Source organism: Taudactylus pleione, unplaced genomic scaffold (assembly GCF_031769625.1).
Source record: "Taudactylus pleione unplaced genomic scaffold, aTauple2 ptg001107l, whole genome shotgun sequence".
In the NCBI taxonomy this organism is placed as follows: Eukaryota; Metazoa; Chordata; class Amphibia; order Anura; family Myobatrachidae; genus Taudactylus; species Taudactylus pleione.
Window position 1 is genome coordinate 83,394 of NW_028285508.1, and position 144,179 is coordinate 227,572.

General features: G+C 44.9%; 1 protein-coding gene across 1 annotated transcript; it reads right to left on the reverse strand.

The window, feature by feature from the left end:
• Positions 1–7,301: 7,301 nt before the first annotated feature.
• Positions 7,302–74,811, reverse strand: XPNPEP2 (X-prolyl aminopeptidase 2). Its single transcript, XM_088461830.1, has 21 exons — positions 74,730–74,811; positions 73,883–73,950; positions 67,622–67,732; positions 66,380–66,443; positions 57,237–57,341; positions 56,582–56,668; positions 52,770–52,916; positions 50,321–50,422; positions 39,422–39,503; positions 35,360–35,555; positions 34,509–34,598; positions 32,128–32,237; positions 28,211–28,288; positions 23,065–23,136; positions 21,553–21,613; positions 20,125–20,194; positions 15,624–15,728; positions 14,100–14,159; positions 12,058–12,134; positions 8,403–8,501; positions 7,302–7,868 (listed from the first exon to the last, which is right to left on the reverse strand). Exons 1-21 carry the CDS (start codon positions 74,776–74,778, stop codon positions 7,668–7,670), a joined length of 2,034 nt encoding a protein of 677 aa, XP_088317956.1. The 5' UTR covers positions 74,779–74,811; the 3' UTR covers positions 7,302–7,667.
• Between the last annotated feature and the right edge of the window lie 69,368 nt (positions 74,812–144,179).

Below are 144,179 nucleotides of genomic sequence, written 5' to 3' on the forward strand. Positions count from 1 at the left end.
TGTGTGACTACAGAGTGAAGTGTAGTCACCGCAGATAGCGCCAAGCCTATAGATTTACATAATCCCCCCTTCGCTTTCAGGCTACAAGTTCCTCCGTCACGTCTACAGAAGCTCCTACCAAATACTTTTATGTTGGGTACATTTTGATGATTCAGAAACAAGTATGTTAGGACTCCCCCTAAACCTATTATGTGTCATATACTGTTAGGTTGGGAATACACAGTACATGATCTATCATGATTGTAGAGGAAGGTGGGCCTAATGATCATATAGACCAGGGGTTGGCAATGTTTTCTTTTCGTTTCAGGTGCCAGATGTTCAAGATTACAAGCCAAAAAATAAATCTGTAGTGCCACCACCATATACTAACACTTACAAAAAGCATAAATGGGCACTAATATTGTCAGTGGTCTTCCTGTATTTCCTACATTGAAGCTAGTTTGTTTGTACAGGCCAGGTTGATAATTTGTAACCTGGTGATGTCGATATGCTTCAGTCATTTGTACCTTTATTTGACTGTGAGGCAGGGCTTACCCACCAGAGGCCCAGGTTTCGCCAAGTGCCCAGGCTACATAGAGAGGATCTAGCACACCACAAACGTCTCCTCTGTGGGAGAGGACATGAAGTATGAGGGAGAGCAGTGCGTCTAGTAAGAAAGGACTGACCCAGCAGGTAACACTGTAAAATCCTTGAGTGCCACATTTAGGCACTAGTGTAAAGGGTTGCCTATCCCTGATATAGACCATCACAAGAGGTGGCTGGTCTAATGATGATGACTATACATAACCGTGCTCCCTCCTTATAAACATATGTGATTGTATGTTGCCTGTAAGGAATTGCTTCCTATTCTACATCTACTGTATGTACTTACTTTATAATGCACTTGTTGAGCAATGGAGGGGAATACTTCAATGTTCTGTCTACTAAATCAGTATATACTTGTTACAGTTCACTTGGAATTACCCTGTGTGTATGGATTTACCAGAATGCTGTAGCACCTTTATAGTATAAGTGAACCAGTCACACACAGGATATAGTGCATGTACTGTAAGCCAGTATTAGCAGACTGATGACACAGGTTAACTAAATCAGGAATACAAATAATGATATTATCCAGGAGTGAACTGGTAAATGCAGATACGCAGGGATACAAATAATGACATAGAACATGAATACTGTAGAGGAAAGCTGTGATGCTATATGCAAAACCACAGGGTGTTGGATGCAGAGAAGCGATGCCAAGCAGGTGTTCAGGAAAGCACTGGATGAGCCATACACCGGTAACACGGAGAGGCCAGGAGTCCTAGGTGCAAATCCAGGAAGGCAGGTGGATGTATTGTAGTGTGACACCAAGATACTGACACAGTGATTCTGATACAATGATACAAGGGAAGCACTGTGGAGCAGGCTTAAATCAGGGAGTCACAGGTGCAACCCATAACTGCTGAATCAGGAATTCATCCCAATCTTGCAGGATCTTAGACAGACCATGGAACTAGACAAGCTGGAATATGTTGAGGTTGCACCACTGAGGAGAGCAGCACCACTGGCAGCAAAGTGGTACTGCAGCGAATAATGACAATACCAGTCCATTATGTGGATGCCCACTAGGAATCCCAATCTGAAACGCCTTACAGTATAATCTTCGCTATTACATCTTTAAGTCAGCTTCATTAATTGTGGAGCTGATTTAGCATTGTGTGTCCAATGTAAATCTTTATTACTAAATGGAATCGGAGATATCGTAGCAGAACTGTTTGGATTTATTCAAAGCTTTTGCAGTTTTTGAAAACCTTAAAAATTATTTTAAATTATATACAGATTCATTTAATACATGTTTTGCTGTCCATATCATTTACAGTCAGCTTTTTAATGTAAATGTGTTTTGTTTTACTGTTTTTTTGCAACAAAGATTTAGATTTATGACTGCATATCATTGCCAGGCTTCTTATTGTCTCACTTCCTATATATATGGGTCTTATAACACCAATGGGTCTTCCAAAAACCAGGACACTCCCAAGCTGAAAATCTTCCCCTCAGCGCCCGGTTAGACTTACTTCATGTAACAGTTTTGTTAATCTCCAACAAGGATTCTCAAGAGAGAGGATGTGTAGCTGGGGATGTGTAGTTGGGGATGTGTAGCTGGGGATGTGTAGTTGGGGATGTGTAGCTGAGGATGTGTAGCTGAGGATGTGTAGCTGAGGATGTGTAGCTGGGGATGTGTAGCTGAGGATGTGTAGCTGAGGATGTGTAGCTGGGGATGTGTAGCTGGGGGATGTGTAGCTGGGGATGTGTAGCTGGATGTGTAGCTGGGGATTTTCTCAGCCTCAGACAAACAAAATGCATCTAAGATCTAATTGAATACGATGGAAGATTCCCCTGACAGACACTTTTTCCATTCCCGGTTGCACTAATGCAATTAAAATTGACACAAAGAAGACACATCACACATCACAGTTAGGGGCCTAATCATTATGTTAATTATCAGGGGCCGGACATTCTAACTCCCCGTTAGCACCAGAGCAATTCAACATTGTTGCGGTGCTGAAGATGAGCTGTCCCTGCGAATACTTTCACAGCTACTTTAGTAGTGGTGAAACTTAGCACTGACTCTGCAGTCCTAGAGCGCCTGCATGAACAGGGGTGCACGTAGGCGCACAAAGCTCCATGTGAAGATGGCGACTGTTCCTGCAGTCAAGCTCCAAAAATGTTGTATTTTCGGAGCTAGATGAATTTAAGTCCCCGTACTAGTGTATGGGGAGAGAGCGGGCCAGATCTAGCCTGAATGGTAAGCAGGAGCAATCTGTGATACCCCCTACTGTACCTTCATAATGAATAGCCGCGATACTTAATTTGCACAAAAGTAGGTGAAAATGTACATTTTCACCTGCTTTATATAAATTAAGAGATGATGAAATGACCCGTTATACACAAGTATTAAATATTGCCTGTATATATTCTGGGGTGGAATTATGCCGGTGAGATGTACAAACGATCATGATATTTTGAATTGAACAGAGGACCTCGTTCAGAGCCGGACGCTATTTGCGGACGCTCGTTCTGAAAAAGGGTCCGGACATTTAAATTGAGCGCTCGCTCTTTGCGGTCTGTTGACACCTCTATGTCTGAGCGAGCGTCCGAAACATGCGCTTGCTATTTTGTAAAGACGCCCCTTTGGCCGCTCGCATCATACGTCATCTCCGCTATTTATTAGATTAATCGAGTACATCGAAAGGCGTCTGAACTGCTCGCAATTCTTGTGGTAGGATTTTCCTACCGCAATCACTGCGAGCAGTTCAGGCTAAAAGACAACCAAGTGACGTGGTCGATGACGCTGCTTTGTTAATTATGTACTCCCATTATGTACTCGCCCGTTTTGACCGTTTGGCACGCCTGTGTTCGGATCTCCACTCCCCGTTTTCAAGCACCTTCCCCTGTTACCACCCACAAACGGTACACTCTGTCACTCAAATTAGCAGCCCCTCGCTGTTTTACGAGTGCACGATTTCCGACCGCAATGACTGGTTGGCGCATGCGCATTACGACCCATACGTATGCGCAGATGTGCGAACATCGCTCGGAGTGAACGAGCGTCCGCTTACGAGCAGCTCTGAATCAGGCCCAGAATGCAAATGTCACATTTCCCTCTTCCATTTGCCAGCAATTGATCCCCAGTCCATCCACCATGTGCGATTGCTGTTTGAGCAGCTGCCCAAATCTGCCTGCTATGTTTTTCAGGGAATCAGAGATGACTGTCCTGCACAGAATGGTTATAAATGGCAGTGTGACACCCATCAGCATGAGCAAACTGGTACCCTGGCATGACCTCTTCCTGGCCCACCCGTTGTGTTGTGGGGGCAGCTTTGGCAAAAGCTTGTGAGGGCGTGGACATATGGACCGACAACAATCTATTGCACCACACATTTCCCCCTCCCACAAACCAAGCTGAGATGTGACTATAACTGGGTGGGTAGAACTAGAGACTTAAGGTTGCACTTACACAAAGCATATTAGTATAGTAAACCAACAAATAAATAAAGCTATTAATTCTGAAAGTAACGAAAATAATTGTAAAGTTTTATTCCTAGAAATACGGTGGTTTTGTTTATTCAGGACGATGAACGGAAGAGCAATTATTTCCCAATTTTTACTCAATATTTACAAAACCTCATGTATTAGAGATAACGTTTGATTGCTTGCGCCATAGGTGTCGACATTTGCCCCCTACCCACTGTGGGAGGTGCCAACTGATAGTTGAGCTTCAGTTTTTTTTTTACGGTCACTCTTTCTGGGTTCATGTGTCTGTTGTCTCTCCCAAAATGGTCAGTAAGCCAGGTAGGCGTTTGGGACGTTGAAGCTTTACAAAATCATTCATTTTTTTTTTCTTATTATTTTTAAATAATTTCCTTTTGTAACAATGCTTTATCCTTTGTAACCGATCTCATAGTTGGCACGCAAACATCATTGTCTTTTATTGATTGTTGCCCGCTATAACGGAATGCCCAGGAGACACCCCAATGAGGCGGAGACCTTATAGACTCCTGAGAAAGAGCAGACAATTCTCCTGGAATGGCGTGTCCTTGCCTCCAAGGAGAGCAGAGATGTGACGTGATGATACATATCGCATCATGAAGCCACATCCACCTCCACAGTACACCAAGGGGACACAAAAGTGATAATGTAATTAGAACAATCATTCAAACTTTCCCACACTTACCTATTCTCTCTATACTTATATGAATAATACAGTAGATCTCAGTCGGTGAATGGAAATCACCTCCATAGATTGTGCAGTGCGCAGAGGCCCTCCATCTATTGGACAGCTGGCCTCCCCCTCTTCCTGTTGACTACGCCATCACCGTACGGCCAGCTTAACTCTTCTCTTTGCTTCCCAATTTAACTATACATCATTATTTAGCAGAGAAATATTTGTTCCCGCTGAAAGGAAATAAGAATTCTTCATCTATAACTCGTAAAATCTGTAGAAAGTAAGAACTGTAGGCGGTTCACTAACGATCACGATGAAACCGAATGTAAGCCAGTGGAACGAATGCTCCCATGTCACATAATGAGCCGCCTTTTGCGCAAATTCATCAAATTTTTACTGGAGGCCATTGATCTGTGGGAGTGAAAGAGTTTTCACCTGCCAATGGGAAGAGCTGAATGGAAAAGGAGTAGAACACACAGGGCCTTATTCTGGCTTGATGTGAGGCGGATACTCACGGAAACTGTGTGTGCGTACAAAGTTGCGGTTGCGCGGACTCAGAAATGTACTGTACATGTAGTGGGTGTTCCCGGGCAGTGACTGGGAGGTGGCTATGTGTATGCATGGAGGTGTTCCATCTCATAGGAGTGTTATGGGAGTGTGGCTGGCATATTGATGAAGTGGGTTGGGCCTCAGGCGCACAATCACTCAGAGAGTCTGCCCCTGGCATGGGGCATGGCGTGCGACCAATGGTTGCATCTGAAGACGTATCCAATCGGTATTTCAGCATAAAGTCATGGATGCATGACTGGCAAAAGACTCAGACAGCGCCCCCCTCAGAATAAGGCCCTAAGTGCGGATTCTGACGGTAAATAAATAATACATAGAGGGCCTGATTGAGAGATGGATACAGCGGCCATGTCGGACTCAAGTGGACAATATTTTCAGTCTGTGCGTGCAACTGAGCCGCACTGCGCCTACGTCCTGATGGTTACCGTCGAAAGACGCAGAACGCATTTGGACGCATAGAGAGGCAATTTCAGCAGGCGTTTCTGGTGGTAATGGAGTGGCTAGCCAGGCACGGGCGTGTCGCACCCAGCGGCCGGGTCTTTTTCTGCAGTTGCACTGATTTCAGCGGCCATGTCCAGATGGATGAGCTACATCTCCACAGGGCTGGTGCAATGTTCGATGGTGGGACCGATGTGTGGCTGATGATTCATCTTAATACTTAGAGTGGCAAATTAGCGCCGCAGCCAGCGGGCGTATCTTTATGAGTCCCAACAGCTGCTCCATTAGCATGGTCGCACAGTCGCACTACGTAAAATTACACAATAGCAACCGCCTCTTAATCAGGCCTAGGGTCCGATACTTGTTAGATAGCGGTAACACAGCCAATAGAAGTAACGACCTTTCCTTGCGGTGACAGGGAGTCCTCTCTTTTGCATATATATTCTGTGACGTTCACTCACAGTCTTCTCTAAGGAGGTGCTGAAATACTGTTACACTTAGTACATTAGAAAAATATCAAACATAGCGAGTTCCAGAATATTTTCCAGAGAAATACCACTACGAACTTTGATTAAGTTATACAAAATAAATGTTAACATGTAAAAAAATATACATACAGTACTGTAGTAGAAAGGTCATTTGAAGGGCAACGTTCTCAAAATTGCTTTATTGCAGCAAAATATCTATTTTAACGTGGTTACTGTTAATATCACAAAAAATAAATATAATTTTAATGGGACTTTTCTATAAAACAAAAAATATTGTTCCGCACTGTCATGCAGTCGATATATGGCTATTAACACTTAGGGGTAAATTTACTAAGAATCAGAGGGCCTGATTCAGAGCCGCTCGTTCGCTCCGAGCGATGTTCGCACAACTGCGCATGCGTATGGGTCATAATGCGCATGCGCCAACCAGTCAGTGCAATCGGAAATCGAGCGCTCGCCAAATAGCGAGTGCCCGCTAATTTGAGTGACAGGATGAGGCGTTTGTGGGTGGTAACAGGGGAAGGTGCTTGAAAATGGGGAGTGGAGATCCGAACACAGGCGTGCCAAACGGTCAAAACGGGCGTTTTAAGGGTGTGCATAATTAACAAAGCAGCGTCATCAACCACGTCACTTGGTTGTCTCTTAGCCTGAACTGTTCGCATGATTGCAGTAGGATAAACCTACCACAAGCACTGCGAGCAGTTCATACGCCTTTCGATGTACTCGATTAATCAAATAAATAGCGGAGATGACGCAGGATGCGAGCGGCCAGGGGGCGTCTTTACAAAATAGCGAGCGCATGTTTCGTTCGCTCGCTCACACAAAGAGGCGTCAACAGACCGCAAAGAGCGAGCGCTCAATTTAAATAGCCGGCCCCTTTTTCTGACCGAGCGAGCGCAAATAGCGTCCGGCTCTGAATCAGGCCCAGAGATCTGTGTATGTTTCTGCCAAACTCTCAGATCACAGGCAGGTGTATTTTCTTCATGAGTTTTTACAGGAGAGTTTTCCCATCTCATGAGAGTTTAGAAACGCTCTGCTAGGCAAATTCCAGAATCCTATCTTCACCATTGAAAAGGTTCTCGAGTTTTGCCGATGGTGAATTGAAGAGAGTTTGCTAACTCTCCAGTATTTTCCCGTAGCAAAGGAGATCTCTCTCCCGAGTTTGACATTAGTAAATTTAAGAGTGGGAAAAAATGATCAAACTCTCTAAAGTTTGCAAACTCTCCCAAACTCTCAGCTTAGTAAATTTACCCCTAAAGGTTAAATATGGGGGCCAAATGTGCATATTATTTCAAAGATCAGTTTAGAACATTTTTGATCATTTATTAAACAATGACCACATGGGCAAAAATATTATTTTGCTGAAGTAAAGCTGCCAGTAGCTCCTCAGTATCTTGATTGCTGTCCTGTATTACGTGGAGAATGTTATTATAACGAGCAGGTTTTCATTATCTCGGAGATCTTTGTCACACCGATGCCTGCTGTAGAAGAACGTTGGCTATAACCGTTACTGCCAGGACCGCCAGAGATGCCGTAACGAATGTCCCATGTGATAGCGGCTCCGTGTTCTTCTCCAGCCATTTATATTCCTCATCAAGATTTTGTTTCTTTAATTCAGGCCCCATAATTTGTCTGATTTTCTCATAGTGTTTCTCGACATATTTAATCTAAGGATGTGCAGACAAGAAGATGAACATTTATTATATACTGGTCCCTGCTTTTATGCAGAGAAGTTGTAAACTATATTAATCTGCATTAGGGGTCTGGTTACTAAGCAGTGTTAGGAGACAAAGTGATAAGTTACCAGCCAATCAGCTCCCAACTGTCATTTTTCAAACACAGCCTGTGAGATGGCAGTTAGGAGACAAAGTGAAATGAGATAAGGTACCAGCCAATCAGCTCCTATCACTGCTTAGTAAATAGACCCCCTTAGTCCTTTAAAACATAGAATAAGCAGTATATATCATTTCACACTGGACCTAGTCTATGACACCCTTCGATGATCCACAACAAACACTTTAGATTGCACCGGTGATAATCTGCTACTTTAAATAAATAAATAGCAAACTCCTGAGATGATTTCCAGTCAGTGTGCAGGAATTAAAGAGAACTGTTTTTGTAGCCCGGATACAATTTACCTGCCCTTAATTTTGACATGAAACGTGTAAGGTTTCAGATAGGAAAAAACAGCATTTACTCACCTGTACATCAGTCATAATACTGGTGTCAATCAGACTTCTGTGATATGGAACTAAGGTCACTGTCTCAAATGTAAGATATTTCTCCCCTCCAAATGTGTGCTGGACGCAAACACAAAAAGACAGACAGAGAGACAAAAGGGGAGAGAGAGAGAGGGAAGGAAGGAGTAAGGGGGAGAGAGAGGGGGGGAGGTGAGAGAGGGGGGAGAGAGAGAGGGGGGGAGAGAGGGGGGAGAGAGAGGGAAGGGAGGTGAGAGAGAGGGGGGGAAAGAGAGGGGGGAGAGAGAGGGAAGGGAGGTTAGAGAGAGAGGGGGGGAAAGAGAGGGGGGAGAGAGAGGGAAGGGAGGGAAGGGAGGTGAGAGAGAGAGGGGGGGAGAGAGGGGGAGAGAGGGAAGGGAGGTGAGAGAGAGAGGGGTGAAAGAGAGGGGGGAGAGAGAGGGAAGGGAGGTGAGAGAGGGGGGAAAGAGAGGGGGGAGAGAGGGAAGGGAGGTGAGAGAGAGGGGGGAGAGAGAGGGAAGGGAGGTGAGAGAGAGAGGGGGGATAGAGGGGGAGAGAGGGAAGGGAGGTGAGAGAGAGGTGGGAAAGAGAGGGAAGGGAGGTGAGAGAGGGGGGGAAAGAGAGGAGGGAAAGAGAGGAGGGAAAGAGAGGGAAGGGAGGTGAGAGAGGGGAGGTGAGAGAGGGAAGGGAGGTGAGAGAGAGAGGGGGGGAAAGAGAGGGAAGGGAGGTGAGAGAGAGAGGGGGGAAAGAGGTGAGAGAGGGAAGGGAGGCGAGAGAGAGGGGGGAGGGGGAGAAAGAGAGAGAGAGAGAGAGAGAGAGAGAGGGAGAGAGAGAGTGTCATGGAGTGAAGGAGATACAAGGGTAGAAAAAAGAATAATTATATATATATATATATATATATATAAACAAAAGAGAGAGAGGTAGTCATGGAGTGAAGGACATAGAGGGGGAGCAAAAGAGAATTAAAAAGAAAGACAGGACGGAAAGAGAGGGTAGTGACAGAGAGAGACAGAGAGGGTGGGAACAAAGAGCAGAGAAGATAAAGTGAGGAAGAAAGAGCGGGAAAGGAGAGAGGGAGACAGCGCGAGAAAGGGAGAAAGAGCGGGAAAGGAGAGAGGGAGACAGCGCGAGAAAGGGAGAAAGAGCGGGAAAGGAGAGAGGGAGACAGCGCGAGAAAGGGAGAAAGAGCGGGAAAGGGGGGAAGAAAGCGAGAGAGAGGGAGGGAGAAAGAGAGCGGGAAAGTGAGAGAGAGAGAGAGGAGTTATTACATAATGGACACAATCACTTTGTCAAGTTTTATCAAGTATAAAATATTGCCCTGAATGTGGTAGATAAAAAAAAACATATTTAAAATGCTAAAGGTGGGATGTGCTACACAATATGAATGTGGTACATCCCGCCACTTACCGCCTACATACCGGCGTTAATAATGGTATATACCTAGAATTGCGATTACAGTCGCAAAGGCCAGCTGTTCCAAAAAGATCTGTTCTGTGCGCACAAGGAACTTACGGTTTTATAACTCAAAAGTCCCTCTGCGAATGCATCATATGACGCGTGCGCCAAGGGGGATGCTGGGAGGAATCTGATTGGATCCCTCTCAGTGAGGAATATGAAGAGAAGCCCATAGGCTTCTATTGGGTAATACCATTATAGACGATGTTGCCCAATGGGTCCAAGCTCTGAAAAGCAATGTATTCCCGGAGCTTGGTACATATGGGAATGCAGCCAAAACTTAGGAAACTGCAGTTTTCAGAGTTTTAGCCACATTTTCCCTTTAGTACATCCCGCCCCATAACTGAATGTGTGTCACCTGGCGTTTGTTATTCCAAATAACTCAAAAGATTAGTGACTTCAATAGGCATTTTGCCTTGTCTGATTTTGAACGCCAAGCAAGTAAACGTAACGGATGTTCTGCTGAAAGTACCTGCAGAGCTTATCCAAAAAGTTTTAACACATTAAGGGGTCTATTCATTATCACTTAATTTCTGCAAAAGCCAGTGAAAACTAACATCACCTGCTTTTGTATAAAGCAAGGGCCTAATTCAGCATTGCACGCTCTCACCTCACAATGTTCGGGAATCTGCGCAGGCACCAGACCTATTTTGCGCATTTGCAGAACGGGTCTGTGAGCTCGCACGTAAACTGGCAGCAGACTGTCATTGATTCACAGTCTGCTGCTGTTTGGGAGCAGGGAGGAGGCGGTGAAGAAGCCAGGATCTTCGTCGGGTGATGGAGATGTCCTGGCCTCTTCCTTTAAACTGTGGCGGCCGGCTGCGGGACACCACGGGTCACCGCAGCAGGCCAATGGTACGCAGATTATCCAATGCTGCGTTGGACAACGCAGTTCGGATAAGTAATGCACAGGAGGCGTGATGCTGCATTACCATATCTGCAAAGGTCGCAATTGCAAAGATGCCTGTGTGCATACATCGTATCTATAGCCTGCGTGCATATACAATATCTATAGCCTGCGTGTATACATCATATATCTATAGCCTGCGTGCATACATCATATATCTATAGCCTGCGTGCATACATCATATATCTATAGCCTGCATGTATACATCGTATCTATAGCCTGCGTGCATACATCATATATCTATAGCCTGCATGTATACATCATATATCTATAGCCTGCGTGCATACATCATATATCTATAGCCTGTGTGCATATACAATATCTATAGCCTGCGTGTATACATCATATATCTATAGCCTGCGTGCATACATCATATATCTATAGCTTGCGTGCATACATAATATATCTATAGCCTGCGTGCAGCTTTGCAATTACGATCCTTGCAGAATCAGGCCCTAAGTGTATGGGCCATTCATCAAAAAGATAACGTAGGGGATATCACAGATATCTCCTGCTTACCTTACACTTACGATGTGGCCCGCTGCCCTTTATACTAGTATTGGGACAGAATTCATCAAGCTCCGAAAATACAATATTTTCGGAGCTTGACTGCGAGAGCATTCGACATCTTCAGATGGTGTTTGATCCCGCACTCGGTGCTCACCCTGCACCTACCATATGGGAAAGAGTCCCGGGATGCGAAGAAGGATCCTTTCGGATCCCTCCGCCCCTGTCCGACCCCTGTCCGGCTTTAGTTCACGCAGGGGCACTAGCGCAGCCGAGTCGACTCGGTAGAGCTAAGTTTCACTGCTCCGAAAGGAGCAGTGAAGCCGCTTTGGGGAGACAGTTGATTTTCGGATCAGCTGTCTCCGGGCCGGAATAAGGATGAATTGCTTTGGCGCTCGCTGCGATAATTAATATAATGAATAGTCCCCTAAATCTGAATTTATGTAACCGTATAGCCTAATTCATAAAGTGACACATATTAAATATATATATCACCATCACAAATATCCAAATTAATTGTTTAAGACCACTACAATCAATAAGACATTAAACAGCCCACACCAAGGAATTTTTAGCTAAACATAATTCATTTATTTTTAAATTATATTGATCCTGCTCACATCAAATTCTGAGCTGTACCTGGTTGGTAACATTATCATTACCGCACAGCTCAGCAAAAAGTGGTGGTGTTGTAATATTACCCAAAACCTAAGTCACACAGAAAAAATATAAAACAAAATTCAAGGACGTTAGTTTAAAAAATAACATAAAAAAGTAAAGTAACAAAGAAACCTTAGTGTTTGCTTCCACTACCACTGCAATATCCTCAATCCGAATGCCAAAATATCCGTCATGATAGTAACCAGGTTCTGAAGAGGAATATAGAAGACACAAGTTGATATATATAATAATTAAATTGCCAGAAAAACTGAGACAGTCTCTTCCATTCCCCGCACATGCCATCACGCCCCCGCATTAAATCGTATCTATAGCCTGCAGGATCTTCGTTGGGTGATGGAGATGTCCTGGCCTCTTCCTTTAAACTCTGGCGGATGGCTGCGGGACACCAGGGGTCACCGCAGCCGGCCAATGGTACGCAGATTATCTGATGCTGCGTTGTCCAACGCAACTGAAGTACTAAAGGCAGTACTACCATATATAGGCAGATACCTCTGCAATTCGTTGTCGTCTCATTTGCAGTTGAGACAGCAGCGCATCACACGATTAAGCAACTTTGAATGAGGCTTGATATTGGGGCTTCCATTCCCTGCACATGCCATCACACCCCCGCATTAATTAGTATCTTCTGCAACTGAAGTACTATAGGCAGTACTACCATATATAGGCAGATATCCCTGCAATTCGTTGTCGTCTCATTTGCAGTTGAGACAGCAGCGTATCACACGATTAAGCAACTTTGAATGAGGCTTGATATTGGGGCTTCCATTCCCTGCACATGCCATCACACCCCCGCATTAATTAGTATCTTCTGCAACTGAAGTACTATAGGCAGTACTACCATATATAGGCAGATATCTCTGCAATTCGTTGTCGTCTCATTTGCAGTTGAGACAGCAGCGTATCACACGATTAAGCGACTTTGAATGAGGCTTGATATTGGGGCTTCCATTCCCTGCACATGCCATCACACCCCCGCATTAATTAGTATCTTCTGCAACTGAAGTACTATAGGCAGTACTACCATATATAGGCAGATATCTCTGCAATTCGTTGTCGTCTCATTTGCATTTGAGACAGCAGCGTATCACACGATTAAGCGACTTTGAATGAGGCTTGATATTGGGGGCCAGAGAGACGGGTCACTCCATCTCCGAAATCAGCACAAAAAAATTCAGATTTCAGTGAATACAACATCAGGGAAGACGTCCTCTGTATGACACCGCTGTGGCTGCTGGGGAACTATGGACTATCATGGACGCGCATTGTAACATCCAACTGGCTTGCGAGACACTGCAGCAGATAACAGCAAGACTTAGAGACCAATGTACTAAGCCTTGGAGAGAGATAAAGTACCAACCAATCAGCTCCTAACTGTCACTTTACAGGCTGTGTTTGAAAAATCTTTATCGCTCTCCAATCCTTGTGGATTATTTGCACCTGTTCATGTCATGTATTCACTCAGATGGGTACGGGCTCTTTCAGCGCGACAATGCGCCATCGCACAGGTCCAAAGCCGACAGTTTATGGCTGGAGGCGCATGAGTCTGAACGTGGGAACATGAGTTGGCCCCTCCTTTGCCAGATTTGAACCCAATAGAACACGTGGGATGCAGTGCAACGTGCCACCAGTTGCAGGGTTCCACCACCGGTGAATATTAGGGCATTGTGGACCATTATTCAGGACACATGGTGTACCCTATTCTACACGGTACTTCAGAAAGCCTTTGAAGTCCACGCCCTGTTGTGTTGCTGCTGTAGTCCGATCGGAAATAGGACCTATGCTTTACTGGACAGGCGTCTCAGTTTTTCTGGCACACAAGTGTAAGCCCCACCATTAATAACATACAGTATGTGCTTCTGAATCAGTTAAATAAGTCAAAACTCAGAAGTACAGAGCCCCCTGCTGTGTAGAATATTTCACACTTCCGGGAACCTTTTCTAATTGATCAGTAGTTATGTAGAAGCTTATTATTTCTTCTAAATGGGAGGGTAAATACCCCCGATTATAGGCTCCTGTCTACTGTATAAGGGTAATCAACTATTCACATTACTGTATGATATAATAATAGTAAACCTGGGTGTTTAATGCATAAAATAAATAAACACAACATATCGTCAAAGTATTTCTTTATAAATGGAAGACAAGGAACTTACCGATTGATGTAAACATTCCGGGTGTCATACCGATGTTACTCGACTGAAACCCTACTGGCCCTAAAATATCCATACATTACATACTGTATATCTGAAAATAATTGACATTACTTTGTAACGGTGTATATATATATATATATATATATATATATATGAAACAGAGGGCCTGATTCAGAGCCGCTCGTAAGCGGCCGCTCGTTCCGAGCGATGTTCGCACATCTGCGCATGTGTATGGGTCGTAATGCGCATGCGCCAACCAGTCAGTGCGATCGGAAATCGAGTGCTCGCAAAATAGCGAGTGCCTGCTAATTTGAGTGACAGGATGAGGCGTTTGTGGGTGGTAACAGGGGAAGGTGCCTGAAAACGGGGAGTGGAGATCCGAACGCAGGCGTGCCAAACGGTCAAAACGGGCGTTTTAAGGGTGTGCATAATTAACAAAGCAGCGTCATCGGCCACGTCACTTGGTTGTCTCTTAGCCTGAACTGTTCGCATGATTGTGGTAGGAAATCCAACCACAAGCACTGCGAGCAGTTCAGACACCTTTTCGATGTATTCGATTAATCAAATAAATAGCGGAGATGATGTAGGATGCGAGCGGCCAGGGGGCGTCTTTACAAAATAGCGAGCGCATGTTTCGTTCGCTCGCTCAGACAGAGGCGTCAACAGACCGCAAAGAGCAAGCACTCAATTTAAATAGCTGGCCCCTTTTTTTTGAACTAGCGAGCGCAAATAGCGTCCGGCTCTGAATGAGGCCCAGAAAGAGAGAGAGGTAAAAAAACATTTCTAGAAAGATTTCTCTATCATAAATCATTTGAACGTATACTAGATATCATAGGTGTAGAAACGGGGGGGGCAAGGGGGCGGCTCATCTCATTTGAGAGAGCTGCAGCTGCGGACAGACAGCGGCGACTTTGTACCGTCAGGCCTTGTGCATTTTAGCAATAGGCTGCACAGCCCCTGCAGTGTACAGAGGAGGATGAGGTGTAATCTGAGGTCTGTGCAGCATAAACTCACTAACGTGTATTATCGTGTTACCATATAACAACCTTCTTAAATACAATGTAACTTAACTTCTAAAAATAACGACACAGACAACAGTGTTGGCGTTTAAATTAAACTAAAAACTGGAACAAAGAGGCAGATTTCATACATCACTCCATTATATACTCTTAGGCCCTCATTCAGAGCCACTCGCTAGCGGCAGTACGCTCATTCCGAGCGATGTTCGCACATCTGCGCATGCGTACGGTTTTTAGTACGCATGCACGAACCAGTCAGTGCGGCCGAAAATCGTTGGTACGCAATATAGCGAGGGCCTGCTATTTTGAGTGACAGAATGAGGCGTATGTGGGTGGTAACAGGGGAAGGTGCTTGAAAACGGGGAGTGGAGATCCGAACGCAGGCATGCTTAAAGGTCAAAACGGGCGTTTTAAGGGAGTGCATAATTAATACAGCAGCGTCATTGACCACGTCACTTGGTTTTTTTTAATTGCAAGGAATTACTTTCCACACTGATTTACTTACATTCATGGACAGCGAAGAAGTTTCCTATGCCGTGTCCAGTGCCGTGGCCATAATTTAAGCCCACTGCCCACAGGGCTTGCCTGGCTATGGATTCTATGACCCTCCCTAGCAGAGAAAACATTCAGATTTAATACACAACTTCCTCGTAGTTCGGACTTTCAGATTAGAAACCTCGTCAGTTTATTATGTAAAGGGTAAGAAGCAAAGCCCGAGTGCGCACCTACACAATACTTGTGATCCGTTCATGTGATATCGCCAGAGTCTGTACGTACCTTCCGCCATGTTTAATTAGATGAAAGTAGGTCAAACTCAAGGGTCGCACTTATGTGCATTTCAGTTTTAATAAGATTTGATGGTACCATATCTGACAAAGGGCAGAATGTACTAAGGGACGAAATGCGGTAAATCCCCCCCTCCCCCCCAATATGCCTATGGGGCACCAAGTTAAGAGGGATCCAAACAGCTCCCCCCCAGCGCACACGCAGTAGGACTCCAGAGGGTCTTCTGGGTCAAAAACTCGGAAGTCCCTCTATCGCAAAGGATGGCTCTTACCGAGAGAGTTGTCCTGTGCGATTTTCTAGGTGCATACCGGCAATATTATCGCTGATAAGTACCCGATAATGGGCGGATTGTACGGAATCGCGGATGCAATGCTTAGTGCATCCTGCCCAAAAAGTGAAGTGTGTATGCACTTTTGCCCATTCTATACAACCGTTCATCCAATGCTCCAGCAGCAGCAGCACCGCCGCTGTGGGCCTCCTGCATAATTAAATCTTTTCTTCCTATATTTTGGTCAGATGGGGATTGAAAATCGCAAGTTAGATTGTACAAGTGTGTACGCACGTATCGGCACTGTGGTTGGGACTTCTGTTCCCAAGTAAAATCATATCCACTGTGCGATTGTACAGGGGTCTGCCCAGCTAAGAGCAGAATATTATGAATGTGGTAACATCATACAGCTCTGGGGCCTATTCATCATAACTAAAAATCTGATGGAGATAATTAGGTTTAGAACTGGCATGGAATTCTACCTAATTACCGGGGGAATTCATCATTCCTCCTCTCCTTAAGTATCTATTCCGAAAAGCTGTCATTTTTGCGATGACAGCTTTTCGGGAAATAGATACTTTTCCATGCTGCTCCTACCTTAGCGCAGTTGTAGTCAGTTCTGCGCCGCTTCTAATCACAGCATTGACTTCAGATGCGGTAATGGAATATGAAATATATTTATATTTCCAAATAACTTTTACCCATGCCCCCCGCCCCCCCAAGGCGCTCCGTCCTGCTGCAGACTGAAGCATCTGCCCTCTGCACGTGTCAGTGCTCCTTCGATTAACTGTTTACAGTACGTATACAGTTAATTATTAAGCTTACGTACAAGTCCCACTGGGGAGCAGAGGGGAGATATTTCAGTCTGCAGCAGGATGGAGCGCCGGGGGGAACACAAGTTGAGCTGGAGTCTGAGGGACCCGAATGAAGAGGTTGCGTGAGGTCCCGCAGTAGGAAGCGGCCGGGGTAAGATGTGTGTCCTGCTACGGGAGAAGAGGGCGGCTCCTGTCGGAAGAGGAGAGGGACGAGGAGCGTACAGGCTGAGGGAATATCGGCTATACAAGCTGCCGTGCCGTCTAAACGGCAGCTTGTTAGCACTTTTGGGGGGCTGTACACCGTCTGCAGACGGCGTAAATTAACAGCCTCAATTACAGCATCAATTATTTGATGACTACAGTAATCTCCACATCCCCCTATTAATGTATGGGGAGTGCGGACATTAACGTAGCCTGACTTAACCAGGAGTTAGAAACATAGAATTTGACGGCAGATAAGAACCACTTGGCCCTTTTCATGTATCCTTTAGGCAACTTCAACCCTATTTGCTCCTTACGTCTCCCGTAAGGATATTCTTATGACCATCCCAAGCGTGTTTAAATTGTTCCACCGTATTAGCTTCCACTACCTCTGCTGGGAGGCTATTCCACTTATCCACTACCCTTTCTGTGATGTCATTTTCCTCTAATGTCCTCTGAGCCTCTCCCCCCAGTGTCAGTGCATGTCCTCGTCATATCTCCCGAGTTGTCTTTTAATGAACACAACACATGCATAAGTATGCTAAAAAAATACATGAAAAATGAAACTTTAGGTTTAATGAATAGGCCCCAGAGTGAGGTTCGTTTATGAACGTAGACAACTAGACCACGGAGGCTGCTTTGTAACATTGAGGTCCCTATTTTATGGGGGAAGATTGGGTCACGTGCAGGAGTGTAATGAGTTGCACCATCATTTGGGAAAATGTGGGTGCATATGAGGCTTCCCCATCTGCTCACAGAGCACCCACAGGTTTTATTTTTGCAGAGCGAGGATTTGGGAACTAGATAAATTAGCAGCGATAAAGGATAAAAGGGGGTAGAAGGCATTTATAGGGGCAGTCCCTGCTTCAATAAAGGTAGCATGCCATTTTTACCTCCATTTGAGGGGAGATGTATCAAGCCTTGGAGAGAGATAAAGTGAAGTTGCCCAAAACAACTATTCAGCTTCTTATAACTGTCATTTATCCACCACAGTCTATGAAAGGACAGTTAGAAGCTGATTAGTTGCTATGGGCAACTGCTCCACATTACTGTCTCAAAGTTTTGATACATCTCCCCCTGGGTCTCTTCCTCTATTATTATTGGGACATATTTCGCATCTTCTGATTGTTCTTATGTGGAACGGCCACTTTTAGATACACTTTGAGCACTGTAATAAAAAAGAATGAAATACACAAAATGAACACTGTCCCGGTGTCCCCTCACTCTCATGATTAATAGAGGATATAACTCCTACAGCGTTTTCGGAAAAAAATGGGGACATTCCAAGGACTGGCAATTGGGCATTAGGCAGCACAGTGGCACAATGGTTAGCACCTGTTTCTCTAGGTCATGAGTTCAGTTCCCAACCAGAGAGTGGTGGAGAGTTTGTATGTTCTGCCCATGCTTGCATAGGTTTAATTTGGGTTCTCTGGTTTCCTCGTATACTAGTATGGTAACCCTAGTGTATGTGTGCTTGTATGTTAGAGAATTTAGACTGTCAGCTCCAATATGAATGACACGTTTTCTCAGTACAGTGCTGAATAAAACAGTGGCACTGTGAAAATGAACGATAATAACAACAGGTGCACAAAAAGGTGCACATTTGCACAAATAAAGGAAGTTGGCAATTGAGCCTAAGTTATCTATAAGAAAGGGTTATATTACTATTTTTGCATTAGCAGTGTTGCTTCCAGTTGTGAAGGACATCGTACGTCTATACATGGAACTCTACATTAGCTTTCATTTCCTTTTATGGGTTTGTATGCTGTCATCAGTAAATATAAATATATATATATTGATAGAATATCAGGGTAGTTTGACACAATTGTTATTGTTATGACTACAAGTTACTAGGTGCGTAGCGGGTGTGAACAAGGAGGTTAGTCTACACGTTGATTCCAAACCAGAGTAGGATTTATTGAAGGTAACAAAGAGGTTAGTCCACATGTTGATTCTAAAGCAGAGTAGGATTTATTGAAGGTAATAGGAAGGACACAGGTGATAGAAGATAAACAGCAGGCAGTACCATAAGATATTAATATCTCTTGGGATACAGCTGAACAGCACTGTGATGCTCCAATACACACAGTGACAGACTTGGGCACATGCAGACCCTTTTATAGTAAACAAGTCTTGCACCTGCAGTCTAATTACCCTGACCTTTAAGTCTGATGAATTTAATATTTACATGAAATGTGTATTCAGACAGATAAGTCATGCACCATAATACAAAATTATGAGACATGTGATGTTATTGATTCTGATGAGTCTTGCACAATAACACTCACATGAGGTTTTCACATGCAGAAATTGCAACCACCTTAGGTGGACGATGGTCGGTGCTTTTCCAAGTTGTTAAAAAGCCGCACAGTGCATGTGTCTCACGATATGTATGCACAGGCGCATTTGCGATAGAGACACACAGTATCCAAAATGGCTTGGATATGGGCTAGGCATTCATGGGCGGTGACTAGAAGGTGTCTACTCAGACACACGAAGTGGTCTGCCTTATGGGCATGTTATGGGAGTGTCGCGGGCATACCAATGAACTGCACCTAGCATAGGGTGAGTGCAAGTTTTGATGGTGCAACTGATGGTGGCATCCAAGGACACTCAAAGCAGATGTCCCAGCCCTTGCACGTGCAGATTCACAGATGTACACCAGAGAAGGGCCTGTAGCGGTATTAGCATAACATTCCACGCGCTACACCGGTAACAGATGCCCACACGGACGCGGCAGTCAGACCCTCTTTGTTTGCACTATCCGTAAAACTAATACTATCCATAAAGCATGAATAATAGAATCAATAAAATAATCATTCAGCACGATTCATTTAGCTTTAATGTAACTTACTATACTATAAAATTAAATAATCCTAAGGATGTTGGCAGCTCGAGAAATAAAAACAATATGAAATATAATAGGATGAGCCTACCAGATGTGCGCGGTGGGAACACCAGTCTGCTCAGCTCAATGTTTCCCATCAGGACTCGTGTATAAGCTTCCTGCGCGATAAGATAAAGACAATAAAACACAGCATGCAGATTATCGTTCTGCATTAATGGTCCTGCAGACAATGAGCAGGAAGGACAATATCAAGAGATATTTTCATTATCTTGGGGACGGCAAGTCCAGCTGCAATTTTTCTTTTTGGATTGAGGGGGGGTGGGGGCGTGTAAACCAGTTGGACTATTTCAAGACCACTGCAATTGGTATGTATTTAATAAAAGAGGACTGTAAAGAAACTATGGGCCTGATTCAGAGCCTAACGCTCTGGCCAGAGTGCTCGCTCTGAATCAGGGACCTCCTCCATGAAAATGGAGCGGCCTCCTGGCCGCTCGCATAGCTGTGGGTGACCACCCACAGCATATGCGAGCGTCCATGATGATGGTCGCGATGGTCTTGACCATCACGACCATCGGGCTTCCGATGGAGACCCTGCGGTAGGGTCTCGTTGCCGCAAGCCCGGGAGAGATTTTGGCTCTATCAGAGCCAAAATCACTCCCACTGACAACACTAGTGATGTCAGTGGGGCCGACTTCAGACGGTAGGCGTTCCCATGGGAACGCCTCCGACTGGCAGGCACGCCCCCAGCACGCCCACCAAAGGGGGCGTGCTGTCAATCAACATCAACAGCACGCCCCCTTTGGTGCGAGACCCGGAGCGATGGAGAGCCCGTCGCTCGCCGGGTCTCGCGCATGCACACGACGGAGCTCCCTCCATCGTGCGCATGCACAGTGGTGGAACATCGACCTGCTTGCGAGCGTCCTGCGCTCGTGAGCGGGTCTGAATGACCCCCTATGTCAGTGTCTTCCTTTCTCAAAATTTTTTTTTTTTCTAAAACTAGTGTCCATCTTTATTTACATTTTTAGTTGCTATTTACACTGAGGGGCTCAACCCTGGCACAATTACTTCCAGACCGTACTCCCCTAGGAAAACCATCCAAGGTGCCAAATGGTAGGAAACTGTTTGTAATCATGTTGGGTGTCCACCACACTGCGAGTCTCCCATCTATGGTTCCACCAGATCAACCTGATGGACCCCAAGATAGTTTTCCCCCTAATTTGGGGGTAACCAACACTAGGCTGAAAATACTATGCTGAATAAAAACTGTGGTGTGTCTGTTCAGGGATGGGGGGGAGCATTTTTATTCCAAGGACCGGATTTAGGGTCACATGAGTCTGGCTTTGGGATTTACTAAGCATCGCATATGCTCCGATATGGGACTTTTTATCCCCCACCATGCAGTTAGTCCTGTCTATTAGTTAACAAATTGATACTTTGTTTCCATCCTCCTTCCTTTCTATGGCAGAAAAGTAACAATTCCAATCACAGACAATATTTATACAAAAGTTACTTTAACCTTTTCTAAGTCACTTGGTTCCCCCCAGTGAACGGTCCGTGTAATGTCTGTGGTCCCATCACTGGAAAGAGTAAGAAACATTGTATAAATATCGTGTTACTGTTCTTATATAGTGACAAATGGTTTTAATGTGTCACAGCAACCAACATGACAATAAAACAAACAAAAGAAACAACAACCAAACAACAATATGGTTTTAGGTTTTATGGTTAATGGAAATTTTCCAGAATCAGACGTTCGGGTCCTTTCTACAAATCCGTTTGAAATTATTAGAAACTTTTACTGCAGTGTTAAAATGTAAATATAATTTATTGGGACATCTGGTAAATATTTTTAGGGCATTTACACTGCGGCCAGGAAAGTGTTTTTACTTTATGCAACTGCATTAGAGTTTGTGGTTGTTACACCCAAAGATGCTGTCACCAGAGGCGAATTGAGCCACCGGGAAAGTTCCCGTTGGGCCGGTTCCATCTCCCCCTCTACTGGGCCGGCTCACACTGCTTGCCCAGCAAGACTGCGCCACAGGCTCAGCTCCGAACGGGCAGGACCAGTCAGGAACTTCTGTGCATGAGCAGAAACTCATTCTAAAATGGCCGCGGGAGTGCTGCTGCGTCAGTGACACCTCATGGCTCCACTTCCAGGTCCAGCAACAACAAGAGATGGGCCGGTAAGGGCAGGGGCTGACGCGGCTGGCAGCGGGACTTAAGTGCGTCACTGGTGTCACATAGAGTCTGACACACATTTTACTTTATATGATATTATTCTATATATGTATCGCAGTGGAGAAGGTTCTTATCTACTGTATGTTTCATATATGTTGGTTAATTATATCATGCACATTGACTTTCATGTCGATAGGTTGCACATGTAGTAATTATTTAGATCATATGTATGTACATGTGCAAGTACAACCCACATAAAATGTCAGTGTGCAATGTTCTGTAAAACTACATAGGACACCTCACTGTATTATATATTGCTGGGGTCCTCCTATCCTATATGTAATTATTTAGGTGATGGGATGATAATTATTGCAGGTGTCCTATGTGTTTGTTACTTACATATCATGCACACTGACATTTATGTAGGTTGCACTTGCACAGGATGTAGTAGGAATTATTTAGGGGACAGGCACATTCCAGGGAAACAAATATTGGCCATTCAATTTTGAAAAAAACTCTTGCTTCTCAGCGAGTATTCCACCCCACCCCATGAACAGACCCCACCCCATTAACAGCCCCCAGCCCCATTAGGGCTGCCTCCAGATATTTCCGTGGCTGGTTTTCCATCCCAATCCTCCCCTGGCTGTAGCTGACTATAGCAACAGCAATATGGAAATTCAACAGGCAACAGCACTAAACATGCAGAGTTACATTGCACAATCCAGTTAAGGGGAAGGGGGTGAGGAAGAGGAATGAGTTATCTGTGGCTGCACATTATTGCACAACAAGGGCAGTGCAGAGAGCTCTAACAGCAATAGCCTGCATAGACAGATGATGAGGGAATACTCACAAATACTGTCCCCCAGAATCTATGAGGTACATTTCTGTCACACTCAGTTTCCGGTTGGTCTCGTTCGTTGCGCTGCAAAAGCAAGAGAAGGAGGAATGCGCTTTTGGGACCCAGAAATTGAGCAGTTTTGTTGGACTGCCGAAAGCTCTTAAACCATCATGGAGATTGCACCAGATATACCGTATACAAATGAGTCACAATTTTCAGAAGTTTAAAATGCTCCACACTCAAAAATTAAGCTGAAATTCAACATTTTTAAAAATATGACAATAATATATGGGGTAGGTAGTCATAATTAATGCTTAGATGCAGAACAAAAATGTACACTCTTCGGGCCTGATTCAGACCCACTCGCGAGCGGCTGTCCGCCCGCAAGTGGGTCGATGTTGTGCACTGCGCATGCGCACGACGGCGGGAGCTCCGTCGTGCGCATGCGCCAGACGCGACGAGCGAAGGACTTTTCTTCGCTCGTTGTGTCTGATCAAAGGGGGCGTGCTGTCGATGTTGATTGACAGCACGCCCCCTTTGGTGGGCGTGCCGGGGGCGTGCCTCCCTGACGGGGGCATTCCCAAGGGAACGCCTACCATCAGAAGCCGGCCCACTGACATCACTAGTGATGTCAGTGGGAGTGATTTTGGCTCTGATAGAGCCAAAATCACTCCGGGCCTTGCGGTTGAAAAACTCAACCACAGGCTCCGGCTCGCAGTGGCGATGGTCGCGATGGTCAAGACCATCGCGGCCATCAAACTGCACGCTCGTATAGGCTGTGGGTGGAGACCCACAGCTATACGAGCGTCCAGGAGGACGCTCCATAATTATGGAGGCCGGCCCTCATTCAGAGCGTGCGCTCTGCTCAGAGCGTACAGCTCTGAATGAGGGCCTTAATATTGTTTATATGCGTGACTCATGTTACAACAGAATGGACATACAGTAGAAACTGAGGGGATTTACTGTATATATTTATTTAAATCTGATCTCCTAACTATTTTTGCAATATGATCGTTATACTGTACACATATAAGACCCTACATTTAGGATTGACACACAAACAAAATGTTACCAAACTATACTTAGGGGTAAATTTACTAAGAATCGAGTCTGGGAGAGTTTTCTTTTTTTTCAACTCGATTAGCTTCACCAAAACTCGGGTGATTCGAAGCTCCTGAGACTCTGAAATTCACCAAGAAGTGAGTTTAGCTGAGAGTGAGATGGCCGATGGTGAAGCAGAACGAGATTTCTCCCCCGAGTAGCAGGTTTTGCAGGAGATTTCTCCCCCGAGATTGCAGTGTCTTCTCTCTGCAAACCTCTCTCGAGCAAGCAGCCTGCACATATCACAAAAGATTGACTGCGCTCTAATATTTAGGAACATCAGTGTGGCACAGAATTCATTAAGAATAATTTAATCAGTTGCAAACAATAATACACATACATAGACAATATATTGAAAATAAAAATAAACCGTACAGCAGTGTTGTACTGTCAACAACTGCAGCAGATAAATCAGCATAAATAAAGAAATAGAGAAATAAATATATGTATATATACCACAATTGACTGTATTAGAGGGAGCTGATCAGACTCACAATAAGACAGAATGTATAAAAATCAATCTCAAGGAGACCACAGTGTTGCTGTTACCAGTAAAACAGATCAATTGTATCCATATATGTAACTGGTATAGGAAGTTCTCTCATTTGAAACAAAGTAATAACGGGGATGTTTGTACCAAGGAGTCTGAAGTTAATCCTACTAATATTAGGAACTGATGGCAACGTCCATTTATAGGATATAAAGTAAATCTGAGTTGATTAAATGATGATTAAAAGATGCACTCAGTCAATAATTAATCGTAGAATCTTGTGCAAAGAGATAATGGAGACATGCATACCAGTCAATAGGGTTTCTCCAGCAGCAGCGTCCGGTAATAAACACTCAGTGCCGTATTCAACAATGGCCCAGAGCCGCTGTGATAGGAGCAGGTGTGGAGCTCCAAAGTCATCCGACAGCGAGAGTGGAGGGGATTTCTTATCTACAGACTCTCTCCACCCGACGGCTAATGCTTGATGCCGTGTCCAGGAGCAATCCAGGTAATGTGTAGAATACACCAGCTCCCGTCTCTGGTTATTAACGGCGGCTGGTGTTAAATGCTGTGACCAAGGAGCAGTGGCGCAACTAGGGTATTTGGAGCCCAGGGCAAATTTGAAAAGGGAGACCCCCCCACCCCAACATTCCGAGTTGTGCGCAACGCACGGAAAAAGATGGGCGTGGTCACTTAAAAATGGGGCGTGTCAACATGCCACATCCCTTTATTGTCACGCTTAACATTCCTATCCATATGCCCCTTAACCCCAGTAGTACCCCTTATACAGTACCCCCAGTATGCAGTTGTGGTCCCTCTTATGCAGGCCCATAGTAGTGCCCCTTTTACAGTATCCCCAGTAGTGGTCCCCCTTATACAGCCCCCAATTAGTTCCCCTTACTCAGTACCCCCAGTAGTGGCCCCCCCAAATGCAGTGCCCCACGTAGTGTTCCCCCTTATGCAGTGCCCCCAGTAGCAGTCCCCACAATGCAATGCGCCCAGTAGCGGTATCCCCTTATGCAGTGCCCTTTATATGGTGCCCCCAGTAGTAGTCCCCCCCTATGCAGTGCCCTTTATATAGTGCCCCCAGCAGTAGTCCCCCCCGTGCAGTTTCCCCAGTAGTAGTCCCCTTATGCAGGCACCCTGTAGTTATCCCTCCTATCCAGTGCCCCCTGTAGTGGCCCTTCCTATTATTGCCCCCAGTAGTGGTCCCCCGAGTGCAGTGCCTCTTGTAGTAGGCCCCTTTTATAATGCCCCCAGTGGTAGTTCCCCCTCAAGTAGTAGTCCTCAGTAGAGTAGGTCCTCCCAATGGTGCCCCCAGTAGTAGCCACCCCTCCCCCAGTAGAGGTCCCCCCAGTAGTAGCCACCCCTCCCCCAGTAGAGGTCCCCCCAGTAGAGGTCCCCCCAGTAGTAGCCACCCCCCTAATTACTTGAATCTCTGCTCCTGGTCCTGCTCGCGACGCCGCTCCCGCCCGGGCTGGCGCACTCAGCATTATGGGACAGACGTCATGACGTCAGTCCCATTACCCACTGCAGGAGCCGGACGGATTGCTCCTTGGTCACAGCACTTAACACCAGCCGCCGTTAATAACCAGAGACGGGAGCTGGTGTATTGTACACATTACCTGGATTGCTCCCGGGACACGGCGTCAAGCATTAGCCGTCGGGTGGAGAGAGTCTGTAGATAAGAAATCCCCTCCACTCTCGCTGTCGGATGACTTTGGAGCTCCACACCTGCTCCTATCACAGCGGCTCTGGGCCATTGTTGAATACGGCAATGAGTGTTTATTACCGGACGCTGCTGCTGGAGAAACCCTATTGACTGGTATGCATGTCTCCATTATCTCTTTGCACAAGATTCTACGATTAATTATTGACTGAGTGCATCTTTTAATCATCATTTAATCAACTCAGATTTACTTTATATCCTATAAATGGACGTTGCCATCAGTTCCTAATATTAGTAGGATTAACTTCAGACTCCTTGGTACAAACATCTCGTTATTACTTTGTTTCAAATGAGAGACTTCCTATACCAGTTACATATATGGATACAATTGATCTGTTACCGGTAACAACAACACTGTGGTCTCCTTGAGATTGATTTTTATACATTCTGTCTTATTGTGAGTCTGATCAGCTCCCTCTAATACCGTCAATTGTGGTATATATACATATATTCATTTCTCTATTTCTTTATTTATGCTGATTTATCTGCTGCAGTTGTTGACAGTACAACACTGCTGTACGGTTTATTTTTATTTTCAATATATTGTCTATGTATGTGTATTATTGTTTGCAACTGATTAAATGATTCTTATTGAATTCTGTGCCACACTGATGTTCCTATCTGAATATTAGAGCGCGGTCAATCTTTTGTGTTTTTTAGCAGGTTGACAATCACTTTCTTCACTGCTGCCCTTATATTTGATTCTCCCCCTTAATTAGCGCTGGGTATCTGTTCTGTTATAGCCTGCACATATCAGTAAGATATGTGAAGGCTGATTGTGTTCTAGCCTGTAATAAAAACGGGTTGAAAATTAAAAAAAAAAAAAAATGACATAGGACCCTTACCCTAAAGACTAACCAGCCCTGGACTTGCCAGCCTGTCCTGGTTCTTAAAATTATGGGGAACAAAATGTGTAGGGTTCCACCGTAATTTAAGAACCAGCACCTGGCTGCAGGGCCAGACTTGGTTTAAATATAGGGGGAAAAATATGTGTGAGGTCCCCCCTATATTTAAAACCAGCTCTGGATCCTTTCTAGTGGTGCCTCAAGTAAGTTTTTTTTTTTTTTACTTTTAACCTTTTTTTCACAATTTACAGGCAGACACATGCATGGATCACACTGATCTGTGTATGTTTCTGCCAAACTCGCAGATCACAGGCAGGTGAATTTATTTCACAAGTTTTTACAGAAGAGTTTTTCCATCTCATGAGAGTTTAGAAACTCTCTGCTTGGTAAATTCCATAATCCTATCTTCACCATTGAAAAAGTTTTCGAGTTTTCCCCATGGTGAATTGAAGAGAGTTTGGTAACTCTCCAGTATTTTCCTGTAGCAAAGGAGGTATCTCTCCCGAGTTTGACATTAGTAAATTTGAGAGTGGGAAAAAATGTCCAAACTCTCCAGAGTTTGCCAACTCTCACAAACTCTCCCTTTAGTAAATTAACCCCTTACACTCAATTTTGACATGTGACTTATGCTACATACAAGTGTGACTCACGTTACATTTCTGCAAAGGGCTCTGATACAAATTACTCAAACCTGTACAATCCACGTGAATTAATCAATATAGGCCTGTATATCTTCCTGATTAATGGTGCAGATATATATTTAATCTGGTGATGATGGCCATTTCCAGTTGCTGCCAGCTTGCTCCATTGTGCTCACTAAATATTCACCATCTCTGATGTCCTTGATCTCACCTGGGTAACTCTCTCCATCATATTCAACATAGAACCAGTCACCAACGGTAAATACATCATCTGAAGTCACTGTGACAGTCACACAATATACTATCATCTTTTAGCAGCATAAATAAACTAAAATGTTAGCGATCACTGTACCTGTAATGCGGTAGCGCAGCGTTTAGACCACTGCCAGAAATGGTATAAAAACTCGGCCCTTTGAAATGTTCCTGTTTCCTAGAATATGTAAACACAGAAAAGGCTTTTTTAAGTTATTTATGTACTATATTTGATGTGTTCTAACATCCTGGTTTTATGCAGAATATTCAATGAGCTTAATCAGTAGCTAAAACTATTATCAATACTCTACTGATGTTCTATTATAAATTAGATATTATTCAACTATTGTATATTATATAGATAATACTGTGTCCCTGTACCCCTTACTGTACATTCTATATAGAATACTGTACCCCTTACTATACATTCTATATAGAATACTGCACCCCCTACTATACATACTATATTTTTATATTGCACCCCCTACTATACATTCTATATAGAATACTGTACCCCCTACTATACATACTATATAGAATACTGTACCCCTACTATACATTCTATATAGAATACTGTACCCCCTACTATACATTCTATATAGAATACTGTACCCCCTACTATACATTCTATATAGAATACTGCACCCCCTACTATACATACTATATTTTTATATTGTACCCCCTATTATACATTCTATATAGAATACTGTACCCCTTACTATACATTCTATATAGAATACTGCACCCCCTACTATACATTCTATAAAGGATACTGCACCCCCTACTATACATTCTATATAGGATACTGCACCCCCTACTATACATTCTATATAGGATACTGCACCCCCTACTATACATTCTATATAGGATACTGTACCCCCTACTATACACTCTATATAGAATACTGTACCCCCTACTATACATTCTCTATAGAATACTGTACCTCCTACTATACATTCTATATAGAATACTGTACCCCCTACTATACATTCTATATAGAATACTGTACCCCCTACTATACATTCTCTATAGACTACTGTACCCCCTACTGTACATTCTATATAGAATACTGTAACCCCTACTATACATTCTATATAGAATATTGTACCCCCTACTATACATTCTATATAGAATACTGTACCCTGTAGTGTAAATTATGTATGAAATACTGTTCCTACTGCTGTAGTTTCTATATGAATACTGTACTTTCTACTGTATCTTATATATGTCCTACTCTGTCTCCTAATGTACAATATATATATAGAATACTGTACATTTAGATAAATACTGTACCCCCTAATGTACATTATATATATTGTATCCTTTACCCCCTACTGTACATTATATATAGGGTATACTGCACCCCTAATTTACTTTATGTATTGAATACTGTACCCCATAACGTGAATTATATATAGAAATATTGTGCCCACTACTGTACTGTAAATATAGGGAATACTGTACTCCCTACTGTATATATAAGGCATACAATACCCTGTATATATGGAATGCTGTACCCCTACTGTACATTTAGATAACAAATACTGTACCCCCTAATGTACATTACATATAGGGTATAATTTACCCCCTACTGTACATTATATATAGGGTACTGTACCCCTAATTTACTTTATGTATTGAATACTGTACGCCATACTTTGAATTATATATAGAAATATTGTGCCCACTACTGTACAGGAAATATATAGGGAATACTATACCCCTACTGTATATATAAGGTATACAATACCCTGTATATATGGAATGCTGTACCAACTACTGTAAATTGTATATGGAATACTGTACATTATACATGGAATACTGTACCAATTACTGTACATTATACATGGAATACTGTACTATGTACTGTACATTATACATGGAATACTGTACCGATTACTGTACATTATATAATATATCATATTGTACCAACTACTGTTCATTATACATGGAATACTGTACTAATTACTGTACATAATTCATGGAATACTGTACCAACTGCTGTACACTATACATGGTATTCTGTACCACTATCAAAAATGAAAAATATAACCATATAAATATAAACTCAAAGGGCTGCACTTGTCTTTAAGGTAACTTCTGATATCTGATATACTTGCTGAGAACATGGGGCAGTGTGGAGACTGATCGGGGTAATATCTACATGTAGTTTAATATAATTTGGTGTAACTGCTTCACATGACAGGAAACCTCTAAATTTACTAAAGTGAGAGTTTCTAGAAGAGAGTTTTAAAAGTGATGTTGCCCATAGCAACCAATCTAGAATCTAATTGGTTGCTATGGGCAACATCACTTTTAAAACGCTCTTCTAAAAACTCTCACTTTAGTAAATTTACCCCCAAGTCTCCAGCATTACGGGTGACACGTCCCATACCGGTTTTATATTTAAAAGAGGTTTTGTCTGGCAGAGAGCAGCGCCATTTGTAGGAATGTTTTGGCTCACAGAGGAAGGCAGGAGGCAAACTACACGGCATGGCCATGGCGAGTCTCTTTACTATGCCGGCATCCCGTAAGCCCCACCCTGACCTCTGCTCTGGATGCTTCTTCTGGGGCAGACACTGCACCAATTGATCAAAACGGGGCAAATAAAGATAGAGGAATGGAACTGCCTCACTCTTTGCTCCATTTCTGCCTTAGTGCCTGATTCAGAGCCGCTCGTTCGCTCCGAGCGATGTTTGCCCAACTGCGCATGCGTACGGATTGAAATACGCATGCGCGAACCAGTCAGTGCGGTCGAAAATCATGTGCTCGCAAAATAGCGAATGCCTGCTATTTTGAGTGACAGGAGGAGGCGTATGTGGGTGGTAACAGGGGAAGGTGCTTGAAAACGGGGAGTGGAGATCAGAACGCAGGCGTGCTTAAAGGGGCGTTTTATGGGTGTGCATAATTAATACAGCAGCGTCATTGACCACGTCACTGGGTTATTTAATAGCCAGAACTGCTCGCAAAATTGTGGTAGCAAAAACCAACCACAAGAATACCGAGCAGTTCATACGCTGGCCGATGTACTCGATTAATCTAATAAATAGCGGACATGACGTAGGATGCGAGCGGCCAGGGGGTGTATTTATCCAAAAAACGACCGCAAGTTTTGTTCACTCATTCAGACATAGAGGCATGAACAGACCGCAAAGAGCGAACGGTTCATTTGAATAGCCACCCCTATTTTCTGGACGTGCGAGCGCTAATTGCGTCCGGCTCTGAATCAGGCCCTTAGTTCTCGCACAGGAGAGAGCGCACACATTTGGCCGATGTTTCTGCACTGCACATGCATCGAAATGCACGTGCGCGAACTAGCCAGTGCCACCAGTTTATGGTACGCAGACTACACGCAGTGTGTACGCAGATCCTTCTGAAATTGATTGACAGGATATGGTGTCGTTGGTGGGTGGTGACGGGGGGTGTTCAGGCGAACGCAGGTGTGCCTGTGCGTTGAAACACCATTATAGGGGTCTGCATAATTAAGGCAGTGCGGCGGCATACGCAGCCATACCGTAAGCTGTACACAGGAAGCGGCCAAAATCCTGCGGCAGGATCAATCACTATAGTGCGTATGGGTCCGATGGCTCTCGATGTTTCCGATGTTTCCGCTGTCTTGCGTGCTGATCATGCTTTGAGTAAAAGGGAGATGGGCGGCTTAATATGGGGCAGGGCGTCTGTATCTTGTGCTACTGTCTCCGTGTGTATGCATTGATTAGCATATTCTCGCAGCGGACGGGGTGTGTGCGTTCTCTCCTGTGCGTTCCTTGCTGAATCAGGCCCATAGACTTTAACTTCTCAAATATTTAATTTAATTCTCAACGATCACCATCCTCAGCTAAACCTGCGCACTCTGCAGTCAGAAACAGTGTAGAAAGTCAGTGACAATGCGGAAAAAAAACAGTTTATTTTCTTGTATTTATTGCACATAATCCCGGCCAATCAAAATGTTCAGTTTTTGGTGGATTTACCACTTCATTTGCATTCGGCAATAATACTTAGCTCCTGAAATCTTACCCTCGGAGCGCATCGACAAATTGCGCTCCGCTGTATTCAGTCACAGTGTCTGTAGGTACCGTTTTCTCCAGCCAAACCAAGTACTCGATTACAGCCACAGCATCCCGAATCTAGGGTACAGCATCGTCAGTGTAGCAGGTACAACAATTCTTTAAATGCATAGCAAATACTTTATAGTGACACACAAGCTGTCTGATGCCACTAGCAGCCCCCCAGAGTCACTCCACCCGTACTGGGGCTTCTCTACATAACATTTGGGAGTTAAATATTAAATATCTGCATTTCATTTTAAACTTTTTAAAATTCATACTCTAAACTTTAAAAACACTGTATAATCGAGACATTTAGAGGCTGATTCTCAGTTCGGAGCAAATCAAAAAAAGTAAGTTGCTTTATATCGGGTATAAACCATGTTGCACTGCAAGGGGGGCAAATCCTGTACATGTATAACACTTGCATGCAGGGTAAATAATGGCTGCTCCTGCATGTAGCCCACAAATACTGGACAGCTTTAATGATACGATGCAATTCACAATTCACACCCCTCCCAAATCTAAAGCTCTCTGCACATCTCTCCCCCCCCCCCCTGCAGTGCAGCATGATTTTACCGAGTTGTTTGATTTTTTTGCTTTGCTCCCAACACAGAATCAGATCCTTAAGATTTAACAAACTCACTTAGCCTACGTAAAGTTCCAGAATGTATTGCAAGGGCACCTAATGCGTGACTGCCAACTCCCGGCTGCTTATTGCGAGTGCTTTAATCGCTATTGCAGCAATGTATATAAATCCTTGTCCTGCACTGTAATGTACTGTAAGTTACTTGTTTCTTGTTCACTTATTTGTTCTATGTACTGTGTAAGGCGCTGCGGAACACTTGTGGCTCCATATAAATAAAGGATAATAATAATAATAATTGTCTTACAGTGGCAGGCAAGAAAGCTTAACGGAGATTCTTACATCTAAGGACCAGAAAGGCCGCATAACCCTCGGTGCACAGACTGTGGACAATGTATGGTGAGATACCTCAGATGCCAAAGCTTGTGTGCCCGCGGGCTGCAGTGATACCAACCCTACTCCAATTGTTTATATAATAGAGAGAGAGAGAGAGAGAGAGAGACAGCAGGGGGGGGGGGGGGGATAAAGAGAGGGACACATTTCCTCTATCAGCTGCTTTGTTGCACTTTTTAAAAGTATATTCAGAATCCCATGTCCTGATTGGTCTCTCTACCATATGTAGTGACATTTTGGTTGTTGGATTAAAATAAAATTGACTCTGAATAGGGGGAGTTTGATTATGGCCACACACAGTGGCCGTTCTAGGCACTGGCTAGCAGGGAACTCACCATCACATGGCCGGCTCTGGCAGATAACCCCGCCCATCACCCACCCGCTGGCATTTTGGGGGAGGGAAGGGGCGTGGCAGTGCAGCACGGGATGGCGCAGGGAAGCCTAGCACCGTCTCTGACCACACACATGTATATTATATACATATATATATATATATATATTCACACACAGTATATATATATATATATGCATATATATAGATATTCTTACACTCAGGGCTATTCAGGAACTGTGGGTGGAACTATAGAAAAACAATTATGTATATGTTTTTTATATATATATATATATATATATATATATATATATACACACACACACATACATACATACACACACAGTAGTGTTAGAAACACAGGCTCTCAAAAAGGGCTTTACTGTAAAATAAAACTAATCTTATGGTAAATATATTTTGGCCCGGGACATTACATCATACTTAATGAGAGGTACAGGAACGGAGTTCCTGCTGAAACATAGCTCTGTATATACTTAATGTAACCTCTTGTGTAGGGGCTTAGTAGACACTTAGCTGTGATATTAGATGACGTGTGATATACTTAATGTAACCTCTTGTGTAGGGGCTTAGTAGACACCTAGCTGTGATATTAGATGGTGGGTGATATACTTAATGTAACCTCTTGTGTAGGGGCTTAGTAGACACTTAGCTGTGATATTAGATGACGTGTGATATACTTAATGTAACCTCTTGTGTAGGGGCTTAGTAGACACTTAGCTGTGATATTAGATGACGTGTGATATACTTAATGTAACCTCTTGTGTAGGGGCTTAGTAGACACCTAGCTGTGATATTAGATGACGTGTGATATACTTAATGTAACCTCTTGTGTAGGGGCTTAGTAGACACCTAGCTGTGATATTAGATGACGTGTGATATACTTAATGTAACCTCTTGTGTAGGGGCTTAGTAGACACCTAGCTGTGATATTAGATGACGTGTGATATACTTAATGTAACCTCTTGTGTAGGGGCTTAGTAGACACCTAGCTGTGATATTAGATGATGGGTGATATACTCACATGGCAGTTCTTCAGTAATTGCTGCTCTTTTTCAGTTTTCACGGCTTTTGTCCTCATGACCGGAGAATATTCCTCAGACAAAAGTTTGCCCTGTAAATAATTATCTTGATGGATGATAGCTAATACATTATCAGCAAAACCATGCATAATGTGTACTTATGGTACAATACTAAATAACACTGTTATACCCTTTTCAGACATAAACCAAAAACCCAGGTCTTTTGTTGTGCACGTGCATTGACCCGGGACCGGCTAATGTCTGAAAGGAATAACCCGGTTTGACAGTCCCGGGTCCCCGACCATGCAATCGACTAGAGTTTTTCCTGGGCCTTGCAACCAGGGTCAGTGCCCGGCTCAAGTCTAAAAGGTACTGTATGACCCGTGTCATGCCTACAATGACTTGATTGGAGGATACTTTGGGCGCTGGGAGATGACATCTTCTCTAAGCCCCGACTGATACCCCTATCACATCAGAATGGCGGGTCGCACCTGGGATTTTGTTCACAAGTCCATCCCGGGTGCGACCCGGCTGAGAGATGGAAGACCCGGGTCACTGGTATACCCAGGTCCGGTGTGAAGAGTGATGACCTGGGTCCTCACCCAGATGTAAACGGGGGTAAGTACACAAAAAACCCACCTTTAACCTGTGTTCTGTGAACTAGGTCAGAGCTGGGTTAAAGCCGGGGGGTTTAGGTCTGAAAGGAGTATTATAAAATGCTGTTACATAAATACCAGAGGTAGAAATCACAATGGTCATGTGAAGCTCTGGTGTCTCCCTTAATGTAAAATCCTGTATTTATTTTAGATAACTGGCAGGACAGCATTTCTCAGAGCACCGCTGCTGGTGTTACCTTTGGGATAATTTCATATACTCCAAAATTGGTGTATTTTGATCCAATCCAAATTTTCACGTTGCCCTTCACGTAGTCTTCCACAGTTTCCCGGACTTTATCGTACTCCAAAATCTGAACACACATAGATCCAGGACAATTGCTGGTCAGGGTAGCACGGACCTGACTGGTGATACGGCTCACATTTACAAACAAGCTGTGCGGAAGACAGAGGGATATCACAGGATTTATAATAGGCTCTCGGAGAGAGGATATAAGCTGAGGGATCTTTACAAGAGTTACAATAACTGGCAAGAAATGTCCACTGGGGTTCCACTGAACAGCAGATTCTCAGTGCAGGGTGGTATAGGTACAGTGACTCTCCCATAACACACGCCCAGGACACTCTCATAACACACACCCAGGACACTCCCATAACACGCCCAGGTCACTCCCATAACACACACCCAGGACACTCCCATAACATGCCCAGGACACTCCCATAACACGCCCAATACACTCCCATAACACGCCCAGGACACTCCCATAACACGCCCAGGACACTCCCATAACATGCCCAGGACACTCCCATAACACACGCCCAGGACACTCCCATAACACGCCAGGACACTCCCATAACACACCAGGACACTCCCATAACACGCCAGGACACTCCCATAACACGCCCAGGGCATTCCCATAACACACGCCCAGGACACTCCCATAACATGCCCAGGACACTCCCATAACACACACCCAGGACACTCCCATAACACACCGAGGACATTCCCATAACACACCCAGGACATTCCCATCACATGCCCAGGACACTCCCATAATACACACCCAGGATACTCTCATAACACGCCCAGGACACTCTCATAACACACGCCCAGGACACTCCCATAACATGCCCAGGACCAGGGCCGAAACTAGGATTTTTGTCACCAGGGGCAAGACAGTAATTTGGCGCCCCCCATGTAATTCCCCCTGCAGTAGTGCCCATATTGTAATGCCCCCATAGTAATGCCCATATGTTAATACCCCCAGAGTAATGCCCCTGTAGTGCCCATGCTCCCATATTAATGCCCCTGTAGTGCCCATGCTTTCATAGTAATGCCCCTGTAGTGCCCATGCTCTCATAGTAATGCCCCTGTATTGCCCATGCCCCCATAGTAATATCCCTGTAGTGCCCTTACAGTAATGCCCCTGTAGTGCTCATGCCCCCACAGTAATGCCCCTGTGGTAATGCCCCTGTAGTGCCCATGCCCCAATAGTAATGCCCCTGTAGTGCTCATGCCCCATTAGTAATGCCCCTTATTGCCTATGCCCCCATAGTAATGCCCCTGTGGTAATGCCCCTGCCCCCATAATAATGCCCCTGTAGTGCAGCTTATTAAAAAAAAAAAATACTTACCTTGAACCCCGCTCCTGCATCCAGCGTCGTGTCCGGTCCGCCGGCTGGTCCTTGGAACTATGGGGGAGATGTCATGACGTCTCCCCCATAGTGCCCGTGGGGAGAGCCGGAAGCTGAAGTTCGGGAGAGAACTCCAGCCTCCGGCTCCGGCTACACCGTGTCGCTGCAGAGAAGGAGCCGGGCGCCCGCTGGTAATAAATATTACCAGCGGACGTCCGGCTTGGAGCCTCTCTGCAGCGCCGGGCTGGAGGTCAGTGGCACCAGGTACAGCGGCTCACCCGGTGCACGTGCACCTCCAGCCCCCCCCCTAGTTGCCTGCCCAGGACACTCCCATAACATGCCCAGGACACTCCCATAACATGCGCCCAGGACACTCCCATAACACGCGCCCAGGACACTCCCATAACACGCGCCCAGGACACTCCCATAACACACGCCCAGGACATTCCCATAACACACGCCCAGGACACTCCCATAACACACGCCCAGGACACTCCCATAACACACGCCCAGGACACTCCCATAACACACGCCCAGGACACTCCCATAACACACGCCCAGGACACTCCTATCATACACGCTCAGGACACTCCCATAACACACGCCCAGGACACTCCTATCATACACGCTCAGGACACTCCCATCACACGCCCAGGTCACTCCCATAACACACGCCCAGGACATTCCCATAACACACGCCCAGGACATTCCCATAACACACGCCCAGGACACTCCCATAACACACCCAGGACACTCCCATCACACACGCTCAGGACACTCCCATCACACACGCTCAGGACATTCCCATAACACACGCCCAGGACACTCCAATAACACACGCTCAGGACACTCCCATAACACGCCAGGACACTCCCATAACACACCAGGACACTCCCATAACACGCCAGGACACTCCCATAACACGCCAGGACACTCCCATAACACGCCCAGGGCATTCCCATAACACACACCCAGGACACTCCCATAACACACACCCAGGACACTCCCATAACACACACCCAGGATACTCTCATAACACACGCCCAGGATACTCTCATAACACACGCCCAGGACACTCTCATAACACACGCCCAGGACACTCTCATAACACACGCCCAGGACACTCTCATAACACACGCCCAGGACACTCCCATAACACACGCCCAGGACACTCCCATAACACACGCCCAGGACACTTCCATAACACACGCTCAGGACATTCCCATCACACACGCCCAGGACACTCCCATAACACACGCTCAGGACATTCCCATAACACACGCCCAGGACATTCCCATAACACACGCCCAGGACACTCCCATAACACATGCCCAGGACACTCCCATAACACGCCCAGGACACTCCCATCACACACGCTCAGGACACTCCCATCACACACGCTCAGGACACTCCCATCACACACGCTCAGGACATTCCCATAACACACGCCCAGGACACTCCCATAACACACGCCCAGGACACTCCCATAACACACGCTCAGGACACTCCCATAACACACGCCCAGGACACTCCCATAACACATGCCCAGGACACTCCCATAACACACCCAGGACACTCCCATAACACACCCAGGACACTCCCATAACACACCCAGGACACTCCCATCACACACGCTCAGGACATTCCCATAACACATGCCCAGGACATTCCCATAACACACGCCCAGGACACTCCCATAACACATGCCCAGGACACTCCCATAACACACGCCCAGGACATTCCCATAATACACCCAGGACACTCCCATTACAGACGCCAAGGACACTCCTATCACACACGCTCAGGTCACTCCCATCAAACGCCCAGGACACTCCCATCAAACGCCCAGGACACTCCCATAACATGTTGAAACGTTCATGGATCGCAGGCGCAGTCTCAAGTCATAGCAGTGTCATACGCAAATCTGAAGATGCCGATATGCTGTTTGGTGCATCTTTAGACTCACCATCAAAACTTGCACCTGTCCTAAGGCAGGTGCAGCGTCTCCGTCTGACCATGGTTCAGCATCTTTGTACGCAACCGCTTCCAGCGACACATCTGCGACAAGACGCAACATCTCCGTGCATGTGTTTTAGCCACCACCCTGTTACCTCCCAGTCACTGCCCAGGAACGCCCCGCACGTGCATCTAAATCTGTACTGAGTCTCTGCATGCACAAAAATCGGGACGCAGGTGCGGTGCGCCTCGGACGCAAGAGCATATGAAAAACAATCGCCTCACTGCGTCCGGCATGGCCGCTGCATGCGGCTCAGAAGCAGGAGCTAAAAGACAACACTTGTCTGTCTCTCATCCCCAGTCACCCAGTTCAGAGGAAACATCGAATGGACAAGTTTTGCATTTCAACTTTTTGTTCTTGAAAATGATCCTGAGATGAATTGTAAGCATGAGCGCCAAACTAACTGCTTCCACTCACCGCATATCAAGGGCGTATTCAATGTTCAATGTTGCAACAACTGTTTTGATAACTAGATACGTTGCACCAGATACGTTGCACTCATATAGATACACATTACAGTAGACAGCAATCAGCTGTTTATTAATGCTATAAAGAAGTCATGTACATAGGAGGCTTTGGTAACACTAAATACTATACCTATACGTCTCTGTTATTGCCTAAATGTATCCAGGGCCTCAGGACCTCATTACCTGATGGAGTCTGTGGTCAGCAGGGAGTATGAGTAGAAGAACGGATTATACGGAATATCTTGTCCACGGAGATTGAACAGCCCTGTGACAAGCAGAGCACAATGTAATCATACTGTAGCTGTATAGTTAGTCATTTATTCAGTTCAACTATTCATAAATTCTTACTGTGCTGCTCCCGAGGAGACACCTAGGACACTCCCATAACACGCCCGTGACACTCCCATAACACAGCCATGACACCCCCAGGACACTCCCAGTGCGACCGTCTCCAAATTCACAGTCGTCTCATAGGGGGACCCAAAACATAGCAATCGGATGAATTCCCTAATCACCGCCATGATGTCCCAACCTTCTGTGAATTTGCCACTACCTCTTCATGGAATAAGGAATTCACAGCTACACTGCTCTTACTGTAAAGAACACTTCCTGTGTTGGGGTAAGGAATTCACAGCTACACTGCTCTTACAGTAAAGAACACTTGCTGTGTCATTGGGATAATGAATTCACAGCTACACTGCTCTTACAGTAAATATACTGAATTCACAGCTACATCACTCTTCCAGTAATGAAACCTTCCTGTGCTAGTGGGATAAGAAATTCACAGCTACACTGCTCTTACAGTAAAGAACACCTCCTGTGCTTATGGGATAAGAAATTCACAACTACACTGTTCTTACGGTAAAGAACACGTTATGTGCACGTGGGATAAGGAATTCACACAGACAATGCTCTTATAGTAAAGACCCCCTCTTGTGCTTGTGGTGAGCCTCCCTTTCTTCTGTTTGCAACTGTTGGCCTCTTGTTTTCTGCATGGTCATTGGTACCGTACAAAAGGTTCATTAGACAAACTCTAGTACTGATCTTGGACAAATTTACTAACTAAGGGCCTGATTCAGACCCACTCGCAAGCGGCTGTCCGCTCGCAAGTGGGTCGATGTTGTGCACTGCGCATGCGCACGACGGCGGGAGCTCCGTCATGCGCATGTGCCAGACGCGACGAGCGAAGGACTTTCCTGTTTCGATGTTGATTGACAGCACGCCCCCTTTGGTGGGCGTGCCGGGGGCGTGCCTCCCTGACGGGGGTGTTCCCAAGGGAACGCCTACCATCAGAAACCGGCCCACTGACATCACTAGTGATGTCAGTGGGAGTGATTTTGGCTCTGATAGAGCCAAAATCACTCCGGGCCTTGCGGTTGAAAAACTCAACCGGAGGCTCCGGCTCGCAGTGGCGATGGTCGCGATGGTCAAGACCATCGCGGCCATCAAACTGCACGCTCGTATAGGCTGTGGGTGGCGACCCACAGCTATACGAGCGTCCAGGAGGACGCTCCATAATTATGGAGGGCGGCCCTCATTCAGAGCGTGCGCTCTGCTCAGAGCGTACGGCTCTGAATGAGGGCCTAAGTCCCCTCTAAGGGGTGTATTTACTAAAGTGAGAGTTTTTAGAAGTGGAGATGTTGCCCATAGCAACCAATCATATTCTACTTAACATGTAACTAGCACCTTCTAGAAGATAATAGCTGGAATCTGATTGGTTGCTATGGGCAACATCTCCACTTCTAAATGCTCTCACTTCAGTAAATTTACCCTTGTGTCCTTTATCACAACAAGTCTGTTTTTGCTAACCTTTACTTCATCCATGTAATTATTAACGCAGGTATAATAATGTGTGACCCTTCTACGGTCTGTCTCTGGTAGACTTATGCTCCTAGAGGACATGTAATTGCAGGAGTTTCCATCTTAGAGATCTGTCACCCGGCCGCTGTGTATCCGGCATGGCTCCGGCTCTTCCGTGAACCGGTTCAATGTGGGATTGTGGGTGATTAGAAGACGCAAACACTGACAGGATACTTTCACTGGAGCTGGACGGTTACATGCTAAATATCAAACAGATATATGATGGATATGAGAGTTTTACAGAGATGGAGGACGGGCGGGGGGAGGAATAGGACATACTCTGCGTCCTCCCTTGAAGCTCTTCCATCTGAGTGTAGGGCAGCGTTGCCTCTCCATAGATATCGATGATCTACATATAGGGGCTGCGTCACAGGTGGATGCAATGTCTATATTGGATGCAGTGGAACGATTTTTTTGCTACTGTGCAAGCGCCAAAGCTGCACTGCATATGGCGATGGATTAGCGACAGTGGACGCAGTTTGGATTTATTTGCAAAGTGAGTGACAGGCGGTCAACATTTGGGGAAGGTAATGAGGGGTGGCTGGAACAATGCAGCTGTGTCGCCATTGCTTTCTCACAGTCTCTGCAAATTAATTCGTAGCTGCAGAGGACGCGGCGTCTTAAGTGAGACGGACAGTCTGAGACTGCATGGGCTTACTCAGAGATTCCATGTGCAACCGATGTGTGAAGTCGCAACAGGATTTGCGCAAACCTCTGAATCAGGCCTATACACTGTAATCTCTCCTCCATTTATCTGTTATACATAGCACAGGGAGCGATGACATTATTTTATCCCTACTTGTGCAGGTTTGAGGATGAACTTAAATATATCACATCTAATCGCCCACTTAAAAAAAAAAAATAACGCAGCTTCTAATAAAGAGACTCAAATAAGGACTAACAATTGGAATTCAGAATTTATCAGCTTTGGGCTTTCAAAGTCATTTGTGTAAAATCCATAGGATATCACTAATAATAGTAACTTGTATAACCGTAGGATATCACTAATAATAGTCACTTGTATAACTGTAGGATATCACTAATAATAGTCACTTGTATAACTGCATTATATTAATAATAATAGTCACTTGTATAACTGTACGATATCACTAATAATAGTCACTTGTATAACTGTAGGATATCACTAATAATAGTCACTTGTATAACTGTAGGATATCACTAATAATAGTCACTTGTATAACTGCATTATATTACTAATAATAGTCACTTGTATAACTGTAGGATATCACTAATAATAGCCAATTGTATAACTGTAGGATATCACTAATAATAGTCACTTATATAACTGTTATATTACTAATAAAAGTCAATTGTATAACTGTAGGATATCACTAGCAATAGTCACTTGTATAACTGTAGGATATCACTAGTAATAGTCACTTGTATAACTGTAAGATATCACTAATAATAGTCACTTGTATAACTGCATTATATTACTAATAATAGTCACTTGTATAACTGTAGGATATCACTAATAATAGCCACTTGTATAACTGTATTATATTACTAATAAAAGTCAATTGTATAACAGTAATAGTCACTTGTATAACTGTAGGATATCACTAATAATAGTCACTTGTATAACTGTAGGATAGCACTAATAATAGTCACTTGTATAACTGTAGAATATCACTAATAATAGTCACTTGTATAACTGTAGGATATCACTTATAATAGTCACTTGTATAACTGTATTATATTACTAATAATAGTCACTTGTATAACTGTAGGATATCGCTAATAGTAGTCACTTGTATAACTGTAGGATATCACTAATAATAGTCACTTGTATAACTGTATTATATTACTAATAAAAGTCAATTGTATAACAGTAATAGTCACTTGTATAACTGTAGGATATCATTAATAATAGTCACTTGTATAACTGTAGGATATCACTAATAATAGTCACTTGTATAACTGTATTATATTACTAATAATAGTCACTTGTATAACTGTAGGATATCACTAATAATAGTCACTTGTATAAATGCATTATATTACTAATAATAGTCACTTGTATAACTGTACGATATCACTAATAATAGTCACTTGTATAACTGTAGGATATCACTAATTATAGTCACTTGTATAACTGCATTATATTACTAATAATAGTCACTTGCATAACTGTAGGATATCACTAATAATAGTCACTTGTATAACTGTAGGATATCACTAATAATAGTCACTTGTATAACTGTAGGATATCACTAATAATAGTCACTTGTATAACTGTAGGATATCACTAATAATAGCCACTTGTATAACTGCAGGATATCACTAATAATAGTCACTTGTATAACTGCATTATATTACTAATAATAGTCACTTGCATAACTGTAGGATATCACTAATAATAGTCACTTGTATGAATGCATTATATTACTAATAATAGTTACTTGTATAACTGTAGGATATCACTAATAATAGCCACTTGTATAACTGTAGGATATCACTAATAATAGTCACTTGTATAACTGTAGGATATCACTAATAATAGTCACTTGTATAACTGTATGAAATCACTAGTAATAGTCACTTGTATAACTGCATTATATTACTAATTATAGTCACTTGTATAACTGTAGGATATCACTACTAATAATCACTTGTATAACTGTAGGATATCACTAATAGTCACTTGTATAACTGTAGGATATCACTAATAATAGTCACTTGTATAACTGTAGGATATCACTAATAATAGTCACTTGTATAACTGTAGGATATCACTAGTAATAGTCACTTGTATAACTGTAGGATATCTCTAATAATAGTCACTTGTATAACTGTAGGATATCACTAATAATAATAGTCACTTGTATAACTAAAGGATATCACTAATAATAGTCACTTGTATAACTGTAGGATATCACTAGTAATAGTCACTTGTATAACTGTAGGATATCTCTAATAATAGTCACTTGTATAACTGTAGGATATCACTACTAAAATCACTTGTATAACTGTAGGATATCACTAATAGTCACTTGTATAACTGTAGGATATCACTAATAATAGTCACTTGTATAACTGCATTATATTAATAATAATAGTCACTTGTATAACTGTATGATATCACTAATAATAGTCACTTGTATAACTGTAGGATATCACTAATAATAGTCACTTGTATAACTGTAGGATATCACTAATAATAGTCACTTGTATAACTGCATTATATTACTAATAATAGTCACTTGTATAACTGTAGGATATCACTAATAATAGCCACTTGTATAACTGTAGGATATCACTAATAATAGTCACTTATATAACTGTTATATTACTAATAAAAGTCAATTGTATAACTGTAGGATATCACTAGCAATAGTCACTTGTATAACTGTAGGATATCACTAGTAATAGTCACTTGTATAACTGTAGGATATCACTAGTAATAGTCACTTGTATAACTGTAAGATATCACTAATAATAGTCACTTGTATAACTGCATTATATTACTAATAATAGTCACTTGTATAACTGTAGGATATCACTAATAATAGCCACTTGTATAACTGTAGGATATCACTAATAATAGTCACTTGTATAACTGTAGAATATCACTAATAATAGTCACTTGTATAACTGTAGGATATCACTTATAATAGCCACTTGTATAACTGTATTATATTACTAATAATAGTCACTTGTATAACTGTAGGATATCACTAATAATAGCCACTTGTATAACTTTAGAATATCACTAATAATAGTCACTTGTATAACTGTAGGATATCACTTATAATAGTCACTTGTATAACTGTATTATATTACTAATAATAGTCACTTGTATAACTGTAGGATATCGCTAATAGTAGTCACTTGTATAACTGTAGGATATCACTAATAATAATCACTTGTATAACTGTATTATATTACTAATAAAAGTCAATTGTATAACAGTAATAGTCACTTGTATAACTGTAGGATATCATTAATAATAGTCACTTGTATAACTGTAGGATATCACTAATAATAGTCACTTGTATAACTGTATTATATTACTAATAATAGTCACTTGTATAACTGTAGGATATCACTAATAATAGTCACTTGTATAAATGCATTATATTACTAATAATAGTCACTTGTATAACTGTACGATATCACTAATAATAGTCACTTGTATAACTGTAGGATATCACTAATTATAGTCACTTGTATAACTGCATTATATTACTAATAATAGTCACTTGCATAACTGTAGGATATCACTAATAATAGTCACTTGTATAACTGTAGGATATCACTAATAATAGTCACTTGTATAACTGTAGGATATCACTAATAATAGTCACTTGTATAACTGTAGGATATCACTAATAATAGCCACTTGTATAACTGTAGGATATCACTAATAATAGTCACTTGTATAACTGCATTATATTACTAATAATAGTCACTTGCATAACTGTAGGATATCACTAATAATAGTCACTTGTATAAATGCATTATATTACTAATAATAGTTACTTGTATAACTGTAGGATATCACTAATAATAGCCACTTGTATAACTGTAGGATATCACTAATAATAGTCACTTGTATAACTGTAGGATATCACTAGTAATAGTCACTTGTATAACTGTAGGATATAACTAATAATAGTCACTTGTATAACTGTATGAAATCACTAGTAATAGTCACTTGTATAACTGCATTATATTACTAATTATAGTCACTTGTATAACTGTAGGATATCACTACTAATAATCACTTGTATAACTGTAGGATATCACTAATAGTCACTTGTATAACTGTAGGATATCACTAATAATAGTCACTTGTATAACTGTAGGATATCACTAATAATAGTCACTTGTATAACTGTAGGATATCACTAGTAATAGTCACTTGTATAACTGTAGGATATCTCTAATAATAGTCACTTGTATAACTGTAGGATATCACTAATAATAATAGTCACTTGTATAACTAAAGGATATCACTAATAATAGTCACTTGTATAACTGTAGGATATCACTAGTAATAGTCACTTGTATAACTGTAGGATATCTCTAATAATAGTCACTTGTATAACTGTAGGATATCACTACTAATAATCACTTGTATAACTGTAGGATATCACTAATAGTCACTTGTATAACTGTAGGATATCACTAATAATAGTCACTTGTATAACTGCATTATATTAATAATAATAGTCACTTGTATAACTGTATGATATCACTAATAATAGTCACTTGTATAACTGTAGGATATCACTAATAATAGTCACTTGTATAACTGTAGGATATCACTAATAATAGTCACTTGTATAACTGCATTATATTACTAATAATAGTCACTTGTATAACTGTAGGATATCACTAATAATAGCCACTTGTATAACTGTAGGATATCACTAATAATAGTCACTTATATAACTGTTATATTACTAATAAAAGTCAATTGTATAACTGTAGGATATCACTAGCAATAGTCACTTGTATAACTGTAGGATATCACTAGTAATAGTCACTTGTATAACTGTAGGATATCACTAGTAATAGTCACTTGTATAACTGTAAGATATCACTAATAATAGTCACTTGTATAACTGCATTATATTACTAATAATAGTCACTTGTATAACTGTAGGATATCACTAATAATAGCCACTTGTATAACTGCATTATATTACTAATAATAGTCACTTGTATAACTGTAGAATATCACTAATAATAGTCACTTGTATAACTGTAGAATATCACTACTAATAATCACTTGTATAACTGTAGGATATCACTAATAATAGTCACTTGTATAACTGTAGGATAGCACTAATAATAGTCACTTGTATAACTGTAGAATATCACTAATAATAGTCACTTGTATAACTGTAGGATATCACTTATAATAGTCACTTGTATAACTGTATTATATTACTAATAATAGTCACTTGTATAACTGTAGGATATCGCTAATAGTAGTCACTTGTATAACTGTAGGATATCACTAATAATAGTCACTTGTATAACTGTATTATATTACTAATAAAAGTCAATTGTATAACAGTAATAGTCACTTGTATAACTGTAGGATATCACTAATAATAGTCACTTGTATAACTAGGATATCATTAATAATAGTCACTTGTATAACTGTAGGATATCACTAATAATAGTCACTTGTATAACTGTATTATATTTCTAATAATAGTCACTTGTATAACTGTAGGATATCACTAATAATAGTCACTTGTATAAATGCATTATATTACTAATAATAGTCACTTGTATAACTGTTCGATATCACTAATAATAGTCACTTGTATAACTGTAGGATATCACTAAATATAGTCACTTGTATAACTGCATTATATTACTAATAATAGTCACTTGCATAACTGTATGATATCACTAATAATAGTCACTTGTATAACTGTAGGATATCACTAATAATAGTCACTTGTATAACTGTAGGATATCACTAATAATAGTCACTTGCATAACTGTAGGATATCACTAATAATAGCCACTTGTATAACTGTAGGATATCACTAATAATAGTCACTTGTATAACTGCATTATATTACTAATAATAGTCACTTGCATAACTGTAGGATATCACTAATAATAGTCACTTGTATAACTGTAGGATATCACTAATAATAGTCACTTGTATAACTGTAGGATATCACTAATAATAGTCACTTGCATAACTGTAGGATATCACTAATAATAGCCACTTGTATAACTGTAGGATATCACTAATAATAGTCACTTGTATAACTGCATTATATTACTAATAATAGTCACTTGCATAACTGTAGGATATCACTAATAATAGTCACTTGTATAAATGCATTATATTACTAATAATAGTTACTTGTATAACTGTAGGATATCACTAATAATAGCCACTTGTATAACTGTAGGATATCACTAATAATAGTCACTTGTATATCTGTAGGATATCACTAGTAATAGTCACTTGTATAACTGTAGGATATCACTAATAATAGTCACTTGTATAACTGTATGAAATCACTAGTAATAGTCACTTGTATAACTGCATTATATTACTAATTATAGTCACTTGTATAACTGTAGGATATCACTACTAATAATCACTTGTATAACTGTAGGATATCACTAATAGTCACTTGTATAACTGTAGGATATCACTAATAATAGTCACTTGTATAACTGTAGGATATCACTAATAATAGTCACTTGTATAACTGTAGGATATCACTAGTAATAGTCACTTGTATAACTGTAGGATATCTCTAATAATAGTCACTTGTATAACTGTAGGATATCACTAATAATAATAGTCACTTGTATAACTAAATGATATCACTAATAATAGTCACTTGTATAACTGTAGGATATCACTAGTAATAGTCACTTGTATAACTGTAGGATATCTCTAATAATAGTCACTTGTATAACTGTAGGATATCACTACTAATAATCACTTGTATAACTGTAGGATATCACTAATAGTCACTTGTATAACTGTAGGATATCACTAATAATAGTCACTTGTATAACTGTAGGATATCACTAATAATAGTCACTTGTATAACTGTAGGATATTACTAATTATATTCACTTGTATAACTGTAGGATATCTCTAATAATAGTCACTGGTATAACTGTAGGATATCACTAATAATAATAGTCACTTGTATAACTAAAGGATATCACTAATAATAGTCACTTGTGTAACTGTAGAATATCTCTAATAATAGTCACTTGTATAACTGTAGGATATCACTACTAATAATCACTTGTATAACTGTAGGATATCACTAATAGTCACTTGTATAACTGTAGGATATCACTAATAGTAGTCACTTGTATAACTGTAGGATATATCTAATTATAGTCACTTGTATAACTGTAGAATATCACTAATAATAGTCACTTGTATAACTGTAGAATATCACTAGTAATATTCACTTGTATAACTGTAGAATATCACTAATAATAGTCACTTGTATAACTGTAGGATATCACTAATAGTAGTCACTTGTATAACTGTAGGATATATCTAATTATAGTCACTTGTATAACTGTAGAATATCACTAATAATAGTCACTTGTATAACTGTAGAATATCACTACTAATAATCACTTGTATAACTGTAGGATATCACTAATAGTCACTTGTATAACTGTAGGATATCACTAATAGTAGTCACTTGTATAACTGTAGGATATATCTAATTATAGTCACTTGTATAACTGTAGAATATCACTAATAATAGTCACTTGTATAACTGTAGAATATCACTAGTAATATTCACTTGTATAACTGTAGAATATCACTAATAATAGTCACTTGTATAACTGTAGGATATCACTAATAGTAGTCACTTGTATAACTGTAGGATATCACTAATAATAGTTACTTGTATAACTGTAGAATATCACTAATAATAGTCACTTGTATAACTGTAGGATATCACTAATAATAGTCACTTGTATAACTGTAGGATATCACTAATAATAGTCACTTGTGTAACTGTAGGATATCACTAATAATAGTCACTTGTATAACTGTAGGATATCACTAATAATAGTCACTTGTATAACTGTAGGATATTACTAATTATATTCACTTGTATAACTGTAGGATATCTCTAATAATAGTCACTTGTATAACTGTAGGATATCACTAATAATAATAGTCACTTGTATAACTAAAGGATATCACTAATAATAGTCACTTGTGTAACTGTAGGATATCGCTAATAATAGTCACTTGTATAACTGTAGGATATCACTAATAATAGTCTCTTGTGTAACTGTAGGATATCGCTAATAATAGTCACTTGTATAACTGTAGGGTATTACGAATAATAGTCACTTGTATAACTGTAGGATATCATTAATAATAGTCACATGTACAATGATAACATCCTACTAACACCACTAAACCTAAAAGACAAGTTACCGTATAAAAACAGCCGACTCTCACAGCTCAGTTATGAGTTGGAGCGATGGCAGTTTAACCCCTTCACGTTCTCCTTAGACAATGCAACTGCCATGTCCCACGCATTGGGGGAGCAGCCATTGGCTACATCCACCATGCAGTGTGATTACTCATGGCCTGAGCTCAGCACCATGTCTGTAACGGACCGCCCGTCCTCAGTGATGGAGGTTTGTGTGTGTATAACTCACTGGCAGCTTAGGTACAGGTATAGCTCTGTATCCTCTGACGGAGTTTTCGCTTACATGCAGTTTCTTCCAGAGCGGAAAGCAGCACCGCAGACGGCTTCTGGGAGTGCTGGCCCATTTGGTTTCGGATGTTAGTCACTTTTTCCTGCCAGGTGCTGCCTGTAACAATAGGGGACAGTGAGGTGGCACAGACCATGCTTTAGAAATTTTGCCATTAACCTGTTGAAACAAAGTGCAAAGATTTCTCCCACAGAAAGCGCTAAATAGCAATAAATAACCTCAGCACCCGACATAGGGCCATATTCAATTAAAGGCGAAAAGTCCGAGGTCATACTTTTCGCCATCATCGCCGTTTTTTCTGGGATAAAATATCTGGCGCGTGCCCGCTTTATCCCCGTATTCAATTAGGATCCGGCGAAAACGGGACCCGGCGGAAAGGTAAGTATGGAAAAGTCCTGTAGATTTTTGGGAAATCATCCTGGCACCCCCTAAAGATGGTCTGACATGGGGATCACTCTGGGTACCCCCGATTTGGCCTGCTGAAGGTAAGTCGGGTTTTTAAATAGCCGCGGCAGGTGCATGAATGCGCCTGTGAGGATGTAGTGCAGAATAGCATTTATCTTTTTTTGGGGGGGGGGAAATAACAATGCCCATCAAATTTGGGGTACACGAAAATGGGTGCAAGCATATTTTTAAGTCCCTAAAGTAATTTTTTAAAATTCTTCAAATATCCACCTGCCGCTACCAGCCGCATTCTAGAAAACACCTGCCACATACTTGGGAACCCTCCCCTGAATCAATTTTGGTAGTTTAAAACTGTGTTCCCCAATATTTTTTTTTCGCCCCCAAAATTAAAGTACATTTTTTGGGGTGTCCTGAGGGTTTTTTTTTTTTTTTTACAGAGATTATTTTTATAGGACACTCTCAGGGCTGCACCCCTAAACCCCAATTCTGCACTTTTTTTCACCATGTATTACATGGCAAAAATTTGTCCCCGTTTTAAAACAAAGACTTTTCGCACCGGCGAAAAGTCTTTGAAATTGAATACAGGGATAATTGAAACAGATGAAAATGACGTCTCGCCCCATATTGATTATGGCCCACAGAGTAAAACATTGTCGCTGCGGGATATACAAATAATTGTATCAGTGATATATTTTTTTGTAACACAAAATAGGTGGGCAAATACATTTTTATAACCACGTCTACAGATGTGTCCTGCTACATCTTTGCCGCCGCGGCACGCATGCAGCAAGTTGTGTGAATGGGCGCACACGACTTGTTAGCTTCTGGGATCCATAGGAGTGCATGGGGCGAACGCTGCCGCGGCCAGGCGTGCTGTATCGTATGCATGCACGGCGTGCGCATGTTTGCTACATCGGCAGATAAGCTGTAGCAGGCCTCATCTGTAACAGCATGTCTATAAATCCAAAACATTGGGTCTCATTCAGAGCCGCTCGTAAGCGCCCGTTCGCTCATTCCGAGCGATGTTCGCTCATCTGCGCATGCGTACAGATTGTTATACGCATGCGCGAATCAGTCAGTGCGGCCGAAAATCGTTTGTTCGCTAAATAGCGAATGCCTACTATTTTGAGTGACAGAATGAGGCGTATGTGGGTGGTAACACAGGAAGGTGCTTGAAAATGGGGAGTGGAGATCAGAACGCAGGCGTGCTTAAAGGTCAAAACGGCCGTTTTAAGGGTGTGCATAATTAAAACAGCAGCGTCATTGACCACGTCACTTGGTTGTTTTATAGTCAGAACTGCTCGCAAGATAGCGGTAGGAAAAACCAACCACAAGAATAGCGAGCAGTTCATACGCTGTTCGATGTACTCGATTAATCTAATAAATAGCGGACATGACGTATGGTGCGAGCGGCCAGGGGGCGTATTTTTCTAAATTACGACCGCAAGTTTTGTTCGCTCATTCAGACATAGAGGCATGAACAGACCGCAAAGAGCGAACGGTTCATTTGAATAGCCACCCCTTTTTTGTGAACGAACGACCGCAAATAGCGTCCGGCTCTGAATCAGACCCATTGTCTGCTTCAGTCTGCAGCCAACAAGTCCCCAGTGGAACGTTTGTCTAAGCAAGATTATGAGGGAGATGTATCAATGCATTTAAAGAGCGTACAGGTGGTAGCATTTATCAAGTGCATTCTATAAAATGATGGGTAGAAGTTGTGTGGTTGCTATGGGCAACTTCTCCACTGTCCATGTCTCCACACTTTGCACGGCTTGAAACATCAATTTCCTGCAAATTTGCTGTACTGTGCATATGTACAACTTTGGACTGTGTTTTGAATCTAGCGAACCTTATTGGCAAAATTATGACTGTATCGCACCCAAAACTACTGATTAAGCTAGACCCAGCTCCGACACACCGTACTATGGTTATGTGCATTGTATCCCTTAGCGATATAATTGCATCATAGATTAGTGAATTGCATCCGTCATACAATTATCATGCAACGCTGGAATGTTATCTTATTTTTTCAATTTATTACCTACAAACTCGTTCAGAATGAAATAGATCTCATTATCGGGCAGAGGGGGCCGCTGGCTTCCCCAAACCACATCCACCAGATTGTTGGGTATAGAAAGCAAAATTCTCCCAGAATCCTGTAGTAAATCGTTAAAAGACACCCACTCGTCTATAGAGAAAGAAAAAAGACCCCAAAAATGCATGTAAAACGATGATAATAAACATTTCATACATTAACACATTCAGGCATCAAACAGCGCCCCCCAAAAAACAAAAAAATAAATAAGTTGCGCTGCTGCTATTGTGTAATTAAGTGTGCCTGATTGATCTAAATAATAATAAGCTTCTCTGAATCATAAAAAACAACATTTATTGCATACACAATAACGATATAATAACATCATAAAATGTATCTCTCAAAAGAGAATGTATTCGGAACAATGTTACAGTTGTTGCAACAACTCGTATAGCTAATAAAATTGTATCTATATAATGATGCGTTTAAGTCCCCATATGAAAAAGAAAAAGTCTTGGCTTGGGTCAAGATGTAAACAATAAAGTTCGAAGGCTCACCGCTGACTAACACATTTAACGTCTGGCTGGTGCTTGTAGTGCACCGGAGCTCCCTTATTGAATTGGTATGACCAAAGTGCTGGGTGAATTAGGATATATCCACCGAAACAGCGTTCCACACGGCAATGGGATGTACAGCAGAGTCCCCACGAGGTAGGTGAGACGGAGTAGCGTCTGTGACTCGGGACAAGTGTCTGACCAACGCCACAGTCTAATTGCGGTCTCCCGTCTCCGTTAGCAGTATTGGTTCCACCGCACTGCTCCACGTCTCAGCTTTTTTCTTTTTCATATGGGGACTTAAACGCATCATTATATAGATACAATTTTATTAGCTATATGAGTTGTTGCAACAACTGTAACATTGTGCAGAATACATTCTCTTTTGAGAGATACATTTTATGATGTTAGTATATCGTTATTGTGTGTGCAATAAATGTTGTTATTCATGATTCAGAGAAGCTTATTATTATTTAGATCAGTCAGGCACACTTAATTACATAATAGCAGCAGCGCAACCTATTTATTTTTCTGTGTTTCTTAGTTTTGTATGTCAGATTGGCAACTGTCATTAAGTTTTGCAGCGCTGTGAACTGTGTAAGAGGAAAATTATATATTCTTTCTTTACAATATATGTTTTTGTATATTACTTCAAGTGTGTTTCATGGAGCGCCAGGTGTAATCTGAGGACCTCAGTTTTACTGATAATCCTCAGTTTATATAGAGTTTGTTGTGGTTATCAAACAGCACCCAGCTTATTGGAAACCAAAAGTATCCTGAATGATGTTTTATAATCAGTTAATAATAATTATCTAAGAGAAGTGATGCTGCCTCCTACTGTACGCCAATGACATTGCATATTTTCTGGTGGATAAAGAAGTTCGCAGAGTGTGGCAAGGACGGGACCATAAAATGCGGTTACCCGACAAATAAGCGTAATAAGGAGGCAGTGCTGGTCCGCTATTGTTGCAGAGGAGTGCGTTTCCCAGCTGACACTAAACTATACAGTATTTTATTATATTTAATACTGCGCTTTGCAAAGTTTGTTCTTTAAACTCAAAGAAATAAATGATTCTATTCTGACAGATATTCTGTGCAGCCATCAGCAATTAATGGTACCCTTATTCTCCTCTGCTTATTAGTGACCCCCGGAATAAGGTGCCTGAAACTACAAGCACCAACCAATCAGCTTCTAACTGTCATGTTACAGGTGTTTGAAAAGTGACAGTTAGGAGCTGATTGGTTGGTTCTTTATCTATATCTACTTTATCTCTCTCCAAGGCTTATTACATAGACATCATAGTCTTTTGTCAGTGGACCCTGTACAGTCCATTCATTCCAAACTGAGGGGGTATAGTTTGAAATTAGGAGGCTTCTAGGCAAGAAAAGTTTGACAGGAGAAAACTTGTGGTGGAGGGGACAGAAATATATATATATATATATATATATATATATAGTGCACAGTGCACAGGTGTATTAATTACTCATTGATACATTTAAAAAAAATCTACAAGTGGAGCTAATTATTTCACTTGTGATTCAGTGAGGAGGCCTGGAAAACATGTACTGTGTGGGGTCCTGAGGACCGAGTTTGAGAAACTGTGGCATAGTGGAAAAGGGGAGGGAGAGTCATGGGGAACAATGTGTGTCATAGTGGAAGGGGCCGTGGAATAGGTAAACGAGGTGCAGCATAACATTTTGTGTTATTAATGAACTCAAAACTTTCCAGTTCAGAGGTTCCCAAACGCGGTCCTCAAGGTTCCCCAACAGTTCAGGCTTTAGCAATATCCATGTTGGAGCACAGGTGGTTGAATCTAATTGACTGAGGTACTAATTAAGGCCCTCATTCAGAGCCGTACGCTCTGAGCAGAGCGCACGCTCTGAATGAGGGCCGGGCTCCATTTTCATGGAGCGTCCTCCTGGACGCTCGTATAGCTGTGGGTCACCACCCACAGGCTATACGAGCGTGCATTTTGATGGCCGCGATGGTCTTGACCATCGCGGCCATCGAAATTGCGAGCCGGAGCCTGCGGTTGAGGTTTTCAACCGCAAACTCCGGAGTGATTTTGGCTCTATCAGAGCCAAAATCACTCCCACTGACATCACTAGTGATGTCAGTGGGCCGGCTTCTGACGGGAGGCGTTCCCGTGGGAACGCCCCCGTCAGGGAGGCACGCCCCCGGCACGCCCACCAAAGGGGGCATGCTGTCAATCAACATTGACAGCACGCCCCCTTTGATCGGACACAACGAGCGAAGGAAAGTCCTTCGCTCGTCGTGTCTGGCGCATGCGCACGACGGAGCTCCCTCCGTCGTGCGCATGCTCAGTGCAGACCATCGACCCACTTGCGAGCGGACAGCCGCTCGCGAGTGGGTCTGAATCAGGCCCTAAGTCACTTATGCTCAACCAAGGATATCTCTAAAACCTGAACTGTTGGGGAGCCTTGAGGGCTGCGTCTGGGAACCTCTGTTGTAGATAAATCTCTGCTCGTTTGTACAGAGACATGACGCGTTTCAGATCTGGTGTGAATGTTGAAAGTCAATTTCAAGGATCAGGGCCAGATTAAGGGGGGGGGGTGTTGACAGGGGTCCCTACATACAGAGGGGCCCCCACACAGGGTTGCTGTGACCCTGCCGTGAACAGGTGCCACTGTGGCACCTGTTCCCGGCTGGGGGCTCAGCTGCCATGGCTGTGCTCAACTCCTACAGTCAGTGCTGCGCTGTGAGCAGTAGAACTTCGTGCATGTTAGTGACGCTGATGAGGGGAATATAGAGCAGCTCTGCTGGAATTGGGAGGTGACAGCAGGTGAGTAATCAGGGGTGCAGAAGGGCTCCGTTTGGCTTGGGTGGTGAAGTGAGGGGGGGTTAGGCTCCGTGCGGCTTAAAGGGGGCACCCACCTCTTAGTTGCCCTGAGGGCCCCCACAAGCTTTAATCCGGCCAGGTCAAGGATACAAATTTTGGTAAGACTGATCCTCTAAGGAAGGCTAGTAGCCACCTAACATCATTTTAGCAGATACAAAATAACATATGATTAATACTGTGATACATCTTACAGAACATTTTATTTGGGCTGAAGGGGGCATAAGAAATTCTGGTCATGTTAATAATGTACATTTGTGGACCTGCCCCGCCGTCTGTCTATTTCCATGACCTAGTTACAGGACACTTTCTTATCAATGATTCAACAAATATGTGCAGCAGTTTGTACAATAATTCTATCCTGTAGGGGCAATAACAATCAGATCTAACCATAGCCACAACGTACCGATGGACCAGAGGAAAGGGTCAAAGCCAATTCTATCTCCATCAATAAGTTCTTCCAGGATCCAGGACACAATGTCAGACGTGGACACTACACATAATGACAGAATCACAGATAATAATAATAATGCATGGAATGGACATGGTAAAATGTATCCATCCAATGATAAATGAGGCCCTTATTCGGTAACGCAGAGCACAGAGTGATGATGTGCTATTACCCGGCCAAGGTACAAACAATAATGAATCTAGAACAAATAAATGTTATCCCACAAGTAAATATAAATTGATCTTTTTTTACTGTCACAAGTCTATTCCAGACATTACGTTGCTGTATTTTTTAGCAGTTTGAGGGGTCTATTTACTAAGCAGTGTTAGGAGACAGAGTGAAAAGTGATAAGGTGCCAGCCAATCAGCTCCCAACTGTCATTTTTCAAACACAGCCTGTGAGATGACAGTTGGGAGCTGATTGGCTGGCACCTTATCACTTTTCACTCTGTCTCCTAACACTGCTTAGTAACTAGACCCCTTAATATGATAAATGCTGCCCTGGAAGATCATGTAACAATATCTACTGTATGTGTAACAAGTGCACAGTTACAGGCGCACGAGTTGTTGTCTTATGTATCATTTCCATTGGTAAAATTGAATTTACTGACGTGTCTTCTTCAGCTCCCAGTTGCAGTCCATCTGGCGCTCTGCCTGGGTCCAATACCGGCTATCCGTAAAGACAGCGGCTCTGGTGAGGGTCACTACGGCGGGGCCTAAAATGACATATAATACCTTTATTTAAGCTATTTCTTTTTTCATTTCAACAAGTTTTATTGGCAGCGCTGTGCAATTACACCATGACTGATAGTGGGTGAGTGTCAGGGAGAGCAAGGCCCCTCAAGGGGATGAAGCACGGATCCCTGCACCCCAATACTTACGGCCTTACTCAGTTTGTAAAGGAAAACGGGGGAGGTGTATCAAACCTTCTAAAGAGGGCAGGAGGAGTAGTTGCAACCAATCAGGTTATAGCTATCATTTTATAGAAGGTAGTAGATAAATGATAGCTGGAAGATGATTGCTTTATATGGGTAACACCTTCATTTGTCATCTTTAGAAGGGTTAATACATCATCTCTCTGAAATCACTAACACGTGGTACATTCCTTAGTAAATCCAGGACACGTTTCTCCTTTTATTAATATCGGGGGAGATGTATCAAAGCTTGGGGGTCTAGTTACTAAGCAGTGTTAGGAGACAGAATGAAAAGTGATAAGGTACCAGCCAATCAGCTCCCAAAAGTAATTTTTCAAACACAGCCTGTGAGATGGCAGTTGGGAGCTGATTGGCTGGGACCTTATCACTTTTCACTCTGGGCCTGATTCAGAGCCGGACACTATTTGCGGACGGTCATTCCAAAAAAGGGGCTGGCTATTTAAATTGAGCGCTCGCTCTTTGTGGTTTGTTGACGCCTTTATGTCTGAGCGAGCAAACGAAAAATGCGCTCGCTATTTTGTAAAGACGCCCCTTTGCTGTTCGCATCACACATCATCTCCGGTATTTATTAGATTAATCGGGAACATCGAAAGGCATCTGAACTGCTCGCAGTGCTTGTGGTAGGTTTATCCTACCGCAATCACTGCGAGCAGTTCAGGCTAAAAGACAACCAAGTGACGTGGTCGATGACGCTCCTTTACTAATTATGCACTCCCATTAAACCCCCTTTTGACCATTAGGCATGCCTGCGTTCGGATCTCCACTCACCGTTTTCAAGCACCTTCCCCTGTTACCACCCACTAACGGTACATTCTGTCAATCAAATTAGCAGCCCCTCGCTGTTTTGCGAGCACACGATTTCCGATCACAATGACTGTTTTGCGCATGCGCATTACGACCCATACGCATGCACAGTTGTGCGAACTTCGCTCAGAGCGAATGAGCGGCCGCTTACGAGCGGCTCTGAATCAGGCCCTCAGTCTCCTAACACTGCTTAGTAAATAGACCCCTTGAAGAGAGATAAAGTACCAACCAATCAGCTTCCAACTGTCATTTTACAGGCTGTGCTAGAATAATGAGAGGAGCTGTTTGGCTGGTACTTTCTGTCTCCATTTTATCTTTCTCCAAGCTTTGATACATCTCCCCCATAGATTGTCATAGTGAATAAGAAATAGACCAGGGATCAAAGAAGAAACAAAAATCTGAATAATGAAAAGATGCGTCCAGCTCTAAAGGAAGATTCGATGTGACAACAGACAGTCTAACAGTAATCAAATGTGAGTGACTGCTGCAGCCAATGGTCATCTCCCTCCTTGTTTATGATGAACGATATCATGTCACAGGTCAGGTGAAATGTACTAACATTATAATCTCCGGCAATGACTAGATGCACTGTAATAAAATGTAATAAAACAGATAATTTGAAATCAGATCTGGATTAGTATTAGAGCACATTTCCGTTTTATGATTATGAACTTCAAATAATTTCTTTACTTGACTAACCTTCCTTTTATTGCCCTGTTAATGATTTACCAACCACCGTTAGTGCCCCAGGTGAGCAGCATAAACATACCAGTTATCTATTACTAAAGGTGTGTACACACAGGACGATTTTCTCCCCGAACGAATGTCTCCCATGTGTCCCCAGCAGGGGTGTGCTGAGTGTTGAGCACAACACCGAACGAAATCAATAACGATTTTGTTCAGTGGTGGGCTCCCTCCCTCATCCCCGAACATTTTCAACCTGACATTATCGTCAGGTTGGACAGGAGGTTCAGGCGATGAACGAACACTACAAACTGCAAACGGGAGCGCGCATTTGTAATTTTCATTCATCGTTATACCTCAGATACTGAACGATTTTTTTGAACGATTTAACGATAACGACGTTGTTACCGACAAATCGTTAAAAAAATCACCCCGTGTGTACGCACCTTGGACCTCATTCAAAGTCGCTCGCTAGATGCGATTGCTCGCATCCTGCGTATGCAAATTTGTCAAAGTGACGACATGGGAAGCGATCGCTCGCCGAGGCATAAGCACGCCCACTTTGGCTGTGCGAGTGATCGCTCTGTGTATGCAGACACCCATTAGCATATGTTGAGATGCCCACTAGCGCACGTCATCTCCAGGAAGTGTATTAAAACATTGGTACATCGAGCACCATCGGTTGCGATCGCAGCGCTTGTGGTTGCCTTACCCTGCCGCAAGCACTGCGAGGACTTCAGTGTAAAAACCAGGCATGTGACGTGTACTATGCCGCTGCCTGTTAATTATGCACGCCTTAAAAATGGCGTTGGAACACTCAGGCACGCCTGCGTTCACACCTCCACTCCCCCGTTATTAGTGTCCTACCCCTGTTACCACCCACAAACGGTCTCTCCTGTCACTCATTTCACTGGGCTGTCTTTGCCGGGCGAGTGAGCGGCCTGCGATCGCACAGAGTAGTTTGCGCATGTGCAGAACGAAGTGTGCGCATGCGCATTCACAAACCATTGGGCCACTTGCGAGCGCACAGCGCTAGCGAGCGAGTCTGAATGAGGTCCCTTATGTAATACAGCTGATTTTCAGACACATTAACTATTTTAATGACAAATAAAACAGTCCCTCATGAGTTGGTAAAGTCATATTAGTTTTTCTTTCTGGTAACGCTGGGACATGTAGTTCCTCAGCAGATGGAGAGTCACCGGTTGCTCGCCTCTGCTGTAAATCATACAGTATTGATCAAGATAAAAGTTTGGTGATTGGATATAGTTCTCCAAAGACACAATCTTACTGGCCCGTTTTATCTCTAAAGCAGCCCATGAAATGTTCGCCTTAGGTAGGATCGTGACCCATAACGTCTCAAATGTTTAAATGCTCGTTCACAGATTTAGGTAGTGATTATGCTTAAAATCTCATTATGCACTTTAGGTGGGTTTTACTGATGCATTTTGAATGCACTTTGATGGTTTGTGCTTTTAACAATACAGTATATTGTAATGCAGATCTTGCTGTAGTCTAAAAACTAATTTAAAGCTTGCATTGACGTTTAAGAATGCAATGGACCATAAGAAACCTTTTATCCTATTTGCAATGGTATTTTACATGGGCTTAGCGGCCAAAAAGTGCCTTAACATCAGATAGATATGAACGAGGCCTAAGAGGGAACAAGGGAAATTCACACATTTTATCATTCAAATCCAGCACTTTCCGCTCATTTGCTGGTGCGCTGTTACACACTGTACGGATGTCTATCTCCTCGCGGCAATCTAGGCTGACGTGTAGTAAGTGAGCATGAAAGCTGGTTTGGTGCATGACCCAGTCAGGACGTCAGCACCTGTCAAACTGAAGGCCCCCATGCATCAGAGATTGATTGCAGCAATCGTGCAATTTGCAATCGATTGAAAAAGGGAAAGATTTTTATACACAATCGATTGCAAATTGCACGATTGCCACAATCGATTGAAAAAGGGAAAGATTTTTATACACAATCGATTGCAAATTGCACGATTGCTGCAATCAATCTCTGATGTATGGGGGCCTTTACATGTCGCTGTTCACCAGATGGATCAGCGCAATTTGTGATGAGAAGTTCAACTCTTGTCAAATGATGATGTTCTACAATAGAGTCTGGAGACCACCTCTCCCCTTCATTTGCTATTCACTAAAACAGACATTAGAAAACAGCCAACACCTCTGTATTTTATTTAGCTGCATATAAACAGGTGTGTTCATTAGGACTTTTAATACTGTGTTGGACTCATCTCTAATTGGGACATAGGAGCAGCATGGAGGAACTCCAATCTGGATGAGGTGATTCTAGTTGCTATATGTGCTTTCCAACACAGATTCATGGTTTATTATTTTATCTTTATACCGGGACTGTTCTATTTGTAATAAATGCTTGAAATGGAAAGAAGATTTTGAATAAAGGACTCTTAATTACCCACCGTGTAAAGCTTCTACATGGAGTACTGAGGGACATAAAGAAACCTTTTGGGGAACATTGATACCTGGTCACAGGTGAGTTAGGGCCTGATTCAGACCCACTCGCGAGCGGCTGTCCGCTCGCAAGTGGGTCGATGGTCTGCACTGAGCATGCGCACGACGGAGGGAGCTCCGTCGTGCGCATGCGCCAGACACGACGAGCGAAGGACTTTCCTTCGCTCGTTGTGTCCGATCAAAGGGGGCGTGCTGTCAATGTTGATTGACAGCACGCCCCCTTTGGTGGGCGTGCCGGGGGCGTGCCTCCCTGACGGGGGCGTTCCCACGGGAACGCCTCCCGTCAGAAGCCGGCCCACTGACATCACTAGTGATGTCAGTGGGAGTGATTTTGGCTCTGATAGAGCCAAAATCACTCCGGAGCTTGCGGTTGAAAACCTCAACCGCAGGCTCCGGCTCGCAATTTCGATGGTCGCGATGGTCACGACCATCGCGGCCATCAAAATGCACGCTCGTATAGCCTGTGGGTGGTGACCCACAGCTATACGAGCGTCCAGGAGGACGCTCCATGAAAATGGAGCCCGGCCCTCATTCAGAGCGTGCGCTCTGCTCAGAGCGTACGGCTCTGAATGAGGGCCTTAATTCCCTATGGGGAGGAGTTGTATCTTATGCAGTGAAGAAATCATAATTGTTTTTGGTGAAAAGAACTAAAGAAACCTTTGTAGGAATATAGGGCACCCTGAGTAGGTGAGTCCCTAATACCCCTTTTACACTGGAACTAAAACCCGGGTTATTGCAGGAGAAACCCGGGCAGCTCCTTGGTGTAAAAGGGGTGAGGGTTGGATCGCTATGTCGAGTGACCCGGCAATCCAACCCAGGTAAATAGCAGGGTTTAACACTGGCGTAGCCCGTGAAACTCTGCTGTGTGTACGGCGCACTCCGGGTCTTGATGACCTGCAGTGCACCGCAAGCCGGCCGATTGGTCCAGCTTCAGTGGCGATTCGAGATGACGTCATCTCCAAGCGTCCACTTTCACGCCAGAAAAGTCGGGTCTATGCAGACCCGACTGCGGTGTGAGCGGTACCGACTCGGGAATATCCCGAGTCGGCGCCGGCTAAACTCCGGGTCTGATCCGGATAGGAACCCTGTTCCAACTCTGGGTCAGACCCGGAATTTTGGTGGAAAAGGGGAATAAGTGATCATTTTAACATATTACAAACCCTTCTGCTGGATTGTAATTTAATTATTTTTTTATTTCCATCATTTGAAATCTATCGCATCCAGAATACAGGAGAGGATTTCAAAATTGTGACAGCGCCTATGGAACGCTTATTTTTATCTACATAGATGTACTAAACGGAAAATGCGGTAAAAACCCCGTTTACGGGGTTTTACTGCATTTGTCGTATGTATCATCAGCTGGCCACCGGGTCTCCGGTGCGGAGGGTAGCCTATGGGCTCCTACTGCATCGCGCTGCTATGAGGGATCCGATCGGATCCCTCCCAGCATGCCCCGCGGCAGCCGCGTCACTCTGTGCATGCGCAGATGGACTTCCGGGGCATAAAACAAACAATAATCTGGCGCTGCACCCTCCAAAGATTGGCTGGAAATTGAAATTGGTGATAATACATTTATAATAATTAATATTCAATTAATGTTCTGACTGCTGCTTAATAGACAAAAAGTAGGGAATATATATACCCACCAAAAAGTAGAGAGAAAAAAAGGTAGTACATAAACGTTGTCAGAACAATAACAATTTAATACCAATAGAATAGATATGAAAATAATATAGTTTAAATATATATAAAAGATCAGTTAAAATCAATTATCACATAACAATTTGACACAGACATTCAGTTTAAATTAATAACCAAAAAATACAAGGACAGGAAACCAGTGGATATTCTGTTAGTTCAAAAGGTAATGTCTTGATAGGATCAATGCAATTGTCATATTTTGTATCCACTTGATAGTAACACAGTTATGATATTGGATCTTTTTAACATAAACAAATAGTATCCACCGCTTTCCTTTCTGTGTGTAAATAATACCTCTTTTCCACCAAAAACCCAGGTCCGACCTTGGTTTTTGGACATGGTTCCAACCCTGGTCAGACCCAGGTCAGACCCATTTACACTGCACCTTTGATCTGGGTTACTCCCAGGTTAGCCCTGTTCACACTTAACTCAGGTCTGCCTTGCTAAACCTGTGAGGTCATAAAAAGAGGGAGGTGAATGCTCGACAACCACCAATCCGCTCATTTTAGGCATGATACAGGTCAGATAACCTGGGTTGCACCGTTTACACTGCACCATTACCTGGGTCCATCCTGGGTCCAACCCTGGTAGCTACCTGGGTTGGATTGCTGAGTCACTTGACCTGGGTTATTTTTCAGGGACCCTTTTACACTGAGCTGCGACCTGGGTAGACCCAGCAAAAACCCAGGTTTTTGATCTGGTGTAAAAGGGGTATAATATGTATCAATTCAGCAAGTGAAAGCATCAGGGATCTCCAATGGCAGTATTAAGCCTGTTAATTAGTTCCTATTTATATCTGGAGATAGGAAAACACACATGTGTAGCAAGTTCTGGGTAGTCGTATTTCCAATGGATCGTTGTTAAAACATGGCTTTATAAGTTGAAAAGTAGCCAGAACTTAATTTGCACATATGCCAGTTTAAATACGAATCCCACAATTATTTGTATCACACACAGGGCGCTACCACTTATTATGAGTGGTAAGTATGATGGACCTCCGCAGGGTATTTACATACAGTGGTGGCTATTTTAAAAGTATATAATTATAACTGTTGGTAGTCTCACAGGGAATCCAAGTCTTATTCGGCACGGGGTAGCGATGTCTTCTCCCGCCGCCGTGCTCAGCCTGTGGAACCGAGTGATTGCTGCCCGCTGTTTGTCTCTCAGGAGGTCCGAGGATCCGATCGGATCCCTCCCAGCATGCCCCGCGGCCGCTGCGTCACTCATAACCCCGGAAGTCCACGGCACAGAGCACATCGCAAAGGACAGCTCTTATTGGAAGAGCTGTCCTTTGCGCTACTGATCGCATATATTAGTACATATGCGATCAGTAGGAATGCGAGGCATAGCGGGATGTACTTCCCAAGGCTAGTACATCCCACCCATAAAGTATATAACATGGTGATGGGGAACTGATAATTGAAAATGCTTTTGATCCCTAAGGTTTCTGAGACACAGACGCCAATAAGCCATTGATAAAGCACTCGCAGTGCCTATGGAGGGGAGGCGTGTCAAGCCTTGGAGAGAGATAAAGTGGAAAAGTCACCCAAACCAACCAATCAGCTTCTATCTGTCATTTCACTGCAGGTGCTAGATAAATAATCAGGGGCGTATTTATAATGGGTGCCGGCCATTTTCACGTTGTTTGCGCATGCGCAGCACAAGAAAAATGGCCACCGTGGCCATTTTCCCGGTGACCTGCACATGCGCTATAGACTCTGGGTGCACTCTAGTGCCCAGAGTCTATAAGTGCGGTGCTGGCCGCGCACCGCTTAGGGCGCTGCCGGCCGCCGGACGGAGAGGAGGGGGCCCATGACGGAGACTGCACACGGGCCCCCTCCTCTCTAGAAATGCTCCTGTAAATAACAGAGGCTGATTGGATGCTTTGGGCAACTTCAACACTTCATCTCTCTCCAAGGCTTGGTACATCTCCCCCTTAAGAGTCTGACAAATCCTATTTGTGTTTCAGCGGGGTACTACTGTTTAATTGATTTCCAGGAATTGAACCATTACAATATATGGTGCCATTTACATGGACGTGCTGGAGATTTGGACATAATCACCAATAGTCCTGATGATTTTCGTGGGACTGTACAGATTTGCCGATGCCATAAGACATTGGTTCCCAAACCTTCTCGGACTGCTGAGCATTAGAGGTTTGGCAATTATTTTTTTTGAGAAATCCTATGCCAATGGATTCAGCACCTGCCATTTATATGCCAACCTGACTCACTCCAACATGCGCTGAATTCCTCATGTGCCCTCAGACCTTACATACCAGTTATATGACCGTTAGACCCCCTCACATGTCCCTATAGTGCACATCCAGCAGTTTCTACTGCAACTGCGACACAGAACCAGACACAGTGACATGAAGATGACGGCGTTGTGCATGCTAGTAAGTGTAAAGGCAGTACATGGTTGGAGCGTTCTTTAGTGGTACTTTATGACATCATATGAGCAAGCAAAGGACCATGGGCCTGAGTCACGGATGCAGACAAATCAGCCGCACAGAGGCATCTCTGTGGGTCTGCCGGCTAATCAGGTTGCATTCATCTCAGCCGGGTCTCCAATGGGCACAATGGAGCATTTGCACGTAGTATAAGTGTGCCGCGGGCAACACCGGTGTGGTTACCATCGATGGCAAAATAACAATGGGGCCATCAATGGTGACCAACTATGCAATGGATGACCATCGATGGTTTCACCAACTGATGGTCATCCCTGTTCTTTTTTTGACTGACTGGCCCGTGGGCCAATCAGAACTGGTGGGCGGGGCTTTGCGGGTGTCGGGAGGGTGGGCACCTTGTGCCCCGGCACCTTGTAAAAATAAATAAACATTTGGTTATGCTGTTCCATCGATGGAGGGAAACCATCTGTTTTTTCCCCCCATCGATGGTAAAAACCATTCGACATCAGCCATAAACCATCGATGATTATGAATCGTCGATGGCCATCCCGCATGTAGATGGAATTGCAGCCTGTCCAGTGTGGAGCGGATGCAGACACCCGTCCTTTTCAGACAGTGCTTTTGCACGGGGGCAGGGCTGGTGCAAATGTGCATGGATAATGAAGACATCTACTTTCATCAGCGAATGCAAAGCGGCGGCGCAGCCGCAATGATTTTTGTTTACCTGAGGATCCGGTGAAGCCCGTCAACCAGGGTCTGCGCTTTTCTCTCTCTGCAGTGTAGTCCCCCTGTTTACACAATGCAAAATCAGACTTTAATATAGATCTGGTACCTGCTGTAAGATGATATGGATTTACAAACACTATTGGGATCTAATAAAGCCTTATACAGCTGTGCTGAGCCAACACCTCAGGATCAATACAAATGCTTTGCTATGGGTCCCCGCAATTCACAGTTCTGCCTCTACTCAGTATCTATTTTGGGGTCCCCTGACCGTGACATTTGCAATGGATTTTATTGAGATCCGCCACTATTGGGTCCCTTAACAAAGGGCATCCCGAGACGTCTGTGCACAGATAAATAAAAAGTTGTGCTACGCGGCTCAATACTGCAGACACACTCATACTGTAATTCTTAATTCAGATTCATTTATTAAGAGTTTCCATCCAACTCTGCATTGCAATGTAACTAAGGCTTTGCACCTCACCACCTCCACTGGTTCAATGATAATACACTGAAATGCATGTTTACAGCTTATGTAAAATTATATATTATAATGTAGAGGTGCTGTCTTACAGGATCATAGATAATCATATAATGATAATTATATTTTTCTAAAGCCTCACTTTGGCCCTGCAGGGTGGGGTGGTAGAGGGCAGGGGTTTTGGGGTGTCAGAAATTGGCAGAATTAAGTACACGGCTGTAAGTGGCCAGGCTGGCATGAGGGTGATGATTTTGCAAATACTGTGCTATAAATCAGCATAAACAGACATGAAAAAGAGGAACAGGGCAGAAGCATGATGGCACTTGGCAGACACATAGGTACAGCACCTGTACACCCCCAGCTGCATTGTCTTCCTTTTCCATTATGTCTAAAGTCAAAAGAAGAACTGAAAAAAGCAGAAGGAGGATATTCCTCATGCAATGAGTTACTTAATTTGTAGATGCAGAGAACGCTAACCCTGAGAGAAGGGGATGGATATACCAGGGACAAGCCTATCAGACTTCCTGGTTTTTTCATTTTACCACAGTTATGAGGAGATTTATCAAAGCTTAGAGAGAGATAAAGTGGAGAGAGATAAAGTACCAACCAATCAGCTGCTGAATAGCTATATCACAACAAGATAACCAGGTGTATATTGAACCGTGCATTAGCACCACAGTGTTGGAAGTAAATGCCCCCTACATGACCGAATATGACCATGTCTGACGCGTCACTAATGTGCAGACCATGTATCGCTCTCACCAGGTGGGGGTCAGTAGGAGAGATAATATAAGCGCTAATGTTGCTGTTTCTCATCTCCTGACGAAGTTTTTTCAGGTCCTCAGTGGAATCTTTTGCTGTAGGTGGGATGTACTGGGAAATAAAACACAGCACAAACATTATTCACTACGCATTATCTTATACATATAAGAGGGGTTTATAAAGTAAAAAGTTGATAATAAAAATTAAAAGCATAAAAAAAAGGTGAATATCCAGTGGTCATTTGCAGATCACTCTCCCAATGGTGGTATGACTGTAAGTACAATATGATTTCAAGGATTAGTGGTATGATGTAAAATGTGCTAATGCTGCGTACACATGGTACGATGGCAACGATCAGATAACGTTCAGACGTTGTCTGATCGTCCTGCATGTGGTAACCGACTATAACGACCCGCGAATGTAGTCCGTGGGTCCCTATAGTAAGCAGACTAACCTGGTCGATATCGACCAGGTCTGACTGCTTGCACAGACCACAGTAGTTGGTCTATTATCACCATACGTGGCCGCGCATCGACCATCGTATGGTCCTTTGCAGGGGCCAGAAACGGTCAGATTTTAACGATAGGATTGTTATCGTTAAAATCTGACAGTTTATCGTACCGTGTGTACGCAGTATAAGGCAGAGCTGCAAAATATGCGCAGCGAGACAGCCATCCAGTTACTGTAGCTATTGCTCCCCCCCATCCCTTCGCCCTGCCCCTTAAAGTAAAGTGCGACAAACTTTGGCCATTAGCACGCATATGTGGACACGTGTGCTTGGGAGCACGTCATTTTAGCAATATCCCCCGCATGGGGATTGCGGATACCTACCACATGGGGGGGGTCCGATTTTATTCATCTGGTTTGTGGGGGAGGACGCACTCTTTGATGACCATGTTGCGCAGGGTTTAGTATTATAACCTCACGGCTTAAATTGGTTTTGGCAAATGAATCACATCAAGGCCCTCTGACTGATTGTTGGCGCTTTATTCTGCCACCAGCGTTTTTGTTGTCTCGGTTCTCAATATTCAATGGAGCATAATTCCACATTTAAGACACGGTTTTAATGAACAGTATTCAGGATTTATCAAACTGTTTGAATAAAACAAGTTCTAAATCGTTATACATACTCTATGTCTCCTTGTCTTAGCATGTCGACTTTTCTATGTCGACACTGCTGAAATGTCAATATGGTAGAATGTCGGATAACCATCCCTGGTGGCCCAACAGTAACTTACCTGCTCCCAGTATCAGCGTCATCTCCAGCAGTGGCATGTGGGACCCAGCAGTCGTGTGAAGAGCAGTTTAGGTGGAGTCATCTGATGCCGCTAAGACAGTTCCCCAATTCCCTACCCTAATCCCTCCCCCTATTGCCTAACCCCCCCATAGCCTAACCCTAACTTCCCCCCATAGCCTAATCCTAACCTCCCCTAGTGCCTAACCCTAACCTCCCCTAGTGCCTAACCCTAACCTCCCCCCATAGCCTAACCCTAACCTCCCCCTATTGCCTAATCCCCCATAGCCTAACCCTAACCACCCCCAATAGCCTAACCCTAACCTCCCCCATTAGCCTAACCCTAACCTCCCCCTATTGCCTAACCCCCATAGCCTAACCCTAACCTCCCCTAGTGCCTAACCCTAACCTCCCCCCATAGCCTAACCCTAACGTCCCCCTATATCCTTACCCTAACCTCCCCTAGTGCCTAACCCTAACCTCCCCCATAGCCTAACCCTAATCTCCCCCCATAGCCTAACCATAACCTCCCCCCATAGCCTAACTCTAACCTCCCCTAGTGCCTAACCCTAACCTCCCCTAGTGCCTAACCCTAACCTCCCCCCATAGCATAAACCTAACCTCCCCCTAATGCCTAACCCTAACCTCCAGATAGTGCCTAACCTAACCTACCCCATAGCCTAACCCTAACCTCACCCCATAGCCTAACCTTAATTTCCTCCCATAGCCTAACCCTAACCTCCCCCGATAGCCTAACCCTAACCTCCTCCCATAGCCTAACCTCCCCCATAGCCTAACCCTAACCTTCCCTAGTGCCTAACCCTAACCTCCCCCAGAGCCTAACCCTAACCTCCCCCCCTAACCTCCCCCCATAGCCTAACCCTAATCTCCCCCCCTAACCCTAACCTCTCCCCCTAGCCTAACCCTAATCTCCCCCCCTAACCTAACGCTAATCTCCCCCCCTAAACGTAACCTGCCCTGGCGCCTAACCCTAACTCTCCTATCCTGCAGCCTATGAATGTCGATATTGTGTACATGCTGACATTCTGAGGATGTAGACATGTTGCCTGTCGACATTTCAGCAACGTGATACCAACATATTTATCGATATTTTAAATGTCGATCTTATGATGGCATCCCCTGTAATCTACCCACACCAACCCATTGTACGATTCGCATTGCGTTATCTGACCATGCTGAAAATGGCATTGTCGCAAAAACATAACACTGACATTGACACCTTGTTTTACAGAAAAGGTGCCAGTTCTCAAAGAGCAGATTTTAGTCTAATAATGTGACAATTACAATAAGCCTATTCCAATACGTTTATTGTATTAAATGCAGCAATAGGTTAAAGTGAAAACTGGCACTTTGATCATTTTTAGGAAGCACCCACAAACTATCCAGGGCCCCATGGGGGGCTTCAGCTTATCATGGCTGACTGCTCCTTTGCACAGGGCGCTCCTTCCGAGTTCCTGTGTCTCTGCACACATAGGTGCATTTACAGTTTGCAGAACTGTCTCCTGATAGCGGGGAGTAGATGCACACCATGGCGTGCGCAGGGCGGACCATAAAAGGTGCACAGATGTAATAATAAATTGATAAATAATTACTGCGCATTTGGCAGCTCCGCAGTAAGGAGTTAACATTTGCTCTTTAATCTCATGACGCAGTCTCAAGGGTTATAAACTGAAACCAATGGACATCGCCATCGTGTTGCACTAAAGAAAAAAAATTAATTACCATCCGTCGGGTTTCAACGGAAAAACCATCCAAACAGAAGCACTGCACAGATCAGAATGATCTGTGCAGGCTTTGTTACTATAAAATGTAAATGTAGGGTATACAGTAACTTTAAAAACAAATGTGTTACGACCCTTCCCAGCCTGGGAAAATAGAAGGGTGGAAAAGGGTGTGAAGTCCCCCTATTTTCCTATAACCAGCACTGGGCTAAATCAGCCGGGTGGATAATGTTTACTTTAATATTTTCTTTTACAGGCGGATTACACGTACCAGAGGGCTCTTAAAGTCCGGGCATGCTGGCACTTGTTGTTCCACAAGTGCCAGCATGATGGGGCAGGTTTGTTACCACCTGTAAAGAACAATATTATGATCTATTCTTTACACATTAGCCCCATACCAACTAACACTAGGGATGCGGAGAATAGTCCCAGGGTTTTGGCTCATCGCTGGTTGTTCCTCAGGAAGGAAACCCCATTTTTTGGGGAGCCCCACTTTCCTAGGAATTCCATTACTGGTCTGACCAGTTTGGGGCTGACTTATGGTATGGCAGGAGGACCCCACCCTGTGTGTCTCTCCACTATAGCTATATCCCCCAGGCTGGTTTAGCCCAGTGCTGGTTTGGAAAATAGGGGGAACCACATGCCATTTCCCCCCACTATTTTCCCTTACTAGCCCAGACTGAGAGGTCTGGGGCTGATAATTGATTTGGGGGGTACATCACCCTTTTTGTTTTTTAAATGTGACCCTTTATGTACATTTTACAGTAACAAATCCTGCACAGTACAGTGCTTCTACCAAACTCGCCACAGGCAGGTATATAGGTTGGGCAGGTTTCTCATCAATCAGCGGTCATTTTTATAACTGAACAGTAAATCTGTGGATTCTAGTGTAAAAAAAATCGATTGTTGGTCCAATATTCAAAGGTGCTCTGAAGTCGACTTTTGTCGGTGTGTAAAAAAAAATATGAAAAATTTGTTAAAAAAAGCTAAAACCGTCCTTTAGTAAATTTGACCTTCTCATTGGAAGGAGCTGCATGTGTCACGGTTGGTCTTATTGTCTGATAGCCTGTTTATCTAACCCTGTATTGTAGGGTTAGACAGGGGTGGTGCTTAGCTCCTATAGCCAGCCTGAAGGTGGTGAGATTGCAGTTGCTATTGACAATTGGCCAGATATCTCAGGACCTCATTCAGAGGCCTCTCTGAATGAGAGCGGCCGCATCTACAATATGTTCCGGCTTCCTGGCCGCTCGCTAGGCTGTGGTTTACCACCCACAGCTTTAACGAGCGGCCAGGATGATGGTCGTGATGGTCAAGACCATCGCGACCATCGGGGCTTGCGACGAGACCCTTGTGGTAGGGTCTCGTCTGCCGCAAGCCCCAGAGAGCTTGCAAGCCCCAGAGAGCTTGGTGATGTCAGTGGGCCCGCCCACAAACGGCAGGCGTTTGCTTGGGAACACCTCAGTTTGTGAAGCCACCCCCCCGCCACGCCTAAAAAACGGGGCGAGCAGTCGATCGACAGCCGTCCCTTTTGTAGTGAGCCCCAGAGTGAGAGAATTTCTCTCTCGCTCCGGGGCTTGCGCACGCGCAGTGCGGCTGCTGCACGTGCGCACAGCCAAACATCGACCCACTTGCGAGCGCTCAAGCGCTTGCGAGCGGGTCTGAATGAGACCCTCAGTGTGAAATCAGTCGCAATGCCATATTTTGATCTTTTTTTAAGTTAAGTTGATGTGACTGTAATCAGCCTGTGTGTGTTGCCTTAGCACAGGCCTGGCAACCTGTGGCTCTCCAGCTATTGTGAAACTACAAGTCCCAGCATGCCCTGCCTCAATTTTGCTATTAGCAAATGCTAAAACTCTGTCAGGGCATGCTGGGATATGTAGTTTCACAACATCTGGAGAGCCGTAGGTTGGTCAGGCCTGTTTTAGCACAACACCAACATGTCTCCATGGACCTGGAAGCCAGACAGCAACACCAGCTGGGGCTGACTTCGATTTAGCTGCCCAAGCACTTGTAGGGGCAAACTGAACAGTGGGGGTCATTCAGACCCGCTCGTGAGTGGCCAGGACGCTCGCAAGTGGGTCGATGTTCCCCCACTGCGCATGCGCACGACGGAGGGAGCTCCGTCGTGCGCATGCGCGAGACCCGGCGAGCGACGGGCTCTCCATCGCTCCGGGTCTCGCACCAAAGGGGGCGTGCTGTCGATGTTGATTGACAGCACGCCCCCTTTGGTGGGCGTGCTGGGGCGTGCCTGCCAGACGGAGGCGTTCCCATGGGAATGCCTACCGTCTGAAGCCGGCCCCACTGACATCACTAGTGATGTCAGTGGGAGTGATTTTGGCTCTGATAGAGCCAAAATCACTCCAGGGCTTGCGGCAGCGAGACCCTACCGCAGGGTCTCCGTCGCAAGCCCGATGGTCGCGATGGTCAAGACCATCGTGACCATTATCATGGACGCTCGCATATGCTCTGGGTGGTCACCCACAGCTATGCGAGCGTCCAGGAGGATGGTCCATTTTCATGGAGGAGGGCCCTGATTCAGAGCGAGCGCTCTGGTCAGAGCGTTCAGCTCTGAATCAGGCCCAGTGATCCTGCTAATTGGTTCTCAGATCGAGTATTGTGTGTTGCCGCCTAAAAGTGGTTATTCGTGGGTTACAAAGTACGGTACCCAGGGCTTGCTGTGTACTCTGTCCTGCCAGGGAGGCTCAGCCATGCCCCTAAGTTATTTTGGCTGCGCCTATTTCCAGCTGGTTCTACATTCTCACGGTAGTAGAGATGGCCACTGAGTGAGTGTCTCAAGTGAACACAATGACTTGAATCATTCAGATGTTCGAATGATTAGAGTCACTCAACAGCCATCAGTCTCAAACCTCTCTGTCAGTGGGAGGAGGAGCCACTACCGCCGGGGGTCGGGGTGTGTGTGACACTGTCTCGAGACACTCCACTGAGTTGAGACATGTGGCTGAACTCAGTACTGTGATTGGCTCTGCCCAGCACCACACGGTAGGGCATAACACGCCTGTACATTGTGGCCACGGCCCCTAAGCAGCGTGGCATGATACTGTCTTGGCTCCCCCCGAGGGGGACACCTGGTATCATGTAACATAGATGTTCACAGGTTGTCGTGATTGCAGGAGAGGAAGGACAGTGTCAGACTAGATACTGTAGCTCTAACATAACCCTTTCACGTAAAATCTCTTAGCTCATCCCCAGGGCACCATTTTTCTGCCTATTACTCTCACTGAAACCTTATTTTATTAAAAAAGAAAAGACAAATAATGTTCTCACCGGAGGGCTGATAGAACAATCCCTTATGGTGGTGTCACGCGGCTCTTTGGGAAAACCCGCACTCAGTCCTGCAAATAAAGAGAAATGGTCCAATAGATTTGAATGAACATGAATCTCGTTGTAATGAATGATTAGAAGTTAGGCAGGAAGACACATCGCCAAGTTTGGTCATAGCGTGCAGGGAGCATTGGCCCAGGGACAAATAGAGGGATCTGCTCAGCTATTCGGCTTCTGCGCGATCCTGGGCCAGACCTAGCTCTGTTTGGGTTAATAATGAAAACATCCTCAAATGCAGAATATCATCTTCCCACGAGCGGGACGCTGATAGCGCAGGAAATACCCCTTCAAATAATAATAATATAAAATACACTTCTATACCCATCATTGTAGTAAATTAAAAAATACACTGTAATTTCTATTCTCAAACCAGCACTTGTTATAACGTGATCCTACCCATATAGTGGAACTACAAATCCCAGCTGTCACTGCCAATCTTTAGCTGTACTGCTCTGGCAGGGAGTGATGGAACAGCCGGCTTTGCAGCAACTGTATGAAAGGACTTTTAGACAAAAAAATCAATTACTGTAGGAAAACAGATCTTATCCAACAATAACAACCTCACTAAAAGATATAATTTATAGCCTAAGCCGGTGCTATCACATAAAGTCACACTCGCATCTGTGGCTCAAACTTTCTTCTTAGTATTGTGCAGAATAAGAAAACAAATATAATTATCTCCACATAACTTGCATAGGGAAGCCGGTCAAAATCCCACAGTGGGTTATTCTCATTAATATGCAACAAACCCCCCATATCCAAACAAGTGTATCATCCTGGGCAAACGTACCATAGTGGATGAAGATGTAGAGCGCAACGGTCCAGAGACCCCCCGTCATGTTTTCCTCCAGAGACCTGCAGCAGAGAGAGAATCCCTCTCCTATCTCCTAGAGATACACAGCAACCTCTGTGCTCATCTGATCGCACTTCTCCCTGTCCTATTAGGCTTTCCTGCCCCGCCCAAGTTCACAACAGCAAACAACCTGCCTACAGTCAGATAGATCCTGGGCCTCCGCTGACACTCACTTCCCTTATGGGCTTACTTCCAACATACATGGAAGTGACTGGGGTCACAGCGAAGAATACAGTACATAAAAAGTTGCCACCGACCATGACAAATATTATATGGCACAGGGGGGAGATGTATCAAGGCTTGGAGAGAGATAAAATGGAAACCTTGTCAAAAAGAAACCAATCAGCTTCTAACAGTCATTTATCTGACACAGCCTATGAGATAACAGTTAGAAGCTGATTGGATGCTTTGGGCCGCTTTTCCACGTTCTCTCTCTCCACGGCTTGGTACATCTCCCCCCATAGTTAGTGTTTAGACTTTATTTCACGTCATTTGAAAGTTACGTCCTGTAACGATTTGTTCTGAGAGTAACGTTGTTGTATTTGACAAATATATAAATTGCTGCTTCCAGTTCCGGAGTGCTCAGTCCATATATTGTATTGGGCAGAGACGCCTGGGGCCAGCTGTGCGGTTATAAAAGAAAACTTTTTACTTGACACAAAGTTCAAAGATTCACCTTTCAGGTAAAAGTACAAAATAGTTTCCACGAGTGACTGATTAACTTGTAATTAGCCCTGTGGTGTTAATAGCACATGGATAGATAGTGACGATCAGATGCCGAATGTCCAGAACTAAAACAAAAGTGCATTATAAAGCATAGATATTATACCTATATAACCACTCATGTGTATCAGCCGCAGAGAGTTCAGCTGATACCAGTTTATTAATATACCTTCAACGTAGGATCCAGCCAGGGGCGCTTTAAGATAGGGGGGGCCCATGTGCAGGCTCTGATCGGGCCCCCTCCTCTCCGGTGGTGCAGTAGATGCTGACATTGTCCTAGAGTCTACTGCACATGCTCAGGTCTCCGTGAATATGGCACCCGCGCCGCGTTCCCGGGAATCTCAATTGCACATGCGCAGGTCTCTGGGAATATGACACCCGCACCGCGTTCCCGGAATTCTCTACTGCACATGCTCAGGTCTCCAGGAATATGGCACCTGTGCCACGTTCCCAGGAATCTCTACTGCACATGTGCTGGTCTCAGGAATATGGCACCCGCACCGCGTTCCCGGGAATCTCTACTGCACATGCGCAGGTCTCCGTGAATATGGCACCCGCCCCACATTCCCGGGAATCTCTACTGCACATGCGCAGGTCTCCAGGAATATGGCACCTGCACCCGTTCCCGGGAATCTCTACTGCACATGCGCAGGTCTCGGGAATATGGCACCCGCACCGCGTTTCCGGGAATCTCTACTGCACATGCGCAGGTCTCCGGGAATATGGCACCCGCCCCGCGTTCCCGGGAATCTCTACTGCACATGCGCAGGTCTCCAGGAATATGGCACCTGCACTCGTTCCCGGGAATCTCTACTGCACATGCGCAGGTCTCCAGGAATATGGCACCTGCACCCGTTCCCGGGAATCTCTACTGCACATGCGCAGGTCTCCAGGAATATGGCACCCGCGTCGCGTTCCTGGGAATCTCTACTGCATATGCGCAGGTCTCGAGAATGTGGCACCTGCGCTGTGTTTCCGGGAATCTCTACTGCACATGCGCAGGTCTCGGGAATATGGCACCTGCACCGCGTTTCCGGGAATCTCTACTGCACATGCGCAGGTCTCCGGGAATATGGCACCCGCCCCGCGTTCCCGGGAATCTCTACTGCACATGCGCAGGTCTCCAGGAATATGGCACCTGCACCCGTTCCCGGGAATCTCTACTGCACATGCGCAGGTCTCCAGGAATATGGCACCTGCACCCGTTCCCGGGAATATGCCTTTAGTAAATAATATACCCTATAGAGTTAATGTAAGAGTTAAGTTTCTTCATACAGACTTACCCACCATGACAGCTGAGAAGCATCACACTACTACCGTGACAGGACATTATATGGACGCAGCCCGAGACCTCCGTCACCGCTGTACAGGAAGTATTGTTTATGCTGGCAGAGCCGACTGTTCCCACCGGGCATAATACTGAGCCGGCCAGAGAGATACTCAGCAACCCGAGCACAAGAGCCTACTGTTGGTTCAGCCCTGGCTCAGCACGGCTCACTGTGTGATTTATAGTCCCGGCCTGAGTTGAGCTCAGGCCACCTAGGGAAGAGACTCGCTGAGACTGTCCTTTGTGCCATTAATGGGTGTCTGCATCAGCCAACTATCTCTTATTTATGGTGAAACTAATACAAAAAAAAAAAGCTTTGGGGGAGATGTATCAAAGCTTGGAGAGAGATAAAGTTGCGATAGTTAAAGTACCAACCAATCAGCTCCTAACTGTCACTTCACAGGCTGTGTTTGAAAAACTACAGGAGCTTATTGGCTTCAAAATCGTGTTCTCCTCTATGGGCCTGATTCAGGTTGGATCGCAACTGCGATTACGCACGCAATCGGCCGATTGTTGAATTCTACGCATGCACCGCAGTGACTATGCAGACCTATCACAGGGTGGTTGACAGAAAGTACCATATGTGGGTGGTGACAGGGGAGTGGTCGGTGAAAACGCAGGCGTGCCAGGGCATTTGACCGCTGATACAGGAGCGTGCATAAATTAGCCACTACGATGGTGTACGCGGCTTGAGCTCTCACTGCGTGTGATGAGGTTAGTAATTTCTGAGTAAGGTCAGAGCTTGTGCGAGTGTGCGTGAGGCTGCGATGGTACTCGCTGTTACCGATGTTTTCACAGTCTTGCTAAGTATTACAGATGTGTGTAAGGTAAGGTGGGCGTCCTTATGTTAGGCTGCGACGGTATAGCGATCGCAATGGATTAGCATATCATCGCAGTCAGACTGCGTGCATAATCTCAGCCACGATCGCAGTTGCGATCCAACCTGAATCAGTCCCTATATAAGGACATGAGGGTGCATCAATGCACAGTATATGCTAATCAGTTTATAATACAGACAACACCGGATGTATTGTAAACGGACAGACTGCGAACGCGGAGCATGTATCCCCATGGTTACCAGCAGTGGATGCAGGATGGATTTAGTTGCAGAGGGGGCAATTTCAGTGGACGTTTCTGGGAGGTAACGGGGGGGGGGGGGGCCTTTACAGATGTGGGCATGTCACGGCCAGCGACTGCGACTTTTTCCACAGTTGCACTGATTTTAGCGATCATGTTCCGAAAGACATTTTGCGCCTCCATAGGGCTGGTGCAATTTCGACCTACGTACATCCGGTGGTGCGACTTTTTACGCAAAGTGGCGGATTAGTGCCACATACAGTGGGCGTCTCTGTATGAATTCAATCAGCTGCGGCAGAATCATTAAGAAGCGGTCACGTAAAAAAGTTGCAGTGGCACCGGCCTTAGGGTCTACCTCTAAATCAGACCCAATGTCTACTCCTGGTATGTGGACAAAGGAAGACATCAAAGTACAGAGACGTGTAAGCAAAGAAATTAAGTAAACGCTAAAAAAGAAAATAAGGGGTCTATGTACTAAGGGGTCAATCCGATTAGGTGCGAATTGCGAGCAGCGAGTTCGTTTCATGAAACTCAATGACTTCGCATGATTGCGCGCTCCCGAGAATTCTCCACTCCAATTAAAAATGCTTATTCGCACTACTCGCAGCGGAGGTTTGCGAATTGACTGCCAAATGCCGTGTGAGAGAAGGGCATGAAAAAGTGGACCCCCCCAAAGGATAATTTATTTAGCAAGACCGTATAGAGGGCCTGATTCAGACCCGGTCGCAAGCGCTGAGCGCTCGCAACCGGGTCGATGGTGGCCCAGAGCACATGTGCACGACGGAGCTGGCTCCGTCATTCGCATGCACGAGACCCGGATAGCGACGGACAATCCGTCACTCCGGGTCTCGCACAAAAGGGGGCGTGCTGTCGATGTTGAGTGACAGCATGCCCCCTTTGGTGGGCCGGGGGGGTGGCTGCCCAAACGGAGGCGTTCCTATGAGAACGCCTACCGTTTGGGGCCGGCCCCACTGACATCACAAGTGATGTCAGTGGAGAGATTCCGGCTCTGTTAGAGCCAAAATCTGTCTGGGGCTTGTGGCAATGAGACCCTACCACAAGGGTCTCGTCGCAAGCCCGATGGTCGCGATGGTCTTGACCATCGTGACCATCATCATGGCCACTCGATATAGCTGTGGGTGGTCACCCACAGCTATGCGAGCGGCCAGGAGGCCGTTCTAAAAAAAAAAAAAAGACTGGCCCTGATTTAGAGCGAGCGCTCTGTCAGAGCGACCGGTTCTAAATCAGGTCCAGAGGGCCTAATTCAGACCCGCTCGCGAGCGCAGGACGCTCGCAAATGGGTCGATGGAGCCCTAATGCGCATGCACACGACGGAGGGATCTCCGTCGTGCGCATGCGCGAGACCCGCATAGCGACAGCCAAGCTGTCGCTATGGGTCTTGCACCAAAGGGGGCGTGCTGTCGATGGTGACTGACAGCACGCCCACTTTGGTGGGCGTGCTGGTGGCAGGGCTGCCAGACGGAGGTATTCCCATGGGAACACCTACCGTCTGAGTCCGGCCCCACTGACATCACTAGTGATGTCAGTGGGAGTGATTTTGGCTCTGATAGAGCCAAAAGCACTCCTGGGCTTGCGGCAACGAGACCCTACCGCAGGATCTCGTCGCAAGCCCGATGGTCGCGATGGTCTTGACCATCGCGACCATCATCATGGACGCTCGCATAAGCTGTGGGTGGTAACCTACAGCTGTGCGAGCGTCCAAGAGGCCGCTCCATTTTTAGGTAGGAGGGCCCTGATTCAGAGCGAGCGCTCTGGTAAGAGCGTCCGGCTCTGAATCAGGCCCAGAGTGCTGTTTGTGGGCATAAGGAAAGTACTGAAGGTTTTTAAATGGTGTCAAATGGTTGATTTGTGCTTTTTTTTAAAATAAAAATGCAAAAAATTGTATAATCGCAAACGAATTAAAAGAAAAAAAAAATAAAGAAAAAAAAGGTGATTTTGGGGTACTTTGAGGGCACAAAATTGTAAAAAAAAAAAAAAACAATTCTTTTTACATTAAAACAATATTGTAATTACATTTGGGGTGCCTAAACTAACGAAAAAGTTGATTTTGGGGTAATTTGAGGCCATTTGTTTACCCCAAAAGATGACATGTAATTATTAAACTAATTAAGCTAATTGGAAACTTCTAAATGTCTAAATAGTGGGGGCGGGGTCCAAGGAGTGCAGCATGGTGTCCCAACATTTTAACATTGAAATAAAGATTTTCCTGTCCGTCGCTCACCCTCAGGGAGGTGCGAATGGAAATAGCGAATTCACTCTGACTGGTTCAGTGCGAGTTGCTAATTGGAGTGAAAAATAAATTCACTATGCGAATTCGAAGAGAAAATTGCAACTCGCACCTGATTGGATTGACACGTCTTGGAGAGAGATAATGTGGACGGAAATAAAGTACCAACCATTCAGCTCCTAACTGTCATTTTTCAAACACAGCCTCTAACTTGACAGGAACTGATTGGTTGGTACTTTTTCTCCGTTTATTTTATCTCTCTCCAAGGCTTAATACATAAACCCCTAAATCAGTAAAATAAGAAGTGCTATAACTACAAGCCGATGTATTTAGCTAAGCCCAGAATTATTTGTGGTTTTTGGGGAGGTTGCATAGTATATCCCTGTACTTTAAAGGGGTTTCATAAATTAACCTCAGTGGACGTGGCGGAAATTGGGCCTCATTCTGTACTTTTAGTGAGTGTGCTTTGCACCAACGTATCAAATGTCAGTATTCTTTTATAACAGGAATCAGTTTATTAGGTTACAAACGTAAAAGTTGAAGTTAATGAAGGGGGTGGTTAGAAAGTTTTAGCAGTTGCCTGTTTGCGCTATTTATATATTCAAGTCAGTGTCCCACCTACAAGTTTAGATGTGCTAGGAAATAAACTTTTTCAGGGTCCTCTTAAAAGAAGATTCTGAGACGACGTATCCCAAGAAAGAAACCTGCGGTTCTAAGGAGACAAACTCTCAGGGTGGGTACAAATTAGATGATCCTGGATCGTGGCCAACGGGAATGACCGATGTAACGATACATTGGTCACCCATACACACAGAACGATATATCGTTCAGTAGGTGAATCCAGGAGCAAGCTGTCGGTCGCCAGATCGTCAAATCTGCTGTGCAGAACAGCAGATGTGACGACGTTGCTGACGATCCGCAGGAGCGCGCAATTGCGGGTACACATTAAACGATGTGCCCGATATATTGTTCCAATTCACGTCAAAAATAAATATTGGAGGATATATCATCTAATGTGTGGTATACCCACTCTTAGGTTTAGTGCACAGTTCATTTCCTTTGAAGCATTGGAAGACTAATTTGAACTGAGAGCAGCGTGATAGTGGGCTGGATGTGCTAATGCGGTAAAACCCCCAAAAATGCAGTTTTCGGGGGTTTTATCACATTCCCCAAATGTACTCAGCAGCTTTGTCTCGATGTATAACGCCACCTTCAAGTGGCGTTACCCAATAGAAGGCTATGGGCTTCTAATCAGGACGCTCCACCTTGGAAGGGATCCAATTGGATCCCTCCCATCACCCCCCCGCGGCTTGCGACTTTCTGCGCATGCGCAGAAGAACGCCAGGGGGACTTTTGCAAAGGACAGCTCTTATCGGGAGAGTTGTCCTTTGCGATATTCTTGGTACATACCGCGGAAATCAACCGCAGTATGTACCCGAAGACAGGCGAGATATACCACATTGTGGAAGCGATGCCCAGCGGGTCTGGAGAATAGGTTAAATAAAATATATCATCCAAGTTTGCGGTAAAGACTTGGTAGAGATACTATGGTGCCATAATCTCATCATCACATATAGAGGCAACAGCTACGCATTATGCTACATGAAAAGTATGATTGCCGAGGTATCCCTAGTGGTCATTACATGAAAGTTTTTGTTGTACCCATTTTCCTAAATGCAGACAAGATTCATTATATTGTGATCTGAAACTTCCCGGAGGAGCAGAAGAGGGGAGCGACTGTTTGTAGTCCCTTCCTTTAGCCCTGTGTAGTGGATAAGGGCCCTTAACGGGCATAATTTCAACAAACCAAGAAAAGTAGATTTGTTTGGCGAATCCTTGGCATACACAAATAGGGTCTCACTTCCTAGAATGGGGCAAGGAGACCTCTAGGGCAGACTGGGGCATTTTAAGAGAGGAGGGGGGCCGGTGTGCAAGCATAGTGCGGGCCCCCTCCTCTCTCTGGCGGTGCAGTAGATTCTGGCTTAGTGCCAGAATCTACAGCGCATGTGCTGGTCTCCGGGAAAATGGTGGCCGCCATTTTCCAAGTGATTTTTGCTGCTTTGCAGCGCAACACTCTGGAGACTACAGACAGATAAGTATAAGACTATATGGGTGCAGGGTGATCGATACGCCCCTGAGGGCAGGCCTGGCCACTTTGTGGCTCTCTAGCTGTTGTGCAACTACAAGTCCCAGCATGCTTTACCAGCTCTCTAGGGGGAGTGGTACCTAAGATTACATCAATGGTTCATGCAGGTGAATAATGTGGTGAATTTTTAGCAGTTTTGTAAATGTAACTCTAGATACAGCACTTTATATTGGCTCACACAAAATGGCGTTCTCCTCTGTATACGGACATGAGGACGCATCAATGCACAATATATGCTAATCCACTCACAATACAGACAACATTAAAACCCTAATTCTTAGGCAAAGTAATGATAGTACAGGTGTAACAATGACACACATAAAGACATTGTTTACATTTTTAGTTAGTTAATTATAAATTAGATAAATGGAGTCATAGGTGGGTTTGGACTGTGACCACAAAGTACTGAATGTTACATAAAGAAATGCTGATCCACGAGGTTTATCTGTATCTGACCTACAATAGGAATCTGCCGCCCAGCACAGTTATCTATTCATTACCAGCTGTACCGTAACCTGCAGGAAGAGGGTCACTGATTACATTGATGGAAGTCATATAAAGGATGCACAGACCTCACTGCTGGTATCCACTTCATACTGGGAACTCATACTGGGATACTCCGCAGCTCTCTTTCTGTTTCCTAAGACATCAGATGCAGCAAATAGTGAGAATGCAGAAGCGATACAGATTTCTGGCTGGCGGTAACTACAAAAATACGGCAGGCGCCAAGTATCCGCTATTAAAACGAAGTGCGTTCTGACCTATTATGTTCCATTCATTGTTAGAAAGTACTATCTGCAGAATCTAGTCTAGTTTAGGCATAATTACAGAGTTACAGACCTCCCAGCTTGGACATTGCAAGGAGTTCCCACACTAGGCCAGTGTGCAGCCTCTGGCCCTGATTCAGAGCTGGACGCTCTGACAGAGCACTCGCTCTGAATTAGGCCCGTCCTTCTTGTTTTTCAGAGTGGCCAGGAAGATGGTCGCGATGGTCAAGACCATCGGGCTTGCGACGAGACCCTTGTGCAGTGGCGTCCCTCCCAGCGGTGACACCCGGTATCAATGGGGTGGTGCCGGTGGGGGGTGCAGGAGGTGCGGGCATGGGCAGTGCCGGCTCCCTCACTGACAGGAGCCGAGTGCTGCACTTAATGCTATAGTGCAGCACCCGGCTTCTGTCACTGAGGGGGAGCCTGCACCTTGGTGTCACCCCACGGCGGGTGACACCCGGGTGCGGGCCGCACCCCCCGCACCCACCTTGTGATGCCACTGCCCTTGTGGTAGGGTCTCGTTGCCGCAAGCCCCAGAGAGCTTTTGGCTCTAACAGAGCCGAAAGCACTCCCACTGACAACACTTGTGGTTGCCGGCCCCAGATGGTAGGCGTTCCCATGTGGAACGCCTCTGTCTGGGCAGCCACGCCCCCGGCCCGCCCACCAAAGGGGGCATGCTGTCACTCAACATTGACAGCACACCCCCTTTGGTACGAGACCCGGAGCAACGGATTGCCCGTCGCTATCCGGGTCTTACGCATGCGCACGACGGAGCCGGCTCCATCGTGCACATGCGCACTGGGCCACCATTGACCCGAGCGAGTCTGAATCAGGCCCTCTGTGCGTCCCCCCTTCCTCTCTCACAGGCAGATATTTGCAGTAGATTCTACCACTTGCCAGAGTCTGCTGCACCTGCGCTGGTCTCCGGGAAAATGGCAGCCGAGCCATTTTGCCAGTCATTTCATTTTGCACGTTTCCAGTGATATCTGAGGCACCGACAGAGGGGTAAGTATTGGGAATGGGTGCAGGATGGACCCAGTAGCCCATGTGCACCGCACAGCCTGCACCCATTATAGTGATCCTCCAATATTCCAGTGAGAATTTCTCCTCTATCCCTAACCCTAACCCCCCCCCCAACTGCAATGAGGGTGAGCGTAGGCAAAAACAGAACAACTGGACGCGCTCTTTCCCACCACAATAAATAGCCAATAATACAACCTAATGTGATCATAAAAGAGGGGGGGGATTCTTCCTCAAAGAGGCTTAAACATGTAACAAAATACCTTAGATAAACTATGCTCAAGCCCCGTACAAATATACTAACTGATTAACAATAGCCAAGTGATTCTCCCACCTTCCAGCCCACAGCCTTGTGGTTGAGCCTACGCCACGCTTACCCAGCCTTCTGTTCTCCTGCTAGGCTTTCCTGCCGCTGCAAGCAGTCACATCTCACATATTTGTTATGGACCCAGGGTTGGACTGGCCCACAGGGGTACAGGGGAAATCCCTGGTGGGCCCCACTGCCTGTGGGCCCACCCACCCCCCTCTTCTAAGTGTCAGGTGCCAGACCTCAAATTATAGATTGTTACTCTATTAGACGGTCAGTTACTTAGAGGAGCACTGATCAACATGGGGCTTGGTTCCATTTTATAGAAACTACACCAAGATTTGTCTAATGGTTAGTCAAGCATCTGTGGTGGCTGGCCAGACCTCCTCTGGTGGATGAACACATCCCTTAAGCAAGGGCCCCTATCACTGCATTCCCCACGGTGGACCCTTCAAGCCCCAGTCTGACACTGTATGGACCTACACAAACTTATATTTACAGTGTTATTCTGTTGATCAGTTACGTATCTCATAAGGCAGGCCTGGCCAACCTGTGGCTCCCCAGCTGCTGTAAAACTACAAGACCCAGCATGCTCTGCCAAGGTTTTACTATTAGGGAATACTAAAACTGTGGCAGGGCATGCTGGGTTGTGTAGTTTCACAAGAGCTGGAGAGCCACAGGTTGGCCAGGCCTGTCCTACGGTATGCTAAGCTCTGATCGCCACAAGGCCTTGAATACTGAGTAGTTTTAGCAAAACTTCAGCCTGTCCAAGAGAATAAACCACCCATCGCTTGTTTGCCATTTGGCACAACATGATATATTTGGGAAGTATTAACACCGTATATTAATATAATGACTGTCCTGCTTAGGGTTTGATCATGTCATCATTGCTTAGAATTGGCGAATTTAGAGATCATCGCTTCAGTGTTCAGGTATCTGCTGCAATTTCCCCTAGATACAGGGGATATGTAATATTTGGGGATACCCCGGCCCTAAAATAAGTGTTTTTTCGGGGGATATCCCGCAGTGTAATAACAATAACAACAATATGCTAATTTCTCACATTGATTGGAGGAACCTATGGGGTCAATCCATTTGGGAGCGAGTTTGTCTCATGAAACTCACAGCAAAAATGCTTGTACCCAAGAATCACGCGATCCAATAAAGTAGGCGACTTGGGAGAAGTGCATGAAAAATATGGGAAGACCACCTTGGACCCTCAAAAAGTGATAGTTGTGTTAGCAGAACCGTATAGAAGGCTGTTGTGGGCATAAGGAAAGTATCGGAGGTTTTTGAATGGTGTCAAATGGCTGATTTGTGCATTTTTTTTGTAAAAAAAAAACTTAGAAAAATTATAAAAAGCAAACTATTTTGTTTAATCTCAAACAAATTAAAAATGCAAAAACAAGTCGTAAAAAAGGTGATTTTCAGCTAATTTGAGGCCACTTTAAAAAATGTTTAAAAAAAATTTAAAAGAATGATTAAAAAAAAAAAACAATTATTTTTAAATTCAAAAATACTGTAAAAAAAGTTAATCTGGGATAATTTAAGCCCAATTTTTTTTTTAAACAACCAAAAATGACATGTACTGTAATCATTGGGCCAATTAAGCTAATTGAAAACTTCTAAATGCCTAATTAGTGCAGGGGTCATGGAACTTTTTTACCTTTTACCCCAAAATTTATTTAGATACGCCGACATTACCCCCTTGATTTGAAGGGAAGAAAATCATATAGTAGTGCCCCCATATAATGCCCCTGTAGTAGTGCCCCTGTAGTTATGCCCCTGTAGAAGTGCCCCCATAGCTATGCCCCTGTAGTAATGCCCCCATATAGGGCCCCTGTTGTAGTCCCCCATATAGGACCCTTGTAGTAGTGCCCTCATACAGGGCCCCTGTAGCAGTGCCCCCATATAATGCCCCTTTAGTAGTGCCCCCATATAATGCCCCTGTATTGCCGCTTGTACAAAGGAAAAAAAAAAAAAAACACTTACCTTAATCCCCGCTCCTGCATCCGCCGCCATCCTGTCCGCTCGGCTGCTCCTCGGAACTATGGGAGAGACGTCATGACGTCTCTCCCATAGTGCGCATGGAGAGAACCGGATGCTGGAGTTCAGAAGAGAACTCCAGCCTCCGGCTAACGCGGCGCTGCATGGAAGGCTCCGGGCGCCCGCTGGTAATAAAATCTCAGTGGGTGTCCGGCTTAGAGCCTCCCTGCAGCGCCGGGCTGGAGGTCACTGGTGCCGCACCCGGCTCCAGTGACCTCCATTCCTGGGGGTAATGGACGCACAGCCGGGCATGTAATGATTAATATGCATGCCCGGCTGTCCTTCCATTACCCCCAGGAATTTAATTTTTACCCCATTTGGGGTAATTTACCCCTGTTCCCCGACCAGTGCATTAGGGGGTCTGTCTAAGGGGTTCTGCACTGTGTCCCGACATTTTTACCTACCATCTCACATGCTCGGCTTCACTTGGCATCTCATACAAACGGGTTCAGTATATTGTGACAAAATGCATCACACGTGTGTCAGGTGGGTACCCGGAAATCTCACAGAAGAGCTGATGCGACGACGAGTTGAATCATGCAAGAACACGGTTCGATATGTCGGAGATGATACCCGATTTCCTGACATCGATTGTGACGTGTGACGAAAGTTTGCGCAAAGTTACTTTCTGTCATTTTGCAACATCTCCGCAGCTTTGGCAATGGTGACATCTGTAACCGCGGTGGATGGTCTCCCAGAACGCACTTCGCCAGTCACTCGCGTATTACCCTCTTTGAAGTGCTTCCACCACCAAAATACTGCAGCACGGCTAATGGTTTCTCCACCGTATGCTTGCCATAACATTTCACGAGTTTAATTTCCACTTTTTCCAAGTTTAACACAAAATTCAATCACACATTTCTGACGTAATCTCACAGACACGTCTTCCTCATCCGCCATGACGAAACGTACGAAGATCTTCCACGTGCTGTGACCAAACAAAGAAGACTACGGCAGTCCAACCGCAGGTACAGACACATGGATGTATGAGCTTCACGATAACCAGCATAGCGTTGTCATGTCTACCTATGGGACAGATAAACAGAGGCAATCTCATTACTTTTCAATCATCCCTCGTAGTTTACAATAATGGTAAATGCAAGAAGCAATATTGTTTTTATCACTGCAATAAAACCATCGGCCACAATAGCCCTTATGAGGATACATAAAGCGCTTAGATTAAATGTGACGATTCCTCATTGAGACATCTACATGCAGGATCCCCGGTACACTAATTGCACGTAATTCCTGAATGTTACATCCTGCCATCGTAACAAAATCCTGTGTGACCCATCAGCAATAGCAGGAGAGCCTTCATACATGTAATTACACAGTTATTGTGCACGTATGTCATTTTTATGGAAACTACTATAAGGCCTGAATAGAGAGAGTGAAGGAACCACATTGATACTGTAGGAGCTCATTCAGACCCGCTCGCTAGATGCGTATGCAAATTCGGCTAAGGGACGGCAAAGCAGGCGATCGCACGGCAAGGCATAAGCACGCCCACTATGTCTTGGTGTGCGATCGCCCTGTGTATGCAGACGCCCATCAACCTGTCTTAAGACGCCCACTTGCGCACGTCACCTCCAGGAAGTGTATGCAACCATCGGTACATCGAGGACCATCGGAAGTGAACGCAGCGCTTGTGGTTACCCTACCGCAAGCACTTCAGTGTAAGATTCAGCCAGGTGACGTGTACTATGACGCTGCGTCTTAATTATGCACGCCTCTGAAACGGCGTTAAGAAGCTCAGGCACGCCAACGTTCGCATCTCCACTCCCCTGTTTCTAGTGGTCAGCCCCTGTCATCACCCGTAGACGGCTACTCAATGGTGGCTTCCCGCTCGCTAGATGCGTATGCAAATTCGGCTAAGGGACGGCAAAGCAGGCGATCGCACGGCAAGGCACAAGCACGCCCACTATGTCTTGGTGTGCGATCGCTCTGTGTATGCAGACGCCCATCAACCTGTCTTAAGACGACCACTTCAGTGGTAAGATTCAGCCAGGTGACGTGTACTATGACGCTGCGTCTTAATTATGCACGTCTCTGAAACGGCGTTAAGAAGCTCAGGCACGCCTACGTTCGCATCTCCACTCCCCTGTTTCTAGTGGCCCGCCCCTGTCATCACCCGTAAACGGCTACTCAATGGTGGCTTCCCAATCTCTCGTACTGGTTTGCGCACATGCACTGCGATGCGTATACTTGCGCACCGTGCGAACCATCGGCAGCTATGAGTGAACGCTTCCTAGCGAGAGGGTCTGAATCAGGTCCATAATTCAACAAGTGCTGTTGTTAGTCCCAGACTGTAGTATGGGATAGATTGGGATAAATGTTAATGTTAATTAGCTGTTTTTTATGTCAGGGCCGGATTAATGTGTGTGGGGGTCCTAAAATCACAGCAGTTTCCGCATGATTTAAGTAACTAACCTATTTGTGAAGAGTCGGGCGCAGTAGTCATCAGCTTACTGCAAACATCACTTGGACAGACCCCTATCAGAGACCTGGTCCATCAACAGCTTTTTATTGCTAAATAGCTCCAAAGAAATCATCCTACAGTATATCAGCGCGATATGCCACCATAATGGACTCCGACTTTTGTGACACATATGAAAGCACTTGGGACCTCGTTCAGAGTCGGTCGTTGCGGCCGCATGGTCGTACAACCAACGACCGCAAAATCAGATCGTACGGCGGGGCGATCATAAACAAAGTGACGCCCATTCGTTAGCACTGCACCTCCTCTAGCTACCGACTGATCTGAACGAACGAACGAGTTAATCGTAGTCAGGCGCTGTCAGTCGCTATATGCTAATTATGTTCTGATGGTTGCGGCCATATGTGCTGTATTGATGGTCACATGTCATGTTTACATGGACTATCGATCAGCTGGTTATTAGCTTCTTGTCAATTATCTAATTAAGTGTAACTCTTGCTGTTCTTTAAAACCAAGTTTTTTTATCATGTGTCAATAAACTTTATTGTTCATTTCGTGGTTGGTTTTCTCCGTTGTTTTATTTTCACACAATTTTCAAAACAAAGTAAGGTTTAATAACTGTGAATGTACGTTTGCTAATTGTGTTAACTTTATAAATGCATGTGCATTTTGCGTTAGGATCATTTGCACTCTTATGTTTGCAATTGCACACTGCGTGTTGTAGCCAATCAAATGTGACCTTATTTTTCGGGACACATGATTAAAGGATTGGCCAATAGTGTTTTTTTTTGAGGAAAGTGTAAATATTTTAGCCAATCATATTTTTTGTACCCCATGTATATTTCATGTTTTCTGTAAAATCAGCCATTGCCATCATGAGAGCCGCAGCCTTTACCAGGAGAGAGTTGCTTATCCTGGTAAACATACTGGACAGGCGGATTACGTCCGCAGAGCCGCCCATATCTAACCGCATAAAGCGGGCGGCCTATGCGGAGGTGAGGCGAGCCCTCCGATCAGCGGGGTATAGGCGCAATATTGCCCAGTTAGAGAGGCGCTGGTCGGACCTGCACCGCAGGTCACCTGCACTCCTCATGAATCTGCGGGCGCAAATACGCAGATGTAAGTATGCATTTGTTTAAAAGTAATAATTAGTGGACAGTTAAAAATGTATGTTCCTTTGCCAATTATTTTAGTCAATGTTAAAAATCCCTCCTGTATGTTGTCCCTATTGTCCAGAATGTGTAAAGTGTACTTGTATTGTGTAGCCGAAATTCTAAAATAATTTTATTTTGGGATTTTCTGTTTACATTTTAGAAGCACAGCGGAGACAGAGAAGGGCACGCAGAAGGCAAAGACATGCTGGTGGAAACCAGCAGCCCTCACCTGCATCTCCTCAACCCAGCCCTCCCTCCCCACCGCCATACTCCCCCAGTAACCCTCCCTCTTCCAATCCTCCCCAAGTCTTCCTCCCTCCCCTGCCCACTCATCCCAAATGTCTCAAATCTCCCCTCCCTGTGATCTTTCCTGCTCCATTTCCCCTTCAACCTTTCCCCCCACTCTAAAATATTCTCCCTCACCCGAAGGATCTCCGGCACCATCTGTTGGTGTGTCGGAACACTCTGAGGGTATGTTTTTTTTTTTTAGTAATTTTTTTTTTTGTGTGTTGTTGTTATCCATGTATTTGTACAAATTTCTGACCTTTTTTTGTTGGTTAAAAAATTTGCTGTATGGGGTTCAACATCATTGCGCAGTAATGCTGTTTTTCAGAATTATGACCTTATGTTTAGTGGCTGGCCCTTTTTTTTTATTGGGGACCACAAAAATATAGGTTTAGTGGTTTTTATAAAATGTTTTGGAGTTTTAGGAAATAATGATTACATTTGGATTAGTATTTTACAATGTAAAAAAACATGTCACTAAACTTGGCAAGGTGCTAGGAACCAGACTACCCTCGTTGATGTTGTGTACACTGTGTTTAAAATGTACTAATGTACTTAGGCAAAGTGATGTTTTCCATAGCAAACAAACACGTTCTATTTTTGGTTTAACAACAACATTCTAGAAGTGAATATGTGCATTGTGTTTTAAGGATGTGGCCATCATGACTTAAGAATTCACCTCCCATTATTTGTAACATCATCATAGTGGATTTTGGCTTATGCCACATACAGGGGTATTCAATATGGGTGCGATAACATCGTTTTTGCGTTAATATCGGAGCTATGACGTCATTATCGCAGGTTTTAGTTTTACACTGTATTCAATATCAAAGACTTATCGCAGTCTTTGATAAAAAAAAGGTGATAACTTTTCATCATTAAATAGGTGTCGAAAAAAAGTGCAGAATTGGGGTTTAGGGGTGCAGGCTTAAAAAAAATAGCCTGCACCCCTGAGAATGACATTTAAAAAAGAACTGTCAAAAAAAAGTAAAAAAAAAAATAGGGACACCCCAAAAAATTAATTTTAAAATTGGGGTGCAAAAAAAAAATGGGAAAAATTTGTTAAAAATAGGGAAATAGGTTCAGGGCTATTCTGCAAGTATGCGGCAGGTGTTTTGAAGAATAGAATTATAGCGGCAGGTGCACAGATGCAGAATTTTTAAAAACTTACTTTAGGGACATCAAAATATGCTAGTACCCATTTTCGTGTACCCCAAATTTGATGGGACCACTTAAAAAAACGAAAAAAATAACCTAAGTGCTTTTCTGCAACACTTCTTCAATGTCGAGAAAAAAACACCTGCTGCAACTATTTAAATCCCCGACTTTCAATTAAAGGCTAAAATGGGGGTACCCATAGTGTTTCCCCATGTTTTTACAATTTAGGGGGGTCTTACAATTATTTTAAGGAAAATTCGTAACTTTACGCAAATCCAACTTCAGAGTTTCCCGTTTTCGTTAATTTTATATTGAATACGGGGATAAGCGGGAGCGCGCACCATACTTTAACACAGGAAAAACTCCAATATGAAACTTTAACTTCGACAGTGAAGTTAACGTTTCATATTGAATACCCCTCATAGTTAGGGTTTCAAATTAGTTTATCAACATAAAAGTAGAAACCTATTACTAATGTTGTGTGTCTGATACTTTCAAACACACCGTAACATCAGTGTGTTTAAACACTTTTTGGTACATTGAATAATGTGTAATGTTCAAATGTTTCTAATTTTAATGAAGTATTTAATCCACAAAATTTTTTAATTTTCCACAGATCTAACCCACATCCTGAGGGAAATTCGGGAGGACCTGAGAGATACCTCGGGCTATTTAATGCAGGCCTACTGCTGCCTACAAAGATTAGTGGGGCATGTGGAGGATGTGTAGTTTGTTTATTTTATTTTTTTAAAGTATGTAAAAAAAAGAAAACAAAGTTTTTGTATTTCAAACATTTGTCCTCTTTTTTGCCACACATTAAAGGGTGTAATTCTGCATGTAATAAAATTTTGGACCAAAGGTGTATGCCTTTCCATTAGTGTAAGAACTTAAAAAAATTATTAGTAAACCTTAATAATATTTGCAGTAATGTTGTATATTTTTTAATTATGGGTTGGCATACATTATCCACCTCAAAATTGCTTTAAATTTTTTCAAACAAAAAACAACATTTGTCTTTCATTTAAAACATTTATTAAATAACAAACATGTTGCCAACAGGCTTTTACTGGTAAAAAAATTCAGATTCACACATAACAAATGTCCTCATGGTTTGGCCAAATAAAACATCTGGCTTAGTCAAACAAACAACTATAGTAAAAAAAAAAAAAAGATTTTTGATTGGGAAACATAGAAATTACTAAAACAAAAGGCAAATTAACTAAACATGTTGGGGAATATCCATGCAAAATGTGTTAGTTGTCCAAAAACATACAGAGTATTGCCAATGGGTTCCATTTTTTTTGCAGGTTTTGGAAAGTGTTGTGATTTGGTTGGTAGGAAAAGAAAACAAAAGAAAAAGGTACACATTAAAATATATTTTGTAAAATTTTTTAAAAATGTTAAAAAAATGTCAATATGCCTACCTAAAAAAACATGAAACAACATCATCGTGTCTGCCCCCCCCGACAGCATCACAACACCTTCCTCCGGGGGGCCATCCTCTGGCAAGGCCTCCTCTGGCTGCATGGGTACTCGACTCCTTATTGCAATGTTGTGTAAAATCCCACACAGGACCACAATGTGAGAAACCATATCCGGCGAGTACATGAGTGCACCACCAGAGTGATGGAGGCACCTGAACCGGCCCTTTAAAAGGCCGATACAGCACCCCACCACCTGCCTGGTGGCAGTAAACGTGGCATTATAGTGAGTTTGGGGCCCTGGTGTGGGAGTCAAATAAGGAGTCAGCAGCCAGGGCGTGCAAGGATATCCACTGTCACCTAATGGAAATGGGACACCAAAAGATACATACATTTACCATGAGAACCTGTTTACACTATTTCTAGAAATACATACTGGATTTTTACTTACCAAGAATCCACGCATCACCAGCTTGCAGTGTGCTTAATTTTGGCCAAATCCCTGAATGCTGGATCACATACGCATCATGGCTGCAGCCTGGGAATTTTGCATTCAGGGAGAGGATCTGGAGGGAGGCATCACATAGCACCATTACATTTAGGGAATGGTAATGTTTTCGGTTCCTATATATTTGTTCCCTGCATGCAGGGGGCTGAAGTGCTATGTAAGTGCCATCCACTACCCCTATTACGTGTGGAAAGCCTGCAATTTCAAAAAACTTCTGCTTTACCACAACAAGGGCTTCCGTATCCAAAGGCATACTAATAAAATGTGCTAGATGATTGAAAAGTGCATCTAGCACACACCTCAGGATCCGTGAAAATGAGGGCTGGGAGAGGCCACCCACCAGCCCCACAGTGGTTTGGAAGGACCCCGAGGCGCAGAAATGTAACACCGCCAACTGTGTAAGTGGTGAGATTGCTGTAGGAATGTTAATCTGACTTTCTAGATCATTCTTTATTAATGAAAGAGTGTCTAGGATAATATTTGGAGGCAGGCGATAAGTGGTTACAACCACATCATCAGGCATTCCAAAAAGGGTGACACGTGTTCTATAAATCTTGGCCCTTGCACGCCTCCTATGCCTATGCCCAGGAGGAGGCTGAGGAAGGTTGGTGGGGGTCAACATGGCCACTATTAGCTGTCCAACATTGCTCTGTAAAGTTACATTTATAATTTTAATTGGTTCTACAGAGTGTTTTTTGATTATTTGTGCAAAAATACTTAGCTTTATAATAATGGTGCATATTCTTACAGGGTCGGGCAGTGCCATCTTCGGAAATCACTACATGTGTATTTGTGGTACGTTTTTAAAATTAGAGGGAATTAAAAAAAAATTTGATTTTTTGAGGTCAAACCAATACTACTACTTTTAGTGTTAAAACCATGCTTATTTTTTTAAATTGCCAATATGAATTGTTGGAAAATGTACAAATTTACATTTAAAAAATAGCTCAATAAACAATATTCCAAGTAAAATGTTATAAAAAATTAAAAAAAAAAACAAAAAAAGTTTAGGTTTTAATAAATAGACACTTACCTGATTCAAGTCCAAAATGGAGTGTTAAACACCTTTAATAAATATTTAAAAAAAATATAAAAATTAGTATCAAAAAATGAAATTTTTTTATGATTGTTGATCCCAAAAAATCCAAAAACAAAATGGAGTAGGCTGGCACACTTACTTGATTCTTCGAATAACGTTGGATTTTTGAAGAAGACAAACGCCCGGCCAACCAAACCAAACAAGTAACCGGCTCAAGCACACCAATTAACGGGGTTTGTTAAAAGTCCGAACCAATCAAATTTGTCAATCAAAAACCACCACCAAAAACAAAACACAAAAAATTTAAATAAAAAAGGAACACAAAACCACCACCACAAAAAATTTAAAACACAAAAATAAAAACACCAAAACACAAACAGGAAAAAGAAAGGAACACAAAAAAACAACCCCCCCAAAAAAACTAAATAAACCCCCTCCCCCCCCCGAAAAAAAAAACACTACCAAAAAAAACCCAAAAAAACCTCTCAATCAACTTCAAACAAGCACCTCTCAATCAACTTCAAACAAGCACCTCTCAATCAACAAACATAAGCACCTCTCAAACAACACACACAAGCACCTCTCAATCAACTGCAAACTATTTAAGTACTATCAAACACCTCCTGCACCATCAAACACTCCAACTACAACCCACAAGTAAGGGAACATTTGGCTTTGCCTTAAATAAAGAAACCAAACCCCAATTATTGAAACATGCAGGAAAGGTGTGCATTTGTAGTTAGGGAAATAAGGATGCACGGGTAACCAATCCAGGGATGCGCTCACATCTATAAAAAAAGTCTGCACAAGCAGTATTCTTCATGCTCTCTCACAGGTTAGCAGAATGTCAAGCAAGGAGCATGGTGAGCAGAGGCCAACTGAGCCAGGTAAGTGCAAATCACTTTTTTTACACAACACAAGAACTGGTCATATTTCCCTAAAAAAAAAAAAAAAAAACTTTTTTACTATTTTAAAAATTGTTGTAGGTGCTGGGAATCAAAGTCTTGAGACATTGGTGACCATGACAATGGAGAACCTAGTCAATGCACCCAGAAATATGGGGGCTGGAGCCAAAGACAGGATTTGGGAGGAGATATCCAGGGCTGTTTATGCTGTGGGGGACAACCTACAGAACACAGAAAGTTGTAAAAAAACGGTAAGAAAATGATATTGTGAGTGTACCGAAGTCCAAAGCTTGATCTTATTTAAAAAACTAACAATTTAAATTTCAAAAATAACATTGACAGCTGGATGGATTTCAAGTACCAACTGAAGAGGAAGCTATGGAGTAGGGTGGACCATGCTGCGGGGACAGGTGGTGGTCCCATCCCTGAGGAGCTGGCCTTGACAAGGTTGGAGACGTTGGCTCAGGGATGTGTGACGGAAGAGAAGATAGTCGGTGTGTCCACTATGGACACTGACATGGCCGACTTCAACGCTCCACATGTGCAAGAAGGTAATTTAATTTTGTTAGACAAAAAGTATAAAGCTGAAACGTCTGTTTTTTTTGGGGGGGAAAAACAAATAGCATTTTTTTTTTTATATTCCAGGCTCAGAGGAGGTAGTGCCTGCTCCTGAGGTCAGGTCTTGGTCCAGCACAGATGGAGACTCTGCAGGGGAGGATCCAAGGACTCCATCTGGGGACCCTGTGGAGTCTACTCCAGGGCAACCAGCAGACAGAGCAGTGCCTCTCCTCACCAGGTTGGTCTCCCAAACTCAGGAGAACAGATGTGTTCTTCTGAGGATGGAGACCACTCTGGTGAGGATGGCGGTGGCCCTGGAGACCATTGCTGGGGCCTTAGATCGTTTGTCCAATACCTAGGAGCAGGCCAACCCACCTGCCATGATGGAGCGAGACTCCCTTCCTCCCAGGACCACCACCTCTGGCAGCCCAACAGCCACCCCCGCAAGTATGGAGAGCCCTATGCCTAGGCCATAGGAAATCCCATCTACCTCTGGCCAGGCCAGTCGGCGTGTTACACGCCAGTCGGCCGTCCGTAGCCAGCCCAAACAACGCAAGTAGCCCTGGATATCTCCTCCCTCACCTGTTGTCCAGTCCCCATATTTCTTGTCACCAATGTCTCAAGCTCCTTTTTTTTTTTTTTTTTTTTAAACAAAAATGTATGTTTTTTTTTTTTTAACATTATTTTAATTATATACAAATGCTGCCTAAACAATTATTATTTACATTGTGATGAAAGGCAAATTTCAACAAAATAAAAAAATTTCATACCAAAAATGTCTCATCTTTAACTATATCAATGTTTACAAGGTTTAAAAAGTGTGGTATCTGAAAAGGCTGCTACGCAAAACACAATGCTAGATGGTTTAAAAACTGTTTTATCCCAAAACTGTTTAAAAAGGCACAAAGAAACATTTGTGTTACGAATTCCCTAATGCACACGCAAGTGAAATGAGTTACAAGGTAATTACCAGTGTTAATAGTTACAAAGCAGCAATCTTAGCTGCTTTGTTTGTGTGGTTCCAAATAGAAACATCGCAGGTAACATCAGATTAACGATTGTACTGTTGTGGCTTACGGACGCTTCTTGCCTACCTTAGCCTGGACGATCAGCCTGTTCGTAGAGTGACGTTTTCATGCATCCGCAATTCTTGGTCGTACGAAGCAGGTAATTTATGCACTCCCCTAAAACGCCTGGAAACGCTGAAGAACGCCTCCGTTTCCAGACCACCACCCCCGTATACTCCCACAAACGGTCTTTCCGGTCAATCAACTTTAGCAATCCACTTCCGTGTCGGAAGCCCTACGACCGACAGTATTTTTGATCGGTAGAGCTCGTACGCACATGCGCACTGCTAGCAGTGCGCAGGCGCAGAAAGAAAAACATATGTGTACGACCGTGCGGCCGCAACGACCGACTCTGAATGAGGTCCTTGGTCTCTTTATAAATCCATAGAACTTCTTTCAGACTTCTAATATCCATGTAATCCCAGGTGGACAGACACTATTACAGGTAAGTCATTGATTATCCGATCCAGTAGTAGTTTTCTGAAAAGTAATAAAGTGGAGTTAATTGGTAAATTTAGATTATGCTGACTGGGGGCCTGATTCAGCAAGGATCGCTCATGAGATTGTGGCTGCAGTTCTGCTGTGAAAGTACGCTAATAATTGCAATCGCAAAGCACTCGCACGGACCACATGCAGACGCCCACTTCCCCTATCGCACATCCTTAATACCCCGCAACACAGCCAAAACATCGGTAACATGGAAGTACATCGGAGCCTTTCGCACATTTAAGGCAGGTCTGACCCTACCACTAAATTGCTAACGTTCCTGCACACAGTGAGAGCTCAGGCTGCGTACGCCATCACAGGGGCTATGTCTGCGCAGTGTGTACGCGGCTGACAGGGGGTCACACTGAGGACAGTTTTACCCGATCAGCCTGTCGTAAGAGTGTGTACCCAGCTTTAGTCTGTATTAGATAAATTTTATTACAGAGTGAAGCGGAAATAATTCTAATAAGTATCAAAGAGTAGTAATATTGGAAAGAGGATAGACTATTGCTTGAACCTTTTTACCACATTGACAACATAATGTCAGGGGCCCTTTAAGAAGTTTGTGGGCCTGTGTTTAAGGCCCAATAGCGCCCCCAGTGTGTAGTAACATGAATCTAACCCTAACTATCCCCTCCTAGAAGCCTAACCCTCCCCCTATTGCCTAACTCTATCCCTCCCTTCCCATCGTCTACCCCTAGCCCTCCCATAGTGCATAACCCTAATCTTTCCCCTAGTGCATAACCCTAATCTTTCCCCTAGTGCCTAGCTCTAACCCTCCCTTCCCATAACCTAACCCTAACCATCCCTAGTGCCTATACCTCCCCCTAGTGCATAACTCTAATCTTCCCTCTCAGCCTACCTGTTCCCTTGTTTAACCCTAACCCCCCTTTCCTGCAACCTAATCCTCCCCCAGTGCCTAACCCTAAACCTCCCCCTAATACCTAAACCTCCCTCCGTGCCTAACCCTCCCCCTGGTACCCAACCCTCCCCCTAGTGCCTAACTGTAACCCTCACTTCCCAGAACCCACCCCTAACTCTCCCCTTTAGTGCCTAAACCTACCCTTCCCCCGAGTGCCTCCCCCAGTGCTTAACCCAAAATAGGAAATAAATGGCTTTAGAGCTGCATGATTATATTTCTGGCACCATGATTGCCCCTTACTGTCTGTGTGCAGGGGGTAGGGGGCAGGGGGCAGGGGGCAGGAGCACTGCAGGAAACACACTATTTACACCATTTTGCATCATCCTTATTCGAGCATTTCTACTTATATATAGTCAGTTCACTATGGGGTTATTATCTCTATATACGCCTCAGTTTTAGCTTTAGACATACAGGTGCTTTAGACATACAGGTATATGGTATAACATTGTTTTCTCATCCATATTATATTAACCTGTAACCTACAGTTTATTATACACAGAAGTTCAGTGAGGTCAGTGGGCCTGATTCAGAGCCGCTCGTAAGCGGCCGTTCGCTCGTTCGGAGTGATGTTTTCACATCTGCGCACGGATTTTAATACGCATGCGCGAACCAGTCAGTGCGGCCAGAAATCATTTGTTCGCTATATAGCGAGTTCCTGCTATTTTGAGTGACAGGAGGAGGCGAATGTGGGTGGTAACAGGGGAAGGTGCTTGAAAACGGGGAGTGGAGATCAGAACGCAGGCGTGCTTAAAGGTCAAAACGGGCATTTTATGGGTGTGCATAATTAATACAGCAGCGTCATTGACCACGTCACTGGGTTATTTTATAATCAGAACTGCTCGCAAGATTGGGGTAGGAAAAACCAGCCACAAGAATAGCGAGCAGTTCATACGCTGGTCGAAGTACTCGATTAATCTAATAAATAGTGGACAAGACGTATGATGCGAGCGGCCAGGGGGCGTTTTTATCAAAATAGCGGCCGAAGGTTTTGTTCGCTCATTCAGACATGGAGGCATCAACAGACCGCAAAGAACAAACAGTTCATTTGAATAGCCACCCCCTTTTCCTGAACAAACGACCGCAAATTGTGAACGGCTCTGAATCAGGCCCAGTGCCCGTAGAACCGCTTTGTCCTCTAGAACAGGGAATCATTTATGGTCTCATAAAGTGCTATCTGTATAACCACTGACAGTCTTACCTGCATGTCCCTGTGCTGAGGGTCAAATCAGGTGTCAGACGGGCATCATTCCGAGAAATCAGCAGCGTTCTAAGGGGCGTATTTACTAAAATGCAGGTTTTTTAGAAGTGGAGATGTTGCCCATAGCAACCAATCAGATTCTAGCTATTATCATCTAGAAGGTGTTAGATAAATGTTAAGTAGAATCTAATTTGTTGCTATGGGCAACATCTCCCCTTCTACAAACTCGCCTTGTCCCTGCCTGCACAAAAGCCACTCCTTTTACGTACTTGAGGTGCCAGCGGTTCCTTTTGCGGCACGGCGTGACGTCATGCCGTCACCACTGCTGCATGCGTAGATTGAGGAGCCTCTAAGAGAAGCAGGGGCCAGGGCAGACGCTTAGATGTTGAAGGTAAGCTGCTGCGCCTGCTGCCGCTAGAGGGACACGGGGGGGCGGGGGGGGTTAAAGTTGTTGGTGGGGGAGGAGACACAGGGGCAGGGACCTGCTCCTAGAGGGACACGGGGTGGTAATAAGCTGCTGGTGGGAGTGGAGACACAGGGGCAGGGAGCTGCTGGTGGAGGACACAGGGGCAGGGAGCTGCTGGTGGGGAACACGGGGACAGGGAGCTGCTGGTGGGGAACACGGGGACAGGGAGCTGCTGGTGGAGGACACAGGGGCAGGTAGCTGCTGGTGGAGGACACAGGGGCAGGTAGCTGCTGGTGGAGGACACAGGGGCAGGGAGCTGCTGGTGGAGGACACAGGGGCAGGGAGCTGCTGGTGGAGGACGCAGGGGCAGGGAGCTGCTGGTGGGAGATGCAGGAGCAGGGAGCTGCTGGAAGCATACAAGGTGGTAATCTGGAGAGATACAGGTGGATGGTGTGGGAGTGAAGACACGGGAATGGCGCTGGTGAGATGCAGGGGGGCTGATGCTTGTGAAACACAGGCAGATGGTGCTGAAGAGACAGAGGGGGGTGGCGTTGGTGAGACGGAAGGGGGGTGAAGCTGGTGAGATGCAGCGGGGATTGCGCTGATGAGTAGCAGGCAGGGGGATTGCGCTGTAGAGATGCAGGGAGATGGCGCTGGAGAGACGTAGGAGGATGTTGTCTCTCCAGGATGTTTGATCAGGGAAGCTACCACAATATGTATGTTACCACTATGTATTATCTGGTTGAATCTCTTGTGTGAAGATGAAATATTATTCCTACCCAAACAGGTGGCTACCGTGCCACGTGATCTCCTATCTGCATACTGAAAGCTGGCTGAAGACCCTGTCTGCCGAGGGAGGCTCAATTTCTTCAAAGATCCCTCATTTCAGAGAAATCACCATATAAGTAAGAAAAGACTCAAGCACAGGCGATATATAGGGGTTTCAAAAAAAAACATGGGGCACCGAAGTGATATAGACTTGGTTATCGGAACCCAGTAAAAAAACTCAGAGGCGCGGCAGAAAAATAATTAAGAGCTGCACTGATGATATATTACTTAAAAAGAAAAAAAAATTCTATAACATTGTAGTCTCAGCTGATGGCAGGTGTGCTAAAAAAAAGCATCTAAAATATATTTCACACTGTCATAGCCCCCAAAGCTTCTGTAGGCCTAGGTGGCCCCCAGACCCCCAGCCATTCACTTTAAACTTACCTATACACAAGTGTGTGTGTGTGTGTAACAGTTTTCAGTTGTTCTGCTCTCTCAGCATAGCTCCGCCTAGCATAGGAGGGGGGGGGGGGGGGTTGAGGGGAGATTGGGAGTAGGCGGCGGGGATATGAGTTCCACCACCTCTCCAGGGCCACTTCAAGCCCTGCTTATATCCATCACCAACTCTCTTATTTTCATTTACAAGGAAAGGAATTCACAAGAAGACATCCTGTGTCTCTCCAGGTATTGGTGGACTACTAGTCCCAGAATTCCCTGAGATATGGCTAATTTTAGATCTACCATGGTGGGCTCATTCCAAATAAGTGGATATTGGAACTAGTAGATCTGCAACAGCTGGCAAGTAACGTAACAGATGGTTTATGCTGCCACCTTGTGGATTATTATAATAATTACAGCATAGGGCATTCACAATATGCACTCTAATAAAACACGTTCGTTTTAAGGATATCATAAGTGTGAGGTCTCCTGTCTCATAGTGAAAATAATAGATTTGAGGGGGGGAATCTGTTCTCATTCACCTTACTCAAAGTATGGGGCTGATAAGGAGGTGTACAGAAAACCTCAGCATTAAGCCTACCCTAACCCCAAACCCTACCCTTCACCGTAACCCTCCGTCCCTGCACCCTAAACTAACCCTCCCTCCTTAATGTATAACCCTGACCTTCCCCCTAGTGTCTAACCCTAACCCCTAATACTTACCATCTGGATTCTAAGCGGCGGCATCCCGCTTGTCGGTAGAATAACTACATCCCATATATTTTTACGCAGAATCAATAAGTTACCACGTGTTAACCTCTGGTTTACCACATGGTGAAAATGCTATTTAATTGAATAGCATTTATCTGGGCTGCACGATCAATTTGCTGCGGGCATATCCCTTGGATCTTTTGTACATGCAGGATGATCTGTTATTCTCGTTAACGATTCCCCGCAGGTCGTGCAGTGTGTACCTACTACCGAACGACCATATGATAGGGTTACATTATAGAGTTAACGATTGGGCCTTATTCAGAAGTGCATGCTAGTACACTGCTAAATGCAGATTCACGATAGTCGGACCCGTACTGCGTATGTTCAGTATGGGTCCTGCGTGTTCACACACAGAGCGGCAGCAGAGGGTCAGTGATCGACAATCTGCTGCCATTTGTGGGCGGGGAGAAGACGGCGACTGCATCATTTTCCCAAAACGAACGCATGTCGCCGCAGCTGGGGTGGAGGGAAGAGGCCAAGAACTCCATCGGCTGACGAAGCTTTCCTGGCCTCTTTGTTGTATCTGCGGCGCCGGCCGGCTTGCATGACCCCATGGGTCACTCAGCAGGTCGATACGATAGCAGATTATCTGATGCTGTGTCCTTGGACGCAGCTCGAATAAATCATGCATTCAGGAGGCATGACACCTCCTGCTGCATTAACATAACTGCAACTGCTTGCGTGCAGCTTTGCAATTCTGTCCACTGCTGAACCAGACCCTTTGGCAGAAACGCGATGCAGAGCCCTCATCTCTGGCAGATACGTAATACAGAGACCACATTTCTGCCAGTGATGTTGGCTCTGCATTGTGTTTCTGCCAGAGATGTGACCCCTGCATCGCGTTTCTGCTAGGGGTGTGCACCGGTCACTTTTCGTGTTTTGGTTTTGGATCTGGATATTTCTTCGTGTTTTGGATCAGGATTGGTTTTGCCAAAACCACCTGTCCGTGTTTTGGGTTTTGTGTTTTGGATCTGTATTTTTTATTTTTTTTAAAAAGCATAAAAACAGCTAAAATCACAGAATTTGTAGGTTTTTCTGCTCCTATGCTATTATTAACCTCAATAACCTTAATTTCCACTCATTTCCAGACTATTCTGAACACCTCACACCTCACAATAGTGTTTTTATGTCCAAAAGGTTGCACCAGGGTAGCTGGATGACTATGCTAAGCGACACGAGTGGGCGGCACAAACACGTGACCCATCTAGGAGTGATACTGCAGTGGCAGATAGGATGGCAGTTTGAAAAACTAGGCCCCAAACAGTACATAATGCAAAGAAAAAAAAAGAGGTGCAAGATGGAATTGTCCTTGGGCCCTCCCACCCACCCTTATCTTGTATAAACAGGACATGCACACTTTAACAAACAAATCATTTCAGCGCCAGGGTCTGCCACACGACTGTGCCTGAAATGATTGGTTCGTTTGGGCCCCCACAAAACAAGCTGGCAATTAATGTGTCCCTGCACAAACTGGCTCTACGGAGGCAAGATGTTGTCCTCATCCTCCTCATCCACGGATTCCTCACCCTCTTCAGTGTTGTGTACTTCCTCATCCTCACAGAGTATTAATTCGTCCCCGCTGGAATCCACCACCACAGGTCCTTGTGTACGTTCTGGAGGCTGGTCTCCCTGGAAGAGTTGATAATTCATTTTTATGAACATCATCTTCTCCACATTTTGTGGAAGCAACCTCCTACGCCTTTCGCTGACAAGGTTCCCGGCTGCACTAAACACTCTTTCGGAGTACACACTGGAGGGCGGGCAACTCAGGTAAAATAGAGCCAGTTTGTACAGGGGCCTCCAAATTGGCTCTTTTTCCTGCCAGTACAGGTACGGACTGTCTGACATGCCTACTTCGATGCGGTCACCGATGTAGTCCTCCACCATTCTGTCAATGGTGACAGTATCATATGCAGAGACAGTAGACATGTCAGAAATTGTTGCCAGGTCCTTCAGTCCGGACCAGATGTCCAATCCTGCCTGCCCTGCATCACCACCAGCGGGTGGCTTAGGATACCTAAGTTTTTTCCTGGCAGCCCCAGTTGCAGGAGAAAATGAAGAAGGAGCTGTTGACCTGTCACGTTCCGCTGACAGTGTTTTCACCAGCAGGTCTTTGCACCTCTGCAGGCTTATGTCGGCCGGAAAGAGAGACACCACATAGGCTTTAAACCTAGGATCGAGCACGGTGGCCAAAATGAAATCAGACCACTACAACAGATTGACCACCCTGGAATCCTGGCAAAGCGAATGAAGGGCTTCATCCACAAGTCCCACATGCCGAGCGGAATCGCTCCGTCTTAGCTCCTCCTTCACTTTCCCCAGCTGCTTCTGCAAAAGCCTCATGAGGGGAATGACCTGACTCAAGCTGGCAGTGTCTGAACTGACTTCACGTGTGGCAAGTTCGAAGGGCTGGAGAACCTTGCACTACACGGAAATCATTCTCCACTGCGCTTGAGTCAGGTGCATACCCCCTCCTTTGCCTATGTCATAGGTGGATGTATAGGCTTCAATGGCCTTTTGCTGCTCCTCCATCCTCTGAAGCATATAGAGGGTTGAGTTCCACCGCGTCACAACCTCTTGCTTCAGGTGATGGCGGGGCAGGTTCAAGAGCTTTTGCTGGTGCTCCAGTCTTTGGCACGCAGTCGCTGACGAAAGTGGCCAGAAATTTTTCGGGCCACCCAAAGCGTCTCCTGCACGCCCCTGTCGCTTTTCAGAAAATTCTGCACCACCAAGTTTATTGTGTGAGCAAAACATGGGACGTGCTGGAATTTACCCAGATGTAATGCCCGCACAATATTGGTGGCGTTGTCAGATATCACAAATCCCCAGTAGAGTCTAAGTGGGGTAAGCCACTGGGCGATGATTTCCCTCAGTTTCTCTAAGAGGTTGTCGGCGGTGTGCCTCTTACTGAAACCAGTGATACACAGCGTAGCCTGCCTTGGAATGAGCTGGCGTTTCTGAGATGCTGCTACTGGTGACGCTGCTGTTGTTGCTGCGTAAGGTGATACATCTACCCAGTGGGCTGTCACAGTCATATAGTCCTTAGTCTGCCCTGTTCCACTTGTCCACATATCCGTGGTTAAGTGGACATAGGGTACAACCGCATTTTTCAGGACACTGAGGACACTTTTCCTGACGTTTCTGTACAATCTCGGTATCGCCTGCCTAGTGAAGTGGAATCTAGACGGATTTGGAACCAGGGACACACTACCTCCATCAATTGTCTAAATCCCACTGCACTAATGGCGGATACCGGACGCACGTCTAACACCAACATAGCAGTCAAGGCCTCAGTTATACGTTTTGCTTTAAGATGACGGCTATCGTACTTCATCCTCCTCGCTAAGGACTGTTGGAGGGTCAATTGTTTAGTAAAAGTAGTGGTGTTCCTACTTCCTCTCTGGGATGATGAACGACTCCGAGCAGCAGCAACAGCAGCAGGAGGCATAGCAATGCAGGTTCCTCCCGAGGAATCCCAGATAGGAGAGCCAGTCATGCCAGTGACATGGCCTGCAGGACTACTTCCGATCCTGACTAAGAAGGAAACTGACGAGGAGGGAGTTGACGGTGTGGTTTGCAGGCGCTTGGATACAACAGGACAACGGGATTTAGGTGTCCCTGGACTGCTTACGGTCTTACATATGGCAAGACAGTTGTTGTCCGGATTTGGATAGAAATATTGCCAGACCAAAGAGGTGGAATGTTTGGTCTTCTGCCCAGGCATGACAGTGATAGGCTCCGGGGGAGACAGTTGTTGTCCGTGGGATGAAAAAGCCCGATTTAAACAAACCACATCACCATCGGAATCCTCCTCGCCAACTTCCTCCTCAGCGCCAGCTACACCAGTATCCTCATCCTGTTGTACTTCAAAAGTGACATCTTCAATTTGCATATCAGCAAGTGGACTGTGGGTGCTCCTATCAGCACTTGCAGAGGGCGTGCAAATGATGGAAAGAGCCACCTCTTCCCGTCCAGTGCTGGGAAGGTCAGGCATCGCAACCACCACCACACTTGGACTCTCCTTGGGGATTTGTGATATCTTCTTAGAACGCACAGTTCTTCGCTGTGCTTTTGCCAGCTTAACTAGTTTGATTTTTTTAGCGGGAGGAGGGCTTCCATCGTCATGTGAAGCTGAACCACTAGTAATTAACTTAGGGAAAGACCTTAGCCATTCCTTGCCACTCCGTGTCGTAAATGGCATATTGGTAAGTTTACGTTTCTCTTCAGATGATTTAAATATTTTTTTCAAGGTCATTTTTCTGAACTTTGCCATTTGGGATTGTATGTGCCCTCTACTATGACATTGGGCATCGGCCTTGGCAGACGACGTTGATGGCATGTTATCGTCTATGTCATGACTAGTGGCAGCCGCTTCAGCACTAGGAGGAAGTGGTTCTTGATCTTTCCCTATTTTATTTTTATCTGAGAAAGTTTGGTCCTCCATTTATGTTATATTGACATATACGTGCGGCTAAGATGCACACAAACACAGAAAATAATTTTTTTTTTTTGTTGGAGACTAGTGCACTTTGTGGGTTACACCACCCTTTAAGAAATGAGCCAGCCGGCCCTTTACTTATGGGACACAGGCGCATGCTTGGCGCTGCTCCTTTGTTGATGCACGTGCAGCCACAGTGCACAAAATTCACAAACACAGAAAAGATTTTTTTTATTTTGTTTGGAGTGCACTTTGGGGGTTACAGTACCCTTTAACGGTCAAGCCAGCCGGCCCTTTACCTATGACACAGGCGCACGCTTGGCACTACTTTGTTGATGCACGTGCGGCTACTGCGCACACAATTCACAAAATATTTATTTTTTTGCACTTGGGGGGAGCACCCCTGATGGACAGAGCACCCCCTGGACAACACTACAGCACCCCTTTAGGACTGGGACACTGCACAGGACTTTGGAGTGGCCACAGCCCCTATGGACAACAGCAGCACTACACTACACTACACTACACAGCCCAGCCAGCCCTAACTCCCACCCTCCCTCTTCACTGTCCACAGCCGAGTGAGAAAATGGAGCAGACGCGGGTCCCTTATATAGAATCCATAACCCGCGAGACCCGGAAGGCGGGATGATGACGTTTTGCCTCGATTTCAGATCCGAGTCAGGCGGGAAGAGTCGAGCCTGACTCGGATCGGCCTCGGCTTGGGGGGGTTCGGATTTCAGAAATCCGAACCCGCTCACCCCTAATTTGCATTGCGTTTCTGCCAGTGATGTTGGCTCTGCATCGCGTTTCTGCCAGAGTTGTGGGCTCTGCCTTGTAAAGACATACATTACCAGTCAAAAGTTTTAGGACACTCCCATTTTTATTAAAATTTAAGCAATTGAGGTCTTGTGAATAACCTGACATGCTGCATAGGGAAGCGGGAAACTACTAAAAAGTTAGTAGAAAATGAAAAAATAATGTAATATTCAAAGTTATAAAAATAGGCCTCTATCAGGGAACAAGTAATGGGTTAGGAACTTACAGCTGTTCTGCAGCAATGATACAGAGGCTGGGCAAGGGGGCACTCCCAGTGGGCTACTGAGGACTGGAAGAAGATCTTATGGGTCGATAAATCAAATTTGGAAATCTTTGGTTCATCGCACAAGGTTCTTGTACGTTGCAGAATAAGCAAAAGGATGATACCTCAGTTACGAAGCAGCTTCCTGTCACTTTTAAGCCCATTTAAAAGTGCAACGCTATTAAATATAATAGCAATACCCCACTAGCTAATGAAAGCATTGCCCTTTTAAATGTAGTAATTAATCCCCTGTGACACATAACAATTTTTCCATATAATAATTTTAAAATCTTATAGAAAACATGACATTACCAGATACAACCAGAGGGTGGCAGCGCAAACTCAGCAACTTCATCCCTCTACTACATCCTACCAGCGGGCTACAATCTGACATATATAATATAGTTACACAGAACATGGGAAATGAATAAAATGTCAAAATTAAATATTGCTGTGTTTGCTGCCCGCAGGAATCTGTAAACTTTCAACAACATTGTAGCCAAGGATGCAATTAGCAGAAGTATATCATTTTACCGCATGTACTGTATACATTGGCTTAGTCTGCTTTGTATAAACCTCTGACATACAATGAAGTCTCCACATTCTAATGTTGCCTTCAATTGAAAGATGTGGTCACCGGGACTAGAGTCTGTGAGAAGAGGAGGAATGGTTGGGGTGTCAGAGATCATATAGAGTATATGGGATTATCCCTAATTATACAGTATGAAATATTGCTTCTATATACAGTAGGGGGGATTATACTCTATGAATACAGGAATCACAGTTGAAATTAACAATTATACCAGATTACACTTAGAAACAGACCCTACGGATATCTCTTTGGGCTAAACAGGTGGATAATAATTACCTTGTTGGTCGGTATGTAAGAAACACGTGTGCAATACAATACAACTAGAACATGAAACCTAAACAATAACCATTACAATAGAAAATAATGTCACTAATAACATTTTGCAAATTGGACATTCTCATCAGCATCATTGCTATGAGGGCCACATAACAGAATTTCTACAAGCCCCCGTAAACCCATAGGTCTAGCTACACCCCTGACAGTTGGCATAGTGAGATATTGGGTTTGATTCCCACAAGGCACTCTATGTGGGGAGTTTTTGTGTTGTCTTCCTGCTTGCCTAGGTTTCTCCTGAGTGCTAGTTTCCATATAGTAATAGCACACAGTGGGGGTATTAGCTGCAGGTATACAGTAATAGCACACAGTGGGGGTATTAGCTGCAGGCACAGAGTAATAGCATACAGTGGGGGTATTAGCTGCAGGTATACAGTAATAGCACACAGTGGGGATATTAGCTGCAGGTATACAGTAATAGCACACAGTGGGGGTATTAGCTGCAGGCACAGAGTAATAGCATACAGTGGGGGTATTAGCTGCAGGTATACAGTAATAGCACACAGTGGGGATATTAGCTGCAGGTATACAGTAATAGCACACAGTGGGGGTATTAGCTGCAGGTATACAGTAATAGCACACAGTGGGGGTATTAGCTGCAGGTATACAGTAATAGCACACAGTGGGGGTATTAGCTGCAGGCACAGAGTAATAGCATACAGTGGGGGTATTAGCTGCAGGTATACAGTAATAGCACACAGTGGGGGTATTAGCTGCAGGCACAGAGTAATAGCATACAGTGGGGGTATTAGCTGCAGGTATACAGTAATAGAACACAGTGGGGGTATTAGCTGCAGGCACATAGTAATAGCACACAGTGTGATATTAGCTGCAGGTATACAGTAATAGCACACAGTGGGGGTATTAGCTGCAGGCACATAGTAATAGCACACAGTGGGGGTATTAGCTGCAGGCACATAGTAATAGCAGACAATGGGGTATAACCTTATATAAGGCAATGACACATAGCAGGGCCATAGCTAGGGTAGTGCGGCCGGTGCCATCACACAGGGCACCACAGGGCAGGGGGCGCTGTTTGGGCCTGTCAGTTTTCCTGTTTATTTTCATTCTCACTTGTAGCTTCCTCTTATTTCATTCCTGGCCTCTCCTATCTCTTCCCTGGCCCTTCCCCATGAGGCCATTCCTCTTTTTTGGGTGCATTATGTCCTTTGAAAAATGAGGTGGGCGCCAATGCTCTTTCTGGCACAGGGCACCAAAAAGTATAGATACGGCTCTGGCACATAGTAATAGTACACTAGCTTTCACTATCTCTGTATACTAAGTAGAGCATAGAGCTCACTATCTGTCTGTATACTAAGTAGAGCACAGAGCTCACTATCTGTCTGTATACTAAGTAGAGCACAGAGCTCACTATCTGTCTGTATACTAAGTAGAGCATAGAGCTCACTATCTGTCTGTATACTAAGTAGAGCATAGAGCTCACTATCTGTCTGTATACTAAGTAGAACACAGAGCTCACTATCTGTCTGTATACTAAGTAGAGCACAGAGCTCACTATCTGTCTGTATACTAAGTAGAACACAGAGCTCACTATCTGTCTGTATACTAAGTAGAGCACAGAGCTCACTATCTGTCTGTATACTAAGTAGAGCACAGAGCTCACTATCTCTGTATACTAAGTAGAGCATAGAGCTCACTATCTGTCTGTATACTAAGTAGAGCATAGAGCTCACTATCTGTCTGTATACTAAGTAGAGCATAGAGCTCACTATCTGTCTGTATACTAAGTAGAGCACAGAGCTCACTATCTCTGTATACTAAGTAGAGCACAGAGCTCACTATCTCTGTATACTAAGTAGAGCACAGAGCTCACTATCTCTGTATACTAAGTAGAGCACAGAGCTCACTATCTCTGTATACTAAGTAGAGCACAGAGCTCACTATCTCTGTATACTAAGTAGAGCACAGAGCTCACTATCTGTCTGTATACTAAGTAGAGCACAGAGCTCACTATCTGTCTGTATACTAAGTAGAGCATAGAGCTCACTATCTGTCTGTATACTAAGTAGAGCACAGAGCTCACTATCTCTGTATACTAAGTAGAGCACAGAGCTCACTATCTCTGTATACTAAGTAGAGCACAGAGCTCACTATCTCTGTATACTAAGTAGAGCACAGAGCTCACTATCTGTCTGTATACTAAGTAGAGCACAGAGCTCACTATCTGTCTGTATACTAAGTAGAGCATAGAGCTCACTATCTGTCTGTATACTAAGTAGAGCACAGAGCTCACTATCTCTGTATACTAAGTAGAGCACAGAGCTCACTATCTCTGTATACTAAGTAGAGCACAGAGCTCACTATCTCTGTATACTAAGTAGAGCACAGAGCTCACTATCTGTCTGTATACTAAGTAGAGCACAGAGCTCACTATCTCTGTATACTAAGTAGAGCACAGAGCTCACTATCTGTCTGTATACTAAGTAGAGCACAGAGCTCACTATCTGTCTGTATACTAAGTAGAGCATAGAGCTCACTATCTGTCTGTATACTAAGTAGAGCACAGAGCTCACTATCTCTGTATACTAAGTAGAGCACAGAGCTCACTATCTCTGTATACTAAGTAGAGCACAGAGCTCACTATCTGTCTGTATACTAAGTAGAGCACAGAGCTCACTATCTGTCTGTATACTAAGTAGAGCACAGAGCTCACTATCTGTCTGTATACTAAGTAGAGCACAGAGCTCACTATCTGTCTGTATACTAAGTAGAGCACAGAGCTCACTATCTGTCTGTATACTAAGTAGAGCATAGAGCTCACTATCTGTCTGTATACTAAGTAGAGCACAGAGCTCACTATCTGTCTGTATACTAAGTAGAGCACAGAGCTCACTATCTGTCTGTATACTAAGTAGAGCACAGAGCTCACTATCTCTGTATACTAAGTAGAGCACAGAGCTCACTATCTGTCTGTATACTAAGTAGAGCACAGAGCTCACTATCTCTGTATACTAAGTAGAGCACAGAGCTCACTATCTCTGTATACTAAGTAGAGCACAGAGCTCACTATCTGTCTGTATACTAAGTAGAGCACAGAGCTCACTATCTGTCTGTATACTAAGTAGAGCATAGAGCTCACTATCTGTCTGTATACTAAGTAGAGCACAGAGCTCACTATCTCTGTATACTAAGTAGAGCACAGAGCTCACTATCTGTCTGTATACTAAGTAGAGCACAGAGCTCACTATCTCTGTATACTAAGTAGAGCACAGAGCTCACTATCTGTCTGTATACTAAGTAGAGCATAGAGCTCACTATCTGTCTGTATACTAAGTAGAGCACAGAGCTCACTATCTCTGTATACTAAGTAGAGCACAGAGCTCACTATCTCTGTATACTAAGTAGAGCACAGAGCTCACTATCTCTGTATACTAAGTAGAGCACAGAGCTCACTATCTGTCTGTATACTAAGTAGAGCACAGAGCTCACTATCTCTGTATACTAAGTAGAGCACAGAGCTCACTATCTGTCTGTATACTAAGTAGAGCACAGAGCTCACTATCTGTCTGTATACTAAGTAGAGCATAGAGCTCACTATCTGTCTGTATACTAAGTAGAGCACAGAGCTCACTATCTCTGTATACTAAGTAGAGCACAGAGCTCACTATCTCTGTATACTAAGTAGAGCACAGAGCTCACTATCTGTCTGTATACTAAGTAGAGCACAGAGCTCACTATCTCTGTATACTAAGTAGAGCATAGAGCTCACTATCTGTCTGTATACTAAGTAGAGCACAGAGCTCACTATCTGTCTGTATACTAAGTAGAGCACAGAGCTCACTATCTGTCTGTATACTAAGTAGAGCATAGAGCTCACTATCTCTGTATACTAAGTAGAGCACAGAGCTCACTATCTCTGTATACTAAGTAGAGCACAGAGCTCACTATCTCTGTATACTAAGTAGAGCACAGAGCTCACTATCTCTGTATACTAAGTAGAGCACAGAGCTCACTATCTGTCTGTATACTAAGTAGAGCATAGAGCTGAACGGTAGCTATAAATTAGTAGATTGTTTACTACAGTAAGTAATTTACAAATCTTGCACATTCCATCAGCATCACGGGATCTTCATAGGGATTACCACACATGTTCTTAAATAATATCCCCAATTAATAATGATAATGGCTCACAGAGGCTATATCATTAATTTGTGTTGTGTGACACGGATGAGTATAGCAGGATCCTGACACTGTCGTAATAAAAAACACACTGAAAACTTTTTTTAAGTAGTCAAAGCGGCACAGTATGTTTCAGCATCAATAAGGTAGGATTATAGCATCGGTTTTAGCTAGGGGTGAGCGGGTTCGGATTTCTGAAATCCGAACCCCCCCGAGCTCCCCCGATCCGAGTCAGGCTCGACTTTTTCCGATCCGAGTCAGGCTCGACTTTTCCCGCCTGACTCGGATCTGAAATCGAGGCAAAACGTCATCATCCCGCCTTCCGAGTCTCGCGGGTTTTGGATCCTATATAAGGTACCCGCGTCGGCGCCATTTTCTCACTCGGCTGTGGACAGTGAAGAGGGAGGGTGGGAGTTAGGGCTGTGTAGTGTAGTGTAGTGTAGTGCTGCTGTTGTCCACTACTTCAAAGTCCATAGGGGCTGGCTGTGTTGTGCTGTGCTGCTGTTGTTAATAGGGGCTGTGTCCACTACTTCAAAGTCCATAGGGGCTGGCTGGACTGTGTTGTGCAGTCAGTTCTCCATAGGGGCTGTGTCCACTCCAAAGTCCTGTGCAGTGTCCCAGTCCTAAAGGGGTGCTGTAGTGTTGTCCAGGGGGTGCTCTGTCCATCAGGGGTGCTCCCCCCAAGTGCTAAAAAAATAATATATTTTCTGTGTTTGTGAATTGTGTGCGCAGTAGCCGCACGTGCATCAACAAAGTAGTGCCAAGCATGCGCCTGTGTCATAAGTAAAGGGCCGGCTGGCTTGACTGTTAAAGGGTTCTGTAACCCCCAAAGTACACTCCAAAACAAAAAAATATATATTTTCTGTGTTTGTGACTTGTGTGCACTGTGGCTGCACGTGCATCAACAAAGGAGCAGCGCCAAGCGTGCGCCTGTGTCCCATAAGTAAAGAGCCGGCTGGCTCATTTCTTAAAGGGTGGTGTAACCCACAAAGTGCACTACTCTCCAGCAAAAATAAAAAAATATTTTCTGTGTTTGTGTGCGCTTTAGCCACACATATATATCAATATAACATAAATGGAGGACCAAACTTTCTCCGATAAAAATAAAATAGGGAAAGATCAAGAACCACTTCCTCCTAGTGCTGTTGCTGCTGCTGGGAGATGTTCATCATCCCAGAGAGGAAGTAGGAACATCACTACTTTTACTAAACAATTGACCCTCCAACAGTCCTTAGCGATGAGGATGAAGTACGACAGCAGTCAACCTGAAGCAAAACGTATAACTGAGGCCTTGACTGCTATGTTGGTGTTAGACGTGCTTCCGGTATCCGCCATTAGTGCAGTGGGATTTAGACAATTGATGGAGGTAGTGTGTCCTCGGTTCCAAATCCCATCTAGATTCCACCTGCATCCTCAAAGCAGCAGCGACAAGCGTGCGTCTGTCTGTTAAAGGGTGGTGACACCCTCAAAGTGTGCTACACAAACAATTAAAATATTCTTCTTTTTTTTTCTGTCTTTGTGAATTGTGTGGGCTGTAGCCGCACTTGCATCCTCAAAGCAGCAGCGACAAGCGTGCGTCTGTCTGTTAAAGGATTACATCGGTGACAGCATCCAAGTAGGCATGTCAGACAGTCCGTACCTGTACTGGCAGGAAAAAGAAGCAATTTGGAGGTCCCTGTACAAACTGGCTCTATTTTACCTGAGTTGCCCCCCCTCCAGTGTGTACTCCGAAAGAGTGTTTAGTGCAGCCGGGAACCTTGTCAGCGAAAGGCGTAGGAGGTTGCTTCCACAAAATGTGGAGAAGATGATGTTCATAAAATGAATTATCAACTCTTCCAGGGAGACCAGCCTCCAGAACGTACAGAGGGACCTGTGGTTCCAGCAGGGACGAATTAATACTCTGTGAGGATGAGGATGTACACACTGAAGAGGGTGAGGAATCGGTGGATGAGGAGGATGAGGATGACATCTTGCCTCCGTAGAGCCAGTTTGTGCAGGGACAGATTAATTGCCAGCTTGTTTTGTGGGGGCCCAAACGAACAAATCATTTCAGCCACAGTTGTGTGGCAGACCCTGGCGCTGAAATGATTGCTTTGTTAAAGTGTGCATGTCCTGTTTATACAACATAAGGGTGAGTGGGAGGGCCCAAGCACAATTCCATCTTGCACCTCTTTTTTTTCTTTGCATTATGTACAGTTTGGGGCCTAGTTTTTCAAACTGCCACCCTGTCTGCCACTGCAGTGTCACTCCTAGATGGCTCACGTGTTTGTGCCGCCCACTCGTGTCGCTTAGCATAGTCATCCAGCTACCTCGGTGCAACCTTTTGGACATAAAAACACTATTGTGAGGTGTGAGGTGTTCAGAATAGACTGGAAATGAGTGGAAATTAAGGTTATTGAGGTTAATAATAGCATAGGAGCAGAAAAACCTACAAATTCTGTGATTGTAGCTGTTTTTATGCTTTTTTAAAAAAAAATACAGATCCAAAACATAAAACCCAGAACCCAAAACACGGAAGGGTGGTTTTGGCAAAACCAATCCAGATCCAAAACACGAAGAAAGATCCAGATCCAAAACCAAAACACAAAACACGAAAAGTGGGCGGTGCACACCACTAGTTTTAGCAGGATTACTTGCAGTAGAGTAGTGTTAAAGCATGGAAGTTTCAGAGGTTAGCAGTATTGTAGTATAGTAGTATTAAAGCATGGCAGTATTACAGTTTAGCAGTATAGTAGTATTAAAGCATGGCAGTATCAGAGGTTAGCAGTATTGCAGTATAGTAGTATTAAAGCATGGCAGTATCACAGGTTAGCAGTATTGCAGTATTAAAGCATGGCCAGGGCCGCAACTAGGTGGGGCTGGAGGTGCACGTGCACCGGGTGAGCCGCTCTACCTGGTGCCAGTGACCTCCAGCCCGGCGCTGCAGAGAGGCTCCAAGCCGGACATCCGCTGGTAATATTTATTACCAGCGGGCGCCCGGCTCCTTCTCTGCAGCGACGCGGTGTAGCCGGAGGCTGGAGTTCTCTCCCGAACTCCAGCTTCCGGCTCTCCCCACGGGCACTATGGGGGAGACGTCATGACATCTCCCCCATAGTTCCAAGGACCAGCCGGCGGACCGGACGCGACGCTGGATGCAGGAGCGGGGTTCAAGGTAAGTATTTTTTTTTTTTTAATAAGCTGCACTACTGGGGCATTATTATGGGGGCAGGGGCATTACCACAGGGGCATTACTATGGGGGCATAGGCAATAAGGGGCATTACTAATTGGGCATGAGCACTACAGGGGCATTACTATTGGGACATGGGCACTACAGGGGCATTACTATGAAAGCATGGGCACTACAGGGGCATTAATATGGGAGCATAGGCATTACTGTATGGTGGGCACTACAGGGGCATTACTATGGGGGTATTAACATATGGGCACTACTGCAGGGGGAATTACATGGGGGGCGCCAAATTACTGTCTTGCCCCTGGCGACAAAAATCCTAGTTTCGGCCCTGGCATGGCAGTATCACAGGTTAGCAGTATTACAGTATAGTAGTATTAAAGCATGGCAATATCACAGGTTAGCAGTATAGTAGTATTAAAGCATGGCAGTATCACAGGTTAGCAGTATTGCAGTATTAAAGCATGGCAGTATCACAGGTTAGCAGTATTGCAGTATAGTAGTATCAAAGTTTAGCAGTATTAATTTGCAGCATAGTAGTAACAGCAGGATTACAGCCTACTACATGACCGGTCACAGTGATAGGTCCTTTCTCCATCACAGATCAAATGCAATTCAACTACTCCCCTTAAATAGGCCTCAAATTAACCAGGTGTGAGGGAGGGGTGGAGTCACCCCCTGAATCCCAGGAAGCTATCCCCTTCCAAACATTGGACAGTGTCACTCTGAGAGACAATGTTTAGATTGTAAGCTCTGCTAATCACTACCGCATCTTCTATTTTATAGTGCAGTAAGTATTGGCTGTAGCTGCAGTTATGTCTCCCTTGTTACGATACTGTATCTATGTAAAAAGAAACAATAATTAACCTCATAATTTCATTTATTTCATCAAAGTATCTCTAGGCACTGAGGCTGCTGTTGGCTATTCCAAATCCTGTTTGGGACCCCATAGGGCGCTAGACATGGTACTGGACTGGCAAGGAAACCAGGATATTGGTCAGGCCCAGGTGTTAGGGGGGACGTGGCCGCTGCAGGGGGCAAGGCTATGCCTGGTTGTAATATACATTGCTATGGAGAGTGCATCGGAGAGAATGATCACGGGCTGCGGAATGCAATGGTTACGCCTCCTCTGCACTCCCAGGTCCCTATTGCGGTCACCTGTACCCATTCACCCCTGTTTGTCAAAAAAAACAGAGCCCCCTGGGCCCTAGGTTGAGTTGTATGGTGCCACAGTGTCATATGTGCCAGTTTGAAGCAGCCAGGTGACTGTCACTGCCCTCCAATCAGCGCATAGCTTACATTGCCCTCTTCACATATTACCTGTCACTGCCCTCCAATCAGCGCTTAGCTTATATTGCCCTCTTCACATATTACCTGTCACTGCCCTCCAATCAGCGCTTAGCTTACATTGCCCTCTTCACATATTACCTGTCACTGCCCTCCAATCAGCGCTTAGCTAACATTGCCCTCTTCACATATTACCTGTCACTGCCCTCCAATCAGCGCTTAGCTTACATTGCCCTCTTCACATATTACCTGTCACTGCCCTCCAATCAGCGCTTAGCTTACATTGCCCTCTTCACATATTACCTGTCACTGCCCTCCAATCAGCGCATAGCTTACATTGCCCTCTTCACATATTACCTGTCACTGCCCTCCAATCAGCGCTTAGCTTACATTGCCCTCTTCACATATTACCTGTCACTGCCCTCCAATCAGCGCTTAGCTTACATTGCCCTCTTCACATATTACCTGTCACTGCCCTCCAATCAGCGCTTAGCTAACATTGCCCTCTTCACATATTACCTGTCACTGCCCTCCAATCAGCGCTTAGCTTACATTGCCCTCTTCACATATTACCTGTCACTGCCCTCCAATCAGCGCTTAGCTTACATTGCCCTCTTCACATATTACCTGTCACTGCCCTCCAATCAGCGCATAGCTTACATTGCCCTCTTCACATATTACCTGTCACTGCCCTCCAATCAGCGCTTAGCTTACATTGCCCTCTTCACATATTACCTGTCACTGCCCTCCAATCAGCGCTTAGCTTACATTGCCCTCTTCACATATTACCTGTCACTGCCCTCCAATCAGCGCTTAGCTAACATTGCCCTCTTCACATATTACCTGTCACTGCCCTCCAATCAGCGCTTAGCTTACATTGCCCTCTTCACATATTACCTGTCACTGCCCTCCAATCAGCGCTTAGCTTACATTGCCCTCTTCACATATTACCTGTCACTGCCCTCCAATCAGCGCTTAGCTTACATTGCCCTCTTCACATATTACCTGTCACTGCCCTCCAATCAGCGCTTAGCTTACATTGCCCTCTTCACATATTACCTGTCACTGCCCTCCAATCAGCGCTTAGCTTACATTGCCCTCTTCACATATTACCTGTCACTGCCCTCCAATCAGCGCTTAGCTTACATTGCCCTCTTCACATATTACCTGTCACTGCCCTCCAATCAGCGCTTAGCTTACATTGCCCTCTTCACATATTACCTGTCACTGCCCTCCAATCAGCGCTTAGCTTACATTGCCCTCTTCACATATTACCTGTCACTGCCCTCCAATCAGCGCTTAGCTTACATTGCCCTCTTCACATATTACCTGTCACTGCCCTCCAATCAGCGCTTAGCTTACATTGCCCTCTTCACATATTACCTGTCACTGCCCTCCAATCAGCGCTTAGCTTACATTGCCCTATTCACATATTACCTGTCACTGCCCTCCAATCAGCGCTCAGCTTACATTGCCCTCTTCACATATTATCTGTCACTGCCCTCCAATCAGCGCTCAGCTTACACTGCCCTCTTCACATATTACCTGTCACTGCCCTCCAATCAGCGCTTAGCTTACATTGCCCTCTTCACATATTACCTGTCACTGCCCTCCAATCAGCGCTTAGCTTACATTGCCCTCTTCACATATTACCTGTCACTGCCCTCCAATCAGCGATTAGCTTACATTACCCTCTTCACATATTACCTGTCACTGCCCTCCAATCAGCGCTTAGCTTACATTTCCCTCTTCACGTATTACCTGTCACTGCCCTCCAATCAGCGCTTAGCTTACATTGCCCTCTTCACGTATTACCTGTCACTGCCCTCCAATCAGCGCTCAGCTTACATTGCCCTCTTCACGTATTACCTGTCACTGCCCTCCAATCAGCGCTTAGCTTACATTGCCCTCTTCACGTATTACCTGTCACTGCCCTCCAATCAGCGCTTAGCTTACATTGCCCTATTCACATATTACCTGTCACTGCCCTCCAATCAGCGCTTAGCTTACATTGCCCTATTCACATATTACCTGTCACTGCCCTCCAATCAGCGCTTAGCTTACATTGCCCTATTCACATATTACCTGTCACTGCCCTCCAATCAGCGCTTAGCTTACATTGCCCTCTTCACATATTACCTGTCACTGCCCTCCAATCAGCGCTTAGCTTACATTGCCCTCTTCACATATTACCTGTCACTGCCCTCCAATCAGCGCTTAGCTTACATTGCCCTCTTCACATATTACCTGTCACTGCCCTCCAATCAGCGCTCAGCTTACATTGCCCTCTTCATATATTACCTGTGTAAATAAATTGCAGCTTTTTAAAAGCAACTTGTTGAGGGAGTAATATTAGCTATATGGTGCTAAGCAACCTGTACATACAGATATGGAACTACAGGTCCCAGCAAGCTCTGCCTCTCATATTGTGGCTTGTAGTTCTGAAATGGCCGATGCTTGTCTGGCATGTGACAGGTTATTATCATCCCTGGATACATAGATGTCAGCTTCTGAATTGCAATAAAACAAAACAAGCAAAATACTGAACTGGTCTGTGGTACAGTTTGTTTCGGTACCTATGTATTCAACACCCCATTCCTTCCTATACAAGCTGGCAGGGCCCAGATTCCCCATGTTCAGCACCAAGACCCTGCAGTTACCAGTCGCACACTATGGTAATCGTCTGGCCCCCTTAATTATTTATTTATTAACAGTTTCCTATATAGCGCAGCATATTCCGTTGCGCTTTACAATTGGATCCGACGATCTGTCAAGAGTTTTGAAAAGTGAGTGACCCCGGACAAACTCGTTCTGCTGAGACTAAGGGGGTATTCAATTACAGGCAAAAAGTCTGAGGTTGGACTTTTCGCAATCATCGCTGATTTTTTGGGATAAAGTACCGGGCGCGTGCCCGCTTTATCCCAGTATTCAATTAGGATCCGGGGAAAACGGGACCCGGCGGAAAGGTAAGTATCAAAAAGTCCATTAAATTTTTGTGAAATGTTCCTGTCACCCCCCCTAAAGATGTCCTGACATATGGGATCACTATGGGTACCCCCGATTTGGGCTGCTGAAGGTAGTCAGGGTTTTTAATAGCTGCGGCAGGTGCATAAATGCGGCTATTGAAGAAGTGGTGAAGAATAGCACTTAGGATTTAAAAAAAATAAATAAAAAATAACTAGTCCCATCAAATTTGGGGTACATGAAAATGGGTGTAAGCATATTTTTAATTCCCAAAAGTCATTTTTCAAAATTCTTCAAAAATGCACCTGCCGCCACCGCCCGCATTCTATAAAACACCTGCCGCATACGTGGGAACCCCTCTGAGTCAATTTAGCTTGTTTTAGAGTTTGTCCCCCACCTTTTTTTTTTAAACCCCAAATTTAAAGTAAATTTTTAAGTGTCCTGAATTTTTTTTAAAACTTTTTTTTGACACACATTACTTTTAAAGGACATTCCAAAGGCTGCAGACTATTTTTTTTAATACCTGCACCCCAAAACCCCAATTCTGCTTATGTTTTCGCCACCTAAACAGTGGTGAAAACTTATCCCCATTTTTTTACAAAGACTTTTCGCACCTATGAAAAGTCTTTGTAATTGAATATGGGGATAAGTGAAACTTGCGAAAATTATGTCATCGCACCCTAATTGAATACAGCCCTAAAGCTAGATACACCCTACAGACCTGATATATTGTATACATTTAGTGTATAGTGTGTAGGCATGAGCATGTTGCCAATAGAACAGTTAAAAAAAGTCCACAAACGTGATTCGCCAATCGTCACCTCAATCTCCAGAAATTGAGCAGTGTTTGTGCATTCTCCATAATCTCCTTATAGTGTCTACGTTTTCCCGTCTCTACGTCATCCTCCTTGTGGACAGACACATGCAAAATCAGTGTCGTGTGTCCGAAAATCAGTAACTTCCCCCCAAAAAAATGACAAAATGTATAGCACAGATATTGGGGCTTTCGATTTGCAGAAAAATCGTCCAGCTAGTCATCCCGATCAAAATATTGGGCATACAGTAGCTCTAAAGAAGGGTTTTTGGACTCTGGGTCTCATTCAGACCCACTCGCGAGCGCTGTACGCTCGCAAGCGGGTCGATGGTGCCCAAATGCGCATGCGCACGACGGAGGCGCCTCCGTCGTGCGCATGCACGAGACCCGAATAACGACGGGGTAGCCGTCGTTATGGGTCTCGCACCAAAGGGGGCGTGCTGTCGATGGTGAGTGACAGCACGCCCCCTTTGGTGGGCGTGCCGGGGGCGTGGCTGCCCAGATGGAGGCGTTCCCATGGGAACGCCTACCGTCTGGGTCCGGCCCCACTGACATCACGAGTGATGTCAGTGGGAGTGTTTTTGGCTCTGATAGAGCCAAAAGCACTCCGGGCTTGCGGCAGAGGAGACCTTACCACAAGGGTCTCGTCGCAAGCCCGATGGTCGCGATGGTCTTGACCATCGCGACCATCATCATGGATGCTCGCATAAGCTGTGGGTGGTAACCCACAGCTATGCGAGCGTCCAAAAGGCCACTTCGTAAAAAAAAAACACGCCCTGATTCAGAGCGGGCGCTCGTTCAGAGCGTCCGGCTCTGAATCAGGCCCTCTATTCATTATGTTAATTATTGGGGTCCGAGCGGATTCATCATTGTTCCAGCGCGGAGACAGCTGATCCAAAAATCCTTTCAGAGCAATGACACTTAGCACTGCCGAGTCTGACTCGTCAGTGCCAGTGCATCTGCGTGAACTAAACGGCGCACAAAAGCCTCGACGTCCTGCAGAAGGAGACGGACAGGGGCAGACGAATCCGAAATAATCCGTCTTCGCAACCCAGCAGGGTGCGTGCCATGTGCAGGAGTAAATGCCATCTAAAGATGGCGAATGCTCCCGCAGTCAAGCTCCATACATATTGTATTTTTGGTGCTTGATGAATTTCTGACCTAAGACTAGTGTGTGGGGACAGGTGGCCACATCGGAAGTGAAAGGTGTCTCCTGCTTTACCTTTTTGATGAATGACCCGGACACTTACGTTAATTTCTACAAAAGCAGCTAAAAATGTTCATTGTCACCTGATTTTGTAGACATTAAATAATGAATACACCCCTATATGTATTGATTTAACTCTAACCCCGGTGACAGTGATTCCAGTAAAGGAACCTGCGTAATTTCTGGCTTCCCCCAGACGCCGTGTGTCAAGTAGCGAGAAATCAATCAGAAGGCACATGGCTCATCAGTCACATCTGTGTGTTATCCGGTCGGCAGTCACTCGGTGACGGATGCTGCCATCTTTGATTGGAGCCACAAGTTCTCTTCTGGGACAGAAAATTATACAGAACTGAGCGTCTCTTTCTAGAACTGGATTATTTCCATTTTCACTTCGACAACTCTGGTAACAATCTAAAACTAGTGAGAATATAAGAAATGACCAGATAAATAGATTATTACCAGTTATTTATATAGCGCGCACATATTCCGCAGTGCTTTACAGAGAATATTTGGCCAATCACATCAGTCCCTGCCCCAGTGGAGCTTACAATCTATGGGCCTGAGTCAGACCCGCTCGCATGTTGCTGCCGCTCGCATCCTGATTATGCAAATTTTTTAAATTTACGTCATAGGATGCGATCGCTCGCCAAAACAAAAGCACACCCACTTTGGCTGTGCTGGCGATCGCTCTGCGTATGCTGCCGCCCATCGGAATATGCAGAGCCGCCCACTAGCGCACGTCATCTCCTGGAAGTGTCTTAAAACATTGGTACGTCGAGCACCATCGGAAGCTAACGCAGCACTTGCGGTTGCCTTACCCTTCCGCAATCACTGCGAGGACTTCAGTGTAAAAAACAGCCAAGTGACGTGAACTATGACGCTGCCTGTTAATTATGCACGCCTTAAAAACACTCAGGCACGCCTGCATTCGCACCTCCACTCCCCCATTTTTAATGGACTGCCCATGTTACCACACACAAACGACCTCTCCTGTCACTCACTCTGCTGGGCGGTATGCCATCGCAATGTGTAGTTCACGCACTGCGATGCGTGCGCATGCATGTACGCAGACCATATAGCGACCGGGTCTGAATCAGGCCCTATGTTCCCTACCACATGCTCACACACATACACACTAGGGGTCATTTTTTGTTGGGAGCCAATTAACCTACCGGTATATTTTTGGAGTGTGGGAGGAAACCCATGCAAGCACAGGGAGAATATACAAACTCCACACAGGGCCATGGTGGGAATCAAACCGATGACCTCAGTGCTGTGAGGCAGTAATGCTAACCATTACACCATCTGTGCTGCCCCGATAGATTTGAGAGATAGATAGATAGATAGATAGACATATGAGCGATAGATATAGAGATAGATATTGATATAGAGATAGATAGATATGAGAGATAGAAATTAGATAGATAGATATGAGATAGATAGATAAATAGATATGAGATAGATAGATAGATAGATAGATAGATAGATAGATAGATAGATAGATATGAGATAGATGATAGATAGATAGATAGATAGATAGATAGATAGATATGAGATAGATACTGTAGATAGATAGATAGATAGATAGATATGAGATAGATAGATAGATAGATAGATAGAAACAAGATAGATAAATAGATATGAGATAGATAGATATGAGAGAGATAGATAGATAGATAGATAGATAGATAGATAGATAGATAGATAGAGACAAGATAGATAGATATGAGATAGATAAATAGATATGAGATAGATAGATAGATAGATAGATAGATAGATAGATAGATATGAGCGATAGATATAGAGATAGATATTGATATAGAGATAGATAGATATGAGAGATAGAAATTAGATAGATAGATAGATAGATAGATAGATAGATATGAGATAGATAGATAGATAGATATGAGATAGATAGATATGAGATAGATAGAAACAAGATAGATAGATAGATAGATAGATAGATAAATAGATATGAGATAGATAGATAGATAGATAGATAGATAGATAGATAGATAGAGACAAGATAGATAGATAGATATGAGATAGATAAATAGATATGAGATAGATAGATAGATAGATAGATATGAGATAGATAGATAGAGACAAGATAGATAGATATGAGATAGATAGATAGATAGATAGATATATAGATAGAGACAAGATAGATAGATAGATAGATAGATAGATAGATAGATAGATATGAGATAGATAGATAGAGACAAGATAGATAGATAGATAGATAGATAGATAGATAGATAGCAGACTTTCCGACATTTAGCTCCCTCCTTCCCGGAGGGAGCTGTCGGGCTTACAGAGCAGGGGGGCGTGGCGTGGTCAAAGGGGGCGGGACCCGGCAGCGACTCATCTTTGGGGGCGGAGTATGGGGGCGTGGCAGCACAATGGCATTATTGTGGCTCCACCCCCTCTTCACAATGCCGATATTAATGACATTGTGGAGCAGGGGGCGGAGCCACGATGACGCGATTCAGCGCAAATCGTGCCACCGCCCCCCCACTGCCGGGCTTTATACTTACAACTGCGCGGGATGCAGACACGTCGCCGGAGGTCGGGAGACTTGCCTGCCTTCCCGGGAGGCCAGGAGCGGCACCCTATTTTCGGGAGGCTCCCGGCCAAATCGGGACGGTAGGCAAGTATGAAGATAGTAGGATAGATAGAGATGGAACATGTGGATCTACTCATTCCGTGCATATCACATTACAAATGTTTAAGTCACCCGTATATGTTTTCTTGTGTGACTTACTGTATCCCACACATTGTAACCTTTGTAGTGCACTCAAGATGGCTGCTTCGTGTGGTACCTTTCGTGGGTGGGTTATATAGCCTGTGTAATTTATTACCCAAATTGGCTGCACCAACCCCGTATTAATCTCAGTGTTCCCATTCACTATGTGCCTGATTCAGCAACGATCACAACTGCAATTACGCACTCAATCGGCTTGATTGTTACGTTCTGTGCATGCATTGCAATGCGCGAACCAGCTACTGCGATTGGGACTGTGACCGCAGAGACTGCGCAGACCCATCGCAGGGTGATTGACAGGAAGTACTGTTTGCGGGAGGTGACGGGGTGGGGTGGTCGTCGAAATGCAGCTGTGCCAGTGCGTTTGAACGCCGTTACAGGGGCGTGCATAAATTAGCCACTGTAATGCCGTATGCAGCTTGGGCATTCACTGCGAGCGATGAGGTTAGCAATTCCTGAGTAAGTCAGAGCTTGTGTAAGTGTGCTCCGATGGTACTCACTGTTACCGATGGTTTCGCAGTCTTGCTAAGTATTAGGGATGTGTGTAAGGTAAAGTGGGCGTCCTTATTTTGTGCTGCGATGGCATCGCGATCACAGAGGATTAGCATACTATCACAGTGAGACTGCGTGCGTAATCGCTATTGCGATCGCAGTTGCGATCCGTACTGAATCAGGTCTTTTATCTCCGATCACTTTCCACGGCTTAGTACATCACACAAACCCTATAAACACTATGCTTTCTTTTTGTTTTTTAAGCAGTAATTAAATATTTGTGCTTTGAATATCAGAAAGCAGATCTCTTGGCTGAGTATCCCATGTCTTGTGTACATAACAGCGGGCGATGAGGTTATCTCTCATTTTCACTCATCCTGTGCTAAAAATTAAATAGGATCAAATGAACCCGGAGCCCAGCAAATTTAATCCTTCAAATGAACCCAAAAAAAGAGAAAACATTAGAGATGCATATTGAGATCCCATTCAGATCACTAAGTGCATCTCATTCCTAGTGATGAAAAGTAACAAGGCGGCCGGCACTGGGAGGACGTGGCACGGGCGTCATGGGTGATTGGCGGTCAGTCAGGGATGGGAAACAAAGCGAGGTGAGGAGAGCTGCCTAATGTCCCTAAACTAACGCCTCCTCTAAATGGTGTCACATGACCACCCTGAGTACCCCATTCCGGCTAACGGATTCCTCGCCACAAGTGAAGGGCGAAGGGAACGAACTTTATTTATCAACACGCAGCTAAAAATACAATACACATGAAACTAACACATGATAAGATACACTTGTATCCTCATAAAGAATGTACTAATCTGCTTTAGGACTTGGGCTGGATTTATCAAATTTAAAAAGTCCTCTTGCTGGCGTCAATTCGTTTTTGCCAGCTATTGGGCATATTTTTTTGTTTCACCCTGTACATCAGCATTACCACCGGAAATAACCGAATTTCACCCCGAGCCATTACCTCTTCTTACCGCCATCTCAAAATCCAGTCCAGGACGGTATCACAGGTGGATGTCAGTGTTATATCACTGTCCCGCGATTGGAGGATGAGAAACCAAATGATTGTCATAAGAATGAGGTGGTTTTAAACCTCTATGTTGGGGGCTGGCATAGGTGCTACAGCCTATGGTGTTGTGGGGGGGGGGGTGTCTGTGTCTGAGATAATTTAAGGGCTTGGACTGTGGGGCGAAGCCGCTTTATTCAAGTCTTTGGGGTCTATTTAATAAGCATTGGATGGAGATAAACTTAACAGAGATAAAGTACCAGCCAATCAGCTCCTAACTGCCATGTCACAGGCTGTGTTTGCAAAATGACAGTTAGGAGCTGGTTGGTTGGTACCTTATCACCATTCACTGTTGTTTTTGGTGGTTTGCTGTCGGCTAGTTTGTGGCGGGTAAGAACGGCCGGTCACCAGTCCAAGTGTTTAGGTTTGGGTGCGCTCCCTTTGTGGACTGGTTAGTTGGTTGGTTGTAGAATAAAGAAATAGATCTAGAGTGCACAAAAAATCATAAGCTGCCTGCGTGATACACAGAAACCTTCACCAAGTTTCCAAATAATTAGAAGAAGTATGCAAATAGTGACACACAATGGCGCTTAAGATAAAATTAAATTAAAGTCCACACCTAAGGGAAAACCTCCTTGGATTTCAAAAATCAGTAGTCAGTTCATCAAAAACAAAGGCCCTCATTCAGAGCCGTACGCTCTGAGCAGAGCGCACGCTCTGAATGAGGGCCGGGCTCCATTTTCATGGAGCGTCCTCCTGGACGCTCGTATAGCTGTGGGTCACCACCCACAGGCTATACTAGCGTGCATTGTGATGGTCGCGATGGTCGAGACCATCGCGACCATCGAATTTGCGAGCCGGAGCCTGCGGTTGAGGTTTTCAACCGCAAGCTCCGGAGTGATTTTAGCTCTATCAGAGCCAAAATCACTCCCACTGACATCACTAGTGATGTCAGTGGGCCGGCTTTTGACGGGAGGCGTTCCCGTGGGAATGCCCCCGTCAGGGAGGCACGCCCCTGGCACGCCCACCAAAGGGGGCGTGCTGTCAATCAACATTGACAGCACGCCCCCTTTGATCGGACACAACGAGCGAAGGACTTTCCTTCGCTTGTCGCGTCTGGTGCATGCGCACGACGGAGCTCCCTCCGTCGTGCGCATGCTCAGTCCATAACATCGACCCACTTGCGAGCGGACAGCCGCTCGCGAGTGGGTCTGAATCAGGCCCAAAGTCTCTATTTTTCAATAGGTGTAGTCATGAAGCAACTTGTTCTTCCCAGATGTTGAATATCTCAAATAGAGAGAGAGACCTATAGTGCAATTTTGCTAAAATAAGAATAACATTTATTTATACAAATTTGCACTCACATTTGGACATAAATAAGATAGCATATATCACCATAGGTGAACTATTGGATAGGTTCACTGAGACCAAGGCATAGTCAGGGCATCCCTCACAAGATGGAACAAGTGGAGTCTTCAATAAACGGTCCCGGAAACCTGCAGTGAAGCTCCTAGATGGGGTGTCCAGCATTCAGCCGCTGCCAGTGATGTCCTTGTATCCCTTGCTTAACGCGTTTCGAACCTAATGGTTCTTCCTCTGAAGCAGTTGGTTGTACACCAGATGGGGGCCTGGTGGGTAGTCAAGTTAGAAGGTTGAGTGGATACTCCCCTTGGGTTATAGTTGTGTTTGTGCACTCTGGGCAGTATCCGCCTGCAATGCATGTTGTTGGTGAATATTGTGCATTGTAGATTGTGCTGATGTTGGTCGTCCTTCCAGATGCCGCTGTTGGTATTCTGACCATCAGTATCCTGTACCCAAACCCTTTCAGAACAGAATGGGGGCTCGGTAGGTTCGTATGTAGTCAGGAAGCCGGCAGACGAAATGCCGACCGCCGGCTTCCCGACAGTGAAATCCCGGCATGGAACTAATTCCGGTAGGATTACATTCCTTCCCCATAGTCTCTGATATACTACCTAGATCTTGGTATAAATAGCTGTCAGTGACAATAATAATTATAATAGATTTGCAATGACTAGTGACATGCCCTCGCCTCTCAGGACATTAGAATTCAGATCTGGTGCCGTATGGTAAATAGGCAGCTGGCAGATAAGAACAGGGCCGTAACTAGGGTAGTGCGGCCAGTGCCATTGCACAGGGCACTGCAGGACAGGGGGCACTGTTTGGGCCTGTCAAATTTCTGTTTATTATCATTCTTGCTTGTAGCTTCCTCTTATTTCATCCCCAGCATCTCCTGGCCTCCCCTATCTCTTCCCTGGTCCTTCCCCATGAAGCCATTCCCCTTTTTTGGGTGCATTATGTCCCTCTGAATAATGAGGGGGCGCCAATGATCTTTCTGGCACAGGGCACCAAAAAGTCTAGTTACGGCTCTGGATAAGAATGTTTAATAAACGCGCCCACCCATGTGATAATTCCGCCAGGGTGCAGAATGCTGAATATGTCAGATGTTCCCTCACCTGTGTGAGGTGGTTCATGGAATTAAGGGTCCTATTTATCAACCCCATTTTTCATAGAATTAAGCGGAAACTGTAGATCATGAAACCTAGATAGGTACCAATAGCCAAATGCCGGAGATTTTACAGAAACTATCGCTGCAAACCACGATCCCCATTATTCTCAGCAGGGACTGCAGTCTGACCCCCAATGTACCAAACTCCAAAAAATCCAGCTTTGTCCTGAAGGCTACCACCATCCATAGCCGCTTTATGCCTATGGGGGCATTTTAGGAGGAGAGGGATCTTCTGATCAATCTACCGCAGCCTCTGTCCTCCGGTGAAGACTCTCGGAAGCTGACACTGCGCGCCATTTCCAACGTGCTGGGATGCAGTTCGCAGGGTAAGTGCTAAATTAAAAGCGCAGTCTATATAGAAATTTGTAATGTAGTCAGACGCAAAGTGGCTCTAATTACACGGGAAGTCGAGGAATTTATATATCACAATAACCAGCATAGCGTTGCCACATCTACCTATGGGACAGGAAACAGAGGCAGTCTCATTACTTTTCAATCAGCCCTCGTATAAAAAGGAATACATTTACATTTTGTTTTCTTGTGTCTTGTGATGATGTAAAGACATGGCTCAAAACTGCAGAAGTTAAGTAATGTATTTAGCAAAAGTTCCAGAAGGAAAAGTCATCTGATGTGGTGGAACCTCATTCTGTAGTACCATATATCAGCCAGCAGATGGCGATGCTTTCATTTATTCTTTTTCATGCTATATTTGTATTCTGTCTGGCTATACAGTATTAGAGAGCGTCAGGGGCCTGGTACTGGTTGCACTAATAGTTTCTTGGACCTTGTTGCAAAATCTGGAAATGCAGTGCTACAACGGCATCAGATTTGGCTTGGCCTGGTTTCAGTTATTGCAGAAAAAATAATGATTCAGTATATGCGTAATAATATGGTAATAATAGTACAGTTACAGTATATGTATGCAATGCAAGGAAGAACAAGCTAGCTGCAATGACTAAAGCAGGGGCAGCACATGTAATGAGCCAGCGCAGTGCAGTTCAGATGGGCCCTGTATATGATACTCGGGGGGAGATGTACTAAGCTCTGAAAAGTGATAAAGTGGAGAGTGATAAACCACCAGTGCCAGTCAGCTCCCAACTGTCATGTTACAGGCTGTATTTGAAAAATGACAGTTGGGAGCTGATTGGCTGGTGGTTTATCACTCTCCACTTTATCACTTTTCAGAGCTTAGTACATCTGGCCCTCAGGCGTCTACATGCAACGTTCCTCAGCAAATGGTTTCTTTCACTCTGTGGGCTGATTATGTCTAATTTTGAAATGTTTCCTAAAATAGAGCACATCAGCCTCTGCGGCCGGCAGTTCACATCGTTGCATAAAATGTAGTAACAGCAATAAATATCTGGCATCACGATCTGTATACCTCTGTATACTTTGCTAACGTGGCCGCCGGCCAGTGCCAGATTTACACATTCAGTGAACATTGCCAGATTGTGGCCACAGCGTCAGTTTTCCGGACCCCTAAATGCGGGGGCCCTCGTGGTAACTGTTTATATAATAATGCCCTATGGAGATAGCTGAACCGGCTCCGAGGGGAGCTTTGTGCTTCATCCTCTGCAGAAACGTCCTCTCATTTCCATCAAGTCAGCTTGTTGCGTTTACAAATACATAAAGACATCTGTGCTATGCAGCTCGTATGCACTAAAGTGACATTTATTTATGTGTGTTGGAGATAATTGGACGTCGTATTTAATTGCCTGATTTACAGAGGAGATAGTGGACCTGATTCATTCGCACGTAATGCCGATGTTCATTCAGTTGGGCGATTTTTTTGGTTCTGCGCGAGCACAAAAGTCCCAGCACACAGAGCGTACGCACACAGGCGACGCTGCGCTTGAGATGCACGGTAACATAAATGTCTTAGTAAAAGAAAGTTAATAAAGCTGGGAGTTCCTGAGCAGTGACTGGGAGGTGGCTAAATAGGCGCATGGAGATGGTCCGCCTTATGGGCGTGTTATGGGAGTGTCGTGGGTGTGTCACGCTCAATCTTTCAATTTAGAGGCGGTACTCAGACGGAAAGTCTGTACCTGCCATTGGCCTGGTGCAAGTTTCGATGGTGCGACCGTTGGCGGCATCTAAAGACGCGCCAGGCATTATTACAGCGTCTACAGACGATCATAGAGGGCATATTAGGCATCGCACATTCATACGTACGGATATACACCAGCAAAGGGCTTTCGACCGCCAAAACAGCTGCGGCCATGTCTGCGTCCACCACTGAATAAGGCTCATTGTGCGCTGGCAAGTGTTATGTTACTTTTTACGTGGGAAATCTCCTTTGTTAGGAGTTGATGGGATGCAGGTGGTCCCTGAGATACGAGGGTCTGGCTGCTCTCTGGCCACAGACACTTCTATAGAAGGTTTCGCCGATAAGTGCGTCCTCTGTTTTCTCGACTCTTGGCCCGAGCGTCACGTCACCAGGTCCGCCCATCCTGCTCACACCCGGGTCTCTGCCCTGAGGTGGGGCAACATGATCTGCGGACAGCTGATGGGATGACTGTCAGTAATATACAAATAATGGAAACTGGGCGGTGCACAGGAGGGGGGGTTCCTACTTACCTGAGAGTGCAATAAAACCCATATGGACAAACACTTTAAACCTTCCCCAGCACCTGGGAGACTTATGCACCTCTCTATGCATAAAACCATCCCAATCTGCAGCTCCACTAGCTTCTATTTATCAGGAAACCCTGCCCTGAAAACATACGGAGAGTGCCTTCTCTGCATGTTAAGGGCAGAATTAAGTGTCTCTATAATGTAATTACATATCTGACATATCTCCTGCTCTCTGCCCACCAGCCCTTGTAGCAGCCGTCTCCACCTGCAAGGTCCAATAAGTGTAGCTTTTCTGATCTTGCATGTTAACCTTCAATGGGGCAGTGTCACGACCAGGGTTTCTCAGCATGGTGGTCGACTGGTATTACCTGTGAGGTCACTGTGGCGGGAGGCGTCTGGCAATGGTGCTGATGTGTGGTGAGGGGCATTGGCTGTGCGTGGTTCTACGCGGGCATGCTATCACGTTGGGCTGGTGAGGCCTGGCAGTGCTTCCGTTCCGTTTGGCATGGGCGCCGCCATCTTGCCTCCGGCCATGTGATTTGCTCGCCCAATCCTGGTTTGTCACATGCTCTCTCTGGCCAGTCACGGCACAGCACTTGGTATTTAGGGAGGTTCAGAGCCTCACTTCATTGCCAGTGCAACGAGAGAGTTCCCTGTGCTCACCACCTGTTTCCTGTGAAACGCTACCTGCCTGCCTGCTTGTCTTCTCCAACCCCGCTGGACTACCCTGCATCCTCCATTACCTTCCCCTTGCCTGAGTACCTGAGTCTGCTGTTCACCCTGCACCTTGCCTCCACTGACACTCTGCTGGATATTTCTTCCTCAGCCTGCATTCTTCATTAATCAGTCACCACCTGGACAGTTCCCATTGTCTGCCACTACCTGGACATTTTCTATTAACCAGTCACTACCTGCTCCCAAGTGCACTTTAGTGCTATACCCGGACTTTCTGTTTTACCACATTAATGTCTGTAAAGCCACTCATTAAAAACTCCACATTTACTTTTAAACCTTCTTCAGTGTCTGCTCCTATTACCACCCGGGGCCCACAACAAAACCAGAACCTCACAGGCAGCCCCTGACAGAGAGGGATCTTGTGATCCCACTTCGGTGGGCTGGAGACGACCCCGATGCCCATCGCTTCTTGTTTGGCATTGCCTATGCACAGCAGGATGGCCGTACATGCACAGTAGCTCAGCTGAGCCCGAAACCCGGAAGTAAAGCGATCGGGCATGTGATCATTGGCATCTTCACAATCTCCAGGCCCAGCGCCATATTACCAGTCCAACAATGGATAAAATGCTTGAAAATTAATGCACCCTCTGGGCGCATTTAGTGCTGTGTTTCTTCTACACATTTCCAAGTGCCTTCATTGCATTGTGCTGCTAGAGAATACAATGTATTCTGCTAATAAAACACAGTAACACATGAGGAAAATACGTGAGGATGTAATATTGGGAACGAGCCCATAAGAGACCAGTCATTCTATGTTTGATGTGGTTTCCAGATTTCACTTATATTGCTGTTCCACCAAAATCCCGGGTCCGGCCCGGGACACCGAACACGGGTTTCTTTCAAGCCGGGATATTGCCGGGGCTTAACTCTGCCAGTGCTTGGAGGTTACATCATCTCCAAGCGCCAGGAAATGCAGCTCATCCTAACGGGACCCGGGATACCAGTTTCCACTTAGCCTTACCCGGGTGTTACTTGTGTAAAACCCTGTTTGAAATGCCGGGTCAGACGACTTTTTCCTAAGAGCATTTTGCACTGAGTCACTACCTGAGTTGACACAGCAATATCCTGGGTTTTTACGGCATTGGAAAAGGGGTATTACTGGCTGGAAAGTGTATTAATAGCGGAAGAATAGGTGTGAACAGGACTTTTCTACTAAGCTCGGAAACAAATTCAAAGGAGTTTGAGCTGCTAAATTAATTTACTGCTAGATACCTTATCAAATGACTCGCTAGCATCTAGGAGAGAGATACCCACTGATTCACCCTGACCTGGCTGTCGTTACACATATACAAATAATCTACTGGAACTTCTTTGGGGTTTCTAATTTGCTTAACTGATTGGTTAAAGGCTCCACAAGCACTCGGGTATTAGTATCCATGTGAATCTACACCATCTGTACACATTGACTGAAACACGTCGGCTGCAGTAATTATGTTTTGTGTCTACAGTACCAGAGGATATCTCTCCCCCATCCTGTGTGGTTGGCCCCACTTAAAATTCAACAATAAACATAGAGCAAATATAACTATAAAAACAATAATAATTTGTTTATTCCATAGTCTCATTCAATTGTATTCACCTCCTTCTTTCTTTTGCCGCATACCCACTACCACGATATCGCGTAGTGTGTCCCCGGCAGGGGTGTGCACAGTGACCTTAATGACATTGAGCACACACACTGAACGATATCATTCACGATAGGCACCCTCCCTCATGCCCGAATCTGCACAACCTGACGATATCATCAGTTTGGACAGCAGGTTCAGGCGATGAGCGATGTTGTCAACGACCAGCGGGAGTGGGCTTTGCTGGCTGTTGATGGCATATGCACTGGACGACATAATGAACGATTGAACAATAGCGATATCGTACATTATATCGTCTTGTGGATACGCGGCTTTAGACTTATTATTCCTCTGTCTTTTCTTTTCACTAACACATCTAAAGAACATTTTGTTGCGATTTCAGTTTGCATCTACTTTTCTTCTGTCTGTGTATTAGCTCATTGTGTTATGTGCTACAATTTATTTTAGACTACTGTAACTTTCTCTGTTGTGTTACCCTTCTCTGACTGTTTATATTTCTTATTTTTTATTAACACTGTAATAACTGCCACATTCTTGGAGAACCGTAATAGATTTTTCACCCTTTTGCTGAAACTGACCTGCAGCATCTGATGCAGAGTTCTTCTGCACTTAATAATGCATTTGTTAGTTTGTATAATCCCATAATGTCCAGGGCACCAGCGTCATGGCAATAACATTAAGCACTATAGCGACACAAACAAACACAGTTATTTTACCCTTACTATTGTAAACCTGTATGTATCTAGAAAAGTAAAAATATTATCGTATAGAAATTACATTCTAGGTCATATTTTAATCAACATATTTTTCATCAAGACTTTAAGCTTGCAGTCCAGCATTATCACCTGCAGGTAAGTATCCTCATGCATAACCCTACACCTATCCCCAAAACCAAACCCTCACCCCAAGCCTAAACCTAACCCCATACCCCAGCAGCCTAACTCTAACCCTCCCCCATGGGGCCTAGCCCTAACCCCTAACCACAATACTTACCGTTGGGACACCGACGGTCGGGATGGTGGCGCCGGAATTCTGACTGGTTTCGGGATTCCGGAATCTGCATTCTGAGCGCCGGAATCCCGACAGCCAAGATATGACCTACATCCCGCTGGTGGCCAGGGTGCTGATCCAGGGTGCAGAGGTGCCCTGCTATACAGTACTGCTGCTATTATCCTGTCTTATACTACGGGAACATTTTATACACTGTGATTTGTCACCATCGCTGATTTTCTGTAAAGTCTTGCTGAGAATTCAGAGCACATTTCTTTAAGGCAAAACAAAAAAAAAAAATCTCCACTTTAAAGGAACATATTTACTACAATGCACATTGAAAATGCAGCTGTAGTGTGATATTTTCACCTAACTTCGCATTGAGAATTTAGGAAATATCACTTGAATTTATCAAAAATCACTTGCAGGTATAGACAGGGGCTTATCTATAACGGGTGCAGGGTGTGAGGTGCACACGAACCCCTGGGTCCACACCGCACACCTTGCACCCATTAACACTTTATACTTACCTGTCAGGAGTCTCCAGTAGTGCTGCTCCGAGCAACAAAAGTCACTGGGTAAATGCCGGTGGGCATTTTCCCGGTGACTTGCGCATGCACAGTAGATTCTGGCACTGGGTACATAGTTTGCGAGAAAGCTCTGTCCCTGTGAATCCCCTTGGCACAAGCTTTTGGCAGCCTGTCTCCCTGCCACCTGTCCTTTTCCCGCTGCCCTATCCCCCCCTCCATACTCTCTGCCCTAGCCAGGCCCCTAGCCCCCTGACTCTGGTGTTGAAAATAAATAAAATAAAGCTTACAGGCTGCACCGGACGGTCTGCACTTTACTGCATGTAAGCTGACTGCACACATCAGCTGATCACCATGAGAAGATCATCAAGAGAAGATCACCAAGAGAAGATCACCAAGAGAAGATCACCAAGAGAAGGTCACCAAGAGAAGATCACCAAGAGAAGGTCACCAAGAGAAGGTCACCAAGAGAAGATCACCAAGAGAAGATCACCAAGAGGAGATCACCAAGAGGAAATCACTTATTAGCCGTCTGGTGCAGGTAAGTTTTATTTATTTTCTATCCTACACCTCTGTTATCAGCCTGTGGTCTATTAGACACTGTAGACTGATGACAGGCACTGGCACCGGACTCAGGGCCTGATTCAGACCCGCTCGCAATGGCTATGCGCTCGCAAGCGGGTCGATGGTGGCCCAGTGCGCATGCGCACGATGGAGCTGGCTCCGTTGTGCGCATGCGTGAGACCCGGATAGCGACGGGCAAGCCGTCACTCCGGGTCTCGCACCAAAGGGGGCGTGCTGTCGATGTTGAGTGACAGCATGCCCCCTTTGATGGGCGGGCCGGGGGCGTGGCTGCCCAGACGGAGGTGTTCCCATGGGAACGCCTACCGTCTGGGGCCGGCCCCACTGACATCACAAGTGATGTCAGTGGGAGTGCTTTCGGCTGTTAGAAAAAAAAATCAACCATCAGTGGTAAACCATTGATGGATGCTACCAGGGGCGTCTTAAGAGAGGAGGGGGCTCATGTGCATTCTCCGTTCGGGGCCCACTCCTCTCTCCCCGGCAGCATCAGTAGACTCCGGGCACTAGAGTTTGCCCAGAGTCTACTGCGCATGTGCAGATCGCCGAGGAAATGGCGTGGGCGCCATTTTCCCAGTGATTTCCTCACTGCATATGTGCAAAACGTCGGAAAAATGACTGCGGTGGCCATTTTCCGGCATTTTGAGCTGCGCTGAGACACCCAATGTGGGACCCCGGAGAGGTTAGTTTTAAATAATATCGGTGCAGGGTGCACCGCACACCGTGCACCCATTATAGATACGTCCCTGGATTCTATCCATCGATGCCCATCCCTAATCCTGTTCTTAGGGGCCCATTTATCATTCTTTATTTGCGGCTTTATCCCCGAAAACACCCATTTAGTATCCCCCCGCGTGTATTAAGGAGGGGCCCCTTCCATTCCCGCAGGCAGCCGCACTCCCCATGGGTTTCTATGGAGGATGCAATGCTGCCAAATTTGCCAACATCCGGAATGCAATGCATTCCATATATTGGCCCCTGCAGGTAATGCCATCTGAAGGTGACGTTAGCCGCTGTAGCCTATGGGCTACACCGTGCATAATTAGCCAGCGGAAGGTTCCTCCGGGACCCACCCCGGCAATGGCTGCCACGCATGCCCAGCAGCCCTCCGGGCACATGCCAGGGACGAGCCCCTGTCTCTGCATGTGCCGGATGGTACATTCTGAGGATAGGATCGCATCTTGCAGTAATGATCATAGCCGGTAATGTCCTGCCCAGATCGCATGCAATTGAGATTGTTGGTAAATGGGGGCCTTAAGGTGCCCACACACATAGCGACATTTTAAATGATTTGGCCGATTTCGACGAATCGTGACGACGAATCGGGTAAAAAAAGTACAAATCGTGAGTTTATACTCACGAGCACGATGCCGATGCGCGTCCCCGCTCGTCGTACATCGCATCTTCTGAGCTGCCGTGCTGCAGGGCAGATTAGCCAATCTGGGATACAATGCATTGGCTGCAAGATGGATCTTTAGTCAGATTGGACATTTTTTACTCCAAATCGTGATCATGACGGCAAGGGAGCTCCGTGAAAGTTCATGAGGAAATTGGCCATAAAATCGTATCGTGAGGACATCGGTATGTGTGTGGGCACCTTTAATGAGAAGAAAATACCCCATCAAGATGTTTTCTGGGTGATTTCAGCAGCTGTGGAACCTGTTTCTCTTAAATAAAACATCATTCTGATAACATGGCAAACCTCGCTCCCATTGAGACCTCCGCGGTGAGGTTTAATTGCACGTATCAGACTGTAGTGGGCATTTGGGAGCCAGCTGGCAGCCTCAGCTTGTGGTTTGGGAGAGACATAAATAGGCAGAAAGTGGCAGACAGAATACTGAGAGGTGCAGCTATATTACTGCGTTAGAGGCTGAGAGAACGGCTGTCATTACTTTTCTTTTCAAAGCGAGGTGACATTATAGACAAGGACAATCTGGAGACTCACAATCCATGTCATTACAGATGCAGCAGAGCTGGCAGGTAGGGGACCAGCAGTAAATAGAACGCGTATTGATGAGCTGACCTCGTACGTGCATTGAGGCTGAATTAATCCCCTCCATTGTCCTGCTCAGAGACGGGCTCATTCAGGGTGGCGGAAAAGATAATTAAGCTGAACTCCTGAACAGAGACCTGAAGAATGGCTGACACCTCGCGGATGAATGTGCGGTGATAAATAAGCCCTTCATTCCGGCAGAAATAACACTGACTGCCATAGGACCGCCACTTCCTAGGTAACAATGTCTTCCAATAGCGATCCTGCATCTCTTGTTAGCACCAGAGGGCCCAGCAGCAGTTTTATGTGTTAAGTGTTTCCTTGAGACATTAAGCTAGACACATAGGACGTGATGCTGAGTTGACGCTTGGTTGACATTCAGCATGTCGACACTGATGAAATGTCAACACGGTAAGAATGTTGACAATGTCAGGTGAGTCTATCCATACCACTAACCATAATGCTGACCCTAACTCCTAAACCTAGTCCTAACCCTAATGCCGACAATTGTCGACACTTCGTAGGTTAACATTCTGGGCTTCATTCAGAGGTGCATGTAGTTTTGATGCCAGACAAAAGCGGGCGATGTTTTCAGTCTGCACGTGCGTCCCGAGTCACAGCGCGCATACATCCTGATGGTTACGGCCAAGAGCCGTAAATGAATTTAGACGCAGAGAGAGGCAATTCCAGTGGGCGTTTCTGGGTGGTAACAGGGGGTGGCTAGCCAGAGGCAGGTGTGCCACGGCTGTGTTGCGTCTTTTGTCGCAGTTGCACTCATTTCGGTAGCCATGTTCAGATGTAGAGTTTGCGCTCCCATAGCGCTGACGCAAAGTTCGATGGTGCGACAGAAGTGCGGCCGCTGGTGCATTTAATGCGCGCAGCAGCGTATTAGCGCCGCAGCTGGTGGGCATCTCTGTACAAATTCCACCGGCTGTGGCTTTAGCATAAAGATGCAGTTGCGCTCCGTAAAAAGTCGCCGTCGTGGCTACATTAGCGTGCACCTCTGAGAGGCCCTCTGCCTATGTCAACATTTTTCAGGTGTTGACATCATAAATGTCAACAATCTGCTGTCAGTATTATCAATGTCAATATTGTCACCGCCGACAATCTGACTGCACACCTGAATACGATCCTACTGTACTCATCCTGCATTATAGCACCCTCATCCTGCCCCGTTCTCCCCATCCGGCTGTATAGGTGCATAGGCCTGCGCCCACTTTCTGGGCAGCAGTGGAGCAATATCTCGCAGGATGCGCTATGCATACTGGCGCAGTACCCATTTAGCATCAGACCCAAAGAGTTAAACGTATATACCAGTTATTAGAGGTATATTATATGGCTCATTAATACACAGGTTTTGTAGATATGTTATGTCCCAAAATATATTTACTTGCTCACTAATTAACCTTTCAAATAAATATAGGGGCCCCGATTCTGAGTTGGACGCACGTTCAAAAGCGCAGGCATCCCGGGATTATCAGCAGACAGCGCGTGCGCCGAATAAAGTAATCGCAGACTGCACCATGCATGTGACACCTGACGCAGGACAGGAGAGGGGACGGTTTGCTCCATATGTGAACGCTTCCCATAAAATGGCCGTCTCTGGACAGGAACTGAACGATTCATATGCGATCGCATAACACGGATCCGTCCTGTGCGAGTGTCAAAGGAGCGATGTGGGCGGGTAGGCTGACTTTCTTGTTGGCGGCGCGCAGACAGAGGTGGGACGCCGGTTTCAGACAGAGCTTTTGTACTCGGCATGGGGCAGGTGTCAGTGTCTGTATTAACGATGACGTCGGCAGCTGCAGCAAAGAAACAGTGGGCGCAGCGTTGCATGCGCGCGAAGCTGCATGGGTGCTCGCATAGTCGGATGGATACGCACATTAGCATACTGCTGTAGTATATCTGGCACCTGCTGACGTTATCATATACCGGCACTTGGCGTCTGACTGACAATCAGGCCCCAGGCGGTGACTGTGGCGTAACAGCGCAAGTTATTTTTACAGGAATATTTTCCCATTTCACAAGTTGGCATCTATATCAGAGATCGTACAATCTGCGCAGTTTTGTGACAGCCATACAGTATTGTCCCGTCCCCGCTGGATTCCAGGGAAGAGACGGCCCAGCCAGCCCCATTTATTTACACTGATTTGCTTTTGTTTTTCAGGTCCTAATTGAGAGCAAAGGATACTGGCTGCAAGGCAATCCCGCCACATGCTGTATTTATGTACATACCCATCTGTAATTCAGATCAGTTTCCCTTTCAGCCAATGAAAACGTTTTCACTTTTTTTTACGTGGTTAAAGTTCACCCCGGAGGCTCTGACCTTTTTTTTTTTTTTTTCCAATATTTAATTTAATTAAAGACCCCCGCCCCCCCCTCAACCACCCAGGGTTACAACATTCCAGAGACTGCACATGTGTCACCAGAGAACGCTCAGTAAACAAACACAAATATCTACTTTACACAACATCACAACCACAAGATCATCACAACTCTGCTCACCACAAGCCGATGCCTATGGCATAAAAACACTATTTATATATATATGTGCCTGTGTCGAGCCCCCGCTACACTGATGAAAGGAATATTGCATTTTCATTCCCGTCTGATTTGTTAGGGTCTATAAAAGTTTATGTTGGCCGGGAAACCACCTGCTGGCTTTCCAGGGGGTCTGACAAAAGCGTTCAACCCAACCAGAATGCATTATTGTGCATCATCTGTATTAGATTCATGCATATTAGATATGTAATATGTGTGAAATAATAATAATAAATAATAATAATCTGTACACAACTAAACGGTTACTACAGAATCTGAATTTATGATGCTGAAGATGAGTCTTACCCTGAACTTTTATTGCAAAATATCCATAAAAATGGCTCTAAAATGTGGCCCATTTTGCCGGTTGTTTAATGAATGGATCCATCTCTGTACACAGCAGAATGAGCTGGCTGCTGTCGCCCGAGCGTGTCACCATTTTTCTATAGAAGCAATATTTGTATATAGATGATACCATTTGATGGCTGAGCGACTGATTCAGGGACCTATGCGAACCCGATGGCTAGCGCTCATCTCCAATGGTGGGAGGACTGCGCATGATCAGGATGTGTACTGCGCTCGTGCAGACCTCCATCTGCGAGTTTGCTTGCAGAGCCTCCCGGCCGCAGCCTGATTGACAAGCTGCAGCATTTGGGAGGCGGAGCGATCCCTTTGTGTATGTAGACGCCCGTTAGCTTGTATTTAGATGCACAAATGCAGACGTCATATCCCGGAACTCTATGAAAGCATCGGCACATCGAGTAACATCGGGCTTGCCAACACCCTACCACAAGCACTGCAATCACTTGAGTATAAAAATCAACCAGGTGACGTGTACAATGACGCTACCTCTTAATTATGCACACCTCTAAAACGGCGTTGTAACCCTTAGGCAAGCCTGCGTTCACATCTTCACTCCCCCATTTCTAATGGCCAGCCCCTGTAACCACCCTTAGTGACGGCTTCACCTGTCACTCACTCTGCTGGGCTGTCTAAGCGGAACGAGCAAATGATTCCCGATCGCCAGCATTGGTTCGCACGCGCACTGCGATTAATACACATGCGTAGTTTGCAAACCATCGCTAGAAGCGAGCAAACGCATCCCTGCGACCGGGTCTGAATCAGGTCCAATGTTCATTGTGCGATATTCCTTTGTAATAAATGAATAATGCAATGAATGCAGAGTCCCTGTGTTCACAGTAAAACGTACAGTAAGATAAGGCAGTGTGGGCCAATGTAATCCAATAATACAGCAGTCTACAGTCTTGTTGTACTAATATCTATTGTACTTACCTGAAGGATGTGCCAGGATGGTCGTCCTCCAGGTGGGTTTTCCTGCTACCCACTGTGGCTGCGATGTGGTCGCAGGGCAAACTGCGTCTCTTTCCGATTTCTTCACCTGTCCGGTGTCCCGATACGGTCAGAGACGGTCTATGGCTTTCCCTGGTGGGCTGCTGAGCTGCAGGTATAGTAAAAGTTGTTCCGTTTCAGTTTTTGTAGCCGGTAGCGCTCTTTCCTGGGACCGCAGCGGGTTACACTGAGCTCCTCCTGCTGCCAGGTGAGAGCACACTGCCTCCAACAAGAGCTACCACATTGCATTTTTCCTTTGAAGGTCAGTGTAAGTCAGACTTGTCTACTCTCCTGAAATGGCTGGGAGGCTCCTGAATATCAGGTGATGCTTCCGGACCGGCCACCCGCGAGAGGGCAAGTCTCCATGACCGGCCGCCATCCATACGTACTCACCTACCTCGCAGCTGCCCCCTTACTGAGTGAAAGTGAGTGTTCCGGAGGTGGATGACGCAATTTGCTCTGAATCGCGTCATCGTAGCCCCCTGCTTTACAGTGACGGTAATCTCAGAAATGTATAGAAGGGGGCGGGGCCGCTATGATGCGATCGAAACACTGCCCACCTATGCTGCCGCCGCGCCTTCTGCTGTGCCAACCTAGCTGTCACAGAAAGAAATTCGGCAAGTATGGTCTAAGGGCCTGATTCAGAGCCGGACGCAATTAGCGCTCGCTCGTCCAAAAAATAGGGGTGGCTATTCAAATGAACCGTTCGCTCTTTGTGGTCTGTTCACACCTCTAGGTCTGAACGAGCGAACAAAACTTGCGGTCGTTTTTTGGATAAATACGCCCCCTGGCCGCTCACATCCTACGTCATGTCCGCTATTTATTAGATTAATCGAGTACATCGACCAGCGTATGAACTGCTCGCTATTTTTGTGGTTGGTTTTTGCTACCACAATCTTGCGAGCAGTTCTGACTATAAAATAACCCAGTGACGTGGTCAATGACGCTGCTGTATTAATTATGCACACCCATAAAACGCCCGTTTTGACCTTTAAGCACGCCTGCGTTCGGATCTCCACTCCCCGTTTTCAAGCACCTTCCCCTGTTACCACCCACATACGCCTCTTTCTGTCACTCAAAATAGCAGGCATTCGCTATTTAGCGAACAAACGATTTTCAGCCGCACTGACTAGTTCGCGCATGCGTATTATGATCCGTACGCATGCGCAGGTGGGCAAACATCGCTCGGAACGAGCGTACTGCCGCTTACGAGCGGCTCTGAATCAGACCCTAAGTGTGAGATATACTGTATGGGGCGTATCTATAATGGATGCAGGGTGTGTGGGCCCACACTGCACCCATATTTTTATTACTTGCCTCCCGAAGTCCCGCGTCGGCTGTAGTAGCACTGCATAAATCGCCTGGAAAATGGCCGCAGTGGCCATTTTCCCGGCGTTTTGTGCATGCACAGTAGGGAAATCACCAGGAAAATGTCTACCGCACCATTTTCCCGGTGACTTGCGCATGCGCAGTAGATTCTGGGGACAGACTAGTGCCCATGGTCTACTGCTGCGCTTAGTGCTTCCAGCCGCCGGGGAGAGAGGAGGGGGCCCCGGCCAGGGAATGCACATGGGCCCTCTCCTCTCTTAATACGCCCCTGTGTATATAGATATAAATGGTGATGTATTCATATAGATGGAGCATGCGCAGAAAAGGACGAAGACTAGGGCGCAGTGTGAGAGTCTTTGCTGCATCTATGCGGAGCCATCTTCCCAAATATATCACCTGGAGGATGGCGCAGAGCAGTGGTGTCCCACCTCGCTATAGAACCCGGAGCGGGGAGGGCTTTACGTGGCCTTGTGAAATGGGCATGGCCTCATGAAAAGGGGCATGGCCTCGCGGAAGGGGCGTGGTATCGCGGCCCGAACCCCATAACAACTAGTAAGCTCCGGTGGAGGGGAGTCCCGGAGTTGCGGACTGCACCCAGGGACCACTCTGCGGGCAGTGCCGGCTCCCTCACTTTGTCAGGAGCCAAGTGCTGCACATAAGGCTACCCTTGGCGGGTGACACCAGAGTGCTGCCCGCACCCCCCTTGTGTCGCCACTGGCACCGAGTATAAGGAGAGGGGCGCCCCATGGGCAGCTAAGGTAGTGAAACGATTCAGGCTGTGTCTTCCGGGAGGAGGCAACCAGATCGGCACAGCAGGGGGCGTCATGCGAATTTGGGGGCGGGGAGCGTGACTGCGCGTTTGCGTCATTGCGGCCACACCCCGCTACGCAATGCCGAGATTACATTGCAAATCGCATCACCGGCTCCCCCAGACCGGCCCATTACAAGGGGGAGCGAATGGCGCAGGGGGGGCGGGTTTTGGAAGGCTCCGACCGTCCCAGGAGAGTAGACAAGTAAGCCCTGGACCCATATGCAGCACAGACCCTGCAGCCATGTTAGATACGCCACTGATGCTGCAGTGATGTGAAATGTAATAGGTACACAGCTTGTGGTAACAGAGGGATTACAGGGGTGACCGCTCCTATTTGTTTTACTTATGTTATATTAAGGGGCATC

Coding starts and splice junctions, on each gene's coding strand:
- XPNPEP2 (XM_088461830.1), bottom strand. CDS start 74,778: ATGACGGGGGGTCTCTGGACCGTTGCGCTCTACATCTTCATCCACTAT. Junction 35,556..39,421: donor CTGACCACAGACTCCATCAG/GTAATGAGGTCC, acceptor TCTTCCGCACAG/CTTGTTTGTAAATGTGAGCC. Junction 20,195..21,552: donor AACCAAGTGACTTAGAAAAG/GTTAAAGTAACT, acceptor CTTATCGCGCAG/GAAGCTTATACACGAGTCCT.